The sequence below is a fragment of the Leopardus geoffroyi genome, chromosome E1 (genome assembly GCF_018350155.1).
Source record: "Leopardus geoffroyi isolate Oge1 chromosome E1, O.geoffroyi_Oge1_pat1.0, whole genome shotgun sequence".
Taxonomy (NCBI): Eukaryota; Metazoa; Chordata; class Mammalia; order Carnivora; family Felidae; genus Leopardus; species Leopardus geoffroyi.
The window spans coordinates 54,650,014-54,756,644 of record NC_059330.1 but is presented as its reverse complement, the minus strand read 5'-3'; the positions used below and the strand labels follow the sequence as shown (position 1 = coordinate 54,756,644).

Sequence of the window (106,631 nt, the reverse complement as noted above, 5' to 3'; positions counted from 1 at the left end):
AGTCAGGAAAGGCATATACTGTGTGATCTCATATGTGGAATCCAAAACAAAAACGAAAACAAAAAATAACCAAATTCATAGTTACCAGAGGCAAAAGTGGTGGGGGGAACTGGAGGAAGGTGGTCAAAAGGTACAAATTTCCAGTTATAAGGTAAATAAGTACTAGGGATATGCTATACAACATGATGCCTACAACTAACACTGCTCTGTGATATATAGAAAAGTTGTTAAGAGAGTAAATCCTAAGAGTTCTCATCAAAAGGAGAAAATATTTTTTCTTTTTTCCTTTCTTTTTCTTGTATCTATATGAGAAGATATATATCAGCAGGGAAAAACTATACTGGGCTGAATGAAAACTTAAAAAAAATATATATCAAAATGGGGCACCTGGTTGGCTCAGTCGGTTAAGCGTCCAACTCTGTTTTAAAATTTTTTTACATGTTTATTTGTTTTTGAAGGAGAGAGAGAGACAGGGCATGAGTGGGGGAGGGGCAGAGAGAGAGGGAGACATAGAATCTGAAGCAGACTCCAGGCTTTGAGCTGTCGGCACAGAGTCCGACGCAGGGCTCAAACTCATGGACTGCAAGATCATGACCTGAGTTAAAGTCAGATGCCCAACCAACTGAGCAACCCAGGCACCCCAAACGTCCAACTCTTGATTTTGGCTCATGTTATGATCTCACAGTTCATGAGATCAAGCCCCATGTTGGGCTCTGTGCTGACAGCTAGAGCAGTGCTATGAGGGAAATTTATAGCCTCTAATTCCTATACTAAAAAAAAAGGAAAAGTCTTAAATCAATCATGTAAACTCTTACCTCAAGAGTTTAGCCACTCTGGAAAACAGTATGGAGGTTCCTCAAAAAACTAAAAATAGAACTACCCAACTACCCAGCAATTGCACTACTAAGTATTTATCCAAGGGATACAGTGTGCTATTTCAAAGGGACACATGCACCCCCATGTTTATAGCAGCACTATCAACAATAGCCAAAGTATGGGAAGAGTCCAAATGTCCATCAATGGATGAATGGATAAAGAAGATGTGGCATATATATATACAATGGAGTGTTGCTTGGCAATCAAAAAGAATGAAATCTTGCCACTTGCAACTACGTGGATGGAACTGCAGGTGTTATGCTAAGTGAAATTAGTCAGCCAGAGAAAGACAAATATCATATGACTTCACTCATATGAGGACTTTAAGACACAGAACAGATGAACATAAGGGAAGGGAAACAAAAATAATATAATAACAGGGGTGCGGACAAAACATGAGACTCATAAATATGGAGAACAAACTGAGGGTTAAGGGAGGGGTTGTGGGAGGGGGGATGGGCTAAATGGGTAAGGGGCACTAAGGAATCCACTCCTGAAATCATCGATGCACTATATGCTAACCAATTTGGATGTAAATTATAAAAAATAAAATGAAATAAAATAAAATAAAATAAAAAAGAAACCAGAAACAAAGAGCAAAATAAACCTAAAGCAAGCAGGAGGAAAATAATAAAGATAAGAGCAGGCATCAGTGAAATTGAGAACAGAAAAACAGGGGCCCCTGAGTGGCTCAAGTGGTTAAGCATTTGACTCTTGGTTTCTGCTTAGGTCATGATCTCACGGTTTGTGAGTTCGAGCCCGGCGTCGGGCTCTGTGCTGACAGCTCGGAGCCTGGAACTTGCTTTGGATTCTGTGTCTCCGTCTGTCTCTGCCCCTCCCCTGCTAGAGAGTGCACAAATGTGCTCTCTCTCTCAAAAAAAAAATAAAATAAAACATTAAATTTTTTTTTTTAGAAACAATGAACTTCTAGCAAGACTGACAAAGAACAAAAACACAATGTACAAATGATATCAGAGGTGTCACTAAGACCCTGAAGCCATTAAAGGATAATAAAGAAATGCTACAAACAACTTTATATCCATAAATTTAACAAACTTAAAGGAAATGGACCAGTTTCTTAAGAGCCACGAATTACCAAAACTGACCCAAAATGAAATAAACAACCTCAGTAAGTCCAATTACCATTAAAGAGATGAAATATGTAATTTAAAAACATCAAAAAAGAAACATCCAGGCCCATATTCACTAGAGAATTCTAGTAAGCATTTAAAGATGAATTAACACCATTTTTGCACAATCTCTCCCAGAAGAGAGAATAAGAGTGAGAACTTCCCAATTCATTTTAAAAGCTAGTATTATCCAGATACCAAACTTAACAAAAACAGTACAAAGAAAACTAAAGACCAGTATGTCTCATGAGCATGGACACAAAAATCCTCCACAAAATATTAGCAAATGGAATCCAGCAATGCATAAAAAGAATTATACACCATGATGGAGTGAGATTTATTCGAGGTGTGCAAGGCTGGCTCAATATTTAGAAATCACTCATTGTAATTCACCATATCAAACTAAAGAAGAAACATCATAAGATCATATCAATTGACACTGAAAAAGCATATGACAAACTCCAATACCCACCCATGATAAAAAAAAAAAAAACCTCATAAAAATAAGAATAGAGGGAATTTCCTCAACCTGATGAATATCATCTAAAAGAAAGGCTAACATCATACTTAGTGATGACAAACTAAATGCTCTCCCTCTAAGATCATGAGCAAGACAGAGATGTCCTCTATCACCATTGTTACTCATCCTAACATCATTGTTACTCATCCAGAAATTCTGGCCTTTGCAATAGGTTAGAAAAAGAAATAAAGGCATAGAGAATGGAAAAGAAGAAATAAAGCTGTCCCTATTTGCCGATGACATAGCTGTCTATGTAGAAAATCTCAAGTGATCTACAAAATCCCGTAGAACCAATAGGTGAGTTCATCAGGTCATGGGATCCAAGATGAACACACAAAAATCAACCACATTTCTATATACCAACAATGAATATATATGAACCACAATTTAAAATGCAATTCCATTTACAGTAACTCCAAAGGAAATGAAATGCTTAGGTATAAACTTAACAAAATATGTAGCAGATCCTTACACCAAAATTTACAAAATGCTGATGACAGAAATCAAAGAAAATTTAAACAGATGCCAATCCTTCCCAAATCTGAGTTCTAATCTATTTTGCTGAAAACCAAATTTTTTTTCCCAAGGGGATGGAGACTTTCCCTGAGGCCCAGCTCTCTGTCTGAAGGGATCTGGAAGGATCATAACATGGCCTGATACCCAAATACAGAAGGCATTTCTATTTCCAACGTTTATTTATTTTTGGGACAGAGAGAGACAGAGCATGAACGGGGGAGGGGCAGAGAGAGAGGGAGACACAGAATCAGAAACAGGATCCAGGCTCTGAGCCATGAGCCCAGAGCCTGACGCGGGGCTCGAACTCACGGACCGCGAGATTGTGACCTGGCTGAAGTCGGACGCTTAACCCACTGCGCCACCCAGGCGCCCCGGCATTTCTATTTCCCAACCTCATGGATGAGAACGAAGGAAACAGCCAGAGCACCCTTGTTGCAGTTTTTCAAGCCACCACAAGATGGTGATAGTGGCCATTTGCAGAGCTTCTCTGGAGACCCTGTTCAAGGACTTAAAAATAGTTCTACTCTGGGGTGCCTGGGTGGCTCAGTCGGTTGAGCATCCTCCTTCCACTCAGGTTATGATCTCACAGTCTGTGAGTTCGAGCCCCGTGTCAGGCTCTGGGCTGACAGCTCGGAGCCTGGAGCCTGCTTTGGATTCTCTCTTTCTCTCACTCTCTCCCTTCCCCGCTCATGCTCTGTGGTTCTCTCTCTCTCTCTCTCTCTCTCTCTCTCTCTCTCTCTATCAAAAATAAATAAACACTAAAAAACTAATAATAATGATAATTCTACTCTAACAGGATTTCTTCTCAGTGGCTGAGTCCCTCCTGGATGATTCAAATACCCTGATCCTGGCCACACCTTGGTGTTAGAAACAAACCCATTGTATCCTCACGGCCTTTCCTTTTCAGGCTGTCTTACATCATCAGCTATGCATGTGGGGTCACTTTGTCTCCTTTGGGACCAACCAGAGGTGGACCCAGACATTCACAGGTCCAAAGCTCAAGATCCAACCAGGGGTCTGGAGCCCAAAGGGCAGTTCAGACTAGAATAAGTCGGGGCCCTAATACCCTGTGCCTGGAGGACAGAATAGAACCAGGCAGAAAGACAAGACATTTCTGACTCTACCCAGGGCTTCAGCTTTATTGAGAAGCAGCGTCTGCAGGGCTCTTCTGGATTTCTTACCCTTGGAAGAGATAGAAGGACCCAGTGCCCCCTACTGAACATGGCTAGCTGGCTTAGAACTTGGTGTGGTGACAGCTGGCAATGCTTCCTCTCACCCCCCATGAACAAGGGAAGCAGCTTTTTTCAAAGGTATAATTGGTGCCAGCAAGGTCTGAGGAAAGGCATCTGAGGAGGTGAGAAACAAGGAGACAGAGGTGCTGGGACCAAGAGAGATGGGCAGACATGGGCTGGAGGCTGGGGTGGGAGGGTCTACCTTGCAGCGTGGGGAGAGATGTCTGTACTTTGATTCTGGCCTGGCATCCCAGGAACAGTCTCAAAAATGGTCTTTAACATTATCTCTATGTTGAATTGTTTACACAATCGCAGGGCTGCATTGAATTGTCTATCCTATGTACTTATACATGTGTTTTATTTCTACCAAAGCACACATACATTAACACTGTAATTCGGGAATCATTTTTATAGCCCAATTAATTATACCTTATGACCATTTGTGTATTAAAAAGTTGATTCATGAACTTCACACATTTAAAATATGCCATAATTTTTTTTTGGTCCCCCGAGTACTCACACTCTCCCTTCAGTCCCAGAGTGGTCAGCACCTCTGCGAGCCCCAGTGCCCACAGCCCAGGGGCCCCTGCTGGCATCCTGAAGACAAGCTTGTGCCATTGGAGCCACCGTACTCGGGGCACCTGGTCCAGGCAGATAGTGGGACTCGGCATCCTACAGGCTGGCATTGGGAGCCAAGCCAAGCTGCCACCTCTTCCAACTCTAAAATACACTGTAATTTTGGGGGCGCCTGGGTGGCTCAGTTGGTTAAGCATCTGACTTCAGCTCAAGTCATGATCTCATGGTATGTGGGTTCAGGCCCCACATTCAGGCTCTGTGCTGACAGCTCAGAGCCTGGAACCTTCTTCAGATTCTGTGTCTCCCTCTCTCTGCCCTCCCCTGCTCACACTCTGTCTCTCTCTCAAAAATAAATAAACATTAAAAATTTTTTAATTAAAAAAAATATATATATATATACCATAATTTTTGTAACCCTATTTTGGAATCTCTCTTTTCTTAAGATGCTGAGAGCTTCACAAAATAAAAGTGCTCCAGGCTTCTCTGAACCTCAGGGGGACCATGAAGCCAAAGAGGAATAAAAAAGATACTTCTGATTCTAGTCCAAGGAAAGGCATAACATTTGCCTTTAACTTGATCTTTGCTTCATTATTTTTTGCTTGCAAAAGAGAGACCCAATTCACTGTGTGGATGGTTCCCATGCTATTTCATGCTCAGCCTGCTGACCTCCTAGGCTTTTACTCTGCATTTCTCTATAGCAGCCTTGAAAACACCAATGTTCCATCAACTCTGGAAGATGTAGTGGGAGGTGACAGGAGGTGGTGAGTTTTTGGATCCTCCCGTGTTGAGTCCTCACATGGATCTTCCCTCATGTGCAGGCTTGAGGGTTGGAGAAGTAAATTGCCACTGGGTCAAAAACACTTGTGTTAGTCAGAGAAACAAAGAAACAGAACAAATAGGAAAATTATGAAGAGTTCATTATAAGGAATTGACCCCCATGGTTATGGTAGATGAGGAGTACCCAAGAAAGCAATGGTATAATTCATTCCAAGTTCAAAGGTCTGAGAGCCAGGAATGCAGAGGGCAGGAAAAGATGGATGCCCTAGCTGAAGCCATCAGGCAGCAAGGGGCAAATTCCTCCTTCCTCTGCTGGTCATTGAATTCGACTCAGATCCTCAACAGATTGGGTGAGGCCCACCCACCCAGGGGAGAGCAACTTACCTCACTGAGTCTGCAGATTCAAATGCTAATTTCATCCAGAAACATCCTCACAGACACATCCAGACATAATGCTCCATCTGAACAGCCAGTTAAGTTGACACATAAAATTAACCGTCACAGCACATACTCAAACCTAAAGTCAAGTTTCTGCTGTTTTTGCACTGCCCACCCAGTGGACTTTCCAACTTTTCAGGGCAATCAGGAGCTGGCAGAAGCTGAAGTGTTTTCAGAAAAAGAAGAAGCACTTGGGAAGTGAGAGAGGAAGAGAGATGGTTGTGGGTGGAGAAGTTTCAGGAAACAGTGAGTCCCTGTCAAGTTTCTCAATTTGGGTTACAATGGCCACTGGCTGCCTGACAAATCCTCTCATTCTGCTTCCTGGGTCTGAAGATTGTGCCTCTCCCCCTTGCTGTCTCTTGGCCACCCTCTCCCTACCAGAGTTATGATACGAGGGAAAGACGCTTGAGCAGTGGAGCCAGAGGAATCTGGATTCGGATCCTGACATCAACCCTTATAACATGCTTCTGGTCAGTTTATTGATTCTCTGAGCTGTTGGCAAGGTAGCTAGAAGGGGGAGAGATTATGTAAACTCTTTGTTATATGAAGAAAGACCAATAAATGACAACTGCCCCCCCCCCGCCAAAAAAAAAAACCAAGCAAAGTTTCAGAGCTATAATTTCAAGGTTTGGTTTTTTGTGTGTTTTTTGTGTTTTTTTTTTTAATTTTTAATTTCTTTTAAGAGAGAGAGAGCAGAGGAGGGGCAGAGAGAGAGAGGGAGACAGGGAACCCGAAGCAGGCTTTGCACTATCAGCACAAAGCCCAACACAGAGCTCAAACCCATGAACCATGGGACTATGACCTGAGCCATTCGGATGCTCAACCGACTGAGCCACCCAGGCAGAAGCAATAGTATAGGACTTTCAAGGATCGATCATAAATGTGTTAGGCCTTGCTCCTTCTGGGATCACTCACTCTGGGAGAAGCTAGTTTCCATATCATGAAAACACTCATGCAGTTCTCTTGCACAAGGAGCTGAGGTCTCCTGCCAACAGCTATGTGAGTGCGCCATCTTGGAAGCAGATCCTCTAGGCCAGTCCAGCCTTCAGATGAGTATAGCCTTGGCCAACATCTTGACCACAACTTCATGAAAGAGATGCCCTGAGCCCAAACCACCCAGATAAGCCACTCTCAGATTTGCGACTCTCAGGAAGTGTGAGGTAATAATTGTTTGATATTTTTATCTGCTAAGTTTTGGGGGAATTTGTTATGCAGCAATAGATATCTAATCTAGTTGGACTTGTCTGGGGTCAGTGTCTGCAGCCAATTCAGTTCTCGTTTATTTACTCAATCACTCATTCACTCATATAGCAAATATTTATCATAAGCCGACCATTTGTCACATACTACAGTTGGGCACCGGGTTATTCCGTGGTGAATACAACAGATCCCAAATGCTGCTATGATATAAGCTATGAATATCCTAGTGGGGTAGGGGAGTGGAAAGAAACCACCAAAATAAAACATAATAACAAGGTTTGGTGAATTATGGAGGAAATAAACAGAGACCAATGATTTAGACAAGAGGGTGACCCCTAGGAAGGGTGATCAGGGAAGGCTTTCTGAAGGGGTGACATCCAAGGTGAAATCTAAAGAATAAGAAGGAGCAAGCAATGAGAAGAGGTGGGCAAAGGATCCAAGGAAAGGAATAAGCAAGTGATAAAGCCCTGGGGCAGGACGGGCACTGTGGCTGGAGCACAGGGCACACTGGGGCAGGGGGGCAAGATGGAATTGCAGAACCCAGCAGTGGCTGAGTCCTCTTGGGCTATGTAGACCAACCAAGAAGAGTGGATTTCATCTGAAGGGCATGGGACAAAGAGTGTACTAGCTACTATTGACTTTTGTTGAGGTACTCTCCTGCTGATGAGTGGGAAAGAGGAAGGTCAAGGCACTGGGGAGACAAGGAAGAACAGGGATGTCACCATCGCACTGGGAAGAGAGAGTACGGTTGTAATGTCAGGGGGAAGAGGGGAAATAGGAAGATGGAAAGTGCTAGAATAAGCATTAAACAGAGTGACAGAGAGAGGAATCCCTGGTGTCGTGGTCTGGTTGCAATAACACTGGAAATATTGTTGTCTTTGATCAGGATAAGATAGTGCAGGAGAGGACCAGATCTGGGGAGAGAGTGTTTAGGGGGAAGTTGATAGACTTTGTTGTGTAGACCTGGTTGTGCATGACAACGCTGAGAAGCTGCCATAACCCAGGCAAGATGTTGGGCCCTGAACGTTGACCTGCTTCACTACCATTTCCAAGGTAAACTCATCCCAAATCCATCATGTCATGAGAATGAGCCACTCTGAGTTAAGATAAACTTGCCTCCTCACCTCCAGGCAAGGACCTTCCCCCATCCTGCACCTTGAAGAGACCCCCAGTCACCACTGTGAACCCAAAAGAGACAGCAGCAACTTGTGTTTGGCGGACCACCATCTTGTTACACAACCACCCCTCTGTGCCACTGGCTGGAGAGGACAGGCCCAGCCTCAGCTTCACGTGCCCCCATTTTCTCATCAGTACCTCCAATCCCTGCATCCTCTTGTCCATTCTCAGTACTCTCCCCTGCAAGTCACAGCAGAGTGGACTTTCCAAAGAAGAAAGTAAAAAGTGAGGTCCTCATGTTGGTGACAGCTGCTCCATGCCTATGTCTGGAGAACAGAGAGACACAGCCTGAGGGATTTGTACCCTGGTTGGGAACCCAGAGTCAAAATGAGACCTTTTTTTAAAATTTGTATTTATTTTTTTTTTTAATTTTTTTTTTCAACGTTTATTTATTTTTGGGACAGAGAGAGACAGAGCATGAACGGGGGAGGGGCAGAGAGAGAGGGAGACACAGAATCGGAAACAGGCTCCAGGCTCCGAGCCATCAGCCCAGAGCCCGACGCGGGGCTCGAACTCACGGACCGCGAGATCGTGACCTGGCTGAAGTCGGACGCTTAACCGACTGCGCCACCCAGGCGCCCCAAAATTTGTATTTATTTTTGAGAGATAGTGTGTGAGCAGAGGAGGAACAGAGAGAGAGGGAGACACAGAATCTGAAGCAGGCTCCAGGCTCTGAGCTGTCAGCACAGAGCCGGAAGCAGGGCTTGAACTCTTGAACCGCAAGATTCAAGATTATGACCTGAGCCAAAGTCAGATGCTCAACCGACTGAGCCACCCAGGCACCCCAAAATGAGACCTTTGAAGGAATGTGAGGTCACAGTGCCAACCTGTGTGGCTAGAGGAGAGCAGGAGTCCCATGGGGGACTGTGGGAGTGCTTGGAGCTGCAGGTTGGGGGGGTCCTAACACCACTGTGGTCACCACTGATGGGTGCTCTGGCCTTTACCCCAGAGATGGTGCCTCCTGAGCACAAGGAAGTGACGTGTCACAAGGGTGTGGGTGGCCCACTGAGGAGGAAATGCTCTGATGTGGCTCCGTAGTGTGGGGGTGAATGTGGATAGTGAGAGGAGCAGCTGTGGGCTGTGGAGAGGGATGGCAATCCCACGCCGGCCCTGGACCCGGATCGGGACCTGTCCACAGATTGAGAAGCACCCAGGGCACCAGGTCCTGGGCTCTGCACCAGCCCATGCTCTTCTGTCCCCAAGCTTCCTCCACCCTGACCAGTTCGAGTGACCATGGAAGAAGACTGTGGGGACCAAAGACAGACTGAACAAGGAACCAAAGAGGCCTAGGAAAGCAGAAGTGGGACGTGGAGACCAGACCTTCTGTGAGGAGGCTTGAAAGTGTTCCCCCTCAGGAGCCTGACATTGCTGTGGGTGATGTCTGTGCCATAGAAATGACCCTGGGGAATGGGAGGGCATGGCTGCCTACAGCTCTACTCCTTCTACAGGTCCCAGGTGAGTGGGGCTGAGCCTGGGCAGGGAAGTTGACCCTTGGTGGGAGGGAGGGCAGGGGGAGGTGGGGAGAGAGGAACCCAAGGGGAAGGAAGGAGGATGTGGGAGGGAGGAGGGAGAACAGAGAAAATTCCAGGAGCGGCCAGCTACTGCCTCAGCAGTGACCAGGAGGATTCAATGCATGAAGCAGGTGAATCTTGTCCACTGTCCTGGACTGAGCAGCACCGATGAGAGGGAATCTGTGTCCACCATTAACGTCATTGTCACAGTCAGAAATGATGTCTTGGAGCATCATGTGCACACGCCGGCACACACATACACACACATACACACACACACACACCATGAACAGCCTCTCCTTGTCCACTCTGTGACATCCTCTCCCTTGGGTCTCAGGAAAGGACTGTCTCCTGCCAAGGCCTCCTCCAGATCCTGAGGGCCCTTGAGGGACCCAAGAGGCACCTTGACCCCAAAGCCCACTGACCCAGGCCCATCTGATGAGGGGCCCACACTTGGCTGTGTTTTCCAGGCTGTTCCTCTATAAGTGGCCCCACCTCTGTAACGGGCACTGTGGGGGGATCCCTGAGCGTGCAATGTTCATATGAAGAGCAATTAAGAGAAGGTTCCAAATACTGGTGCAAAAGGCCATGTTTGTGGAAAACTGTGGAGACCAAAGGGTCAAATAGAGAAGTGGCCACGTGTCCATCAGGGACCATCCTGCAAGCCTCACCTTCACAGTGACCTTGGAGAACCTCACAGAGGATGATGCAGGAATATATCGGTGTGGGATCGATACATCATGGTTAGGAGGATACTTGTGAGACCCCGCCGTCCACATTGTGGTGTCTGTGACCCCAGGTGAGCTGTACACACCCCTCCCCCAGCACCAGTGCTAGGGCCCCTGAGACTGGGGCCGGTCACCCCGAACCTTCAGGAAAGTGGTGACACGTAGGCTAGAAGAACAGGGAGAGGATGGGGCTGGTGACGCGGGACACCGGGGAGGTGTATGTATGTGCTCTTGTGGGCGTGTCCACATGTGTGTGTCTAGATGTATGTGCATTCACATGTGCATGTGTTGTGTTGTCTGCACACTCACACAAGCACACCCCTGGCTGTCGTAGGTGCCTCTGTATGCCACACCCTGACACACTGTCAAGCCTAAAGCTCTCCCGGGAAGGGGGATGAGAGAGGCCCCGAGTCTGAGGTCAGCTGCCTTCCTGCCCTGACAAGAGTCCTGTCTACTCTAAAGGGACCCTAGTCTCCTCCTGGAATCTCTCTATCCTCCCAATGGGAAACAGGACCCCTCAGATATTTCTTCTTCACCCTTATAGGCTGCCCATGACCCTGGGGCCCTAGAGAGCATCACTATGTCATGGATGGTTCCTGGGGCCCCAGCCTCACAGCTGTGATTTTCAAGGTCTGCAGCAACCTCAAGACGGCCCAAGAATGAGCTCCAGACCCTGATCTGGAGCTTCTGTGACCATTTGGGAACCACCCCGCCCTCCAACTTGACCCTCCCCCTCTTCTTCTGGCACCTCATCCCCACAGGAGGGAACCCAGAGAAACCCCTGAAATGGCTCCCCTCAGACAAAGGAGAAAGAGGAGAAAATGCGTTCTCAGGTCTTATGGTCCCAAATATACTGAATAAGTCTTCTTTAATAGAACCCTGTTTTTGTTTCCTAAGAACCAAATGAAGGTCATCCCTCTAAGTCTGTGGATTTTTATCTCGTGTTCTTATTCTGCTGTTGTCCCTGGTTCCTCTGTGGGAACTCTGAGGTCCTTCTTGTGGGTCTTAGTTTGTCTCTCATACATGAGGCATTTCCCTCCCATGCCCTCTGTTGGTTTCTACTCAACAGTGAGGAGCTGAGTGTCCACAGGCGTCCCTGGGGACCTGAGGGAAAGACCTTCTTCTCATTGGCTTTAAGACAGGCCACTTTCTATGGGGTCCACTGGGTGTGTGTCTGTCTCCCTAGATCGTTCTTTCTGGTCATTCCCTCCCCCGAGAGGACTGTGCAAGGGCCGCCCAGGTTCGTAGGCCCGGCCGACACTTCTGGGGGCCGAGTGCACTGAGGGCCAGCGTTTCCGTCACTCATCGCAGACTCTGCTGAATGTGCTCTTTCGTGATCCTCACCCCAGACATCAGCCCTGCCTGAGGATCCTGGCTCCCCCAAGCTCTGGGTCAATCTCTACAGAGTAAACCTCACCCCATCCTCTGCCGGGGTGCACGTGGTGTGGCTGTCGCTGAGCCTGAAGCCCTGGAATCTCTGAGTGACCAGGACTCTGTGAGTCAGAACCACACAGTTGACCGAGTGGGAGACCCAGGGGGAGGGCGGCAGGCCTGATGTGTGCTTCCCTCTCAGGCTCCACTGAAGCCCCCAGCATCATGAGGTCCACCAGCCCCCCAGGCCTTCACAAGACCCTGCCAGCACCCACGGGGAGCACTGCGATCCAACAAGAGACCCCCAGTCCCAGCCGACATCCGGGGTAAGAGGCTTTCATGGGGAGACTTATGACACCTGACCGATTTCTAGACCACACGGGGAGCTGAGGAATGAGGGTGCGTCTCTCTCAGCCCAGCACCCTCATTATTTACCAAGTCCACACCTAACTGTGAGGGTCCCACCTAGTGCCAGGCACTCTTCTGTGGATACAGCCCTGAGCCACTGAGACACATCCTGCTCTGACAAAAGTGGGGGGTGGGATTCACACGAGGACTAAGTCAACATGCTCATCATGATAAGTGCGTATTCATGATGAGTGCTTGGAAAAAATCCGTCAGAGGGGTCGGGGAGGGCACGTGCGGGAGGGGGACAGGCAAGCTATTTAATACACAACCACGAGGGAGAGGACATTTCACTGGGGACCTGCAGGATTTAGGGAGTCGCCACTCAGGTGTCTGCAGAAATGGGGCTCCAGGGAGAGGTAAAAGCAAGCATCAAGGGTTTTACAAAAGACACCTTCAGGGCTCAGCCCAGGCCAGGTGCTCTGGGGGCCGGTGGCCCTGCCCTGTGCCCCCTCCCTCCCCCGCCCCCCAAGCGCTGGCCAGAGTGGCGTCCTGTCGAACACCAGGCCTCTGAGGGAGGCGAGAGCTGAGCCATGTCATCTGTCCCTTCTATCATCAGCCACTGAACCAGGTGCCGCACAGGTGCCAGATGCTCATTGCGAATAAAGCTAACATTTCCGAGCCCTCGTGGGAGATACTGTTTACGGGAGAGCAGACAACAGACAAATAACCCTGATACTGATTTCTAGTCCACAGACAGGGTAACCCCCAATGCAGAAGGCTGAGGTAGAACCCTCTTCCTGGCCCAGGTCCCACGTCACTCCCTGGGGTCTCCCTCACATCACTCCAGGGGCCGAGCCCTTTTTCGTGTCCACCGTCCTGTCTCAAGGCCACCTGTTAGCCTGAGGGGTACGGGAGCAGTCTCTAGTGTGGGGCCGCCATGCCCATGGACCCGCCTGGGACTCATCTCCGCATGGGTTGTTGGGGCCTCAGGACATGGGCACAGGGACAGAAGGAAAGCGGAGGGTACCAGGGCCTCTCCCTGAGGATGTGGCTCACTGTCTGTCACTGTGTCCCCCACAGGTCCCTGCTCAGCAGCATCTACTTCTTGTTCCTGGTCTTCCTGGAGGTGCCCCTGCTTCTAAGCATGCTCAGTGTGGTCCTCTGGGTGACCAGACCTCAGAGGGGCTCTGGGGGACGGGCGGAGTCAGCCTGATTATGAAGACCAGTAACACCTATTGCCCATTGATGATCTGTCCGGGAACACAGCGCCCCTCATGGATGGGAACGGCCTTCTGACCAATACTTCCAGCTGTTGTCCACATTTCTATCAGAATACTCTGTATGGGAATGCAAGCTGGTGCAGCCACTCTGGAAAACAGTATGGAGGTTCCTCAAAAAACTAAAAATAGAACTACCCTACGACCCAGCAATCGCACTACTCTGCATTTATCCACGGGATACAGGTGTGCTGTTTCAAAGGGATGCATGCACCCCCATGTTTATAGCAGCCCTATCAGCAATAGCCAAAGTATGGAAAGAGCCCAAATGTCCATCAATGGATGAATGGATAAAGATGTGGTATATATATGCAATGGAGTATTACTCGGCAATCAGAAAAAATGAAATCTCGCCTTTGCAACTATGTGGATGGGACTAGAGGGTATTATGCTAAGCAAAATTAGTCAGAGAAAGACAAAAATCATATGACTTCACTCCTATGAGGACTTTAAGAGACAAAACAGAGGACATAAGGGAAGGGAAACAAAAACAATATAAAAACAGGGAGGGGGACAAAACAAGAGACTCATAAATATGGAGAACAAACTGAAGGTTATGGATTGTGGGGGTGGGGCGCTAAATGGGTAAAGGGCACTAAGGAATCTACTCCTGAAATCATTGTTGCACTATATGCCAACTAATTTGGATGTAAATTTAAAAAATTAAATTAAATTAAACTAAAAAAAAAGAATACTCTGTAAACTTTTTTTCTTGCAATGTATCATAGACACAAAAGAATGTATCCAATAAGTGCATACTCTTTTTAAAGTATTTTTTAATGTTTATTTATTTTTTAGAGAGACAGAATGTGAGGGAGGGAGGGTGGGAGGGAGGGTCAGAGAGAGAGGGAGGCACAGAATCTGAAGCAGGCTCCAGACTTTGAGCTATGATCACAGAGCCTGATGCAGGCCTTGGACCCACAAACCGTGAGATCATGACGTGTGTCAAAGCCAGGAGTCAGGTGCTTAACCAACTGAACCACCCAGGTGCCTCTCCAACATATTAACAAAAAAAAAAAAAAAAAAAAAAGCCAAATCACATTATAGAAGTTGTTAATTTTTATTGTTGTTATTGAGTTGCATGAACTCTTTATATATTTGGTATATTAACCCCTTATCTGATATATGACCTGCAAATATTTTCTCCCATTCTTTTGGCTATCTTTTCATTTTATTGATTTCTTTTGCTGTGCACAAGACTCTAATATGAGGGGCGCCAGTTGGTTAAGCATCCAACTCATCACGAACATGCACACTTATCTTGATGAGTGTGTTGACCTAGTCCTTATGTGAATCCCCCCACTTTTGTCAGAGCAGGATTGTGTTTCAGTGGCTCAGGGCTGTATCCACAGAAGAGTGCCTGGCACTTGGTGGGACCTTCACAGTTAGGTGTGGACTTGGTAAATAACGAGGGCACTGGACCGAGAGAGACACACCCCCATTCCTTAGCGCCACCCCCCCCCACCCCCGCCCTTGTGGTCTAGAAATCAGCCAGGTGTCATAAGTCTCTCGGTTTCAGCTCAGGTCCTGATCTCACAGTTGATGAGTTCAAACCCCGAGTCAGGCTCTGTGCTAACAGTGTGGATCCTGCTTGGGATTCTGTTTCTCTCTCTCTCTCTGCTCTTCCCCCACTCACACGTGCTCTCTCTCAAAATAAACATTTATTTATTTTTTTTCAACGTTTATTTATTTTTGGGACAGAGAGAGACAGAGCATGAACGGGGGAGGGGCAGAGAGAGAGGGAGACACAGAATCGGAAACAGGCTCCAGGCTCTGAGCCGTCAGCACAGAGCCCGACGCGGGGCTCGAACTCACGGACCGCGAGATCGTGACCTGGCTGAAGTCAGACGCTTAACCGACTGCACCACCCAGGCGCCCCTCAAAATAAACATTTAAAAAACAAGCAAGTTTTTAATACGCAGCTCAGTCCTACTTATTATTAATTTTTGCTTTTGTTGCTTGTGTTTTTGATGTCATTTCCAAAACTCTGTGCCAAGACCCACGTCAAGATGCTTTTTTCCCTGTTTCCGCCTAAGAGCTTTACAGTTTCAGGTGTTACATTTAGGTCTGAATCCATTTTGAGTCAACATTTGTGAGGGGTCCAAGTCCGTTGTTCTGCATGTGGTTCTCCAGTTTTCCCATCACCATTTCTTGAGCAGACTCTTCTTCCCCCCTTGGCCACTCTTGGCTCCCTTGTCAAAGGTTAGTTGACTTTACATGTGGGGAGTTTTGTGGGCTTTCAATTCCAATCTAGAGGTTTTTATGCTGGTACCATACTGTTTTGATTACTGTAGATTGGTAATATGCTGTGTGTCACTACAGGACTGAGCCTTCTTCTTCTCTCAGCCCTTCCGAATGTGCCCCAGACCCCAGGACTTCCAGGAAGACCTCCTCTCTCCACAGCTGGCTCTGGACACCTGGGAAGAGATACCTTCATCTGTTCCCCAAAGTTGTTCTTCAAGGGGCACCTGGGTGGCTCAGTCAGTAAGCATCCAACCTTGGCTCAGGTCATGATCTCACGGTCTGTGAGTTCAAGCCCCATGTTGGGCTCTGGGCCAACAGCTCAGAGCCTGGAGCCCGCTTCAGATTCTGTGTCCCCCTCTCCTGCTCAGCTGTGTCTCTGTCCCAGAAATAAAATAAACATAAAAAATTTTTTTTAAGTTTAAAAATTTGAAAAAAGGGAGGGGGGTGTCTCAGTGGCTCAGTTTGTTGAGTGTCTGACTTCAGCTCAGATGACGATCTCGCGTTTGTGGGTTCAAGCCCCATGTTGGGCTCTGTGCTGACAGCTCAGAACCTGGAGCCTGCTTTGGATTCTGTGTCTTCCTCTCTCTCTGCCCCTCCCTTTCTTGTGCTCTGTCTCGCAAAAAATACAACAAACGTTTAAAAAAATTAAAAAAAAAAAACCAAAGCTGTTCTTTAAGAGTTTTAGCTACTGGGTTATAAATCAGGATCCCAATTAAATTAGGTCAGGTTAAGGCTAGAATTTGCTTTATTACTAATTAGAGAACCCAGTTCACCAGCCTTCTCTCAGCCTCCTGCCCTAGGCTTATTATGTCTGACTGCCTATCTAGCATCTAAAGCTTCACCCGGGGCACTAATAATAATGTAGAGTGCTAGCCCCATCCCAGGATTGTGTCCTCAAAACTCTGCATGCCTTTTCTCACTTAATTCCTATAACAACTCTTACGAGCCCAGTTTACAGATACAAAAACTGAGGCTCAGAAAGGTTCAGTAGTTTGCCCATGGCCACACAGCTTGTAAGCAGTGCTTGGGGTTAAAGCCCAGGTCTGTCTGATCCTACAGCCTGCACTTTTATGCCCTTGGTTGTTACGCCTGAGCAAATGCATCTCTAAGTGCACCAAGGTTGCTCACCTGACACCTGAGTGGGAAGGAGGCTCTGCTCCCCGCTGCTGGGACCCACTGCTGTGGTAGAGAAATGTTTCTGGAGCTACATGCAGGCTATTGTACCCCTTGGGCCCTAAGCCCAATAGGTCCGATGCATCCTGCTGAGACCCTTCTGCAGAAACACATCATCCTGCCCCTCCTCGCTCTGCACAGCCCTGTCTCCTCTTTCCTACGTAGTGGGGACTTCCGTGCCCTGTGATCTGGCCCTTCTAAGAAATTGCACCCAGTTTGCTGAATACTTAAAAGCAGGAAATACTCTATAAAAGGAAGTGAATAGGTAAGAAACTCAAAGGCGGTCCAGTCAAACAAAGTGCAAGCTGGGGCTCCGGCAGAGCTCTGAGAGTCCAGCTGGGATCCGAGTGCGAGCTCCGGTTGTGGATCCAGAGGGACAAGGAGCCCGAGAGGCAGGACCATGCCGCTGCTGCTAGTTCTTCTTCTCAGCCTCCCAGGTGAGCGCGGCTGGGGCCCTGGGGACTTCGTACTATTAGGGCAGGGCAGTGGATGGATAGCGACCCCAGGCTGAAGGGGAAGTGTCATATCTGGAAAATGAGAAGTGGCTCTTTTTCATTTATTCAGCAAAAGCATACTGGGGTCTTACTCTGTGCCAGGCATACACCAGGCCCTGAGGAAGTGAAGGGAAAAGGGAAACAGGGCTGGCGATTAAAAAGAGGACCCCATGGGATGCCTGGGTGGCTCAGTTGGTTAAGTGTCCGACTTTGGCTCAGGTCATGATCTCATGGTTCGTGGGTTCGAGCCCCGCATCGGGCTCTGTGCTGACAGCTCAGAGCCTGGAGCTGCTTCTGATTCTGTGTCTCCCTCTCTTTCTGCCCCTCCCCTGCTCACACTCTGTCTCTCTCCCTCTCAAAAATAAATAAACGTTAAAAAAAATTAAAAAGAGGACCCCAGATAGCTCAGTGGGTAAGACATGCAGATAAGCAGCAACAAATGGCAAGACATTGAAGCATTGATGGTGTGTGCTCAGAGGTCCAAGTGAGTCTGGCTGAAGGAGATACAGAAAACCATACAGACAGCATCCGTTTGATGAACCTTGAAGAAAGGGATCAGCCCTTCAAGCAGAGAAGGGAGAAGAGCATTCCAGGGAGAGGGGAGTGCTTGGCCAAGACATGGAGGCTTGAGAAAGGATGGGGCATTCGTGGGCTGAGGGCCCACAGTGGGCAGGGGGCCATGGGGTGACTGGTTGGTCGTGAGGTTGGAAACACACAAGACAAGATTACGAAGGCCCTTGGAGGCCAGGCCTAGGAATCAAGCCTTTCAAAGAGAAAATTGCTCCCAGGTGGGAGATGGGAGATGGGTTGTGTATCTTTTCCTCCTTGGAAAGCCACTGCACACCGAAAAGACATTAGGGACAGTTCAGAGGTTTGCAGAACAGATGCTGCGTGTGTGGGTCACACAGTCTTCTCTCTGGGCCAGGAGACTGACCATCTGGCAAAACAGACTGGTCCACAGGGATCCCCCAAAAAGGGCATAGCTAGGGAGTGGGGAGACTGGAGTTCCAGTCCTGACAAGGGCATGTGACACGAGCAAGTCCCTCGTTGCTCTAAGACCTGGATTTCTGGTGTGAATGAAAGTCCCTGAAGCCCTTCCTAGCTGTAACGTTGTGGAAGCCTGTTATTCGGATCAGATATAAATAGATGAGGGCTGTGGTCATTCTCGAATTATTGCCACCATTGTGGATTTTATCAGTGATGAGGAAGCCCATGATAATGCCTGCAGATGGGTGGGGAGGGCAGCAGCTTCTCTGTAACTTTTACGCTCCTTAGGTGGGACTCCAAATGTCCCAGAATTCCCAAAGAACAGCAATTCAGAATGCCTGCATCTCCCCCAGGACTCTACCTGTGCATTTGAGTTCAGAGACCCCCATCTGCTCCTCTCTTAATCCCAACATCCAGCTCAGCAGGAGGCCAAGGGTAAGGGTGAGCTGCCTGGGCTCCCACACACAACACACACACATAGTGGAGTCAGATGCACACACCCCCATTCACATCTGTGCTCTCATACACTCATACAGAGTTAGACACACACTCACGTGCACACACAGGCTCACATACAATAAGCCACACACACTGTCTTCTCCCCCAGACGAAGGCTGAGAGACACAGTGGCTGCTCTGACTTGGGCAGGGCAGGTGCCGCAGAGACAAGACAGGGTGTCCCTCATCCTCCTCCAACTCTGCGAGTTAACGAGGGAAGGGGGTGAAGTAGTCAATGATGCAAGAAAAGCCACCCCACTAGCAAATGGCCATTAGACACTCTGGGGTTACTTCTGTGAAACAAAGAATGAATGTGGATGGGCTGAGGTCAGAATGATCCAGCTTCCGGTAGGACGTTCTTGTCTGCTCAGTTTTGTGGTCCTGCAGCAACCTAGAGGAGAAGGCAGGGTGCTGGCACACATGGGTGCTCAGTAAGCATCTGCACGTAGAAGCAGAGAACCACAGACCTGTAGCCCAGAAATTACTCTTTGGAGCCCGAGCTGGTGCAGTTGCAAGGGGACCCCAGCAGGGACACCTGCCCCATCATTGCAAGGCAAGGTGGGCTCAACCCCTTCTGCACATCCCACACCCACATGAGCCCCTCTGCTCTGAGCCCTGCCCTTGGCTGCCTTTGGCCTATTTTGTGTCATTTGTCACTTGCTATCAACCCAGATAGCAACTGTTTTCTCGATTTTGACACAAGACTATTCACCAAGGATTGTGCATATGGGGCAAACTTCCCTGAGGGATTGACATGAAGGGAGAGAATTTCCATCTCAGAGTCAGGGATAGGAAAAATGGAGATTCAAACAGCTTAGGGTTTGAAAACCCATCGGTCCCACTCCCGAGTCCTCCTCTGAGCTGACTGCTGTCCTTCCTTCACACCAACTCTCGACAAAACACAAAGACTTGATGAGTGGTTCTGCCCATCGCGGGCTGTGCTTATAAAAGCCTCCCACATATTTCTTTTTATTTTATTTTGTTTTTAAAATTTTTTTAATGTTTATTTACTTTTGAGAGACAGAGACAGAGCACAAGCGGGGGAGGGACAGAGAGAGGGAGACACAGAATCCAAAGCAGACTCCAGGCTCTGAGTCATCAGCACAGAGCCCGACACAGGGCTCGAACCAACAAATGGTGAAATCATGACCTGAGCGCAAGTCAGATGCTTAACCGACTGAGCCACCCAGGCGTGCTGCACATATTTCTTTTTAAAACAAGCCCAATCACGTTATGAATGCTTTACTGCCAGATTAAATTAACAAAGCTATGGTCAATGACACTTCAGTTTTGAAGGAGTGGCATCTCTCTTCCACTCTTCCATCTCTCTTCTTTGATTGTTGGCAAATACCATCTACACTGAGTCTTGGCTTTGGATTGTAGCTATATTGTCGATGTCTGACCGCTTCTGCTGACTCTTTTTTTAAATATGTATTTATTTTTGAGAGAGAGAGAGAGAGAGAGGGCATGAGCGAGGGAGGAGCAGAGAGAGAGGGAGACACAGAATCTGAAGCAGGCTCCAGGCTCTGAGCTGTCAGCACAGAGCCCGACGCGGGGCTCAAACCCACTAACCATGAGATCATGACCAGACACTTAACCAACTGAGCCACCCAGGTGCCCTTTCTGCTGACTCTTGCATTTGATTTTAATTTACATCATTGGTGTCCTTTAGCAACCTTTTTCCTAATTGAGTTCTTCTGCTTACTACCATTTTTTCTTAGTTGTTTTGTTTAGTGATGTTGTAAACATTCTCACGTAATAGAAATGTATGATTTAGAAAGTGACATTCTGGGGGCACCTGGGTGGCTCAGTTGGTTAAGTGTCCGACTTCAGCTCAGGTCATGATCTCATGGTTCGTGGGTTCAAGCCCCGCATCAGGCTCTGTGCTGACAGAACCCAGAGCCTGGAGCCTGCTTCGGGTTCTGTGTCTCCCTCTCTCTGTGTCCCTCCCCTGCTCATATTCTGTCTCTCTCTCTCTCTCAAAAATAAATAAACTTAAAAAAAAGGGAAGTGAAATTCTGCCCTCCACCCCAATTTCAGCACTGACCACTGATAAAAGTTTACAACAACTACTATCCTGTTTTTTTTTCCTACGCATGCCAGAATCGAATGATTCTGTCCAAAGATCTTGATGTCCAGGTTCTTTGTAAAAACAATCATAAACTTGGGACACTTGGGTGGCTCAGTCAGTTGAGCATCCAACTTCAGCTCAGGTCATGATCTCACCATTCGTGGGTTCGAGCCCCACATTACGCTCTGTGCTGACAGCTCAGAGTCTGGAGCCTGCTTCGGATTCTGTGTCTCCTTCTCTCTCTCTGCCCCTCCCCTGCTCACACTCTGTCTCTGTCTCTGTCTCTCCCATCTACATAGATATAGATGTAGATGTACACTGAGTCTGTCTGTGTCCCTCTTTCTCAAAATCTCTGCTCCTCAGTGTCCTAGTGAGGGAGACAGTGAGAGAGGCTGGTAATGGTAACAAAATACCAGTGCAGCACCCAGGTTCCTATAAAGGCATGGGAGCAACGGGACGAAGCAGTTCTGGTTGGGAAAGGGAACAAGGTGACCAGTAGGCAGGCTGGGCTTGGAGAAGGGTTTCCAGATGGAAGGAAGGATGTGAGCAGTGACATGGCCCCTGAGAAGGGTCAGAGAAGAGAAAATTGGGGGCATCAGGCTATAAAGTCCAGTGGAGGCAGGGAGGGGTAGGAAACAGTGGTGGACAGAGAACTTGGATCTAAATGGAAGAAAGAAAACAATTGAATGCCCAACTAGAGAGTTTTAAATCATCCTGAGACAGTGGCAAGTGGTTGCAGAAGAGATCATGAGATCTGCTCATGACAAGTGCTGCTGAGGACAGGATGGGGACAGTTTTAGCACATGACTCCAGCAGTGATATGCAGAAGGCACTGGAGAAGGGGGTGCAGTGGAGAAATCTTGCTGGATGCCACAGCCATGATCTAGGCACCAGATGAGCTCCTGACCTGGTGACAGTCTCTCACTGGTGAGGCAACCTCCGAAAGATGGTCTGCGGTTTGACATGTACCCGAGTGTTACAACAACCTGCAGAATGGAAAGTACCACAGCCATTTTGCAAACCAAGAAGCAATACCCAGGGAAGTTAAGTAGCTTACCCAAGATTTCCCAAGTAGCTTGCGGTAGACGTGTCTTTCTGTGTCCACATTCACTCTCTTTCTGCCGTGTCATGCTGTCATCACGAACGGAGGGGAGGAAAGAAGAGAATCATTTTGAGAAACATTTTTGAGGCAGAGTTGACTAACTTGTTTATCAACCAGTTGTAGAGGGAAAAGGGAAGGACAGGACTAATGAAGATGCCAAGATCTCCTTCAAGTGCGTTAGTGGCACAATTGGGTTTTTTTTAAATTTTTTAATGTTTATTTTTGAAAGAGAGAGAGAAGCAGAGTATGAGTGGGGTGGGGGTGGGGGGGCAGAGAGAGAGGGAGACACAGAATCTGAAGCAGGTTCCTGGCTCTGAGCTGTCAGCACAGAACCCAGTGTGGGGCTGGAACTCACGAACCATGAGATCATGACCCAAACCAAAGTCGGACACTTAACCAACTGAGCCACCAAGGCTCCCTGAAACACAGTTGGTTTGAAAAGCATAGATAGAGCTCATTCTACTGATGGAATACTACTTTTATTTCCAAAGGCTGCTGTAACAAATTACCACAAACTTAGTGGCTTGAAATGACAACATTTACTATCTTGCAGTTCTGAAAGTCAGAAGTCCAAAAGAGTCTGACTGGCTGAAATCAAGTTGTAGGCAAAGCTGGATTCCCTCCAGAGGTCCTGGAGAAGAATCCTCTTTCTCACCTTGTTCAGCTTTGAGAGGCTGCCTACATTCTTTGGCTTGTGATCCTTTTGTCTTCCCTCAAAGCCGGCAATGTAGCATCTTCCGATCTCCCCCTGACTCTGACACCCTCGTTTTCATCTTATAAGGACCTTGGTGACGACCTCAGACCCAACTGAATAATGCAGGATGATCTCCCTACCTCAAGGCTGATAACTTAATCACATCTGCAAATTCCCTTTGGCCCTGTAAGGTGACATATTCATACATTCTTAGGATTAGGACATCAATGTCTTTGGTGGGGCATAATTCTGCCAACCACAAATGCAAACCTCAAGTGACCTAAAATAGCATCAGGGAGAAGGTTCGAGGTGTGAAGAGGTTCACCTTCCTGGTACCACAGACCTGACTCCCTCTGCCCCATGCAGACGCCCCCACCTCCCTGGCCTGGCCCTGAGGGTCTCCATCTAAGACAGTCAGGAGAGGCTTCCATTGTGTTCCTCTGCTTCTCTGTGATTGTTCACGTCCATGTGACCAAGGCACAAGTGATCATTGCCAAGGACAAAGAGTGTCTGTCCAGCCACATATGGTCAGCTTAGCTGACTCAGTCCCCAGAGCAGAAGAATACCCTTTGTACTTGTGCTTGTCCTTAACCCGTCCCACTCCCAGTTGACCTTTGCTAGCATGCTATGTGAGCCCTCCACTAGAAAAAAGAAATACTGAAGAAGACCAAGCTCCAGGTGGATTTAGTTCTGTGACTATTGATTTTGGGGTAGAGATGTATAGTGTGTGTCTGGAAATGGTAGACTGGAGCTAAGGGGAGAATTCGGGCCACAAACATAGGATTTGGGGGACCATCAGCATATTGACAGTAACTAAAATCATAGAAATGGAGAATCCCTCCACGGGGATGTAATAAAGTGGGACAACATGAGACCTGGAGAGGGGACCCTGGGCTACTGCCGAGGTGTTCTCAGACTGGATCACACTGACTCAAAACAACTGACTTGGGGCCTCTCTTTCGAGCTGTGTGGCCAGTGACATTGCCTCGATTGTCTGAAACCAGCCAGGGTGGGAATAGTTACACTACAGAAATTGGAAAAATGCTACAGACAGAGATTTTCTCCCCCAGAGACCTAGTTGTTAAGTATTTATTTACCAACACACCACTGTCTGCACCAAGATTTAAAGAGGAAAGAAGAGAAATCAGCAGAGGCCTCTGAGATGAGCAGTCAGAGAAGGAAGAGGTTAAATGAGGGCTGAGTTGAGAAGACCAGGAAAGACAGTGTCAGAGGTTCGGGAGTTTTGTTGCTGTGAACAGGGCCCATGAGATGAGGGACCCAAGAGGCCGGGACATTGTCACCAAGAGAGCTGACAGGGAAGCTGGATGGAGGAGGTGGATGTTCAGGGTGAGCCAGGGCGTGGCCCAGAAGGCGAGGACCCTGGATCAGTCCTTGGACACCAGCCTGGGGCCACTTGAGCCCATGGGGCTCAGGTAGCAGAAGATGTATCTTGGGATTCTGTCTTCTAGGTTGCCTCTCCATCCAAGGCCCAAAGTCCGTGAGGGGCTTAGAGGGCGGATCTGTGACTGTGCGGTGTGACTATAAACCAAGATGGGAGACCTATAGGAAGTGGTGGTGTCGTGGAGCATACTGGGAGTTGTGCAGGATCCTCGTTCAAACCACAGGATCACAGCTAGAAGTGAAGAGAGACCGTGTGTCCATTGGGGACAACCAGAGTCACCACTTCCTCACAGTGACCATGGAGAAAGTCAGGCAAGATGACACAGACACTTACTGGTGTGGGATCAGCAAGAGTGGACCTGACCTCGGGGCACCTATCAGAGTGACCATTGAGCCAGGTGAGAACTTTCTCATGTACACAGTGAGGCCCTCGTGCTCAGGACAGAAAGATTGAGGTTCCTCCTGCCCGAGGGCAGAAGGAAAATAGTTGAGTGCCTGAGAACAGCGTCTCCATCACCATCTGAGGTTCCCTGAGGCATCCAGCTGATGCAGGGCAGGATGGCCAGCATTGGGGTGGGGGTGGGGACGTGGACCCCGCCTTCGATGCCCACAGCCCAGGCCTGCTTTCCTGTGGACCGGAAAGCCCTGGCAGCCCCACATTCTCCCATCAGAGCTCCGGCTTGACCTTGGACGCCCACAGACATTACTCTAGGAAGTGGTCACTCTCTGACAGTCACACTCCAGACCTGCCATTACACAGAGAGGAGAAGGGGAGACACCTGGGGAAGCCCAGAGGGCCCCAGCACTGAACCCCAGGAGCTTGGTCAATCCATAGTGGCTGTGGGACCCCAGTCACTCTCTTCTCTATTTTTTCCTGGCTGCATAAGAGGGAGAAGGGAGTTAGAGGGACCCAGAAAGGGGCTGGTGTAACAGTGGATGCTTTAAGGCAAAAGGAAGGCTTTAACCATTAAGCTAATGTCACGGGACCCCTCTGGCAGTCCTGGGGTCTCCTCAGGCCTGGGACTCAACTGAAAAAACAGGTCATGGTTACTCAGGAATCCATGACCAAGTAGGCCACCATAAATCGTCTTCATAGTGCCTCATGAAGATGTTTAACTTATCACAACCATTGCTCACGATTGAACCAGAATGTGCCCTCTGGTTCACCAGTCCTCCAAAGTCCTCCTCCTCCTTACCACCCAAATAACTGGGGCACCTCACTTCCGGAACCACCTGTCCTCAAGCCCAGCTCAGGCGCCACTTGAGAGAAAAGACCAGGGACTTGCCCCCAGCCAAGAGTCCCACCTAAGAGGGATAAGCGGAGAGAAGGTGGAAAGATTTATCTCTCTCCCCCCAAGCAAGTACAATGCTTCTTTTTATTTCATTTTTATTTCTTCTTGTCACACTTTAAAGTGATGGAAAGCAACTATGCTGCAATTCTGAAGACTCAGCAGCAAGGGAGAAGCATGGGGACTGTATCCAGAGACGCAATGCCCAGTGCAGGGGCAGGGCAGCTCCCGGGGAGGGCTAGCAGGGCACTAGCCGCGCACGAGTGCCCTGTCTGTGCCCATAACTTGTGACTGACTCTGCCCGTGTCTAGAGGGAACACTTCTGACCACCTTGGCGAGCATGCTATCCAGGAGAACCACCAGTGGCCGTGCAGGGGTATCGTCTGTCTCCTACAGCAGGTGAGTGGCTGCCGTCCTTACCCACCCCTACTTGGGGCCTCTCCTACTCTGCTTCTGTGCCCTCACATGATGCCAGAACCGCCACAGTGCCCAAGGTCAAGGCCCAAAGTGCCCCCCTCCATTGCTCCTGCCCATCTCACTCCTCACCCCTGTCTCCCCATGCCAGCCCTCCCTGGGAAGCCACTCTGTAGAATCTTTTTCTCTATAAACATCATCTGCCCATTTAGTTGTCAAGAAAAAAAGCCTGATGACCTAGTGCGTGCCACTACATAGCGAAGTCACAGAAGCAGGCACACAGCCTGTTGTGAGGGACCCTACTGTGCCAAGAGGCACTCTGGGAAAGGGGAGCCACAAAAGGGGTGATTAGAAAGGAACACGAGCCCCTGGGGCGCCTGGGTGGCTCAGTCAATTAAGCATCGGACTTTGGCTCAGATCATGATCTCACGGTTTGTGTGCTGACAGCTCAGAGCTTGGAGCCTGCTTCACATTCTGTTTCCCTCTTCTCTCTGCCCCTCCCTGCTCTAGCTCTGTGTGTCTCTCTCTCAAAAAATAAACGTTAAAAAAAATTTTAATAAAGAAAAAAGAAAGGAAGGTGGACCCAGAACAAAGAAAAACCAAAAAGTTGGAGTTACTTCTGAGATGCCCTTGTGGTTGGGCCATTAAGGTTCATGGCGGCCTTCAGAGTAGGGCTGCGGGGCTTGGCCAGAGTAGGGTCACAGGCTTGGCTAGGCTGGTTAGTGCCCACTGTGTCAGGGAAGCAAGCGTGACAGCGCCTGGCGTGCCTGGGGCCTGACGGCTCTGTCCCCTCTTGCAGGAACAGCTACATCCTTCTGGTGTTCGTGAAGGTGCCCATCTTGCTCATACTGGTTGGTGTTGTCCTTTGGTTGAAGGGCCTCAGTAACGACAGTCTGTCTACATGAACTTGTCCTTGATCTTCTCACCAAAGACACAGCCGCTCAGAAAGACGGATGAACAGAATCTTCTGACCCCTGGACCCCATTTCCAGAGGAGACGTGGGCTGTGGAAGAAATGCCTCTGAGTCCTTAGGACGCAGTGACTGAGGCTGGGGGTGCTAAGGTGAAGCCCGGGCACCCTCCTTGCTCGGCACAGCTCAGGGACAGAGCTCAGGGCCCTCCTGGGGAGTCAGGGGGTGCCAAAGAGCCAGCACCTATTCCATTCCTGCAGGCAGCAAATGTCCCTGCCCCACGGGGCTCATGGTCAGAGCTGCTGGCCTGGAGCCCAAGCCCTGTCCTCCCTGACACCAGCTCAGCACACTTTATGTCCAGACTTCTGGTTTATAGGGTTGTTTCTTAAGTCAGGTTGGGTTCGGATGACTTGTGCCCATGAGAACCCTGACAGATGCCCGTGTGCGCGCGCACACACACACACACACACACACACACACACACAGATGGTGGGCTCCTGGTTCTGGGGCATCGCCCCTCTGCCCTGGGAGGACACCGCTCTGACAGCCGAGCAGAAGAAGGACCAGGAGTCTCTCTGGGCCTAGCTCCTGTGCCGGCCTTCCTCCACCTCCACCCCCCATCTTCCTCCTCTGTCCTGGCTCCCCAGGGCTCCCTGCCCCTCACCCCTCCAGGCCTGGGGCTTCCTGGGTGCTGCCTCTGTTCCTCAGGGCTGCTGGGCCTCAGAAACTACCTCAAGGTTGGGGAGGGCATTCAGGAAAACTGTCTGAGGGAAGTGATGTTGCCTCTCCTAAATGATGATGTGTAAATAATCTTAATAATTAATTTGTTTAAATAATCTTAATGATTAAAAATGTCTAAGATAGGGTGCCTGGCTGGCTCAGTCAGTGGAGTGTGCAACTCTTGATCTCAGGGTTGTGAGATCAAGCCCCATGCTGGTTGTAGAGATTACTTAAAAATAAAATGGTAAAGGGGCACCTGGGTAGCTCAGTTGGTTAAGCATCTGACTCTTGGCTTCAGTTCAGGTCATGATCTCCTAGTTTGTGAGTCTGAACCTCACGTCAGGCTCTGTGCTGACAGGGTGGAGCCTGGTTGGGATTCTCTCTCTCTCTCACTCTCTCTCTCTCTCTCTCTCTGCTTTACCCATGCACTCTCTTTCTCAAAATAAATAAATAAACAAAAAAATATATCCACCATCAGCAAATTTCAAATATACAGCACAGTATTATTAACTATAGCCTTCATACTATACATTAGAGCCCAGAATTTATCTTAAAACTAAAAGTTTGTGCCCTCTGAGCAACATCTCACCATTTTCCCCACGCCCCAGCTCTTGGTTCTATGAGGAATATTTCCCTCTGAACATCTAGGGGACTTGTCCACCCTGCCCTTTGTCCTAATAAGTAGGCCCTGGTTCTCAGCCTCAGGAGGCCATGGGAAGATGCCTCACCAGTGGGTAAAGGAGAAGCGAATTCCTGTGCCCAGCCTGGAAGCTGGGAAAAACCCCCACCCACTGGGAAGCTATAGTGCCTTCCCTTTGCCCTTCAGCCAATGAAAAACCTTCTCCCACTTGATGCTTGGTTTGGAGCTCTGGTCAGTGGCGGGCCTGAAATTCCACTGTGCCCAGAGAAGACAGACTTTGAGTCAGACTAAGACCCATTGAGTCACTCTTTTGGGGACCAAGGTCCACAGTCCACCAGCTCCAAAGGTCCACCTTTGTGAAAACTTCCCTGGATCCAGCCTCCTCAAGGTGCAACCAGATTCAGGTGACAACCAGCTCTTGGGGGGCATGGCCAGCTGGCCCAAAAGGGTACAAGGCTACTGACAGTTGCTGCCCTGATGCCAGCTGTTCCCATAGTGTCTTACTGTTGATATTCAACAACCTCTATGTCTTTGTGAAGTTTCTGTGGTTGGATTGCTACTCTCAGGACTTCATCCAAGAGAATGCATTGGAGTAGGCATCTGTCGTCTGTCCTGAACACCTCCCCCCCATCACACACACACACACACACACACACACACACTCTGGGAACCCCTTTGGTTCCCATGAAAACTGTCAAGCAAAACTTGTCTCTTACACCCACTGTCCAGGGTACAGAGAAAGTCAGAAATTATAAATTAGGTACTGGGGCCGGGGAGCATTTTCCAGCAAATGTGTTTCCACTAGGAGCCGGGTGCCAAAGCCCCCATGCCCTTAAACAGCTCTAGACTGGCACAGTTCCTCATGTGTTCACTTTAGCACATGTTGTAACCCAGAGTTAGTGGAGACAGAGAAGTGGAGAGCACAGGGACACATTGCTCTTCTAAGAAGGAAACACGGCTGGGGCACCTGGGGGGCTCAGACAGCTCAGAGCCTGACTCTTGATTTTGGCTCAGGTCATGATCTCATGGTTTGTGGGTTCGAGCCCTGCATCAGTCTCTGCTGGCATTGTGGAGCTGCTTGGGATTCTCTCTCTCTCTCTCTCTCTCTCTCTCTCTCTCTCTCTCCTCTCTCTCTCTCAGAATAAAAAATAAACTTAACAATGTATATATTTTGAGGCACCTGGGTGTCTCAGTCTGGTTAGGCATCTGACTTTGGCTCCGGTCATGATCTTGGGAATCGTGAGTTTGAACCCTGTGTGAGACTCTGTGCTAACAGCTCAGCGCCTGGAGGCTGCTTCGGATTCTGTGTCTCATTTCTCTCTCTGCCTCTCAAAAATAAATAAACTTTAACAAAATTAAAAAAAAAACAATATATGTATCTATATTTTAAAAGTATGTTAGAAAAAAAAAGAAAGAAACACAACTTCTCCTTCCCCATGAGTCTCCTTCTCGTGGATCCTTACTTCTTTTTTTTTTTCTCTCTCTCTCTCTGGAGGGTCTGTACTTCTGAGAAGCTTTGCAACCACAGAGGAAGTTCACCAAGAGCAGGGTGAAGCTGGTCAGAGCAGAAGCTGTGGCAGCCCCACCCAGAAAGGACACCACAGTGGGAAGGGCCCTGCCATCACCTGGGGCATTGGGTTTGTTCTGTTTGATGCCAGATATGTCCTGAATGGAGTTTTCTTTTCTTCCTTTTTTTCCCAGTATTTTTCAATGCTTATTTATTTTTGAGAGAGAGAGAGAGAGAGAGAGAGAGACATTGCACAAGCAGGGGAGGGACAGAGAGAGAGGGAGACAGAGAATCCAAAACAGGCTCCAAGCTCTGAGCTGTCAGCACAGAGCCTGACGTGGAGCTCGAACTCACGAACCATGAGATCATGACCTGAGTCAAAGTCAGATGCTTAACTGACCAAGCCACCCAGGTGCCCCCTGAATGATATTTTCTTAACCAATGAGGCTAAAGGATGAAGTTTCTAGCACTTTCCCTGCCTGGCCTCTGAAGCATCTCTCCCTACAGCTCACCGGTCTGGCTTGTTCCACCTGCCTTGGGCTTCCAGATCCTCATGGCTGGTCTCCTTATGTGCCCCCTGCGCCCCAGCCCGGCTGTCTGGGAGTCAAGTCTCCACCCAGAATGAGGTGCAGATTCAGCCCCAACAGCTCTCCTGAGCTCCTCCTAAACCCATGCCATGGAGGCTAACAGCGAAGAGGCCTGAGGGCTGGGCTTCCTCTGGGCACCACTGTCTCATGTCATCTCATCTTGCTGGAAGGGGACCCTGAATTCCTCCACCCCAGGTCCTAATTTGCTGGTCATCTTTCTTCAAATCTTTTCTTAGCTTAGGAACATCAGACCTACAGCTCCCTGCCCACGTCCTGCTCTGCCAGCTCCAACAGAGTTCATGAATCACCCTTGAATCTGTGCAGCCCCAAGACTGGGGCCAACTCATCATGGCCAGGACAGAAGGTGTCCTGAGGGTAGAGGTCAGCCTCAGTCCCCGAGAGATGGGACCACCGTGCAGTGGGGAGCTGCAAAGATGACTTTGGAGGAATGAGGGCCAAGGCTACTGTTCCTGCTGAAAACATGGGTCTGGGGCCAGGTCTGATCCTCACGCCCTCATTTATTCATCCACTCATTCACTCATTCATTCATTCATTCATTCATACATTCAACAAATGCAACTAAATTACCTACTGACTCCAGGCACCGTTTTCAGGGCACACTGACTATTGTATGAATGAGGGGAGCCTCCTGGATGTCTCCTCCTGTACATTTGGCTTGAAATGCAAGAACCTGACCTCATATCAGGCAAAAAATTGCCCCCCTTTTATCACTGAATAGAAAGGTTTCAGGTGACAAGCAAAATCATGGTTTCTCCTCTGGCAGCCACCATTGGAGATGATTTAGAAAGCACAGCTTGGGATTCAAACAGTAATGAGATACTACTACCCACCTACTAGAATAGCCAAAATCCAAAACATCCACAACACTAAATGCTGGTGATGGTGTGGAGCTATAAGAACCCTCGTTCATTGCTGGCGGGAATGCACATGGATTTTTATAGCAGTTTTATTCTCTTTTGTTTTCAATATTTATTTATTTACTTATTTTGAGAGAGACAGAGACAGCATGAGTGGGGGAGGGGCAGAGAGAGGGAGAAAGAGAGGGTCCCAAGCAGGCTCTGTGCTGCCAGCACAGAGCCTGACGTGGGGCTCGAACCCTTGAAACTGTGAGATCATGACCTGAACCAAAACTGAGAGTCAAACACCCAGGAGCCCCAGTAAGTCCCAAATTCTAAAGCAACTGTGGAGGCCGCCCCTCCTTCCTCTGGCTGACCCTGACCCTCCTCTGGGGTGGGACCTAGCCTCACTTGCCCCCAGGCTCCTGGGTCTCCCTCCACCTTTGAGGAGCTCTGAGGGGTGACACAGACCGCATGTGATTCCCAAAGCTTCTGTCACTGGAACCCTCAGCACATCATCTAGGATACCAGAAACACTATCCATGTCATCAGCCAGTCATCTGGTATACCCACTCACGGTGTCTGCCACTTGCAACAAGAAAATAAGAAGCTAGAGGAGGCTGCATTTAGAATGAACCAGAAGCTTACCAACAGATTTTAACAAGTTACCAAGAAATGTTGACCAGGATAAGAGGGAAGGAAGACAACTCTAGTTCAGGCACAATGAATAACAGATACCTGAAGACAGGAAGTTGGGAGGGAGACACCATAGGGTGATGGTTAACATGATGGCATCTGAAACTGGACAGACCTGAGTTCATGCCCCAGCTCTGTTGTTTCCTTGCCTGCCATCTCGGACCTTTTGCTTTCACTAACCATCAGTTTCCTCACCTATAAAATGGGGATGAGCACAGATCCTGTCTCACAAAGCAATCATGACCACGGGGATTAAAGAACACCCTGCAGGCCAAGCGTTAGCTCAGAGCTCTCAGTCCACTCTTGGAAGTGCTTGGGGAAGTCAGTGAGAAACCAAGACCACTCAGGCTCTTTGAGACATCTTTCCAGGCAGATGAGAGAGGAGACCCAGAAGTTCTGGGCGATGGGACAGCTCCCTCAGGACACTAGCTCCTCACAGAGAACACAAAGTAAGACTAAATTACGAAAGCGGACCAGAAAGGACCTGGAAAGGGTCTCAGAAAAGAGTTTATCTGGTTTGACAGGTAAAACAAAGTACATTAAAAAAAAAATTCTTCTTGGGAATGCAAGCTGGTGCAGCCACTCTGGAAAACAGTATGGATGTTCTTCAAAAAACTAAAAATAGAACTACCCTACAACCCAGCAATTGCACTACTAGGCCTTTATCCATGGGATACAGTGTGCTATTTCAGAGGGACACATGCACCCCCATGTTTATGGCAGCACTATCAATAACGAAAGTGTGGAAAGGGCCCAAATGTCCATCAAGGGATGAATAGATAAAGAAGATGTGGTATATATACACGCACACACACACACACACACACACACACACACTATGGAGTATTACTCGGCAGTATTCAAAAAGAATGAACTGAAGGGTATTATGCTAAGTGAAATTAGTCAGAGAAAGACAAAAATCATATGACTTCACTCCTATGAGGACTTTAAGAGACAGAACAGATGAACATAAGGGAAGGGAAACAAAAATAATATAAGAACGGGGGGGGGACAAAACAGAAGAGACTCATAAATATGGAGAACAAACTGAAGGTTGCTGGAGAGGTTGTGGGAGGGGGGAGGGGCTAAATGGGTAAGGGGCGTTAAGGAATCTACTCCTGAAATCATTGTTGCACCATATGCTAACTAACTTGGATGTAAATTTTAAAAAATAAAAAATAAAACTAAAAAAATTCTTCTGAAAAACATAAAATTAAATAAATTCTTCTGTGCTGAGTTGGTCCGCAAGATAAAGCTGAACTCCTGGGAATTCACTATGTGGTTTAAACCCGGGTTTTACTGAAAGAGCCACTTCCTTTTTAAGAAGGAATTAACGGTTTGGATGACTCACTAGACACAGCTGGGTGGCAACAGAGCCGAAGTGAAAGACAAGCTCCTAGATCCCTCAGGTGGAAGTGCACAGTGGTGCCAGCCCAGAGTGAACCACCTGAGTTCACACCCAGAACTGGGAACTTGAATTTTATGTAATCCGCCTCTGCAGGTAGCAACAAGAAGGGGACAAGAGGGGCGCCTGGGTGGCTCAGTCGGTTCAGTGTCTGACTTTAGCTCAGGTCATGATCTTACAGTTCATGGGTTCAAGCCCCGCATCAGGCTCCGTGCTCACAGCTCGGAGCCTGGAGCCTGCTTTGGATTCTGTGTCTCCCTCTCTCTCTGCCCCTCCCCTGCTCACACTCTGTCTGTCTGTCTGTTTCTCTCTCTCACTCAAAAATAAATAAACATTTAAAAATAATTAAAAATGAAATAAAATAAAAAATAAATTAAAAAGAACAGAACAAGAAACCTAGCCCCTGGGGCAAATCCAGACTTGCCCCACCATCAACCCAGAGTGATGTGATAGATGCTGCAGATAAGGGAAGCTCCCTGAGCCACTGCTGGCACCCCTCCTGGGAAGCTGGGCCTGGGCCCCCCAGCCAACCTCTGGTCCATCCCTTGGTCCTGGCCCCGACGTCGTCCCAGTCAGAGCCTGGTGGAGGGTGACCCGGAAGCCACATGCGGTCACCAGTCCTCTTGTGTACCATCTCCCTTCTGGCACATCTGGACTCTCTCCATCTCATTCAGACACTCTGCACACTGGTATTGTGCACTAAGCAGGCAAGAAACACTGCAGGGGACACCGTGGGGGACTCCAGAGGAAACAGATCCCAAAGAAACCTGGCCACACACCTCTCACTTGACGAGAGGATAAACAAGTCTTGCTCAGCAATGAAAAAAAAAAAACCACAACTGGGGCACCAGGGTGGCTCAGTTGGTTAAGCAACTCTTGATTTCGGCTCAGGTCATGATCTCACGGTTCCTGAGTTCAAGCCCTGCATCGGGCTCTGCACTCACATCCCACAGCCTGCTTGGGATCCTCTCTCCCCTCTCTCTCTGCCCCTCCCCTGCTCTTTCTCTCTCTGTTTCTCAAAAATAAATAAATGTTAAAAAAAAATGTTTTTAGGGGCGCCTGGGTGGCGCAGTCGGTTAAGCGTCCGACTTCAGCCAGGTCACGATCTCGCGGTCCATGAGTTCGAGCCCCGCGTCGGGCTCTGGGCTGATGGCTCAGAGCCTGGAGCCTGTTTCCGATTCTGTGTCTCCCTCTCTCTCTGCCCCTCCCCCGTTCATGCTCTGTCTCTCTCTGTCCCAAAAATAAATAAACGTTGAAAAAAAAAATTAAAAAAAAAATGTTTTTAAAGAAACAACCTACCAGATGCTCTAGAGCAGGGATGGGTCATGCTAAGTGAGAGAAGCCAGGTGCAAAAGACAAAGTCTACATGATTCCCTTCAGATACAATTCTGGGAGGGGCAAAAAAGAAGCAATAATAGAGACAGAAAGCAGACTGGTGGTTCCCCAGGGCTGGGGTACAGGGGGATGGGGAGTGACCATTGTATGGGGTTTCTTTTGCCGTGATGAAAGTATTTTGGAACAAAATCAATGTGGTGATTGCATGACATTGTGCAATCTCTATCTCTATCTCTCAAAATGAATAAATAAACATTTAAAAAAATAAAATAAAATTCAGAACCAGAAAAGACCCCGCATAGCCAAAGCCATCTTGAAAAAGAAAACCAAAGCAGGAGGCATCGCAATCCCGGACTTCAAGCTGTATTACAAAGCTGTAATCATCAAGACAGTATGGTACTGGCACAAAAACAGACAGATCAATGGAACAGATTACAGAACCCAGAAATTGACCCACAAATGTATGGTCAACTGATCTTTGACAAAACAGGAAAGAATATCCAATGGAATGAAGACAGTCTCTTCAGCAAATGGTGCTGGGAAAACTGGATGGCAACATGCAGAAAAATGAACCTGGGCCACTTTCTTACACCGTCTACAAAATTAACTCAAAATGGATGAAAGACCTAATGTAAGACAGGAAGCCATCAAAATCCTAGAGGAGAAAGCAGGCAAAAACCTCTTTGACCTCAGCCACAGCAACTTCTTATTCAACACGTCTCTAGAGTCAAGGGAAACAAAAGCAAAACTGAACTATTGGAACCTCATCAAAATAAAAATCTTCTGCACAGCGAAGGAAACAATCAGCAAAACTAAAAGGCAACCATCAGAATGTGAGACGATATTTGCAAATGACATATCAGATAAAAGGTTAGTCTCCAAAATCTATAAAGAACTTATCAAACTCAACACCCAAAAACCAAATAATCCAGTGAAGAAAGGGGCAAAAGACATGAATAGACACTTCTCCAAAGAAGACATCCAGATGGCCAACAGACACATGAAACGATGCTCAACATCACTCATCATCAGGGAAATACAAATCAAAACCACAGTGAGATACCACCTCACACCTGTCAGAATGGCTAACATTAACAACTCAGGCAACAACAGACGTTGGCGAGGATGTGGAGAAAGAGGATCTCTTTTGCACTGCTGGTGGGAATGCAAACTGGTATAGCCACTCTGGAAAACAGTATGGAGGTTCCTCAAAAAACTAAAAATAGAACTACCCTACAACCCAGCAATTGCACTATTAGGCATTTATCCACGGGATACAGGTGTGTTGTTTCAAAGGGACACATGCACCCCCATGTTTATAGCAGCACTATCAACAATAGCCAAAGAACAGAAAGAGCTCAAATGTCCATCAATGAATGAATGAATAAAGAAGATGTGGTATATATATATACAATGGAGTATTACTCAGCAATCAAAAAGAATGAAATCTTGCCATTTACAACTATGTGGATGGAACTGGAGGGTATTATGCTAAGTTAAATTAGTCAGTGAAAGACAAATATATGACTTCACTCATATGAAGAATTTAAGATACAAGACAGATGAACATAAGGGAAGGGAAACAAAAATAATATAAAAACAGGGAGGGGAACAAAACAGAAGAGACTCTTAAATATAGAGACCAAACAGAGGGTTGCTGGAGGAGTTTTGGGAGGAGGGATGGGCTAAATGCGTAAGGGACATTAAGGAATCTACTCCTGAAATCATTGATGCACTATATGCTAACTAACTTGGGTGTAAATTAAATAATTAACTAATTAAAAAATAAATAAATAAAATAAAATTCACATTTTAAGTGAATCCCACATAAAAAAAGACAAAAAAATCTATAATTTTTTAAAGCAGCTCAGTGGTTGCCAGAGACTGAAGGTGGGGTGTGGACTGACTGCAAAAGGGCACGAGGGAACTTTCCAGAGTGATGGAAGATTTCCACCTTAGCGTGGTAGTAGTTTCACAGTTATATCCATTTACTAAAACTTGTCCAACTGTGTACTTACAGTTAGGGATTTTCATTTTACTATAAGTTACACGTCAATGAAGCTTTTTTTTTTTTTTTAATTTTTTTTTTTCAACGTTTATTTATTTTTGGGACAGAGAGAGACAGAGCGTGAATGGGGGAGGGGCAGAGAGAGAGGGAGACACAGAATCGGAAACAGGCTCCAGGCTCTGAGCCATCAGCCCAGAGCCCGACGCGGGGCTCGAACTCACGGACCGCGAGATCGTGACCTGGCTGAAGTCGGACACCCAACCGACTGCGCCACCCAGGCGCCCCAATGAAGCTTTTTTAAAAAAAGTTCTCAAATGGAAGCACCTGGGTGGCTCAGTTGGTTAAGTGTCCAACTCTTGATCTCAGCTCAGGTCATGATCTCGAAGTCCATGAGTTCGAGCCCTCCATCAGGATCTGCGCTGCCATGAGGAGCCTGCTTGGGGTTCTCTGTCTTCTTCTCTCTGCCCCTTCCCTGCTCATATTCTCTCTCTCTCTCTCTCTCTCTCTCTCTCTCTCCCCCCCCCCCCCAAAAAGAAATAAGCAATAAAAAAAAATTGCCTCCCAACATTGTCAAATGTTCTCTGAGGGCAAAATCCTCCCGGTGGAGAACCACTGGAGCAGACGCATAGTAGATCTTCCGTTCTGGCTTCTGTACCTCATAGCCTCACTTGTGTGTCATCTGCTGGTCTCTGCCTGCCTTCTGGGGGACCTGTCCAGATCACAATGTCCCCTTTGGTCACAAACCTGCTGTTCAGCATGATCGTTACTTTTTTTTTTTAATTAATTAATTAATTAATTAATTAATTTTTTAATGTTTTACTTATTCTTAGAGAGAGACAGACAGAGCATGAGCGGGTGAGGGACTGAGCGAGAGGGACACAGAATCCGAAGCAGGCTCCAGGCTCTGAACTGTCGGCACAGAGCTCCACATGGGGCTCGAACCCACAAGCCCTGAGATCATGACCTGAGCCAAAGTCGGATGCCTAACCGACTGAGCCACCCAGGCACCCCCAGTATGTTTTTTTAAAATTTTTTTTGACATTTATTCAGTTTTGAAAGACAGAACACAAGCAGGGGAGAGGCAGAGAGAGAGGGAGACAGAAAATCTGAAGCAGGCTCCAGGCTCTGAGCTGTCAGCACAGAGCCTGACGCGGGGCTCAAACTCACAGACCGTGAGATCATGACCCGAACTGAAGTTGGACGCTCAACCGACTGAACCACCCAGGAGTCCCTTTAATGTTTTCTTTTGTTAAGCCCATCCAACAGACTTTATATTCTTCATCAGATCATCTCAACAACAGAAGTCTCCAGAGAATTAAACCTATAGTTGGTTCAACTGACTTTTATGGTGGCTTGTTTCCTTCTGTGCTCAATAATATTATAGTGGGAGCTTGCATTTGGCTAAATTTAATGTGGCCAAATGTGGATTGAGGATGGCTTCCCTCCGGGAAGTATTTATGTTTGCTTCTGCTGGGTATCATTTTAATTTAGGTTTTCCTGCTTTGGGTTTCCCTACATGTGGGAAGGGTAAATTTGAATCCCAGCCTCATGCTTACAATTCTCAAAGGATGCTATTCATATTATCATGATTGTTCATACCGTTTTCTCCTTGCAGCTGCAATAAAAGCAGGTTATAGTTATTATTAATTATTATTACTATTACTGTTTGAATCATTTCCCTTTGTTCACAAGCAGGTAATTCCTAATCTACTATTTTCCTGAGGACGCAGACCCTTTAGGGATTCGGGTCTTAAATGGTGTCTTAAGCACAGCCCCTCCCTTTCAGTGGCCTGAGTCTACTGTGCCTCAGACTCTGAGTTCATTCCAGAACACTGACCTCCCTGTAAGAGCACTTGGCGGGAGTAGCCACAAGCTTCCTCTCTGGTTTCACTGGTAACTATTCATTTTGGAGTTTTAGTTGCTTTGTGTGGCCTTTGGGGATGCCCTTGGAGTTGGCTGATGCAAGTTGCTTCCTACTCTTTGCATCATGGTCTCAGCATTGCCTTCATCATGTGGCTGGTTCTCCCCAGAGAGTGTGAAGTAAACAGTGATCACCCCCGGACTCAGGGCTTCTGGGAAAGAAAATCGGGTGACCGCTCTGAGAAAACTTGCAGGAGCCCTGACCACCAGCTCTCCCATGACATCTCATTGGCTGGTTGAGACAAAGGTGACACCTTGAACCGATCACTCATTCACATGGGGAAGGGGGGGGGGGGACAGCCAGACAAGATGGTGGCTCCATCTTGGGGGAACAGACGTTGTGTAGGAGGCCGTCCAGATGTCTGCCACAGAAACCTTCCTAGAACCCACTCTATTCTCTGGCCCGTCTGGTATCTTCTTGGATCCCTGTGCCTTGGTTTATGTAAACAAGACAAACTCCCTGCTCTCACACCCACCTCTCAAGGCCTCAGGCTCTCTGTGAGCTGAGCTTTGGGAATGACTCTTTCCTCCTCTCCTGGGTTTCCCAAATCAGTTTCCCCCTGGGAAATAGCAACTCCCCTTTTTTGCAAACAGAAGGCTCCTCGAGGGCACAGGCTTCTCACAGCTCAAGTCTTGCCTTAGCCATCCTCTCTTTCCTGCTTTTTTTTTTAAACATTTATTTATTTTTGAGAGACAGAGCGAGACAGAGCATGAGTGGGGGAGAGGCAGAGAGAGGGGGAACACAGAATCCAAAGCAAGCTCCAGGTTCTGAGCTGTCAGCACAGAGCCCGATGTGGAACTTGAACTCAGGGGCCACAAGATCATGACCTGAGCCAAAGTCGGACGCTTAACCGCCTGAGTCACCCAGGCACCCCCTCTCTTTCCCACTTTTAAGGATAAACCCAGGTGATGTGGCCCTGGTAACAACAACTATTAATACTTTATTCAGCTGCTAATTTCTCTCTGAAATTTTTCCAGATTTCTGAGGGAACAACTGCCCTTTCAGTGCTAAGGCCCTTTAAGCTAGCTCAGCTCTCCTCCCTGTTCCCAGGAAGGGTATGTCCTCAGGGCATCCTCACCTGACATCAGCAGAAGAAAGATGGGGCATCGCTGGTGTGGGCCTGGGAGCAGGAAGAATCCGAAATTCTACGAGGCACAGACCAGAGTCCCCAGTTAGGAGGTCCCCAGTATATGGTGGTAGAGTTTAGTCTGATCCTTTGCCAGAGACACCTAATTGAGCCTCAGTGACATCCCTGCTCAGCTACTGGTGATCATCCCTTCAGACAGAGCAGCCAGAGACGGCACAAGATGTCATCTGACATCTGGCCCTCAAGTTTATACAGGAAGTGGAGGACTTTTGGATGTGTCTTCCGATGTCTCATTTGGTGATGTGCACCTGCTGTGAGCCCTTGGTGTGCTGTGATTTGCTCCCCGCTCCAACCAACCTTGGGAAAAAACAAACAAACGTAGATTATATTACCAGGATAATAAAGAACTGACAGTCCCTCCCCATGTTGGTAACACAGAGGCTACCGCAGAATCATATGGGTCTCTACCACCCACCATTTGATATCATGTTCCAAAGATAAGATAAATACCAGTGAAACCGATCCTGATAAAGCAAATATGGAAAGGGGAAAAAAATCCCTCGCTAACCAGAACCTAATCTTCAAACAGGAAACAGGGGCAGTATGGTCGTCTTTGAGACTTTTATTTAGGGCACAAAGAGAGAAAATGACAGCCTTGGAGAGGAAGGGTGGCTGGCCACAGGCAGAAGTGGTAGTGCAATAAAGAAGCTTGCCACACGTAGAACGTCCGTGCATTCTCCTTATTAAGTCATCAAGACAAAGCTCATGGCCACGTTTCCAAAACTCAACCCAGCTCTGTACATTTCTGGCACTGCTACCTTTTTTAATACATGAAATTAAGACGCAGCTGGAGGGGTGGAAGGAGAAGGTAGATGGAAAGGGATCTGGGCTGGGAGCTGGGTAATTAGCAACCAGACCAATATGGTAGCCCCAAGCTGCATGTGGCTACTGAGCATGTGATGGTGTGGCCGGTGGGCACTGAGATGCACCGTAAGCATCAAATATACACCTGGTGTTGAAGATTTATTATGAAAAACCAATTTTTAGTATCTCCATATCATCAAATGATAACATTTTGAGTGTACTAGGTTAAATCAAATGTACTACTGAAATTAATTTCACCTTTTTAAAAAGTTTTTTTAACATGGCTCCTAGGAAATTTAAAATTACACGTGTAGCTCCCATTAGAGTTCTACTGGACATTGCTGGGGGTAAGATCCACATGAGGTTGGGATTTGCTGCCTTTTATACATCAGGAGAAGCAGGAGCTGGAGAGGAAGGATTCTGAGCCTTCCCCAGCACTTCTTGGGGAATTATCCGGGGAAGGGGGTGCTTCTTGATGGCAGGAGGAGGGGACATGAGGCTAGAGGGACAGGTTTGGGTCAGAGTTCATCCCGCTAAAAAGATGATGATCTGAGAATAAAATCAGGATGGGTACTGTACAGATTTTCTAGTGTTTCCTCTCTGGGTAAATCTCTTGAATGCCATTAGACTCAAAAAGAATAATAATTTAAATACTAATTTTTAAAATAATAAATTTTTAAAAAGGAACAAATAACTCTGCCTTGGAGAGGCACATCAGTTAATAAGGCTGAGTTCATCAAGCACCCTGAGAAAGCCTGGGGGGTGGTGATCATATCAAGACAGACACCCCCAGTCCTGGGTAATGGGAGCTAAAGAGCGCTATAGTGAGGTCAGGACATGTGGATCCTGGTCCTTGTGCTGATGTGACTGTCTCCTTGATCTCCCTCCTCCTTTCCTCCCAATGTCCCATGTACAGTGAGGGCATAGATGTGATGGCTTCTGACAGACTTTTCATCTTAAATTTCTAGAACTCCTGATCCCTCGTTCTGCACATCAGGCACCAACAAATGTTTGTTATTGGTAGCAATGAGTGGAAGGAGGAAGAGGAAAGCTATGAATCAGGAACTTTGTTTCGGTTACTTCCACATTCCCTGGGTGCGGGCAGCCCCTGGTACCTAAAACAGTTAGTAAATAGATGCTAAATAAGGATAAGGGAATGGGGAAATGACAGAAAATGGGGTGCCTGTTTGTACGAGGGCGGTCTGACTCTGAGAAGGACGAGGTAATTTATTAAGCTTTTATTTAAATTCCAGTTAGTTGGGGTGCCTGGGTGGCTCAGTCGGTTGAGTGTCCGACTTCAGCTCAGGTCATGATCTCACGGTTCGTGGGTTCGAGCCCCGCGTCGGGCTCTGTGCTGACAGCTCAGAGCCTGGAGCCTGCTTTGGAGTCTGTGTCTCCTTCTCTCTCTGCCCCTCCCCCCTGCTCATGCTTTGTCTCACTCTGTTTCTCAAAAATAAATAAATGTAAAAAAAAAAAAATTTTTTTTTTTAATAAATAAATAAATTCCAGTTAGTTAACATGCAGCGTAGTATTAGTTTCACGTGATTCACCACTTTTGTACATCACCCGGTGCTCATTGCAAGTGAGCTCCTTAATCCCCATTGCCTGTTCCACCCACTCACCACCCACCTCCCCTCTGGTACCCACCAGTTCCTTCTCTATAATTAAGAGTCTGGTTTTGGGGGGCACCTGGGTGACTCAGTTAAGTGTCTGACTTTGGCTCAGGTCATGATCTCCCCGTTCGTAAGTTCGAGCCCCACACCAGGCTGTCTGCTGTTAGTACAGACCCCACTTCAGACACTCTGTTCCCCTCTCTGCTCCTCTCCCACTCATGCTTGCTCTCAAAAATAAACATTAAAAAAAAAAAGTCTGTTTCCTGGTGAGAAGGGCAAGGTAATTTAAATTAAATCTCAGTGCTGAGGAGACTAAGAGAGGAAGTTTAGAAGGACACATAGACTGTTTTCCAGGACCGACGGACGAGTGTCATGATTTGACTTAACCTTGATAAGCCAAACCAACCCTCTAAACCAGAGGCTGTCAACCAGGGACGATTTTGCCCCCTAGGGGACATACTCCATTTGTACGCAGTGTCCAGAACAGGTCAGTCTATAAAGACAGAAGGTAAATTAGTGGCTACCAGGGATGAGGGAAGGAAAAGTGGGGTTAATGGTACAAAGTTTGTTTGTTTGTTTGGGAATAAAAAAATGTTCTGAAATTAGATAGTGGTAGTGGTTGTACAACTTTGTATGTATGCTGAGAACCACTGATTTGTATACTTTCAAAGGGTGAATTTATAGAATGTGACTGGATCTTCAAAAGCAATCACTCAACAACATTGAATAGTGCCAAGTTTGAGAGACTCTAATCTAGACAAAATGGGAAGCCAGTAGTAGGTTATCTGGTGATAGGACCCAGAGGAAGGGAGAGACAGACCAAGGGGGCCATTGGAAGCCAGCCTGGTTGTGGAAGGGGAGCCCCCAGTGCAGGGACACCTGCTCTCACCCACGTTCCCAAGCTACCTTCTGCCCACTCAGGTGACCTGCCAGTGAGCTGACATCAGAAAAATGGGGAAGGGCATGAAGGCATTCAGATCCCTGGGAAGGAATGTTCCCCAGATAAGTCCCTTGGGTTGAGAATCATAAAGCTGAGCCTTTCCACTTGCCTGGATGGAGTCTGGGTTCTAGATTTGCAAGCCTGAGGACCAGACTCAGGCAAATTCACCAGAGTGATGTTTCTGGAAAAGACTGTTAAGGACTCCAAACCCTCATGCTACTCACACACATTCTCTTTTCCTCCCACCGCTGTGTCCCCCCTGCATGTTAAATGGCTGTGCTGTGCCTGAAATTCACAAGGAAGGAGAAGTGCCTACAAGAAGGATTCAGAAAGAATCCATGGACAGGTGGTCAGGGGAGGGAGGGGAAGTGACATCACAGGTCGCCACTAACATTGGGTAATGTGAGCACACGCACCGCGTTGACAGCTGGCACGCCTCAATCAATGCCCATCCCACTGTCCCTCCCGCAGCTGTAGCTGGTGGGTAAGGCTAGTCTCAAACCCACTTGGCTGGTGAAGGAAGTCAGCTTGAAGAAGGTGACTCAGGCCTATTTGGAGCCTGGTCCTGAATCCAGGCTCCGTACAGTGTAGACTAGGGTGCGCCCCTTCACTTCCCCAGACCTCAGTTTTCACATCTGTGGAATGGGTGACGTCTGACCCCCTCCATCCCTTCCAGCCAGACTTCTCATGAGTCTAAGCCAGGACAGGATACCTGTTTCCAGACACCTGGCCAGGCCTCTCCAATGATTGACCGGGCTGTGATTTTTATTACCTGTCCACCCCCTACTAGGGAAGAAGGTAGAGAAGGAAGGGACACCATGTATCTTCTTCACTGCTTTCTCTCTGGTGCGAAATACAGGATGCCCTCCACCCCTGCACATAATAGGTATTCAATAAATATTTATTAAATGAATGAAAGCAATGCAACCGTATATAAAAGAATGAGGTAGGGGCACCCAGGTGGCTCATTTGGTTAAGCATCCAACTCCTGATTTCAGCTCAGGTCATGATCTCACGGTTCATGAGATCAAGGCCCGAGTCAGGCTCTGTGCTGACAGTGGAGAGCCTGCTTGGGATTCTTTTTCTTTCTTTCTTTCTTTCTTTCTTTCTTTCTTTCTTTCTTTCTTTCTTTCTTTTCTTTCTTTCTCTCTGCCTCTCCCATGCTTGCTCTCTCTCAAAAAACAAATAAATAAAAAGTAAAAACAAGAAAGAATGAGGGGCACTTGCATGGCTCAGTTGGTTGAGCGTCTGACTTCGGCTTAGGTCATGATCTCACAGTTTGTGAGTTCGAGCCCTGAGTCGGGCTCTGTGCTGACAGCTCAGAGCCTAGAGCCTGCCTCGAATTTCGTGTCTCCCTCTCTCTCTGCTCCTCCCCGGCTCATGCTCTGTCTCTCTCTCTCTCTCTCCTTCAAAAATAAATTTAAAAAAATTTTTAAAAGTTAAAAAAAAAACAGAATGAGGTAGATTTATACATGCTAGTGTGGAAAGGTCACCCACATATATGCAGTGAAAATAGTGATCTTTTCAGAAAGAAATACTTTTAACATAATAATAAATTTACTGAAGGCTATGTAATAAATAGAAAACAAGAGTTACTTTCATGGAAGATTAGTATACTGGAGCCTGGGAAGGACAAAGAGAACTTTTCATTATATACTTTCTTGCAGTGTTAGAATTTTCTGAGCATTCTATGGACTTTTTTCTTTTACTTCACCTTTCTTTTTCCTTTCCTTCTGTATTTTTATGTTCAGAGACATTATCTGAGTATAAAATTATACGGTCTTTTCTGAATTAATGATATTTTAATTAAAAGCAATGAGATCTCAAGAGGCACCTGGGTGGCTCAGTCGGTCAAGCGTCTGACTTCAGCTTAGGTCGTGATCTCACAGTTCATGAGCTCAAGCCCCACAGGGGGCTCTTTGCAGACAGTTCAGAGCCTGGAGCCTGCTTCAGATTCTGTGTCTCCTTCTCTCTCTGCCCCTTCCCCTCTCTCTCTTTCTCTCAAAAATAAATAAACATTAAAAAAAAAAAAAGAAAAGCAATACAATCTCATTTCTCTCAAATTGGCAAAAGTTTGTTTAAATAATTTTTTTGAGTACCATTCTCAGTAGCAATGGGATATGCTAAAGCATACTCATTAAACAGCTATGTGTCTGGCTGGAACCTGGCCACCATCCTTATGATTTGTTCTAATATGTTACCATAAGACACTGGCTGTTGCAACTTGCATAAGGCAGCTGAGGTTGACCCCGTCACACCATCACTCTGCAAACAACCAGTGTGCTCTGCTGGGCTCTATTGGTGGAGAGGGACGAGTTAGGCTCCCTCTTATAATTTATTAAAAGAAAGGTCACAAGGTCGGGGCGCCTGGGTGGCTCAGTCAGTTAAGCGTCACTAAAGCTCAGGTCATGATCTCACGGCTCCTGGGTTTCAGGCCCCAGATGGGGCTTTGTGCTGACAGCCTGCTTGGCATTCTCTGTCTCACTCTCTCTCTCTGCCCCTCCCCCACTCATGCAGGTGTCACATGGGTCTTATAGACTTACTTAACAATTACTATAAAGAAGAAGGAAGGAAGGAAGGAAGGAAGGAAGGAAGGAAAAAGAGAAAGGGGGAGAAGAAGGGAGGAATTCACACATCTGGAGAGCAGGTTTTGGTTCAAGGCCTCTGCTTGGTGCATCACGGACTCTGTCAACAATCCTGAAAGTAGACACTGTCAGCCCTTTTCCGCTTTCCTTCCCAGACACATGGAGCCCAGGATTTGCCCTTGGCCTGGGTGTTAGGATGTGTTGTGGTTCATTTGCCCCAGGTGGCTCAGATTTGCATGTAAGGCAAAGGGGAGTCCAAAGGGTCAAGTTGAAAGTTGCTGAGGACTAGCAAGCCATAAATCAAAGGAATGGCAACAAAGAAGTCTCAGCAGTGAGAATCCAGGAGGGGGTGTCTGGAAAGAGTCTCAGAGGCAAAAAACAGCACAGAGGATTGGGGTGGGGGTGCGGTGGGGGCGTGGCAAGAGCCTTTATAAAGAGCTTGCTTCTGACCAGCCTGGCGAGGGAGAAAAGCACCAGAGGGGAACTAGGCCATGCTTGGTTATGGTTGAGCCAACAGACTGGGGTGGCCTTGAATGCCAACCCCAGAATGTAGAGCTGGTAAGGGCGGATGTGAGATTTAACACCTGTTCTGTCTGACCCCAAATCTGCCACACCGGCTACAGGAGGGGCGACTGCCCTTCCCTCTGACATGCGGAGGTCAGGGTGGGAAGAATTCAGGAATTGAGAAGAGGCAATTGGGTGCTAAATAAGGGAGTTCAAGTTTGGGGAGGAATGGAATTTTCAGCACAATGACATCCATGGGGTGGATGGTTAGGGGAAATGCAAAGCAAGCAGGAGTCTTCCTGTCCTTACCCTGTTTCAGGCCCTTCCCCTGCTCAGCCGCACTGACCTGGAAAACCCAGAATTCCCTCCACATCGGTCTATCAGCTGGAGCAAACACGCCCCGCTTGGAATCCAAGATGTGTGATTCCAGACGCAGCCACAAGGTGGAGACATACAGTTGTCCAATCCCTCTGTCTAGCTCCAAGGCCAGCTGCACTAAGGGGGGGTTCACCGAAACAGCCGACTTGTTGGGCTGTAAGGTTTAAAAACAAACAAACATAGTCTTGAAATCATTTTCTAAGCCCGGGTAAGTAAGCCCTGGGTCATCTTTCGAAAGGACTCGGGCTAATGTAGAAATACCTTCCACCTCCTTGGACCAGCTATGAATACACTGATACTTAACCTAATGTTTTTCATTCTGCAAATGTTTATCAGGCTGGCAGTCTGTGGAGGGGAATCTGAACTGCAGAACAAGGGCTGGGCACCAGGGGGAGAGGGTGCCATCCAGCACCCCTGGACACACAGCAGGACAGAACCTGGGTGTCCCAGGCTTACTCCAATGGAAGCCATGTAAGCAGCCTACTCACTGAAGATTCTAAAAAAAAATATGTACAGATATTAACATATTGAGAAACCAAATGTGGCAAAATGTTTTCAAAAAATAAGTGAATCTGGGTAAAGGATATTAGGACTTTTGGGTACTGCTTTCACATGTTTTTTGAAATTATTTCAAAATAGAGGGTTTTAAAACACTAAGAATCCAGGAGCCCTGGATGCAAGATTCAGACTTTCTTTTTTTTTTTTAATATTAATTTATTTGTTTTGAGAGAGAGAGCATGAGCAGGGGAGGGGCAGAGAGAAAGGGAGTGAGAGAATCCCAAGCAGGCTCCAGGCTCCGAGCCGTCAGCACAGAGCCTGATGCAGGGCTCGAACTCACAAACCCCGAGATCATGACCTGAGCTGAAGTCAGATGCTCAACCGACTGAGCCATCCAGGTGCCCCTAAATCTTGGTAGATTAAAAAAAATAGATATCATACGAAGTATTTTCTCTAACCACAACAGGATAAAGCTAGAAATTAATAACAGAAGTAAAACTAGAAAATTCACAAATTTGTGGGAAACTCAACAAAACAGTCTCACACAACCAATGGATCAAAGGAGGAATTACAAAATACTCAAAGATGAATGACAATTAAAACACAACACACCAAATGTGGAATGTAGCAAAAGCAGTGCTAAGGGGGGGGGGGGGATTTATAGCTGGAAGGGCTTATGTTAAAAAAATGAGAAAGATCTCTGGAGCGCCTGGGTGGCTCAGTCGGTTAGGCTTCCAACTCTTGATTTCAGCTCAGGTAGTGATCTCACAGTTGTGGGTCCAAGCCCTGCATCGGGCTTTGCCCTGAAAACGTTAAGCCTTCTTGGGATTCTCTGTCTCCCTCTTTCTCTGCCTCTCCCTCTCTCCCTCTCTCCCTCTCTCCCTCCCTCCCTCTCTCTCTCAAAATAAATACGTAAACTTACAAAAAAATTTTTTTAAATGAGAAAGATCTCAAAAAAAAAAACCCTAACTTTACAACTTAGACAACTAAAGAAAAAAATAGAACAAAATAAACCAAAATCTACCAGAAGGTTGGAAATAATGAAGATTAGAGTGTAGATAAACAAAATAGATAATACAAAAAAAATAGAGAAAAATCAATGAAGCCAAACTTGTTTATTCAAAAGGTCAACAAAATTGACAAAACTTTACCTAGATGGACTTAAAAACAAACAAACGAAACAACAACAACAACAAAAAACCCCAGAAAACTGAAATTACCAAAATCAGAAGTGAAAGTGGAAGCATTGCTACTGACTTCACAGGAACAAAAAGATTCATGAGATTGCTACAGTTGTTCAACCGTACACCAACAAAATGGATAACCTAGGTGAAATGGGCAAATTCCTAGACCCTAGCAAGACTGAATCAAGAATAAAAACTATTGGGGCGCCTGGGTGGCGCAGTCGGTTAAGCGTCCGACTTCAGCCAGGTCACGATCTCGCGGTCCGTGAGTTCGAGCCCCGCGTCGGGCTCTGGGCTGATGGCTCAGAGCCTGGAGCCTGTTTCCGATTCTGTGTCTCCCTCTCTCTCTGCCCCTCCCCCGTTCATGCTCTGTCTCTCTCTGTCCCAAAAATAAATAAACGTTGAAAAAAAAAAATTTAAAAAAAGAATAAAAACTATGGAGGAGCACCTGGATGGCTCAGTGGGTTAAGCATCTGACTCTTGACTTCAACTCAAGTCATGATCTCACAGTTCATGGGATCGAGCCCTGTGTCAGGCTCTACACTGACAGTGTGGAGCTTCCTTAAGATTCTCTCTCTCCCTCTCTCTCTGGCCCTCCCTTGCTTGCACTGTCTCTCTCTCTCTCTCTCTTTCTCAAAATAAAGATACATTTAAAGAAAAAAATGAACAAAGAGAAAGACTGAACAGAGCAATAACAAATAAGGAGACTGAATCAGTAATCAAAAATATCCTGACAAGGGGCACCTGGGTGGCTCAGTCGGTTAAGCATCTGACTCTTGACTTCAGCCCAGGTCATGATCTCAAGGTTTGTGAGTTTGAGCCCCACATCAGGCTCTGTGCTGACAGTGTGGAGCCTGCTTGGGATTCTTGCTCTCCTATCTCTGTCCCCCTCTCAAAATAAATAAATAAACTTAGAGAGAGAAAGACAGAGACAGAGAGAAAATGAAATACTTAAAAAAATATATTCTGAAGAGACAAGCCCAGAACCAGACGGCTTCTCAGATTAATTCTATTAAACATTTTTTTTTTTTTTTAACGTTTATTTATTTTTGAGACAGAGAGAGACAGAGCATGAACGGGGGAGGGGCAGAGAGAGAGGGAGACACAGAATCGGAAACAGGCTCCAGGCTCTGAGCCATCAGCCCAGAGCCCGACGCGGGGCTCGAACTCACGGACCGCGAGATCGTGACCTGGCTGAAGTCGGATGCTTAACCGACTGCGCCACCCAGGCGCCCCTCTATTAAACATTTAAAGAAAAACAAATACCAATCCCTCCTATACTCTTCTAAAAACCAGAAAAAGAAGCAACATTTCCAGACTCATTGTATAAGGCCAGAATCATCCTGATAGCAAAGCCGGAAAAGACACTGCAAGAAAACAAAACTAAAGCCCAATATTCCTGTGAACATTGATGCCAAAATCCTCAACAAAATACTATCAACTGAATTCAACAAAATACTAAAAGGGTTATGCACCATGACCAAGTGGGACTTATTTTTGGAATGTAAAGATGGTTCAACATAAAAATTGATCAATGCAACACACCATATTACCAGAATGAAGAAAGAAAAAAAAAAATCATTTCAATGGATGCAAGAAAAGCATTTGGCTAAATCCAACACCTTCTCATTATCAAAATACTCAACTAAGAATAGAAGCAAACTATCTCAACATGATAAAATCCATGTATGAAAAATCCACAGTGAACATCATATTCAACTGTGAAAGACTGAAAGCTTTTCCTCTAAGATTGCAAACAAGGCAAGGCTGCCTACTTGTGCTTCTTCTATTCAACATAATACTGGAAGTTCTAGCTTAGCAATTAGCCAAGAATAATAAATAAAAGGCATCAAAATTGGAAATGAAGAAGTAAAAAAAGAAAAAAAGAAAAAAGAAAAGGAAAGGAAGAATTAAAATTATCTCTGTTTGCAGATGATATGATCTTACATGTAGAAAACCCTAAAGACTCTACCAAAAACAAAAAGTTAGAACTAATAAATGAATTCAGCAATGTAGGAAGATACAAAGCCAACACACAAAAAATAAGTCACATTTCTATACGTTAACAATGAATAATCTGAAAAGAAAATTATGAAAACAATTCCACTGACAAGAAAATCGAAAGGAGTAAAATACTTCCTGAAACCAATATTACACCATATGTTTGTTTTTTTTTTTTCAACGTTTATTTATTTTTGGGACAGAGAGAGACAGAGCATGAACGGGGGAGGGGCAGAGAGAGAGGGAGACACAGAATCGGAAACAGGCTCCAGGCTCTGAGCCATCAGCCCAGAGCCTGACGCAGGGCTCGAACTCACGGACCGCGAGATCATGACCTGGCTGAAGTCGGACGCTTAACCGACTGCGCCACCCAGGTGCCCCAACACCATATGTTAACTAACTAGAATTTAAATAAAAATTTGGAAGAAAAAAAAACAAACAAAAAAGAGTAAAATACATAGGAATTAATTTGACCAAGAGGTGTAAGGCTTGTACAATGACAACTACAAAACATTGCTGAAAGAAATTAAAGAAGACACAAATGAAAAGACATCCCATGTTCATGGATTGGAAGGCTTGATATCATTAAGATACATCCCTATCAAAATTCCAATGACATTTTTTTGCAGAAATAGAAAAACCCATCCTGCAATTTATACTGAATCTTGTGGGATCTCGAGGGAATAGACAAAACAATCTTGAAAAAGAGGATCTGGAGGACCCGCGTTTCTGGCTCCAAAACTTGCTACAAAGCCACAGTAATTAAAAGCCAGTGATGCTGACATGAAGTCAGGCATAGATACCAATGGAGTAAAAAAGAGTCAGAAATAAACCCTCACATGTGTGGTCAAATGCTTTTCAACAAGAGAGTGAAGGCCATTCAATGGGAAAAGGACAGTCTTTTCAACCAACAGTGCTAGAAAAAACAGGATATCCACGTGGAAAAGAATTAAGTTGGTCCTTTAACTAGCAACATATACAAAAACAAACTCAAAATGGATCACAGGTCTAAATATAGGAATGAAATCTGTAAAAAAAATTCTTAGAAAGAAACACAGGTCAAAAGCTTCACAACATTCAATTCAGCATTCAATTCATGACAGGACATGATGAAAATTTTAAAGTTTTGTGCATCAAAGACACTACCAACAGAGTAAAAAGGCAACATACAGAATGAGAGAAAATATTTGCAAATTATATATCTGATAAGGGATTAATATCCAGAATATATAGACAACTAACATTCTACCAAAAAAAACAATTCAAAAATGGGTAAAGGAGTTGAATAGACATTTCACCAAAGAAGATATACAAATGGCCACCAAGCATGTGGCAAGTTGCTCAGCATCACAAATCGCTGGGGAAACATAAATCAAAATTACAGTGAGATACCACCTCACCACCATTAGGACGCTGCTATCAAAAAACAGGGGCACCTGGGTGGCTCAGTCAGTTAAGTGTCTGACTTCAGCTCAGGTCATGATCTCGCGGTTTGTGGGTTCGAGCCCCACATCGGGCTCTGTGTGGACAGCTCGGAGCCTGGAGCCTGCTTCGGATTCTGTGTCTCCCTCCCTCTCTGCCCCTCCCCCACTTGCACTGTCTCTCTCCCTCTCTCTCAAAAATAAATAAAACATTCACAATGAAAACAAACTAACCAAAAAAAAGAAAAGAAAAGAAAAAGAAAAAGAAAAAGAACCAAAACAAAAAACGAGTTTCAAAGAGATATTTATACACTATGTTCCTAGCAACATACTCACAATAGCTAAAACACAGAAACAAACCAAGTGTCCATCAGCGGATAAAAAGATAAGCAGAGTGCAATATACACTCACAATGGAATACTATTCAGCCTTCAAAAGGAAGGAGCTTTCTTTAATAGAGGATTGCAGACACATAGCACGCATTGCTTAAATAACTTTTTTCTTCTCTCTCAAGAGATTTTGCACTTTATTGATATGTCTTAATATTAAAAATAAAGTCATCCAAGAGTCCAGAGAAATGTGCCACTGGCTCTGGAGCCATGGGCAAGCTTCTGCTCTCTCTGGGCCTCAGGGTCCTTGTCTCTGAAACCAGGGAGACTCGATCATCAGGGCCTTTGCCTTCTCCCAGTCTCTCTGCCAGTGCTCCCCATGCCGTGGCAATCCCACACACTTCCACAATACCACAGGTATTCAGAGGTACCATCCTACATGGGTCACATCTTTTCCTGGAGCCACACAGGACTGAGCCTCTGCGCTCCACACACAGCTGGAATGAAACAAAGAGGAAGGATGTGCCAGGAGCTGGGTAGGGGGGTGGAGGGTTCTCTACAGGTCCTGCTCCTCCCCAGTCAAGCCGGCCAGGCTGATGGCACAAAAGCAACAGTCTGAGGGGGGCCCAGTTGCCTTGCTGGTGACCGCTGAGAGGAGCAGGCTGAGGGGGACATGGGTGAGGGTTCAGGGGGCCTGTGGCCCACAGAGACCTCCAGATGGTGGGGCCAGAGACACAGGCTTAGGTCTTCTTAATCACGCTGTACTCTGGCTCCTGTTCCAGGGTCCTCCGGGAGGGAATCCTGTTGGCCTTAGAATCCTGACTCTCGGGGTCAAATGCCACCAAAGAGTAGTGAAGTTCTTCCAGAGAAGGCTTCTTCTGCAGAGAGAGAGACTGGAGGCTCAGGGAGAGGCAGGGGAAGCACTGGTCCCCAGCTCAGGATGGAGACAAGGGACACCTGAGGGGACCCTGAGGGGCTCCACGGCGGTGGGTCCAGGCTTCCCCACTGTCCTGCCCCACCCTTGCTTCACCCCACCTGTTCAAACACAGCACAAAGTCCCAGGCATGAGACCTGGAGACAAGGCAGGGGGTTGGGGTGCCTGGATCGACTTTGAGATCATTAATCACCAAGTTAGAAAACCAAGGTTGCTGCTAGTCCCAGGGCCACATGTCTGATGCTTTTCTCCCTTCATCTTCTCCAACAACAGGGTCCCCAACCTCTCCCCGAACTCTTCCGCTAATGGGTGGGTCTTGACCCCTGCTGGAGAAGCCTCTTCCACGCTGCACTTTACAGTCACTGTGCCTAAGGGTTGGCTTGCAGGGGGGTCATTGATTAAAAACCTGACACGTAGAGTTGATGCCAAGGAGATAATGGTACCAAAACAGTGGGAAATCACAGGCTTTAACATCGGTGTGTGGTATATAGTAGGTGCATAATAAATGCTCCGCTTCACTGACTGTTGACCATCACTGGCCACCCAACAGCCCCTTCGTCTCTGCCCCAGCCCCCAGCCACAATGGCACCAAGCTCTGGCAAGGTCTACACTTGACCTAGGTTCTGTGTGGCCCTGTGTTGGTGGGGCACAAGGTTCACCAAGCCAGCCCCTCCCTTCCCTCTCTGCCTGCTGCCACCCCCCAGGGCGGTGCCTCTCACAGAGCCCAGGCCCTCCCCTCCCCCCCTCCCGCCAGCCGCCAGGCCCTCACACTCACCACAGTGCTGTATTCTACCTCTTCCTGTCTCGGCTGCGTGGGCTCTCCCTGAAGTGTCCTTGTCTGCAGCTCCAGATTCGCATAATAGAGCTCACCTTGCAGAGTATTCTGGGCGGGCAGAAGGTGTGGAGATTTGGCGGGTGTCCACGGAGCCCCTCCGTCGTCCAGCTCAGAGGGACCTCTGTTCCTGCCTGCCTGCGGACATCTACCCCTTCTCTCAATGTTCTGGGTGCCCCAGTCTCCCCACCGTGCCTCCCCCATCCCCCACTCTGGTCCCCTCTGGGCAGTATTTGAATGCCCCCCCCCCAAGTCAGCATGGAAGGACCCTCCATCATTCCACTTTCTATGGGGGATGGGGGTGGGGACAGATTAACCAGAGCTAATTAGCCAGAGACCCAACCACCAGATGTCCCAGAGATCATTCTCCCTGCTCTTGGGCAAGCACCCAACTCCATCCATCAACGATGCACTCAGACCTCCACTGGCCAGTGGGACTGTTGAAGCCCCCAACGTCCTCTGTTCTCTCCGTCAGCCACCCCGGCACACCTTCTGCCTGTGTCTTACCTGACTATGGGTCCGGAGTGGCTTTGGATTCTCACCAGCTAAAGAGAGAAGAGTTAGGAGTCTGAATCCGAGAACAAAACAGGGATAAGGATCCCCTATGATCCAGCTGGAGGAAGGACTTTCCCTAGAGACTTTGATGCTGGGGACCTGTCACTTCAGGGTAGGAATTGCAGAGAGAGTGAGTGGGTGAAGAAGGAAATGAAAAATGAATGCATGAGTGGAGGAGAGAATAAATGAACCAGCGGGAAGGCACAGGCTTGGGGAGAGTGGCCACACAAAGCTAGGTCTTGAAACAGTCACTCATAAAGAATGCTCTCAAGTGGGAGTAGACCGGAGAAGGACACCTGTTTACAAGGACCTATCCGCAGGATGAAACAGTTCCAGAGATTTCTTTCACAGCATCACCAAACTGTAAACTTAAGAATGGTTAAGATGGCTGGGCATCTGGGTGGCTCAGTGGGTTCGGCGTCCGACTTCAGCTCGGGTCGTAATCTCACAGTTCGTGAGTTTGAGCCCCGCATCGGGCTCTCTGCTGACAGCTCAGAGCCTGGAGCCTGCTTCGGATTTGTGTCTCCCTCTCTCTCTGCCCCTCCCTGCTCTCTCTCTCTCAAAAACAAATAAACATTAAAAAAAAATTAATGAAAAAAAAGAATGGTCAAGATGGCAAATTTTACGATACGTGCTTTTTACCCAAATAAACAAATCGCAGATCCACAGGCCCTCCCCTAGACGTGTGGAACCAGAACTTCTGGGGATGGGTTCAGCAATCTGTGTTTTAAGGAGCCCTAAAAATTTTTTTTAATTAAAAATAAAAAAGGAACCGTCCTTATGGAGACCTTAGTACTGCATCAAACCATGAGAGGTCACCGGGGTCATCTACTCTGATTCCCCTGGCTTGGGGGTCTGTCCCTCACACACAGGAGGCCCTGTGGCTCCGGGGAACCACGGTTCAGGGCACACGACCTCTGGCCTGTGGCGTCTTCAGCGTCACTCTGCAGGAGACCTGCCTCCGAACACGGCTCTGTGCACCCCTGGCCGAGGGAACCCGGAGACCCAGGAGCGGGCCGGCAGTGGGCATTGTGCACACAGACGGAATGCCTTTAGTGTGGCTGCACGGCCAGGCAACCCCAGGGCCCCCCGCACTAGATGCACCAGGGACAGACATTGTCCACCCCTCAGAGAGCCCCAGAGTCGAAGGTGAGACACCGACATTCAGGAGACACACAGGATGGAAGTGCTAGCTGAGTGCTCTCGGTTGGCTTCACGGAACCCCACTCGGGTGCTCTGAGGAGCAAACACATTCTGTTCCAAATACTGCGTGCAGGCTCCTGCCACCCTCTCTCTCTGCGGGCGACCTGGTGGCTGGTGGAGAAGAGATGGGTGGACATTGCTGGGGAAGGAATGTGGCAGTGAGAAAGTTCGGCCAGAGCCAGCTGCACAGGAAGGTGGAACCCAGTGTCTCCTGGTCACGACTGTGTCCCCCAGAGCCCAGCACAGGGCCCGGTGCCACGGTAGGTGCTCCGGACGGCTGTGCTGTGTGCGTGAGCAAGGGAATGAATGAACTCATCATGAGTGGGCAGAGGGTAAGACAGGCTGTGTGTGACAGGCAGGCACCAGGCTGCGGCAGAGCAGCAAGGACAGTGTGGGGACAGGAGCTGAGACTTGCAGGGATGGGGAGGGAATGTCTGCATCTTTGAACACAAGGCCTTTCTCCTGTGACAGAGGGTCCACGAAGCAAGGTGCAATCCCCCACACATCGTTAAACTCTGCAGTAAGAGACTTCTAGAACATTGCACAGCAGGGAAAATGATAATGGTAGGTTAAGTGCAAATATGTGTGTGTGAGCCTTGTGTGTGCATTGTGTGTGTGTGCATTGTGTGTGTGTGTGTGTGTGTAAGAGGGATTGTGGTAGAAGCAAGCCATAAGTAAGAAATCATATCTGCATAAATAAACATTGAGAAGCACGAGAAGGACATGCCCCAAATGTCAGTGCTTGGTTTCCTCCAGGTGCTGGGAGTTTTCTTTCTTATTATATTATTATGGACAGTTTATTTCTTTCTTTGTGCTTTTGCTTATTTTTTGAATGTTCTACCATAATCTTTAACAATAATTTCTTTTTAATGTTTATTTATTTATTTTTGAGAAAGAGAGAAAGAGAGAGCACATGCGAGCAGGGGATGGGGAGAGAGAGAGGGGAACACAGAATCCAAAGCAGGCTCCATTAAAAAAAAAAAGGGGGGGGGGAACTTTCTAGGTGAAAGGGCAGAGAGGGCTGGGACCCACGGGCCTGAGGCTGAGAAAATCCCAGAGGGAGGCCTGGCCTGGGGTGAGGAGGAGGGCACTCAGGAGTGATGTGGGGGAAGCAGAGGGGGAAGGGGAAGTGGTTTTCCTTCCCTGCATCAGGCACACACGTGCTGAGATCGACTCCTCTTCTAAAGGCCTGACCAAAGGCCTGACCCCCCACGGTGGGCCCCCGCCCTGATCCCCAGGATGCACGGGCTCCGGGAGCACCCACCGCCAGTTGTGGGGCATGCACCCCTCCTCCCATAAGGTCGGGCAAGGATTCCCCTTCGAGGCAGCTGCTCATGGAGTCCAGAAGTTTTAGAGCAAAGAAGGCTCACCCTGCAACTCGGGCAGAGACCTGCGCCCCGTGGGTGACAGCTGGGCCTCCAGCCAGCAACAAGGTCACATCTGCATCCTTCTGCTCTTTTTATTGAATTCGCTCATTTAGAGTCAACTGAGCACCTGCTTCCTGAGTGCCAGACAGGGTGCTGGGGGTGCCACATGTGTTCTCTCTTTGCGTCTGAGCCCAGAGGAGAGCAAGTGGGCCCCAGGATGCCCGAAGCATCTGAGGTGCCCCCATGGCTCGAGATACTAAACAATACATTAATTCAACAAAAACTGACTGGGTGCCTTCTTGAGTTCCAGTCCCTGATCTTGAAGGAGAAGCACAGGCCGGCGGGAGACAGGCGAGGAAGCAGGCAGGGAGAGTCTGGTGTGAAAAGGGTATGAGGGTGCGTGCTCACAGGTGCAGTCAGGAGGGGCCCCCAAGCTGCTTTTGGGGAGCCAGGAGAAGGTCCCAGAGGAAAGGGAGTCTGAGAGCCCCAAGGCCCACCAGGAGCAAGCCAGGGAAAGAGGGTAGCGGGAGGAGGTGCCCCCGGGGCCCAGAGCAAATGCAGAAGCACCCACTGATGTTACGGTTCCCACCATGTTACAGGAAGTCGGGAACAGCTGTCTTCAAGAGTGTGAGGGTGGGCAGGGGCTGGGCGGGACAACACCCTCAAGAGTATGGGAGGTTCCAGAAGGGTATCAGACAGAAGAGGGTGACCGCTTCACGGACAAGCTTCCAGGGAGCCCCCTCCACGGCATGTCTCCGCCATACCAGGGACACCTCCTCTGGGGCCTGGCCTCGAGGGTCACCCAGGACATGTGGTCCGAGGATACACTCCTGATGCCCATTCTGGGGAACAAGGACACAGAGCCTCAAAAATGAGAGGGAGGTGCTTGGGGCCTGCCCACCCACCCCCCACCCAGCAGGGGGCTGACTCACCTTTGACCTGCTTGCGAACTATCCTCCAGGCCAGGAACAAGCTTCCCCCCAGCAGAAGCAGCAGAAGCGCCAACAAGGAAAGGAGTACTTGGAGCCTGGGGAGGACACGGCAGTGTTGAGCAGGTGGGAGCTTGCACTCCCCCCCCCACCCCCACTTATTTGCAATCGATAGAAAAGGTCACATTAAAAAAAAAAAAGGAGAGGGGTGCCTGGGTGGCTCAATCGGTTGAGTGTCCAACTTTGGCTTAGGTCATGATCTCACAGTTTGTGAGTTCGAGCCCTGCATCGGGCTCTGTGCTGACAGTTTGGAGCCTGTTTTGGGTTCTGTGTCTCCCTCTCTCTCTGCTCCTCCCCTGCTTGTGCTCTCTCTCTCTCTCTCTCTCTCTCTCTCTCAAAAATAAATAAATAAACATTAAAAAAAATTTTTTTAAAGTAGACAGTATATCAGTGTACTTAAGAACGTTCCAGGGGCACTTGGGTGGCTCAGTTAGTGGAGTATCTGACTTGTGCTCAGGTCATGACCTCACGGTTCCTGAGTTCGAGCCCCACATCCGGCTCGCTGCTGTCAGTGCAGAGCCCGCTTCGGATCCTCTGTCCCCCCTCTCTCTCTGTGCCCCCCTCAAAAATGAATAAACGTTTATTTAAAAAAAAAAAAAAGAACCTTCCAGAAGCTCTTTATTCAGATACAAGAAAATAGAAACATACATTATTTTCCCCCTTCTTTCACACAAAGGAGGTGTGATCCAACACTATTTTTGTTACTTAGCAACACGTCTTCGACATCTCTCCACGTCTGTGAATAAAGAAGACCCTCGCTCTTCTCCACCGCTGCATAGTATTCCACTGCATGGACAGACCATGATTTATTTAAGTCTTGCTTCTGACTGGCATGTCCCCCAGCCTTTTACAGTTACAAACATTGCCACAAAAAAAAAGTCGCCTTGTGGCTCTGCCATTTCACATACGAACAAGCCACAGCAGAGGTCGTGGGAAGCTGACTTCAGGTCCCTCGCTTGCCAGCCTCTTCTTTCCCGTCTAGCTTGCATTCATAATGTTCTAGTCTTTTTCTTTTTTAAAAAAAATGTGTATTTACTTTTGAAGGAGAGAGAGACAGTGTGTGAGCAGGGGAGGGGCAGAGAGAGAGGGAGACACAGGATCGGAAGCAGGCTCCAGGCTCCGAGCTGTCAGCACAGAGCCTGACTCGGGGCTCGAACCCATGAGCTGTCAGCACAGAGCCTGACTCGGGGCTCGAACCCATGAGCAGTGAAATCGTGACCTGAGCCGAAGTTGGACACTCAACGGACTGAGCCACCCAGGCACCCCATGTCTTTTTCTTAAAGACGTAAGTCCCCCCACACACACCAAACTGCATAGGCTCCAGGCCTTACAAAACCTAGTTCTGCCTCCTGTGTGTCTATCTGCAGTCAGTTCTGGAAGTGGTGTGTTTAGGACCTGAATTTCACCTTGCCTGATGTTAAGATAGTCACTTGGGTTGATGGAAGGCCTGTGGAAGGGTTTTGGGGGGTCAGAGAATAAGGAATCTGAATGGGGGCACCTGGCTAACTCAGTCGGTAGAGCATGTGACTCTTGTTTGTGAGTTCGAGCCCCATTGGGGTATAGAGATTGCTTAAAAAAAAAAAATAAGAAGAATCTGAATGGCCTTTGCCCCTAGCTTGTGGAAGGGAGACTCTAAATCCTAAGGATTTCCCCAATAGTAGGTTAGCCTCTGTTATTGAAGGACCCCTCGGATCACACCTGAGTTTATGCAAAGAGATGAATGGGTCAAGACTGGGGCTGGTCACCAGAAGGCCCACCCCCATGATTATGGAGACTTGGGGCTCTGAGCCAGCCTGAAATTCAAGAAGTGGAGGGGGTCTGGGGATGGAGTTCAATCATGTGGCCAGTGATTCAACCAATCGCGCCTAGGTAATGGCATGTGCCCCGACGTGCCCTGACCTTCCTAGGAGTCAGCAGGGAAGTTCTGTGCCCAGGACCCTCCCAGATCTCACCCCATGTGTCTCTTCATTGGCTGCTTCTGGCCTTTTTCCTTTATGATAAAACCATACTCGTAAGCACTGGGCTTTCGTGCATTCTGTGAGCTATCTAGCCAATTATCAAACCCAAAAGGGTCATGGGAACCCCCAAATTCATAGCCAGTTGGCCAGAAACGTGATGGCCTGGGGATCCCCAAACTGCTCTGGCATCTGAAGTCAGGCAGTCTTATGGAACTGAGCCCTCAACCCATGGGGTCTGTGCTAACTCCAGGTGGTGAGTGCTGGCATTGAATGGCAGGACGCAAGGTGAGGCCTGGTGAGGGAGTCTGAGATCCTCAGAAGTGGTTTACAACTACACGTGCTTTTCTAAGGAGTCTGTAAGCATTGTCAGATTCTCCTGGGGGCTTGTGACCCCAAAAGACCAAGAATCACAAGTTTAGGGGTGCTTGGGGGATTCAGTCAGTTGAGCGCCCGACTCTTGATCTCGGCTCAGGTTGTGATCTCATGGTTTGTGGGTTTGAGCCCAATGTTGGGCTCTGTGCTGACATCCAAAGCCTGCTTGAAATTCTCTCTCTCTTTCTCTCTCTCTCTCTCTCTCTCTCTGCCCCTCTTCCCATTCAAAATAAAGAAATAAAGTTAAAAAAAAAAAAAGAATCACAGGTTTAAAAGGAGGAACCAAGACCAGGAACCAGGAGGTTTAAAAGGAGTCACGTAAACCTGGGTGGAAGTCCCCCCACCCCCCGCCTCCCGTAGCTACGTGACCTGGCAGATCACTTAACCTCCCTGAGCCGTCTGCGCCTACGTAACATGAGGGCGGTGACGGCCCAGGGCCCTAGTGATGTGTAGGGCATTTAGCACATCCCTGGTAGGAGCATCAGCCCTCATTAGAAGTTCCTTTCCTGCCATCCCCACCTCGAGGCTTCCCCTGGCCCTGAGCAACTCCTGAGGCGAGGGCCTACCTCCAGGACAAGGGACAGGGGACAGAGGACCTCACCCCACGCCCTGGCTTTGCTGGAACTCCTCTTGGCTGCTTGCACTGTGGGTGGCTCCCATGGTGATGGGGACAGTGGGTGAGGATGAGGACGGTATGGTCGTGATTCCAGCTGTGATTGTTGAGATCTGGGTTACAGTGATGTTTGCGGGTGGGGCGGACGTTGTTGCTGGCGCGGAAACACAAACGAGACCCGGGATAGCGCTATCGGACTCTCCCGCTACTCGCCAATACCTTTTTGGTTTGATTTCACACAAAATGCTCACTCAGGGTGGAGGCAGGACCGAGGACCCCCCGGGGCCACAGTCTCCCTGGGGCCCGGGGCCCGGGCACTGTGCGCCCCCAACAGTCCTGATCCCATCCTGTGGAGGAGGGTCAGGGCCCTCCGGAGAGCCCGTAGGTCACCCCTGTGCTCCAGATTCGTCCTCCTCTAGCCACAGCCAGACGATGCCGCCTGGGATCTCTGTCTAAACTCCAAGTCTGACTGCAAGTCTGGCTGGAGGCCCCGCTATGCCCAGCACCTTCACCTTCGCTGTTTGGCCCCACCTGCCTCTCCATTCAGCTCCCACCGTCCTGTAGCATGGCTCCCTCTCTCCTTTGCACACTCTGCCTTCTCAGCTGCCCCTTCCCAAGACTGAGCAAGAGGGGCCAGCTTTTCCAGGAAGCCACCCTGACTCTCTTTCTCCACCTACTACCCACCTCGTACACACACACACACACACACACACACACACACACACACAGTTTGCTCCAAGCCTCTGATCTGCTTCCTGCCTCGACTATTCCCGCCTGAGACCCTTCAGGGGCCCTGGTGCTGGCGCTGGGGGAGGGGTGCGTACAACTCACCTGGGATCACAGACACCACAATGTGGACGGCGGGGTCTTGCAAATATCCTTCTAACCAGGACGTATCGATCCCACATCGGTATGTTCCTGCATCATCCTCTGTGAGGTTCTCCAAGGTCACTATGAAGGTGAGGTTTGCAGGATGGTCTCTGATGGATACGCGGCCGTTCCTCACTTCTTTGCTTGACTGTTTGGTCTTCACAGTTTTCCAAAAACATGGGTTTTTGCACCAGTATTTGAAATGTTCTCTTAATTGCTCTTCATATGAACACTGCACGCTCAGAGAACTCCCCAAGGTGCCCGTCATGGAGGTGGGGCCACTTATAGAGGAACAGCCTGGAAAATACAGCCGAGTGCGGGCCCCTCACCAGATGGGCCTGGGTCAGGGGTGCCCTGGGAGTCACCCCCAAAGTTGCCCCATCTCACATTGGCCACCCCCCGTCAGCCAGAACCTTCCCTTCCTCTGCTTTTCTGTCACTCCCAAGATTTTTATCACAGCAGCCCCTTCTTCCAGACCCCAGCCTCCCTTCTGGCTGCTCATGGTCACCAAGTCCTATCCCCTGAGAACCCCAGATAAACAAGTGAATCCCCCAACTCCGGAGGTCAGGAGAGGAACACACGCATATACACCCTGCCCAGGAGGAAAGAAAAAGTAAAGTCAGAGCAGAAATCAGCGAATCAAGAAACAGGAACACAGTGGAGTTAGCGTATACGTTGGAAACTTGATTTTTCGTATAGAAGATACCAACATTCTAGTGATAGCCAAGTCAAGAGAAATAGGAGATGCACATACGCAAGTCATAAGAAAAATAACCAGGGTAATTTACAAGCCTCTACAAACAAGTCTGTAAACTTAGATAAAACGAATGATTTCCTATGTTTTGGAAAATATTGGCTGGAATGTATTTCTTTTTTTTATGTTTATTTATTTCTGAGAGAGAGAGAGAGAGACAGAGCATGAGTGGGGGAAGGGCAGGGAGAGAGGGAGACACAGAATCCGAAGTAGGCTCCAGGCTCTCAGCTGTCAGCACACAGCCCAACTCAGGGCTTGAACTCATGCACCCCAGGATCATGGCCTGAGCCAAAGTCAGATGCTTAACCGACTGAGCCACCCAGGTGCCCCCTGTTGCTGCTGTTTTTAAAAACACTTTGTGGGGCGCCTGGGTGGCTCAGTCGGCTAAGCGTCCGACTTCAGCTCAGGTCACGATCTCGCAGTTAGTGGGTTTGCGCCCCACGTCGGGTTCTGTGCTGACAGCTCAGAGTCTGGAGCCTGTTTCAGATTCTGTGTCTCCCTCTCTCTCTCTGACCCTCCCTCGTTCATGCTCTATCTCTCTCTGTCTCAAGAATAAATAAACGTTAAAAAAAAATTAAAAAGAAAACACTTTGTAACGAGACACAAGCAGACAGACGCCTTCTTCACACTTAATGGGAAACAGTGGACACCTGCCCTCGTCAGAGACAAGTCAAGGATGGTCACTGCATCATTCTGGCTGGACCAGCCTGTGGCCAATGAGAGAAACAAACGGGACAAACGGACATCCAAAAGGAACCACGAGCTCCCACTGCAGGCAGATTCCATGAAAACACAACGACGCCCCAGAGGGTGATGGACAGAGTAGCCGTGTGAGGGTGACCCGTTGCCAAATTAATACACAAAGGGAAGAGCTTCCCCGTGGCCAACCAGTTAGCAAACGGAGTCAAAGAAAACACGCGATTTGTAATCAAAACGACCAAAAGGATTTTAGGCACCCCAGGGACAGCTGTCTAGGCGGTGTGTGCCTGTGTGCAGAGAGGCATGGAAGCCGGATCCCTGGAAATGGGAAGTCCTCGGCTCCCTGGAGAAGCTCTCCTCCCCGTGACTTCTCTGCCCTCCCCTTCCTCCCCACCACCGTCCCCTCCCCTCTGTCCCCATCTCTCTGCCTTGAGGACGCTGAGCCCCTCGCACTGCCCTGGCGACACACACCTCAGTGCACCCCAGAGGGTGGTGTTCCTGCCAGTCGTCACCCCTCCTCCACACCTGCACAAAACACACCCCCCTCCCCTCGGTGTGCTCAGCCTCAGCCGCTCTCCCACCCGCTCTGCTGCCACCAGGTCGCCCCTCCTTCTTCCTGGAATAATCCACCCGAAACTGCCCTCAAAGCCCCTTCTGGGCGCCCCAATGTGGCTCATGGAAGGTCAGGTGAATGCCTTGTCTCACGTTTCCAGGGTACGATCCAGGGCACAGGGTGCCCCTCTCCCAGTGCCCCTTCCTGTGCTCCCCTGTCCCCCACAGCCTCCCTCACCGCTGAGCCTCCCCCTCCTCGGGCAGCCCCTCACCTGGGACCCAGAGAAGCAGCAGAGCCAACAGCAGCCACACGGCCTGGTCCGGCCACCTCATCTTCTCCGCACAGATGTCACCCATGGCAGTGCCAGGCGGCTTCAGGCCCCTTCAAGGAGGAGGGCCAAGTCTCCAAGGTTTCCACTTCTGCTTTTCTTTGTGCCTGCTGCTTCCTTGTTCAGTTTCTTTAGGTTCTGCTCCTACGGCTGGTCAGAAAATGAAGGGCACAGAGGGAGCACAGCCACCGGGGACGGGGACCGGCTGAGACCCGCTCCCCCCCACCAGAACCATGCACCCTTCTACCCATCCCAGCTGTGCCACAGATGCCACAGATACTTCCAGGGGTGAGACCCCTACTCGCCCACAGCGCCCGAGACCTGAGCCACCCCTCCCGTCACACCCCCAAAAGCACAAGGCCAGCTGGGCTCAGAAACTCCTTGCAGGTCCAGGGGAGCACCCAATGGGGAGGAATCAGGGCCAGCATCCTTCTCCAGGCCTGATGAGGCCACCCCAGGGAGCCCCCCCTTCCGTGAGCCTGCAGCTCAAGGCCCAGACCCCTAAGCTGGCACAGTGACCTCAGAGTCTCTGAAAGGCTCTCAGTCTTAGAAACGTCTCCTCGGGCTGTGACCCTCCTTCCTGTGCAGCCCCTGCTGGTCCCAGCTCAGGGCTGGGCACAGAGTGGGCACTTCGCAAGCTTTCAGGGACCCCTCCTTCCCTGATCCACGTGGAATTCAGACTCTAAATACACACACGCGCACACACCTGTATACCCTGTGACAAGTGCCCTCGGCTTACACAGAATGGCCACACGCACATAGGAAGCCAATCCTAATGTGTGACGTGTCATCTGATAGCCTGCACTGAGTGCCACCCACAGGGAGCCCTGTGCCACCTCTGGAGTCCCAAGAATGCCCTTCTTTCTCTCCCTGCTCCTTTGGGGATTTTCACTTTCCTCCTCCCTTCTGGCCACAGGAGCACCTTCCCCCGGGAAGCTACAAGGAACCAAGGAAACTTGTCCATTCTCCTCTGGAAGGTTCCAAGCACAGAGTTTGGTGGGCATCAGAAGAATGTCTATGGCAATGCAGTCATAGACTAGCTAAAGCTCATGAGGATTCAAGATCAAGATCTTGAACGGAACATGAAAATGTAGGAGAGGTATACTTGGTGGTTGCCTTGGTCTAATAACCACAAAGTTTCTCCAGAAATGCATATTTTCCAATTCAACCACCAGAAGACACTGCTACGGTCTTGAATGTCAAGGTTCAGAGGGGGACGCACCAGACTGAGAAGCAGGAGGCCAGGATCTCCCGTGGCTTGTCTGCTTAGCGCTGGTACAACTGTGGGTAAAAATGTCTGTCTCCTGCAAAATGTCAATGATCACGGCCAATCTGTGGGAATGAACAGCATAATAATTATAAAAATACTCAAAAGTGAGGTAATAATGTCCTTAGGTCAGTTTTTTTTTTCCCCGGGGAATACATCTTTACTCTAAAGAAAGGCAGGAGGGGGGTCTCCTGGGTGGCTCGGTTGATGAAACGTCTTATTAACCTCAGGTCATGATCTCATGGCTTGTGGGTTTGAGCCCCGCATCGGGCTCTGTGCTGACAGCTCAGAGCCTGGAGCCTGCTTCGGATTCTGTGTCTCCCTCTCTCTCTGCCCCTCCCCCACTGACGCTCACTGTCTCCCTCTCTCTCTCAAAAATACATAAAAACATTTTAAAGAAAGGCAGTAGGAAGATAGGATTCAATAGAGAGATGTATGCGTCACGAATAGGCTGTGAGCTATGGAGTGTGATTGTTCTGAGGGGCACAGAGAAACATCGAGACTACTGAAAGAGGAAGGGCAGGGGCCTCGATCCCCGCCACATCCACCTTGCTGGCCCCAACCTGTCCGCAAACGCTAGGGAAGAAACGAAATGATGCAAAATTGCCACGTGATGTTAGAAAATGAGGGAAATGACGCCTTCCCCACCACCCATAACCACTAGCAGACATGATTTAGGGGAAGACCAAGGCTGAGAGCCGCAGGCCTGAGCCCCCACCTTCCCAGGCGGGGTCCTGCAGCTGCAGAACCTCTCATCAGCTTCGGAGCCTCTTCCCAGCATGGACACATGCGCTCGGAGGCCAGCGGGGACAGGGGCGGACACTCTCTGGGCAGACACAGTGGCAGCAGCCTCCGCACTGAGTCCTATGAACGGTAGGGGTCCCAGGAAAGATTTGGGGGTGGTTTAGCTGTGGGGCCATTCGGGAGAACTTCCCTTTCTAAGGGGGCACAATCTCAGAGCCGCCCTCTCCCTTGGGCAGTCGGTGGCTCCCATCAGTCTGCCTCTTCGTCTCCAGAGCTCAAGGCCCACGGGGGTCTCTGGGAGCACCTCGCCCACTGTGGGTACCCCTCAAGGGTGGCCAACAGGCCAAGGGGCTGGGCACCGAGGGCCACACAGCAGTTAGTGGCCACATGACTGGCTGGTGGAAGGAGGGGAGCTGACAGTTGGGCGAGCCTGGAATGAGAGGGGAGAAGAAACCAGCACCTACTATGGGACGAGTGCTTTGTCTCCAGGGGGTCAATGTCTTCGGGATCCCCGAGGCAAACAGACCACTGTGCATGAGAGGCAGTGGGGGCGGGGTGGCCAGGAAGGAGGATGAAGCAAAGGAAACATCTGGTTGCCCAATCTGGCCCGGACTGTTTCTCCGCTGGACTCCCCGAGACTGCCCGCACCCCAGCCTCCTCCTGCCCATCTCAGGGGAAGCTACTCCAGCATGGCTGGACCCTCCAGGGTCCCAGGCAGCTTGACCAACCTATATTCCAGCGCATTCCACAGTCCCAGGGTCGCAGTCCATCACCAGCTGGTCGTGGCCTGTAACACGCTCTCTTGCTTGGCCCCGGGCATGCTGTGGTCTAGACTGAGCGGAAACTGTGGGCGAGCAGAGGAGTGTCAGTGCTGGCCAGAGGCCTGAGAGTGTTCTCTGTCCCCCAGAGGGCTTCCTGGCCACAGAGCCCCTGCTCCATGAGGGTCCTCTGTAGAGAAGGTGCCTGGACCTGTAGACAATGTCTGCACCTGCAACCTAGGGTTTTGCAGAGCTCAGCGGGAGCATCTACCTGGGGCCTGCTCCTGGCTCTGCCCCGAGGGCAGCCCTGGGGCTCTGCAAAGTCCCAGTCGTAGGGACGGGATCAGCAGCTGCGGGAGGGGACATGGGTCATTCCTTCATCTTCCACCTCCTCCATCGTTCCAGGCTGCAGTCAAGCCATCCCCTCAGAAGACATCCCTGCCTCCTCCAGGCCCCTCTGAGCCCCCTCCTGCATCCCCGGCCCCTGCAAAGTCTGGTTCTGGGTTTGCTCACCCACGCTGGGGTGACACTGAATGCCTCCCTTCTCATGGTAAGACTCCATGGAAGCAGGGCCCCCGCAGCCCCAGGTTCACGTGCCCACCATGTTGCCCAGGGAAGGGAAACCAGATCTGGGGACAGATAACAGGGAGGCCAGGGCACCAGGGCCCCCTCTCGTCCTCTTGCCAAACTCCATCCTCAGGAAGAAGAAAGGGCTAGAGCTTAAAACGGTGTGAGCATGTGATCATCCATCCAACTGAGCACTTAAGACTTGTGCCCTTACCCTAAACTACTGCTCAACAGAAACTAGGTGCAAGCAGAGGCCAGCAGCCTGCACACCGGGCAGGGAAGACAGGGGCAGCATCCAGGGCTCTGTGACCGTCCTCTGCCAACCCCCCCAGGGACACACAAAGCTGGCGGGTGGGTAGGGGCAGCCTCCCCCAGCACCGGCCTCGTGTGTCTCCTGAATCACAGCTGATAACCTGGGAGGTGGGTGCAACAACCCCAAGCTCTGTGGGCCATACTACACCTGTCGAGTGGGTAACTGCTCGGGGCAGGGGGAGAGTGAGTTCTAGAAGGCAGTGGAGGGCACCAAACTGCTGACCCAGGAGTGTAATGGGGAAGAGGATGTTGGGCCCCCGAGTCCTCACTCCCCCGGCCTCCCCCCTACCCATCACCACCTTCTGCTTCTTCCTCCTTCCTCTCCCAAGAGCAGCCCCAGGCCTCTTTCCGTGTGGAATGACACCAGACGAACCTAAAACAGTCTCTGGGGGCTCTTGCCCCTGCGCTGACAGGGGGTGGGTGGGGGGTGGGATGAACCTGCAAACCATCCATTCAGAAACTTCTAAAATTGGCTTGGGAGGGGGCACATTTGGCCTCGAGCTTGAATATCTGAGTGTCTGACACTCTGGGAATAACCCCAACTCAGGAAGGTCAGACGCTTCCTCAAACACATGCACACACACCCCTGTAACCACCTTGACCGCTCCACTCCCCCCACCCCACCGCTGCCGCCCAGCTCATCTGTCCGTCACACAGCAGCCTTCCCACAGGCATTTCCAGACGCTGGTAGAATGTGTGTGTTTCAAAGGGCCACCTCAGGCCAGCCCAGAGCTCATGGCACCTTGCCGTGAGTGAGCGCGAGCTATAGACATGGCCACGCCTGTTCTGACACAGCAGGTGAGCGTTACACGCGCCGCCCGTCCGCAGAGGTGAAGCCAAATGTGTTGCCTCAACTTGCCTGCGTCTCGTGTGTTCTTTTTAATTTCTTTCAGGTTTTCTGTGCCTCCCTGAGAGCCAGAGAGGTCTGGCCATTTCCATTTTCTGAGTCGCTTAGTATATTACAAAATGAAGAGAGTCCAAAAGAGGATTAAAGAAAATTAGACATTTAACACTCCGAGGCTTTTGACATAAAGCACACGCACACGCGCACACACATGCGCACACACACGCGGCAAGAAATTGAACTGTTCCTCAATTATGAGGTTTATAAAAATATTAACTCACAGTGTGGGCTGGCGGTGGGACCCAGGTGCAGAGCAATGGGAAAGATACCTTCTCTCCTTCCCAGCAGGGGATGTCCCATAAACTGTGACCTTAAGAACCAACTCACTTAGCTCGAGCCCCGCTTCAGGTGAACCCCACTTCTCTCCCTCTCCCTCTGTTTCTCTGCTCCTCGCTCACTTGTGCCCTCTCTTTCTCAAAAAAAAAAAAAAAAAGGAAGAATTGACCATATAGAACTTCGGGGCGTCTGGGTGGCTCAGTCAGTTGAGTGTCCAACTTCGGCTCAGGTCATGATCCCATGGTTTGTGGGTTTGAGCCCCGTGTGGGTCTTTGTACTAAAAGCATGAAGCCTGCCTCAGATTCTCTGTCTCCCTCTCTTTCTGCCCCTTTCCTACTCCCACATACTCTCTCTGTCTGTCTCTCTCTCTTTCAAAAATGAATAAGCGTTTAAAAAAATTTTTAAAAGGAACCAACTCAGGAATAATGTCAATCCTATCCAGATGGCCAACAGGCACATGAAAAGATGCTCAACGTTGCTCCTCATCAGGGAAATACAAATCAAAGCCACACTGAGATACCACCTCACGCCAGTCAGAGTGGCTAAAATGAATAAATCAGGAGACTATAGTTGCTGGCGAGGATGTGGAGAAACGGGAACCCTCTCGCACTGTTGGTGGGAATGCAAACTGGGGCAGCCGCTCTGGAAAACAGTGTGGAGGTTCCTCAAAAAATTAAAATAGATCTAACCTATGACCCAGCAATAGCACTGCTAGGAATTTACCCAAGGGATACAGGAGTGCTGATGCACAGGGGCACTTGTACTCCAATGTTTATAGCAGCACTTTCAACAATAGCCCAATTATGGAAAGAGCCTCAATGTCCATCAACTGACGAATGGATAAAGAAATTGTGGTTTAGATACACAATGGAATACTACGTGGCAATGAGAAAGAATGAAATCTGGCCTTTTATAGCAACGTGGATGGAACTGGAGAGTGTTCTGCTACGTGAAATAAGTCATACAGAGAAAGACAGATACCATATGTTTTCACTCTTACGTGGATCCTGAGAAACTTAGCAGAAGACCATGGGGGAGGGGAAGGGGGAAAAATTATAGAGAGGGAAGGAGGCAAACCAGGAGGAGTCTTAAAAACTGAGAACAAACTGAGGGTTGATGGGGGGTGGGAGGGAGGGGAGGGTGGGTGATGGGCATTGAGGAGGGTACCTGTTGGGATGAGCACTGGGTGTTGTATGGAAACCAATTTGACAATAAATTTCCTACTAAAAAAAAAAGGAATAATGTCAATCCTAAGTTTGAAGAAATGCTCTAACAAAATTGGGTTCTGGTAATGGTCGTACAACTGTAAATTTACTAATAATTATTGAAGCACACATATAAAATGAGTAAATGTTACAGCATGATACCTAAATTTTTAAAAAACAAATTTAAAGCCCGTTGTGGCTATGAGTCCACAGGCCTTCCGTCCACCACCTCCCCACCCCCATCTTGACCTGTGTATGTCCTTCTTGATTTTATATTCCCTCACCTGCCCCAATCTCCCTCAGATCCTTCCAGGCGCTGATCAGATGTTAGCATTTCAAAGAGCTGGTTCCCTCCTTCCTGTAAAGGGAAAGGAAACGAGGAAGGCTGTCAATGAATCAAGTACCAAAGCAGCTAAAAACTTCCAGAAGAGGGAGTGGGTGTCTCTATCTCTCCCAAGGAAGCAAGGAACCACGTGGAGTAGTGGCCGGGCTGCTTGTCAGCAGTGCTGAAGGCAAGATCCGCTGCCCTGGCCTGGCCTCTGGTATGCCCAACTCATTCCTATCCGGCTCCATTGCACCCTGAATCCCGACACCTTCCATGCTTCCACTCCTGACTGCACCCACATCCCCCCCGCCCCCACCCGCCACTGGCTGCACCTTGGCTCTATCCCAGTCCGGCCCTGCCTGTCTGTTCTATCTCTGGTTGGCCCCTGGGGACACATGAGGGCCCTAGAGAATGAGGTAGTGGGGCAGGGAGTGAGCACAGGCTGGAGAGAGTAGGGCTGGGGTAGGTCTGATGGCCAAACCTGGCCTTAGAGCAGGCAGGCTGTTGGACCAGGGAAGTCCAACAGTCCTGGTCCTAATTCCCAAGGTGGCTGGAACTAGGGAACACAAATCAGGCAGTGGGTCCCAGCAGGCCAGAGGCAGTGCAGTCTGCTTCCAATAGAGAAGTTGCTCTCCCTAGAACCCAGGTAAATTCAGAACTGACCGGCCGAGCAGCCCTTATCGCCACCCAGGGGTGGTTGTCGGAACTGCCAGCTTTCTTGGACGGTAACGTTGTTCCTATCTCTGCAAACCAGGAAGCGGAGAGGTTTCCGTACACACATCCAGGCGTGTGGCATTGATCCTTCCAGATCCTCCAGCCAACAGACCAGGAGCGAGGGGAAGGCTCCAGCCCCTTGGAAAGAAAGTGTGGGGGCTTCTGAGAAGCAGGGGGTCCCTCTGTGGTGGAGGAGGGACAGGGGAAGGGAGGAGGGGGAGAAATATGGAGAAGGGAACAGACCGAGAGCCCAGCTCTCAGACCAGGCCGCACAGGAGGGCTGGCGGATGCTGGAACTCAGGCTCTGGGGTCTCTCGGGTGCCTGGTTCCCAGCCAGTGAGACCCAGGGGACGCTCAGATGCCCAACCAGACGGTCAGCTGAGGCTCACCTGGGACTGCCCAGCTGCCTGTTAGGTTGAGCAGGCTGGTTATAGAAGAAGGGTAGGGCTGAGGCTGCAGGTGAGGGAGGGCAGCAGCCTCACCTCTGGGACTGAGAAGGCAGAGGCCGGAACGCATCAACCTCCCTGCCTTCTACCGTAAAGCTCTGAGGTCAAGGCCCACGTACCCTAAGGCTCCCTGCTGACAGGAACTCCCTTCTGAATGTGTGTTTTGACCACAGTTGAGGAAGAGACCCAAGATGAGACCTTCAGTGCTGCGGAGTTTCCAGCTCTAGAAAATAGGAAGCTTGGCTTTTGCGGTGGGCGGCTTCAGGGGTCCGAGTCTGTGCAGGGAGGGGATGGGATGTGGAAGAAACAGCGCTTGGGGGGCCCGTCAGTGAAGCAGAAAGAGGTGTAATCCTGAGACAGCTTTCCAGCCCTACAGACCGCATTGGTTTATGCAAAAGCTGGGGTTCTCAACCGTGGATGAACATCAGACTCGCCTGGGGAGCTTTTTAAAAAAAATACCCATGCCCGGGCCACCTTTCCAATCTCCTTCCCCTTTTCCCCACCCCGGTGCACCTTGAGGTTCTGACTCAGCTGATTTGAGCGGAGCCCTGGGACTGCCCGCACACGCTGAGGAAGAGGGAGGGTGCGGGAGGTGGGATGCTGCAGGAGAGAGCAAGGAGTTTAAGACAAACCTTGGACGCACCCAGGAGCAGAGATGTAACACAGAAATCAGCTGTGCATTTGATTTCAGGGAGCCACTCTCTAACCCCTGGATCACCAAAACTCTCTCCACAGACAGGGTGTTTGCACAAGGGAACTCAACATAACAACAAGCCCCAAGGCTGTGGGATCTGGTGTCCCAGCCCCAACCCTTCCGCAAGATCAGACCCACAGAGTTGGCTCTGAAAGTAAATGGATGCTGACCGACAGTGACGACGAGCAGGGACTCTGGGTCTCACGGCCTGACTTTGAGTCTCAGTCCTGCCACTGACAAGCTGTGTGATCTTGGCTGAGTTATTAACCTCTCTGAGCCTCAGCTTGTCCACCTGTATGTAAGACGGGGACAATGATGGCACTACTCCCCAGTGTCCACGCTCCATAAAGTTTGGAGGTTGCTGCCTACACTGGCTTTATCACATCACCATCATCCTGCTGTGTTGGGGAGGGGGGCGGGGGGGAGTGAAGTGAGCCTCAGCCTGTGCCTCTTCCTTAATATCCAAAGCCAACAGAACAGCCTTCCTGGTCCTCACTCTTCTACAGAGGGCTAGGACATGTCCCTTCAGGTTGACTGTTCCAGCCAAGATCTGAGACACCGCCGTGCTTCTGAATCCACCAGAGGGCACTCTATGCCCAGTTTATTGGTTTATTTGACAACCACGTAAGGACTACCTACATTGTACAAAGCACTGGTCCCGAAGATAGGGACAAGAAGATAAAATCATGGTAATTCTCCTTTCTGGGGAGTTCAGAGTTTGGTGGGTAGCACATAAAAAAAGACAGGAAAACAAAGAATTGCCTTAAAAGGTAGAAGTGATACTCAAGTCAAGGCAAAAATCCCAGTGGCCAGGGTGGGAAAGGGCCTCTCCCTTCTATCAGACACAAGAAAACAGTGCAGACAAGTGGTCTGGGGGTCCTGGATCCCACTCTGTGACCCTGCCCATATCAGTCAGTCCCGTTTGATTTCTATCCTCCAAGAATTCCGGGAGAAGGATGAAGAGTCCTTGAAAATTCCAGAAGGATGTCCAGCCTGACCCCAAAGAGAGCCTCAGTCCATGGGACGACAGGCCTTAGGTCATCTGGCTCCTCCCCTTTCTACCTCACACACCCTGCCCCCCAAGGCAGTCCCCAAAGGGTGACCAGGTGATTGCAAGTTTCCCCGCACTTTGGGCCAGTCACCCAGCTGTCCCAACACTCCCAAGCAGCCTTCACAGGACCCTCAGGGGAGTCAGGAGTGGGGATAGTATATAGCTTATCTGGGTTTCCACCACAGGGCCCCAGGCTTGGTTAACTGTCACAGCCACTGGGGTCCCAGTTAGGAATACAGATTTCTGGGGCTCATCTCAGACCTCCTGCATCCAGATTCTCCAAGGCTGGGACTGGGAATCTGTCATTTCAACAAGCTGCCCAAGATGATACCTACAATCAAACAAGATTAGGAAGCTCTACCATGCAGAATTGGGGATGCTTGGGATTCTACTTGTGCTCAGAGGCGGGGGATAGGCTAAGCTAGATTAGGACAGGACAGGACAGGACAGGACTGTGCCTTGCACTTCCCAGCCAACTCCATAATATTTGCTGAATGACATAAGCCAGTGCAAGTGGACTTAAAGAGCTCTCTGGCATGAACGTGTGCAGGGTACAGAGACAGGAAGCCCTACAGCTTCCCCCAGACAGCCTCTGGATTTCCCTTAGCTCCCAGAAGAGGTTGGGGACATGTCCCATCCAGAAGGAGGGCCTTGGAGTCCTGGTGAAGAGTTCCCTGCTGCGTTCACTGTGCCTCCACATCCTTGAGCATCAGAAGTATTTGTTAAAGCATCGTGTGAGCAACAGAAAAGTATCTAATGGTTGTGGCAGTCCAGATCCTTTCAAAGCTGTGTTACAAATAGTTCAGGGAAAATTTTTAAAGAAGGAGAGAAAGAAGGAAAGAAAGCAAGAAGAAAGAAAGAAAGAAAGAAAGAAAGAAAGAAAGAAAGAAAGAGGGAGGGAGGAGGGGAGGGAGGGAGGAAGGAAGAGAGAGAAGGAAGGAAGGAAGGAAGGAAGGAAGGAAGGAAGGAAGGAAGGAGGGAGGGAGGAAAGAAGGAGGGAGGGAGGAAAGAAGGAGGGAGGGAGGAAAGAAGGAAGGAAGGGGCGTCTGAATGACTCAGTCAGTTCAGCTTCCAACTCTTGGTTTTGGCTCAGGTCATGATCTTGTAGTTTCTTGACTTTGAGCTCCCTCCCCCCCCCCCCCCACCTTGGGCTCTGGGCTGGCAGCATGGAGCCTGCTTGGGATTCTCACTCTCCCTCTCTCTCTCTGCCCCTCCCCCACTCACACACGCTTTCTCTCTCTCTCTCTTTCAAAACCAATTAATTTTTTAAACTTTTTTTTTAAAAATTAAAAGAAAAAAAAAAAAAAAAAGAATAGTTCCAGCACAGGATGGGATGGCTCAGGCCACCTTTGTGTCACGGATGAGGTTGTGGCCAGCAGGATTCTGGTTTACAGCCTGGCAGTTCCCCCTGTCGCCGACTGTGCATTGGGAGGAGGGACTGGGAGACCCCAGTGAAGGAGAAGTAAAGCCCAGGAGAGAAGGTGGAGATGACGAGGTTAGGGCCTCTCTAAGGATTTCAAGATTTAAAATCTGCACGCGGAGGAAGGTCCTAAAGGAATGACCCTCAGAAAGATAAAACACAGGGAAGAAAAAACAACAACAGCAACAACAACAACAAAAAAGATAAAACGCAGAACTTCTAGGATTAGTGTCAAGATTCTTCCAAGAAGCCCTGACTCTGTCCCCAGGTCCCCCGCTCCTGGCCGGCCGAAGGGTGGTCAGAAAACCTTCCCTGGTCATGGTTGGGACAGCCGAGGCAGGATGGCCACCTGAAAAGGCATTTCCTTGGCGTCCGGTACCCGGGAATGCCGGGGTGGGGGACCTCCCTCCCACCCTGCAAGGCTGAACTTCCTTGAGGACCCCGATGAGCCAGAAACCAGTCAGGAGGACTAGCTGTCCCTCTTGCCCTCCAGTGGGAACACGACACTGCATATGGGTGTTACCTCCGGATCGTGTGTCCTAGGAAGACAGGATTCTCCAACCTCCTCCCAGGTGGTCTTGGGCCCAGACGGGCTGGTGCTGCTCACTCCTGGGGGTGGCTGAGGCAGCGGTGTCTCTGTGCCCCGAGGTAGGCAGGTGCCCACGGCTTTTATGGCTTCCCTAGGGGACGACTGTGGGCCCATGGTGACATCCAATCACAGCTCTGTTGCCTCATCTGGGATGCTGGGGGACAGATGCTTTTATTGAAACATGAAAGACAAGAAAGCACACTGTCTAAACAGAGGGACTTCACTCTCCCCGTTTGCTCCTTGCCCGCCCACCCTTGACCCAGATCTGTAGCCCATATCTGGGAAGGGGGCGCACGGATCTCAATGTTCTTGGCCCATGGACAACAGATATTTGTCGCCGCTTATTAATGCCATCTGCTTTCCTAGGGGTGGGGAAGAATCTCAACCTGGTGCCAGGGAGACTCAGCCCCCGTGTGGGGGTGCCCCATCATCCGCCCAAGAGAACCAAGACTGCGTTTGTGAATGATACGCTCCACGGCCTCTCCCCAGGGCCCTCTGCATTCCTCAAGTGGCCTTGGTTACTGTCTGCGCCGACAGGCCCACCCCCTTCCCACCTCGCCCAAGAACCCCTGGCTATTAGGGGCCGAATTCCCTCCCAACCCCATTCCCTATGGTGAAGTCCTAGTACCTCAGAATGGGACCTGATTTGGAGATGGGGGTCTTTACAGGAATAAGGTACAGTGAGGTCATTAGGGCAGGACTTAATCCAGTATGACTGGTGTCCTTATAAAAAGGGGACATTTGGGGGCGCCTGGGTGGCGCAGTCGGTTAAGCGTCCGACTTCAGCCAGGTCACGATCTCGCGGTCCGGGAGTTTGAGCCCCGCGTCAGGCTCTGGGCTGATGGCTCAGAGCCTGGAGCCTGTTTCCGATTCTGTGTCTCCCTCTCTCTCTGCCCCTCCCCCGTTCATGCTCTGTCTCTCTCTGTCCCAAAAATAAATAAACGTTGAAAAAAAAAAAAAAAAAGGGGACATTTGGACACAGAGACACACATAGAGGAAAGATAACGTGAAGAGCCACAGGGACAAGACAGCCATCTGCAAGCTCAGGAAAGACGCCGGGACGGACCTTTCATTTGGGGGGCCTCGGAAGGAGCCAACTCTGCTGACACCTTGATTTCGGACCTCCGGACTCCAGAACCGAGAGGACAGAACACATTTCTGTTGTGTAAACCACTGGGTCTGTGATGCCTTGTTAGATGGCCCGCACAGATACACCAGGTTCCCTGCCCACTGGTCCCTAAGGGGAAGGGAACTTCTGATGACTCAGACACCCCCCCCCCCCAACTTCCATGACCATGACCAAGGGAGAGACGCTCATCCAGCTCAGGCTGCCCCCTCCGCTCCACCCTGGGATCTGAGACACAGCCTCTCCCACGTGAGCCCCCATCTCCCAACATGGGTACACAGATACTTGCACACACAGGGTGTGGCTTTGTCCTCGCAGCCTGAGAACAAGAAGGCACCTGATGAGATAGTAAAGTAGCTGCAGAATTCACGCAGAGGGTGGACAGCCCCTCCCAGAGATCCCAGGGGCAGGCGTGTGGCTGAAGTGCCCCGGGAGGTGGGGTTCACGGATCCCCAAGGAGGAGGGAGAATTGTGTGCCGGAGTTCAAGGTGGGACCAGACGTTCATGAGCGTGATGACAGGGAGCAGCCTTGAATAAATATTGAGGAAGGACTGATGAGCGAATGAATGAGTGAGTCAGAAGTCATTCCCACGTCTGTATTCTCTGCAAATCTAACTCAGTGTCCTCAGAACTGCAGCTACTGAGCAAGGTTGGGGTGGGGAGTGGACGTGGAGGGGGGGGGGTCCCATGCACCTACATGCCATGAACACATTCTGCCTTACTGGGCCCTCCATCTACAACCTCCTCAAAAGTCCTCCCAAGGGGAGAATGCTCTGGAAAAAAAAAGAAAAAGAAAAAAAAACAGGCAGGGTGAAAGCTGTCTATTTTTCTCGGAGGGCGGGGCGTGAGAGGCGCGGCCAAGGACCGCTGAGGTCTGGCGGTTGTGAAGGGTGAGCACTGACAATACCAGTGGGTGGGGTCCCGTCCGGGGAGGGGGGAATGCTACAAGGTGAGCTCACCTTGGGGTTCCTTTTCTTTTCTCAGATCAATTTTTTTTAAAAATACACAATTTATTTTCATGGAGGAGAAAAGAGGAAGGGGAAGGAGGGAGGGATAGAAGGAGGGAGCAAGAAAACAGTCAAAAGTTCTCCTGACCTTCACATGCCTGGCCCCGGTGACCCACCCCCTCCACCTTACACTGGTATGGGGACTTGTGACTCTCTGTTTTGTTTTTAAAGTTTATTTATTTATTTTGAGAGACAGCATGAGCAAGAGAGGGACAGAGAGAGGGGCAGAGAGACAGAATCCCAAGCAGGCTCCGCGCTGTCAGCTGAAACCAAGAGTCAGACTCTTAACCGACTGAGCCACCCAGGCACCCCTGACTCTTTGTGCAAATACAGGTAGATATGAATATCTATGAGGAGGGGCCACTGTTAAAACCTTCCCCTCTAAGTATGGGATTGGATTCTTTTGGAAACTCTGCGTGGGGGATGGGGGGCAGATGCTGCTGGAATCTGATGCCAACATCTTGATGTTGAGGCCATCTTGATGACCACCCCCAAACAGCCCTGGTTAAGGAACAGAACGAATCTTCTCCAGCTGGGACTGATTTATTTCTGTCCTTTAAAACCCTGCTCCCCTACCTGGCCCCCCAACCTCCATGTGTGTGCACATGCATGCTTGTGTGTGTGTGTGTGTGTGTGTGTGTGAGAGAGAGAGAGAGAGAGAGAGAGAGAGAGAGAGAGAGAGCCTGGTTTTTGCCTCCCCTGTGGAAAGAGAGACTGAGCCCTGCCACATCTGGTCGGCCCCCAAGAGTCCACATCTGAACCCCAGCTGACCAGGATGCTCCCCTAACCCTCAGACCTGACAGCCCCTGGGCTCAGTTGGTGGCCTCAGCCCACTGCGTCCCCTCCCCCACCTCCTCTCCACCCCTGAGGCTGCCTGACTGACACAGACACACCCTGTCTCTTTCTGGTGCCCAACTACCAGCTGCTACAGAGGAACACCCGACTTCACCGAGTTTCTCTGTCCCTGGTCTCCGCCAGCACTCACATCAGGGCAGGGGCCAGAAGGTGTTTGCACAGCGAGAGGGGCAGGCTGGTCACCATACTGCCCACATGCTGTCAGGCCAGCGGTCACAGTCCCTAGGTTGGCCGCAGGCATCTGTAAACCCTCGTGGAGAAGGGGATCCAGGAATGCAGTCCCAGAGTCCCGGCTGGCAGAAGTCCCGGCTCAGGACCCCCTGCTCTGTGGGCAGCAGGTTCCATGGCCACTGTAATACCCCAGGGGAGTGTTTCTCAACCCAAGCCAGTGTGCCCCCAGGTGACACTGGGCGATGTCTGGGGATATTTTTGGTTGTCACAACTAGGGGGATGGTGATGATACTGAGTATCTGGCAGGTGGAGGCCAGGGATGCTAGCATCCTACAATGCGCAGGGCAGCACCCACCACAAAGAACGATCCGGGCCCAATGTCAGTGGTTTGAGGCTCAGAAACTCTGTTCTGGAGGCAGCCCCGAGGCCGCGATGGTGCTCCCAGTGCGCGGGGCCCCATCGCACCCCGCAATGCAAAGGTAATGAGCCCAGCGCTCCTCCCGGAAGGGATTCCGCCTCGTGGGGACAAAGACCTACTTGCCTGGGCCCCGGCTTTGTTCAGGGCCCAGAGACACCGGGATGACCGCCACAGGTATTGGCCTAAGTCTGGGGCCGAACAGCCTGGGAGGGCACAGGAAAAAAGTCACAAAGGACTGCAATCAAGGGAGGGGAGGCTGAGCGGAAGCAGAGGGTCTGGGCCAGGCCCCCGGGCTGGGGAGGGGCCACGCTACCGCCCACTCCCAGCTGGCGGTGGAAGCGGAGCCAGCCGGTCGGGGCCGGCTCGTCCCGGCGGAGGGGGATCGGGTTGCAGGGAGGTCGGGGCGGGGCGCGGGAGGCGGCCTGGGGTTGGCTGGGGGCGGCCCCCGCGAGAGTGACGTCAGAGCCCCGAGTCGGTCCCCACCCCCACGTCCCAGCACGCCAGGTGGGTTGGGTGCGGTGGCGGCAGCGGCCGACTGCGTTCGGGAGCCGGCGCCTTCCGCCTGGAGCCCCGGAGGGCAGGGCCGCGGCGGGTGCGCTCGGCTAACGGCTCCCTGAAACCTTCGCAGGCCCCCGGCCCCGTTGGCGCCGTCGGATGCCGAAGCCTTCGTGCTCGCTCTGGGCGGCCGGGTCAGAATCGGGCGCCCCCGGCCGTGGCTTGGAGGGGCCTGGGGACCGAGCGGAAAGCCACTGGGATTCGGGCCCCCGCATCTCTGTTCCAGGAACAGTCCTGCGTGCACCCAGTTCTGCGCCAGACCTTGAGGACGCGAGGGCGCGCCCTCAGCACAGCGTGTGCTTTGGGGTCACCTCTCAAACTGCCGGGGGCCTCACCTCCATGGCTTAAGCAGAGCTGGAGGCTCGGGGTCCATTTTACAGATGAGGAAAGTGAGGCAGAGTCCGAGGAGCCAGTAAGAGCCAGGTCCCACCTGAGGAGCGTGGAGCCGTGTTGGGGGGCGGGAAGCGGCCGCTGGTGGAAGCGTGATCCACCTGCCTAAGGCCGACCGACCGCTGCGGATCCAGGAGGGACCCCGCTGCCACCACGTCCACTTCAGCCCTCGCGTCTGACTTGGCAAAGGAGGAGTTAGGCTGTGAGTCCCCAGAGTTGGAGCTCGGTAAACATTTGCTGTGGACTGAAAGCAGTTCAATCCCCCCTCTTCAGCGCGGTTTCTTGACTTCCGGTGCCCCAGGTGACCCTCTGAAAACCTGGCTTGACAACCGCTGCTGGGGGAGGTCTGTCCCTCTCCTTAGCATCCTCCTCCAATCCAAGCAACCCGCTATCCCAACCTCCCTGGGACCTTTGGGGGACAGCAGAGAAAAGGGAAGGTGGACCCTCTGGAGGACAGCATTCAGCGAAATCTGGCCGAGAAACCATTGTGTCTAAGCAAAAACACTAGACGGCTAGCTCCTGGAAGCTCTGCCTTGGCTGTGACTTTCACAGAATGAACTTGAGGAGCTAGAACACTAAAAACCAACTCGGGGTATTCGTACTTCCGTTTTACCCGTGAGCAAACGGAGCTGCCCAAGGTCACACAGCTACTTAAGCAAGCAATGGGATCCGAAACCCATAGCTGACTGATACCTGGGTCACGCTCTCTTTGCGGAACTGCTTCCGGCTGACAGGGCAGTTGGTTTCTGGTCCTCATTTCCTTCCCCGGACCTCTTTCATTCACCCGCACCCCACAGAGGGGTCCACCACTCCAGCCTCCACCCGTTAGTATCCCTTTTTCAGTGAGAGGAAGGTCAGAGCCACACCCTCAACCCAAGGGTGAGGGTGAGGTCAGCATTACCCTGCCAGGCGCAGGTACTAAATAATTCATGTGGCTGCTGTGAGGCGGGGGCTGCAGCTTCCGGGAGGGCCCAGGAGGCACACGGCAGACCGGAAGTAAAATCTGGTCACTTGAACTTGAGTCTGATCTCTGCAGACTCCATGGAACTAGAGAAAAGGGCTAGGTTTGGTGAAAACGGGTTGGAGGACATGACCCCCGGCAAGTCACTTCGCCTGTTTGTTTCTTGCTCTCTTATGTGAGGTGTAAACAATTACAGGGAACCAAAACGTGCCCTTGGCAGGTTCTCAGGGGAGGTACCGATCATCCCCCCCCCCCCCCCCCCCCCCCCGCCTTGTCTGCCTTCCCAGGAGCTCTTGTATTTCAGTGATGACCTCCAGCATACCAGGCTGCCGCAGGACTATGAGAGGGGCTGTCCTCCTCTGTCGCCCCATCCCTACATTCCCAGACCTTGTGGGGGTGCGGGCGGGGCCACGCATTTTGGCTGTTTTGGGAGGCTCAGTTTGCTCCCTTAGAATAAATCCCTAGCCAAGAAAAAGTTCGTTGGAATCAAACAGCCTCGATTGGTCTAGAAGGCAAAGTGACCAGGTTACAAATATGTATTATGAAATCCCAGAAAAATTCTCAATGAACACACCGGGTTTCTGTGGTTCTAATTCCTCACAGAGGATGAGGTCATCTGATTCTGAGCAGTGAGGGTCCAAACTACTCTGCTTCCAGCTGACTGGCTGGTCGGTGTGAAATTTACCAAGGTCTGATGTCACGGCAACAGGTTCTAGACTCTTCTAGTTTTTTTCCATTCCAGGCTCATTTGTGATGTAGCTGGACCATTTGGGGGAAGGCACCTTTCTCCTAAAAACACACCTATTGTCTCCAGTTGGCCAAGGACTGGAGGGAGCAGGGCCACTGGGTGTCCCTAACTAAGCCAGGGTGGCCTGTGTCTTTCAGGAGCCCATCTTCCCAAGCCTACGCATGGATCCCTGGAGGACTCAGGCTATGAACAAACCCACATTCACCGCAGGCTGCTCTTAGGGACTGCCTGGCGGGGCCAGGACTCACAGGAGACTATCACTTTGAAAAGCAAAGACAGTGCCTTTATTCACTGTGAGGGATCTTGGGGCCGCTAACCTAGATCAAGAGAAGCCTGGGGTGCACAGAGCTCCCCCTTCCCCTCCGTCAGAGGGACGTAATGCTCCATTCATGGAGGTAAGTAACCCAGTACAGGGATCGGTAATGGGGGGGGGGGGGAGGGGGGGTGCTGTCACACACAGTCTATGGCCCTACTCTCTCTGCAGGACCTGTTAGCCCAATTTAGCTCCGGAAAAATATTCCAGTTAACAAAGGCACAGCCTGCTTAGGGGCAGGAGGGTGGCGCTGGAGAGCGGTGGGCGGACTACAGGGCAAGGTCGGGTCCTGCTCTGGTTCTAGCCCTCACCCTGGGCCCCCAGAGGCAACTCTTGCCTGAGGGTCAGGACCAAGTCAGAAGACCTCGTCCCCACGAGTCTCCAGCTGTACACATCTCCGTCCTCGGTGCCACCGTCATCAGGTCCTAAAGGATGCCCCCCCTCCCTTCCCTCCGTGGCCATCAGGACCCTCTGGAGCATGTCATGGGAGAGAACACTGCCAGCAGAGATCTGTACCCCAGCCAAGTCCCAGTTCTGTGAGCAGCTGAGACCCCAACCCACGTGGCCTGGGACTCTCAACCGGCCCCTGAGAATGCGGCCCCAGACCCCACCTTGTGTCTCGATGCACCCCGGTCGGTTGCAGGTGGGGAAGGCATGGGGCTGTGGCGTAAAGGGGCACGTGAGGGAAGCACCAAAGGGGCTGAGACCCAGCACCCACAAGCCGCAAAGAGGAGCGGTGTCTGCGTCGGCCTCGGGCTGAGCTCTGTCCCAGCTCAGGGGCCTTCCACGGTCCAGGTGGCGGCAGGAGGCCCTGAAGAGAAAGACAGGAGCCAAGTTCCGCCAGGGCTCTGCTCCCAACACTCACGGAGGAGATTCACCCAGGCGCAGGCGGGGCAAGCTGATGTTGGACACCAAAACAGCCGGAAGGCCCAGGGCGTGAAGACGGGGCATCTGAGGATGGCCATCTGGAGAACCACAGCATGGGGACACACGGGCTGTGACTGGGGGGGAAGGGCGTTGACGGGGGACGGAGGCAGGCCTAGCAGTTCTGCAGATCCTTGTGGCCTCAGTCACTTGGGGACCAGGAAAGGCTGGGCTGGCCCTGCGGCCCCAGCCACACACCTCGGGGCTTCACAGGTACCCACTCAGTCCACTGCTTCAGGGTGGTGGCCTCCGGTCCCTCCCAGCTCCAATGACAAGGGCGGGAGAGGTGCTGGGCCCTGCCCAGCCTGGACAGAGGCCTGAGGACATCAGGACGGCGTGTGGTTCAGGGAGGAGGGCTTCTACCATCTTGTTTTATTTTGCGGGGACTGAGCCTAAAGCAACCAGAAAGAACAAGAGTCAAAGGGGACCCCCCTACCGCTCGGGGCCCAAGCACTGACTTTTACTAAAAAAAGTGTCTGAGGCCCCGGGGGGCTGGTGCAATCTGACATAGAAGGGAAACTCTGGGAGAAGTTTGTTTTTCTTCCGGCAACCTTTCTCTCCCTTCCAATAGAGACATTTGTTTTTTCCCTGCAACCGGTGTCAGAAAATAGCTTCTGACCAGCTGGGGAGAAACATTCCCAAGCTTGGGAGGGGCGGGTTTGGCAGCCCCTTTGCAAAGCCCTGAGCCGGTGTTCAAGGGTCAAAGCACTTTGCTCATCCAGGCCCCGGCCACTGGGGCCCACTGGCCATCCCAGGGTAGGCCTAGGAAGATGGGTCTCAAAGACAACCTGGCCGGTCTTGGGGTGGCCACTTCTAGAGGCTGTGTGGCCTCTTCTGGCTCAGTCTGTTTACCTGTGAGAGGGCCCAGGACCGCGAAACCCCTAACTTGCCTCTAAGGCCCTGTCCAACCCTACAATGGCAGGATTCTGGGATGCTGACTCCACAAAGAGGACAGAATACTGTCCTGTCCATCTTTCTGGACAGCTACGAGGTTTAAAATGACCTGATGTGGGGGCGCCTGGGTGGCTCAGTCAGTTAAGCATCCGACTTCGGCTCAGGTCAAGATCTCGCGGTTTGTGGGTTCGAGCCCCCCGTCGGGCTCTGTGCTGACAGCTCGGAGCCTGGAGCCTGCTTGGGATTCTGTGTCTCCCTCTCTGTCTGCCCCTCCCCAGCTTGCGCTCTGTCTCTCTCTCTCTCTCTCAAAAATGAATAAACACTAAAAAACTTTTTTTTTTAAATAAAAAATAAAATGAGCTGATGTGGAAAGGCTGTGTTTACAGTAAAGGACTGAGCAAGTGAACGTGTTAATAACTGCCCAGGGATGAAACCAACCAGAACCGGCCGACCCTTTCCACCTTTGGAAACCCACTTTGTAAACAAGTCCCGGTGCACAGCGTGCTCTAATGGCACGGGGCGGTGATTCTCCACCTCGTCCCCTAAAGGACCTTGACGGCCATTGCCCCGAAGAGGGTCTGAAGTCGGCCTAGCTTCCCTTACCCACACCTTACCCACAGAGCTGCCTGATGGCGGGCCCCTGCCTTCCCTGCTCTGGCCTCACGTATGGCAGGTAGAGGGGGTCCCAGAGGAAAACTGCCTGATTTCAGATAAACGCAGATGCTGGACTAGACCCCACACAGGAGCTGGGCCCCGAATTCATTCTAATTGCACGCGACAGGGTTACCCAGGCTCAGCTGCAGACTCCTTCCCTGGGTACAGGCGTCAGCTACTTGCTTGCATGGAAGGAAACATCGGCAGCAGCTTTCACACGAACTGGATTTGGAGGGAGAAAGAGGAACCACCCACAGCCCGTAAAGGAGGAGGCCCATTCGGTGACCAAGAGCCCAGGTCAGAAACGACATTCCCAGAGGAAGGGCTACTAAAGCAAAAACATGTTTATTAGGCACCCTTGCTCCTCACAGAGGAGCAAGACCCAGGACAGACGCTCCTGAGAAACCTCTCGAGGTTGCAGGAATCTCTTGGAAGATTCCAGAAAGTGTTGGCACGGACTGGCCACCACCCCCAAGAAGAACACTATTTGGCTGGAGCGTGAAGCTAGGGTGAGCTTCTCAACTCCACAAACACCGAGGAGTGGGGGGGGAGAGGGGGGCCCTGGGACACCCCCCTCTGCACCCGCCCAAACACTGGCAGACAGGAAGGGCTTTCCTGGCTCTGGGGCACAGCTGCCCGGAGCCACTGAGGGGTCAGGGAAGTAGGAGAGCAGTGGGCTCTTCTCCCGGGCCAGGTCCCCGCAGGGCCTTCCCCAAATCTGCCTGCCTTCTCCTGGCCGCCGACTCAGTCCCACACGTAGGGGTTTCTAAAGACCTGGGAGTTCTTGCCGTCTTTCGGCGATGTGGCTGCCTGGTGGCTCTGGGCCGCATACATGTCTTCGGCCCTCAGGGTGGAATTGGCACTGCCCATCACCTGGCTGTTGGCGGTGGCTCGTGGGAGGATGACGTCGTAAGCTCCTTCAGACTGGAAGGAAGGACAGGAGGTCTCACAGCCAGGTTCCGCCAGGGCGGACGCACAAACACTCTGCTTCCTGCGGGGCCGTGCCTGCCAGCTGCCCCCTCCCTGCTCCCCCCACCGCCTCCCCCAGCGGTGTCCCCACTTCTGGAAGCGGAGGGGCTGGCCTCTGACCTCAAGCCTCACCCTGCAGAGCTCCAGGCCTCTAGACACAGAGGAGGCGCCTGTCACCTCAGACGGTCCTGGGGCTTCACTCTTATTCTCCGAAGGACCCTTTGCTCAAGCCCCCTCCCTCCTGCTCCCAATGCCTTAGGGAAATCCTGGGGCCCAGTGGAGGGTGAACCACATACTGAGTGCAACTGCCTGCCTGGTAACGCTCCCAGGCGCCCCATCTCCCCAGACTCTTCCCGGAGGCCTCCAAATGGCACTACACTGCCCGGCAGTGTCACAGCTGCTGTCTGCCTGGCCGAGGACGGCCTTCGGTTAGCCCACGTTTCTCATCTTGAAGCCTGGGCTGGCTAGTCAGATGTGGAGACTTAAAACCCAAATTCTCGGGGCGCCTGGGAGGCTCAGTCGGTGAAAGCTGGGTTTCAGCTCAGATCAGGATCTTCAGGATCTCCGGATTCGTGAGTTCGAGCCCCACATCGGGCTCTGCACTGTTGGCCCAGAGCCTGCTTGGGATTCTCTCCCTCTCTCTGCACCTCCCGCATCTCTCTCTCTTTCTCTCTCAAAATAAACTGAAGAACAAAAAAGCAAAACAACAAAAACAAAAAACCACACACACACACACACAACAAATTCTCTGCCCGGAACCTGGCTAGAGCTGTGATGGCCCTATTCCTGTTGGGGGGGAGACAACTGTGGGGTGAGAAGGGCCCAGAGGCACCCGGCCCAGCTCTCACCCTGGAGGGAAGGTGAACTCCTTGCCCCACCTGCCTTATCGCTACAGAAAGACCCACCACGAAACCCCTGCCGCTTCAGGGTCCCAAGCTGCCTTCTGTCTCATCAGACCCGGCGGTCCTTCCACTCGTTTGCACCCAGGTTCGGGCCCCGGGTGCTCCTCCCACTGGTTTGCAACCCCCAGCTGCTCTGGGGGGACATCTAGCTCCAGGGACATCTAGATGGGTGGTTCTCCAACCTGGGTGTGCAACAGAATCACCTGGGCAGTTTAAGCCACAGCCGACACCTAGTCAGGATCCAACCCAGTGGTGGCCTGGTAAATGTTTACCTGGGGTGAGGAGGGAGGGAACCTTCCACTGATTTCTGTGGGCGGGTACTCCCCATGTGGCAGATTCCAAGTTATCAAGATGATACCACTGAAGAGATGCTAACCACCAGCCCCATCCAGTTTGCATTTATAGCAAGTTCCCCAGTGATGGTAATGCTGGGGGCGGGAGGGGGGATGGGTTTGAGGAATCTGGAGACCACGTTTTGAGAATCACCACATCAGAGAAAATATCCCTGTCCGTCCAGATCCTACCCCCAACTCAGGGAAGCAGGACTCAGGTGCACAGGTGAGTGAAGGGTGGCAAGGTTGCGGCATCCGCTGAAGGAAGGATCCAGGGGTGGGGGAGAGGGAGGGGTTCCACAGCCTCGGAGGCTGTAACCAGCAGACTCGGTGTCCTTCAGAGACTCCCTGTCCCTCCCAGCGCCCGGCTGCATGTTCAGCTTCGGGAGAAGGAAGGGTCTGGGACTGTAAGTTTCAGATGCTCACTGCACCCTGCCCCCCACCCCAAGGGCTCACGGCAGGGAAGGGGGGCGGGATGAGAACACCACCCCGCTGACCTCCCTCGTTTCCGGTTCCCAGCATCCTGCCAAGGCGGGTCACTGACCTCTCCCCACAGTGACTGCCAGCCCGGGAGAAGGAACATATATGGAGTGAGTGAGAATCTAAACCCCTGTCTTCCTGTTCCCACCCCCCACTGGCTAATGGAGCATCTGGTTTCCAGAACCCACTGTTGGGGGGTGGAGGGGTGAGGTTGAGAGCTGCCTCCTCCTGCCTGTGGGGGGAAGGGAGCCTGGGCCCTCTTGGGACAGCTGTGGTTGAGGAGTTAATACTAACCTGGATCTGCTTTGGGGTCCTCTGTGCCTTTGGGGGCACCAAAGAATGACACCTACCTACCGACCTGGCTGAGACCTTCCTCTGTCCTTCCCTAAGCTGCTTAGGGTAAAGCTGGCACCTCCACCAGCTCAAAGAGGGCCTATTCTGCATTCTCCACAGCAAGGGGCCCCAGTCACCGTGCGACGCTCCATGACACGGGGCAGGTCCCACTGCGGTGAAGCTGAGGGCGGTGTATACAACTCCGGAAAAAGGGCATCAGGAGCCCCGCTTGGTTCCCTGAGCCTGATGCATCAGAGGGAGAAGCCAGCCTTCTCCATCCATACCCCACCCCACCCTGTGCTGGCCACACGGCCTCTGCACCTGCCCGCTCAGGCTGGGCTCCGTGACCCCAGCAGGGTCACAGAGACCCTGGGACCCCACTCACCGGGCCTTTGTGCATCAGGGCCATCTCGGTGGGCTGGTACACACTGGTCAGCAGCTGCCCGTTGTAGCCGCTGTATGGGGACACCGGCCTCTTAGCTGCAAAGAAACACAGGAGCCATTTGGAGGCTGGACTCTCAGGCAGGGCTCCCCAAGGGGAGCACACAGAGGGAAGAGGGGGGTCTCACCTGCCCAGGGATGACATCGAACCCAGGGAGGAAGCTGGCCGGGGTTGGCCAGCTTGGAGGTAAGGCTGCAGGTGTGGGGGCCCCTCAAGAGCCCAGCATGCCTCTGTCGGGAATCAAGGCAAGCAGGATGTTGCCTGCCTTCCCCTCAGGCTTCCCTGCCGTGTGAGGACCACCCCCTCCCCCCACTTCAGCAAAGAAAACTGCTCCTGTCAGCAACCTCCACATCCCCATCCGCCCTGCGGGGCCAGAGGCCAAGAGGGGCACATGGGCCTTCGTTCGGCCGCCTTCCAAGATGGCCAGGCTCCAGCGCTGGCCTCTATCACTGCAGGCCAGCTGCTAGACACTAGGGTAGGCACAGCAGAGACCCCACAGCCTGAGACTCCTCACGTCGTCACAAAGCAGAACTGGATGCTGACCCTCCAGGACCCCACGGCCCAGAGCCCCACCAGGAGGACTGAGTGTACCTCCCGTCCTGTGGCACGCTGGCAAGTTTCCAGAATGATTTTCAGTTCCAGGAATACCTCCCCGGGCCTTGGCCCGGCTGGCATCCCGATCTGTTCTCCCCTGCTGGGGTTCCCAGGGTGTCGGAGGAAAGCTGCTGACCAACCCCTGGGGCCCGAGAGCAGGCTGTGCCTCAAGGAGAGGCGGGCGGCTGTCTGTCTCCTGCAGACTGATGGCCCGTGGCTCTGAGGGACCACAACTATACAGGGCTGGCTTCCTAAGTGCTGGGCCGGCTCCATTGATTTTTCCATTTAGAAAAAAAAAAAAAAAAAAGAAAGAAAAAGAAAAACCCTCACAGCCCCAGAAGTGTTTGCCTTGAGAGGACAAAGGCTGAGTACTGCTGGGGCCTCCGGGCCAGGCAGCAGAGGTGAGCAGGGAAGGTCCTGCCCAAGTGTGCACACAAGCCCCGCCCCCCCCCCCCCCCCCCCCCCCCGCCGCCAGCCTCGCCAATTGCCCCCTGCCCCATCCCCCTCCCCCCACAAAGCGCTCAATCGGTCCTGCTCGGGTATGTGCACCTGTGCCCAGGGCCACCCCAGTGGGCAGATCAAAGATCAAGTGCCAGGCAGGACAAGGATCACTCCTTTCCCCCAGATCGAGATTATGGGCATCTCAGTTTGTAAAGACGCAGGGAGTTCTGATTCTAGAGCTTTCCCTGCCTCTGGCTCGCACCTCTAGCAGAGATCCCAGAGCTGGTGACTGACAGTCAGGCATTAAAGCCTTAAGCCCCCAAACATCTTCATCAGCCCAGTCTGGGCTTGGGGTCAGGGCTCTGTACCTCTAGTTCCTGGTCATGTCGGGTGAAGGGGCTGTAGCCAGCTGGCTAAGAAAGCACGCGAGACCGCACGCCACAGGACACATCAGCAAAGGCGCGGCTCGTGGCACACGGTAGGTGCTCAGTAACGGCTAGACTCACAAATGCCAGAGAAATACTCTTCCCTTGGGAAACTGGGAACTCAACTGGCCAAGGGTCCCAGAGAATCATCCCCCACCCCACCCCCACTGCCTGCTTCTCCAGCTACTCCCAGAGGGGGCTTGGCACAGGCTGCAGAAACCTCACCCACCCCTGCCTCTTCCAATTCCAGAACCCCCTCAGCCTGACCCCTCCAAGGCTGTATGGCTGGCCGGCACCCCTAGTCCTGGGCTCCAACAGGACAGCCCCATCCCATTAACAAAGAGCCGTGACAGGAGCTTGGGGACAAGCCAGCTGGATAGTGGGTGCTGCTTAGATTAGTATGTGGCACAGAGCTTTTATTAAAATGAACAGAATCCTGAGGTGCCTGGGTGGCTCAAGCAGTTAAGCGTCCGACTGCTGATTTCGGCGCAGGTCATGATCTCACGATTTGTGAGTTCCAGCCCCGCGTCCGGCTGGATGATGTCAGCTTGGAGTCTGCTTGGGTTTCTCTCTCGTTCTCTCTCGGCCCCTCCCCTGCTGGATCTCTCTCTCTCTCTCTCTCTCTCTCTCTCTCTCTCAAAATAAATAAACATTAAAAAAAAAAAAAAGAAGAGGGGCGTCTGGGTGGCTCAGTCAGTTGAGCATCCGACTTCAGCTAAGGTCATGATCTCGTGGTCTGTGAGTTCGAGCCCCGCATCAGGCTCTGTGTTGACAGCTCAGAGCCCGGAGCCTGCTTCAGATTCTGTGTCTCCCTCTGTCTCTGCCCCTCCCCTGATCACGCTCTGTCTCTCTCTCCCTCTCTCAAAAATAAATAAAGATTAAAAAAAAAAAGAAGAAGAAAATCTTAGCTGGGAAGACTTTTAACAGAAACCGAGACTATGAATGTATACATAAGAGAAAAACAAGTCCTGGAAGGGTACTAACAATAGTAAATTAATGGCAATACACACAGCTAATAGCTAATACTTCTAGAGTACTTTCCTAGTGCCGAGCACATGCATGAATTTACTCCTCGCAAGAATCCTATTTAACAGGAACCATTATCAGCCCCATTATTTGCAAGTGGGGAAACTGAGGCCTGTGGAGGTACACGATCAGTGGTTATCGTTCTAAAGATGGAACAGGAAAGAATGGAGTAGAACTGGGAAGACAGCTGGGTGGGGGAGGGGAGTTTTATCCGTGGTGTTTGAAATTTTAGAGTGAAAATACATTCATGAACTACAGGAGGACAGGAAGAAAAAAAAAACTTTTCAAATCTGGAATTCAGGGAGTTTCAGGCAGGAAATTACAGATAAACCCGAGAACCTTCCATTCTGCCCAGGAGACCAGCCCCGTGTCCTGCCACAAACAGTGCAGAAGGAAAGATGGGCAGGTGGGGAGGGGATTCCTCCACTTACCTGAGGCTGGCTCGTCCATGGAAAAGGCCTTGTTCTCCACAAACATGCTCTGGCCCTTCTGCTCCTTCAGGATGGTCTCGTAGCCTACGCCCCGGGTCGGGTACATGTCCCCCTGGTAGCTTTGCTCTGGGCTGGCCTTGGTCACCTGGGAGACTTCAGGGATGATGTAGAAGAGGACAAAGGCCCAGGCATTGGCGGCAAGAGCAATGGCCAGCGTGGGATCGTCCCAGGTGGGACTGTTGTGCTGCTTGTTGCCGTAAGTGTACATGACAATCCACACCACCCAGATGGCGATGGAGGTGGCCGTGGTGAGCAGCACGAAAACCCCGTGCTTGCGCCAGCGCTTGAAGCGGCCACACAGGGCTGGCCAGGCCCCCGTGAAGGCGCACAGCAGCAACAGCATGACGTAGATGAGCGCCATGACAAAGTCCATGTTGGCGATGGCACACGGGGAGGCCGTGGTCCAGGCAGCGCTGCCGTTGCCTGGAGGGCCGCCCTCGCCACCGCCCCGGACCAGCGTGATAATCAGCCACTCGGTGTTGATGATGACCTCCACGAGGGTCAGCAGCACGGCCACGGTGAAGATCACCCAGCCCCGGGGCCCATGGTTCTTCCGGGCCAGGAAGTTGAGGGCAAAGACATGAGCCACCAGGCAGGAGAAGCAGATGGCGAACAGAACTCCAAAGAGGAACCGGCGAGAGGCACAGGTGGAGAAGTCCGGCTTCACCACGCAGGCAAAGACGAGGCAGAAGAGGCCCAGGGTCCCCAGCAGAAAGAATACCTGGGTCCCCAGGAGGCTCCGCTTCTTGGTGTCCTGCACAAAGGGGAGGCTGGCCACAAGGATGATGGTGAGGACAAAAGTGGTAACAACGCCCGCCCCAGCCACTGCCTCCAAGACAATGCCCCAAGCCCCAGAGCGGTCACACAGGTTGTAGTAGAGGGGGTTGAGGTCCGGGCTGCAGCCGGGTGGCACGTGATTCTGGGCCTGGGCCCCTGAGCATAGGAAGAGGGGCAGCCCCAGGCATGTCAGCAAGGCTTTAGGGATGGCCATCCTGGCTCCCAGGCCAGGCTCCAGCTGGGTCCCTAGAGATAGAGCAAGAAAAGGTAAAATCAGTCCTCCAAGGCCGGCCAGATTCGGACACACAGGTCTCTTGCTTTCCCCTCTCCTGAACCAGGGCAGCCAGTGCAAGCTGATGACGAGACTGTCCCCTGAGCTTCAGAATCCTTCTTGACACAGAACTCCCGGGAGGCATATCGACTGACCAGAGAGGCAAGTGAGATGAAGCCCATTTGTCATCTCTGTCCCTCGTCATGGAAAAGGAGAAAAGTGTCACTGAATTTTCAGGTTCCCTGTTCCCTTAGCCTATCCAGCATCCGAATATTCCCTGAGCTCTGGTAGCTGGTGTGAGGGTTTGTGAGCAAGTCAAAACCAAGCATACCACCCATTTAGCACTTTGTCTCTGCCCTGAGACTCCCAGAGTTCAACAGGCCCGATGCCGTGCCCCTCAACTCTGCCCCTGTGACGCCCACGTCCATGGCCAATCTGCCACGCACTCCTTCACGCAACGCGTACTTAACGAGCACCCGTGACAGGGTGCAGCCTGCGGCCAGAAAAGATGAAGAAGACAGTTCCCTTGGATTCCTCCCTGTCACCTCCCTTTTCTGCCCTTCATCTGCCCACTTTTCAGGCCAGCTCTCCTCTTCAGAATCCAAACTTCTTTGTCTAGCTCAATGGCTGGAGTCAAGGATAAAATAAACGAATTTATCAGCTAGGGACTTAATGACTTCATGCAAAAATCCTCCTATGAGGCATTAACATTTTAAAAGCAAGAACCAGACAAGGGCAATGCAAGAACTCATCTATCATGGAAGACTTTAAGGCGCAGTAGCTAGAAGGCAAAAAAGAGATTTTTCATTCATACCAGGAAGGTAACTGATTACTCTTACGTACTCCGCATCGGACCAGTCCCAACAGCGGCTCAACCAAGTGCTAAGCAGCAAAGAAAATGAAACCCCCGCTCTCAAGAACAGCTGATGTTCCCTGTGTGAAGTGGAGGCCAAGAACGTGTCAGGTTCTTGAGAAATGAAACATCCAATCAGTGAGCTGTCCAAAGAGAGACTTTACATTTACCTGGAGAACAGAGAATCTAAATGTTCTAAAAAGCCAAGTTCAAGGGCCTGGGTGGCTCGGTCAGTTAAGCCTCTGACTCTTGATTTCAGCTCAGGTCATGATCTCGTGGTCCGTGGGATCGAGCCCCGCATCAGACTCCACACTGACACCGCTGAGCCTGCTTGGGATTCTCTCTCTCCCTCTCTCTCTCAAAATAAATAAACTTAAAAAAAAAAAAAAGCCAAGTTCAAAAATACTATGAAACGTAGGTACTGCACATCATATCACCCGTTATGTTCAAGTAACTAGTTGTAACCCTGCCTCTTCCTCTCTCACTTCTGGGGTCCTATAGAACCCTCCAGAAAGACAGCAACCAAGCTTTCCTGGGCTGATAATGACCGCTAGCGGCTCGTGGGGGAATGGCATGATCCGCCTCTTCCCACTTCCTTTCTTCCTGCTTTGGGGGTGGTGATACCTACCCCCGTATGTTTTCACCATCCCTGGTTAACCTGCTCTCTCAGTTATTTATTTATTTATTTATTTATTTATTTAGAGGGCGAGCGGGCGAGCGAGCAGGGAAGGGTCAGAGAGAGCAGGAGAGAGAATATCCAAGCCGGCTGTGCACTGTCAGCAGAGTCCGACGTGGGGTTCGATCCCACGAACCATGAGACCATGACCCGAGCCAAAACCAAGAGTCGGATGCTTAACCAACTGAGCACCCAGGTGCCCCCCCCCCCACCCCGTTACCCAATTTCTAACAGGTGAACAAAAGTCCCGTATCCCAGTCAGTAGAAACGTCCTCTCTCCATAATTGAGAAGTGGAAGAGTATCGTTACTGGATCAGGGAAAATAGAAACTCATGGAGAAAGTGAAATTGACATAATAAAAGCGCATCAATTTTCAAAGTCCTTTAATACATATCCTACAAGCCCCTTGAAATTACCGTCGATATCTCGACCTTCTGAGCTACTTCATTTTTCAGTTAAGCTTGCTATTTCCTTCCCCCAGACACCACCTATCGTTAACTCTTCATAAACTAACATCTTTACTGCGTTCCTAAAAAACTGCACGGTCACAGAGCTCAGTTTCTCTTAACTTGTAACGCAAAAGCACCGTGCCTTCCCCTGCATCGACATTTAAATAAGCTTTTGTAGGAGACTTTGTGTAATCGTAAATCAATAACGCATAAACCATATTTACAAGTGCCGGAAAGAAAGAGCAGAGGATTCATGGGTAAGGAGGAACATTGAACCACTCCAGGGGATATAATTTGCAGATTACATGCTATGGGTTCCTAAGCATTTAACCCCATCTTGGGCGTTTGGGGCTCACAGCAAAGCAGCCAGAACTTGTGGTAAAGTTGGAGATGGGGAAGTGAGCCCCGAGAAAAGCCACTCGATTTGGCCCCCAGGTATTTGCACATCTTCAAGCACTTCTCCCCCCTCCACCACCTTGCGCTGGGTCCCCATTTAGAGCAGGTGATTATTCCAAATCAGAAAATATTTACTGTGCATCTGAGGGGGGAGGGGCCAGGGGAGGGAAGGGGAACAAAGCCCAAGCTCTGGAAACTACAAAGATGAACAAATACAGTCCCTGACTTGATGGTTTTTAAAATCCAGTATGAGAGATAAGGTATGAGAAAATATGAGCCATAATAAGGTATGAGAAAATAAGTGCCCCACAACAGAATTTGCCTCTGGGGAGAAAAAGGTGCCACAAGGCACAGAGGAGGAAGCCTTGCGCTGAGGGGTCAGAAAAGACAGAATGGAGAAGATCTTTCAACAGTGTTTTATTCAGCATTTAATCAACTTCAAGTATGAACTGAGTTTGTAAAGGGAGACTGCAGGTGGCTAGCGACAGACTAGAAATGCTACAGGGAAGGAGTTTGGGGCATTTTTCTGAAGGCAATGAGGAGCCACAGAAGGTTGTTTTTTTGCACCAAGGAGGCATAACCAGGGCTGTGCTTTACAATTTCAATCTGGCAAAAAGCACAGGCAATCGATTTGTTGAGGACACGTTCACCCCTGTTGAAAGATCAAGGCCAAAGGTAACAAGCCATACTGGACAGGTCTGGGAGATCGTTTCCAAAATAAAATCTAAGGACTGGTTGGAGGTGAGGGGAAAGGATACCAATTCACTACAAGTTCATATCTGATAACAGCCATATCATTACAAAAAAAACCCCAAGCCCGGTCCCATTTAGCTCTGCAACCCCTCCGTCACTTATTCTTCTGGGTCCATCTTGCTTTTGGAGTACATGCCTTTACCCTGATGGCATCCAGCAGCCTCCTAGCTTCTCAGCACTGCCAGTGTGGGAACTTCCAAAGAAGGAAACAGGAACTTGTTTCCTCTCCTCCTCCCCATCCCGGGACCAAACTGCCCAGGTGCCCTGAAACTTACCAGCCCCAGATGAAACAAACCATTCCCACCCTGATACAATCCATTTCTCTGATTCCCCTGGAAATTCAAGGGTGAGGGTAGACATAGGAATACAGCAACTCAGGCCTAGGGCAGCGATCTCTGGAAGCCAGCAGATTTAGAGCAGGAAACTCAAAAGAGTTCAGCACTGGTCCTTTGACCTCCAGGAGTGCAGATTCAGCCAGTCAACCCATGCCATCTTTTAGATGGTGGAGAAGGGGGAAGGACTTTTTAGAAATGGACCCAGCTCTGCCTAGAGACTCTCCCTCCACCAGGTCCCTAAGCCCTGCACTTCCCGGCTGTCTTCTGAGCCTTGATGGTTAAAACTCTCTGTGTATGTCTCCCCTACGAGGCTGGAAGGTTTGGGAGGGCACTGGACAAGACCTGTTTATCTTAGCATCCTTGCAACACCTGGCGCTGTGCCTTGAACACAGGAGGCATTTAAAAAACATTCGCTGAACAGACTCGGTGCCCATTTCTCCCCTGCCTTCTTCATTCTGGAGTCACATCTCCTTGCTTCAAGATTCTCAGTGGGACCAAGGACTGGAGGGGAGGGGGACTTCTTTCTGCCCCATGAATTTCTCCTACACCACCGCTGCGGCATAGCCCAGTCTCAGATTATTTTCTGGACAAAGGGGCCCTTTTGCTTCACCTCCCTGGAATCAGTCATACAAATATTTTTAATCACCTCTGAAATTGGCCTTTCCCCAGCTGAGCTACTCAGCCCCCAGCTCTGGTCTGAGTCAGCCCAATCCAGTCCAGAATCCCCTTCCTCCCTCTTTCCCTCTCCAGGGGGAAGCAGAGAGGCCTCCAAGGCACCGGTGGGTTCAGAGGCCCAGCTGGCCCTGACTGGCTTGATCAGAGGCGGTCAGGCCCTCTCACCTTTCTGGAACAGCCCCTTCCTCACCCCTTACCATTCACATCAGAATCTGAGAACCCCAAGGGCCTGGGAGACCATCCTGAAGAGGGCACCATGGGCTTCTCACTGCCCCGGTCTGAATCTCCTAGGCTCAAGGATACAGAGTAAGATAAAGACACACAGCCAGTGGTTACATTTAAGGATGCCATGACCTTTGATAGCCCCCTCAAAGGCACCTAAGCTCACCCAGGGATACTACAGAACATCCTCCTAACTCCCCCTCCCCGTCTGCCAGCACTGAGAAGACCAGCAGAAGAAACGCTAGGACCTACCTACAATGCTCCCACCTCCTTCCCTTCTCCCCACTCCCCTCCCCCCCTTTCTGGAGTCCGGTACTTAGGTACTTAGGCCATATCCTCTTACTCAGGTCCAGGGGTCTCCAGGTTGGGGAGGGAGGGGCTTCTGGGAATCTCATCCTTGACTCCACATCAAGTGGGCCTTTGGGCCAAAATTTCCTGAGTATTCTGAAACGTGGAAGTCTTCAATCCAAGGGTCTGCTCTGGAATGCCACTCTGGAATGTGCCCTACTTCCCAACATCCCCCCCCCCCCCCAAACATAGAAAGACACAAGGTGGGGACCTCCAGAAGCACAAAACCCTATTGTGACACATTCTGGTCCCTGTGCTTTAGGATCAAGATCGCGACCTTTGAGATGACTGGCTTCTCCGGGGTGTAGAACTGCCGGCGGGTGGATGGAGGGGCGCTACCCAACCCCTGCGGCTGCAAAAGGCCCTGGAAAAGCCATGGGGGTGGGGAGTGGAGCGGGGATCTAGCAGCCAAGCTGCCAGTAGAGGCTCTTTGATGGGCTGATTGCAAACTTCCTACAGGAAGATTCGGAGAATTTCCCTCCCCGCTTCCTGGGGTCTACACCGGCGCTCCCCCGGCCTTCGGAACAGAATGAGCAGGGACCCAGCCTCTCTCACCGACTCCCTCCGGCCACAGAAACCTGCCCTTCCCATCCACGGGCACCGGAGAGGGCGCCGGCCCAGAAGTCACTGCTGACGGTGGACTCACGCAGAGAGGCGGCCGGAGTGGAGGGGGCACCGATTGTGGGGTTCGGGACAGCGCCGGGCTTCCCCCCACCCCCGTCCCCCAGCCGGCTCCGGTTTGGAAAGTTTCTGCGACCGAGCAGAGTTGGCGCGGTCCTCCGCCCCCGGTCCTCCGCCCTCGGGCTTCTGCCCGCACCCACCGCCAGCCAGCCCGACCCAGGCGGCGGAGGGGAGGGCGGAGCGGGAAGGCAGGAGTCCTTACCTGGGACGCACCGCCCGCCCGACTCTGCCACCTCCGGCGCCAAGCCGGGCGCGGGCGGGGGGAGAGGGACTCGGCGTGGGGCGCGGAGCCAGGCGCAGTCCTGGCCTGGGGTGGCGGGGCCCGGGCGGGGGGCTCGGGGCTCGGGGCGCAGGGCCTGCCTCTCCCCGGGACCTGGGCTGAGCTGGCCGCGCTCGGTGTCTCCTTCTAGCGCTGGCCTCTCCCCGCACTCGGCTCCTTTCTCCGGGCGAGGGTGGGCTGGCGCCGGCATCACCGTGACATCACCTCCATTCAAGCGCTTATCGGGCGGCCGCAGCGCTCCAGGTATGTGCAATCCGTTTGCACTGTAACAAAGCCCGTCCGGCCCTCCCCCAGCCGACTCACCTCCAGGCTCCAGCGAGGCGCACTTTCCGGCCGAGGAGGGAGCACCGAGTTTCTGGCGGAGCTGGAGTGAGTGTTGTTGCTGTTTACTGCCACGCCCCCGCCCGCGGGCGCGCGCACTCACGCGCACTCACTTTCCGGGCTCGGCTCTCCCTCCGGAAAGCGGTTTGGGGGGCAGCCCAGCACACCTCGCAGGCGGGCTCTCCCGCCCCGCATGTCCCAGCGCGCACGCACGGCCAGGCGCGGGGGCCACCTCGGTGCGTCTCACCTAGCCTCCGTCACCTTCGTCCTGGCTCGCCCGAGAGGCACACGCGCCGGGCACAGCGCGCTGCTCGCGGCTGGAGCGAGGCGCACACTCAGACACAAAGTCCGTCTTTGTCACGCCTTCTGCGCCCCCTCCCCTCCCCGAGCTTGAACACGTGGACACACCACACACCCACTGTCCGCCTCCTCCACGCGCGGCCCTTCCCCGGCCCCGGGGTCACCAAATGTGCGTGGGAGGGCCAACCGCGAGCGTCCCTGCTGCGTGGGCCGGGCCCAGGTCCACCCGGGACAGTGAGCAAACGTCGCCCTGGGCCCGACTCCCCTGCGCCTGGATTTCCTGCGATCGCCCCAGACTCAGTCCAACTCTGAGCGCGCGCTCCCCTCCCCGCGTCCCCGTTCCCTGTTCCGACTTGTCCTAATTAGCCTTCACGGTCGTGTTCCCCGAGGTACAGTGTTTAACCCGGCCCCCGCGGTCCCTGCGCTCCGGGACACATCGGCCCTGACTCCGAGTCCACCCCTCGGGACTTTTCCACGAGTTCAGATACCCTCCGCCCCTCTCTGCGCCCCACCCCCCACTCCCTGCCTCGGGGTGGATCGGCGGGTTGCCACCCTTTCCCCTCCGGCCCCAGGAATCAGCAGAAAGGGAACTGCAGAAATGGGGAAGCGAAGCCAGTCTGGGACGTCCCTGGCCCAGTAAACAAGAGGAGATTTTCCGGCCGCCTTCCCCTGGGGCTGCGGGCTCCGCGGGCGCCCAGAGGGGCCTAGTTAGCCGGCACGGAAGGCCCGGAGGGGCCGCGGCGCACCGGGAAGGGAGAGGTTGTTGGGCCTGGCTAGGGCCCAGGGGACGCGGAGGGAGGGCAGGGCGCCGGGTCTCCGGGGTGCTGTTCTCGTGACGCCGAGTTGCCTGGGGGATCGCCAGCAGCGCGCGGTCGGAGCCAGCCGGTGGCGGGGCGGGCGGCGGGGTGTGTTTGCACAGCCTGGAGCGCCCGGGAGGAGGGGTAGCGGGGGGGAGGGGAGGCAGCGGGTGTCCGGCGGTGGCCAGGTGGGGGGGTAGGGCGCGAGGAAAGGTGAGGGGGTACCTCCGGGGCTGTTTGGGTGCCTCAATCTACGACCAGCAGGAGTCAAACTCCATGAAGCACCGGGAGCCGCCCGAGCGATAAACCTCAGGCCTGCCCCTCCCCTCGCGCACCGGCTTTTCCGACTCCAGGAGGGAATGTTTGCTTAGCGGCCGGGGCTGGCGGTGGGGCCCTGGTTTTCTAGAACCTGCCTCCGTCCCTGTGCCTTGCCCTCGCTTGCAGGTCTGGGGAGTGTGGTGATCACTGAATTGTTTCCGTTTCTTTTAAATATTAAGAGGAAGAGCGCGTTCGGCTGCACTGTTGTACCCTACTCCGTGTCTCCCTCCCGTGACTCCACCCCTGCCCCACGTCTCCCCGACCCTCCAGTGTCTGAGGGCGAGCCCAGAGTGACCCAGCAAGTTCTTCTGGCCTCTGACCAGTAGCTTTCGTGAACAGGACAGCTAATGCCCAAATCAGTTTGCTGGGAGGGTTGCTCATTAGCATGTGTGAAAAGCCAATTCTGAGCGCGAGTCGGGGGGCGGGGCTGGGGAAATGGGCTGGAAGCCGGTGAGCTGTGGATCCAACCCAACATCTCAGTTTGCTTTCAAGCTTCTTGAACTCCTTCCGGGACAGAGGCCTCTCCCAAGAGGCAAGTCTACCCCCACCTCATTCCCTGCCCAGGCAGGGGTAAGGTTGCGGTATGGGGTGCCTGGCCACCCGATGGGAGTTTGGGAAGAGGCCTGCCAGCCTTGAGCAGCGGATAGCCGTGGAAATGTAGCGCAGTTTTCTGAGAGCGGTTTGCTGGGTCCCTTTTCGCCCCATCTCACTCTGGAACAGGATCTGCCTTCAAAACAAGGCAAGGCCCTTGGGGCAGATGACCTGGCCCTTTCAGCCTCTAGGATCCCTGGGGCCCTCAGCTTGAGTCCCTTGAGCAGGGCCTAGCTGGATGTGGGGTGGCTAGATGGGAGGTCCAGATCTTGAGTACCGCCCCCACCGCCATCACTGCCCACCCCGTGAGTCACGTGGTCGGGCGTGGGTGCTTCTGGACAGGACCAGCCAGCATTGGCTAGAAGGGAAGTTTTGCTTTCCAAGACTCCAGGTACAGGGTCCTCTGCGCCCCACCCCCCATATGCCCTTCACCCAGTTTAATGACCCACAGGCATCTAAGCCTTTATGAACTCCCGGTTTTCACCAAAAAATAACACTTTGGGAAGCCATCCCTGGTGGATACTGCCCACCCGCTGTGCAAAGAGATCCGGGATTGATGGATTGTGGGGGAGTGTCTAGCTCCCCGCCTCCCCTAATACAGTGCTTGAGTTCCTGCTGGGCCATCAGAACCACTTTTATCCATGGCCGCAATTGTCTGAGGGACTGACAAGGCCCGGGGGTCAGAAGCAGCTTTGCCACCTGCCAGCTGTGTGACCTGGGCAAGTCACCATATCTCCCTGGCACCCTGCCTGCACCCTCTCCATGGGCATGATAACCCTTCCCCCACATCTCGCTGTAACATCCAGATGAAGCCCGATCTAGAATGTTCCTCGCACAGCCTGCCTCTCACAGGTGTCCAGAGGTCAGCCTCTCCTTTCCTGATGCACCCCCTCTGAACCTTAGTCCTGTCAGCCAAAAGGGCCCAAACTCTTCTAGAAGCTGCATCTCTGACCTTTCAATTCTGTTTTACGGTTATCAGAATAACTTTATGCTCTGGGCCTACACCTCTGCTTTTCCTTCTTCCTCCAACATCCTGTCCTTCCTGTGACCAAAATTTTTACAAAATCAACCCTGCCTCCAGAGGGAGCTCCAGGCTCCCTCTGTGAAGTTTCTTCACCTTCCCCAGAAAGAACCCTGGGCCTTGCCCCTTTACGCACAGCCCACCATGCATCATTGATGTATCATGACCCTAGTGTACCTTCATCAAGCTTGTTAACCGTTGTCCACTCGCCCCCCCCCCACCCCCCCACTAGACTGTGCCTTTCACAAGAGGGAGGCATGTCTCACTCATCTTGGGTCCCCAGGGTCTGGCCCAGAGTCTGTCACGTGGTGGTGGCTCCATTGTTTCAAGGTCAGGACAGTAGCAGCAAGAGTTGAGATGCAGCCCCTGGAGGGTGGTTCCCTGCAGACCTTCCCCTCACAGCAGGGGCCTTGCAAACAGTGTGCACCTTCCCTGCCCAGAGCCGGAGGCCTTGGGAAGCAGGCAAGCCCCAGTGCCTTCTGGAAAAGTCCGTCTCCCCCCAACCCCCGCCCGGGGCCAGCAATGCCCTACATTCCATATCCCGGCTTGGGGCACCGGGTGGTCAGGGGAGGCTAGAGGTCAGCTGTGCTTCCTAGAGAGACCCGCTTGCATGGGTAGCATGAGTCCTGGATGCAGCTTCAGCTGGCGGAATCACTTTCAGCAGTCATTTCCTCCTCCCCGTCCCTGGGGGTTGAGTGCCCTTGGTCTTGTGGCCTGGCCCCAGTGAAGCGAGAACAGTTTCTCACTGAGCTGGGGGTGGGGCTCTTGGATCCCTGACAGGTAGGTGCCTGGATTCTTGTGCCAGGCGGCTGGGTGCCCCACAACTGGCTGATAAACAGATTGTGCGTTTGACTTCTCCTTGCTCCCAGGCTCCATATTAACTGGTTACTGCCCAGGCTACTCTGTCTGGCCAAGTCTCCTTTTCTCTTAGGCTTATAGGAACGGTGCTTGATATAGTAGGTGCCCCCTGGGTTTGTTTGTTTGTTTGTTTGTTTGTTTTTAAGGACCCAGGTACCAAGGTAGCACCTTAAGAAGTAGGAAGCCAGGGTCCTGGGAGCAGGCAAGTTAAACACTAATTCACCGCAACTGGCTGCCCATGGATGATCCCTCTGGAATTGTACCCGGAAGTGGGCTTTGGGCAGAGCCTGCTGGAATGTCACCTGACGCCAGGCCCATCCACATTGGCCACAAATCTGCTTCTGCCAACCGCCACCCCCCACCCCCCCGCCTCCGGCCATGGCTCAGTGGCCACTAACCAACTCCCAGTGGAGAAGGGAACTGGATTCTCTGAGTGCCCAGGTCTGGACAGTAGCTGTCAACAGGCAGTAACTCTAGGAACCAGGGTCAAAGCAGAAGGCCCAAGGATTCAGGCCCCTCAGCCCACTAATCCCTTCCGAAACCAAAAAAGAAACGTATACGCAGTGCCCCATCTAGCTCCCTCTTACCTTCAGGAAGGGTCTCCCGCCCCCCACATCTGAGAACATTTCAGGGACAGGATATCCTTCACCTACTAGCAGCTAAATGGCCCCAAACTGGTGACCTCACTTGCAGCCTTCCTACCACTCCCCAACACCTCCAGTCACCCTGCAAACCCCTGTCCTTTGGGGGACATTCCCTGCCTTCATCCAGGCACTCTGCTGACACCTTCCCTGGTTCCCACTGCCTTGAAGTGAAAGACTAAACTTGCTCGCTCGGCATTCAAGGCCTCTGCAACCTGCACTCAACCCAGACGCCAGCCTCATCCCCTTCCTTTCCCCCATAGGAAATGGCCACTCCAGCCTGAGAGGTCAGCTCCCAAGTCCGGTCAGCTCCGGACTTGCCTTCCTGTGGCTTTACTCAGGCTGCCCCCCGTTCTCTGTCCGGGATGCCCCCTCTGGGTCTCTCTGAACAAGTCCCCCTTCAAAGTCCTGTACTCCTCGCAGAATGTTTTGCTGGTGACCCCACCCCATGGCTCCCCTAGAGCTCCCCATCTAACTTGAATTTGCTAATCTGGCACTGCTCTGCGTTGTTCATTATATCTTCTGCATAAACATCTTGCCTCTCTAACCCCCGATAGGCTTGGTGGGGAATGGCTTCTGATTTCATTCAAAGCTCCAGGATAGTGCTTTATACACACAATTCAAAAAGGCAGTAAATATCAGCAGAATATTGGATTGACTGGCCAGCAACTCAGTGAGGCTGCCTTCTTGAAGAGAGAGGTCAGGCTCAGGGTTTAGCCTTGGCCTTGCCGCTGTTGTGAACCATGTACTCAGATCCCCACCTCCCTCTGGGCCAGAAATCCAGGCCAGGAAGTTCAGAGAAAAGCTAGGTGGTCTGATATCGCAGTACTCATAATGGCTTGCTCCTGTAGAACACTGTACCACTTTTAAGTGTCTTCTCTATATATTTGATCCTTACAGCTTGATGAGTTCAATAGAGCCGATATCATTACCCCCATTTTACAGATTTAAAGACTGAGGCCAAACCCTGGCCTAAAACCCATTTGTTGGAACGCCACCGGATTGCCCGTCTCCGGGCCGTGCTGCAGAGTGCCTTTGTCACCTCTCATACGGCTCTTCCCTCTTCTGCCTTAGTAATGAATGCATCTTACAGGTAGAAGCTCTTTGAAGGAAAGATGGGTATCTGACCCATCTCTGTTCCCTTGGTGCCTTGCCCATAGTAGGGCTTCAATAAATCTTTGGGAGGGAATAAATAGACGAAGGATCTGGACAGGCCTGCACAGGAGAAGGACACTGGCCACAGAGCACCTGGCCTCGAGCGCACAGCCAGCCTCTTCTCAGCTACCCTTTCTTCTCGGGACAGTCCCTTCGCTTCAGAAGCCAGCCTCATGGCAATGCTGTGCTGAGCAATTGCCTGGCCTATGGCAGGGCCACGTGTCTCCCTCTCGAGGCCTTTCTTCCTTCTCCAACCCTGTTCTCCGGGTGGCTGCTGGCCCCTACAGTCACTCACATCGCCTCTGCACACAGGGCAGCCTGCCTTCGGAGCCACTCAGCCCTTCACCAGCCCCCGCCAACCACCAACACGATTCAGTCAATGGCATTCAAAAGACCCAGTCGCAGCCCCCAAACCCCCGCCGATCCCGCCCCCACCCGCCTGGGATTTGAGGGCACCCTGACTCTCGAACTCAGCCAGGACCCGGAGGTGAGGGAGAAAGCCAGGGTGTCACGGGAGCGTCACACACGCCGCACTCACCACGGATGGCACTCCAGCCAAGCTGGCTTCTGGGCAGTGTCCAGTCCCCCCTGATCTGCCCCGTGCTGCTGGGGCCTTGACTCTGTCTCCCTTGCCGGAAGCCCCGCTGCGGTGCGGCCGGAGGCTGCCGGGAACCCAGCCCGGCTATTCTGGGAGTGTGATGGGGCTCCGGGCCGCCTGGCAGCAGCTGAAATTTCAGCCCCTTTGGTTTCCACACTGTTCTTCTCCTCCCCTCTGATGATAAGGCAGAGTTTGGTCATTATGCCAAGTTCAGAACCACTGATGGTGCATTTGAGGGTCTTAAGAGCAGCTGCGGTTGTGCTAAAGTGGGACCTGGCCATAAACCGCCGTACTCCAGCCCGCTGATGCAACGGCCTGCGTTTTCGCTATCAGTCATCCAGACCGTGGCCCTGCTTGCTCGCTTTTACAACCGGCCTCATACCCACCCTGCCGCATTAACCCCCTGCTCGGGCTTCCGGACACAGTCCCTCCCGATGAAAGCCAGTCGTGGAATCCCTCCGAGAGCCTGTTGCCTTCCTTTTTTCTTTTCTTTTAAAATCGACACTGCGGGATTTGATTCTGCAATGTAAGCAAAAAAGTATGAAGAGTGAGTTTGGGTGACAGAAGGTTAGAGTCATAATCAAACCCAGTTACAACAAAGTTAAGCCCCCTGTGATTAACCTGTGTCTCGATAGCCCCTGTAGAAGCCCCCGGAGATGATGGGGCCGGCTTTATTATCCTCGTGTGGAAACTGGAGGCCAGGATAGGAACACAGCCCACCCAAGGTCACGTGGTGAGGGACAGAAGGTTTATGTGTGGCATTTGACCTCCTGTCATGAAACTGTACTTTTAGAACTAGAAAGAGCCGCAGAGTTGTCCAGAGAGCACAGAACTTGCTCACCTGTGACATGGGGTGGTCATCCCTGCCCCGTGGGATTGCTGTAAAGATTATGCTAAACCACACATCCGAGAGAGCCCTTGGCTGGAATGCCCATGATTTGGGACGTTCTGGCCCCAGGCTCATCTCCCTCCACTCCCCGATCGCGTAGGGAGAGAGCATCTTACAAAAACAGTGGTGAGGCTGGTTCTTAGACTTTCTCCAACCTTGTGTTGCACTGTTCGTTTAAAAAGCAGATTTCTGTGGGAATGCAAGCTGGTGCAGCCACTCTGGAAAACAGTATGGAGGTTCCTCAAAAAACTAAAAATAGAACTACCCTGCGACCCAGCAATTGCACTACTAGGCATTTATCCAAGGGATACAGGTGTGCTGTTTGGAAGGGACGCATGCACCCCCATGTTTATAGCAGCACTATCAGCAATAGCCAAAGTATGGAAAGAGCTCAAATGTCCATCGATGGATGAACGGATAAAGATGTGGTATATATATACAATGGAGTATTACTCGGCAATCAGCAAGAATGAAATCTTGCCTTTGCTACTATGTGGATGGGACCAGAGGGTATTATGCTAAGCAAAATTAGTCAGAGAAAGACAAATATATGACTTTGCTCATATGAGGACTTTAAGATACAAAACAAATGAACATAAGGGAAGGGAAACAAAAATAATATAAAAACAGGGAGGGGGACAAAAACAGAAGAGACTCATATATATGGAGAACAAACTGAGGGTTACGGGAGGGGTTGTGGGGGGGGGTTAAATGGGTAAGGGACACTAGGGAATCTCCTCCTGAAATCATTGTTGCACAATATGCCAACTAATTTGAATGTAAATTTTAAAAAATTAAAATTCAAAAAACATAAATAAAAAAAATTAACAAACTTATTGAAAGCAGATTTCTGGGTCCCACTCTGGATATCGAACCTAAGTCTCTAAGCCAAGAAGCCTGAGTGGTTGTCCAAGGTGCACACCCCCCAGGTGCACGCTGACCTTAAGAACCAGTGAGGCAAGGTTAAACCGAGAATTCTTCAAGTCAGCTATGAGGAAAGGAAGGTGAAATACAGGCAAAACACAGAAGGCCTGCATGCTCCATGAAGGATCGGGTTCACTGCTGCTGGGGAATGAGGGACTTAGGAGGATGAACTTGGAAGGGGCGGGTGTGTGGGGGGGGTGGTGATAGGGAAGCACAGATCAGATCCCCAGGGGAAGTGTTCCAGGAAACAAGCACCTTGTGGTTTTCTCTATTCCTCCCCACACCCACCCTTGGCCCTTCCTGTGTTAAAGGCATGATTAAGGGTCAGAAAGTTACTATGGCTGGGGGGGGGGGGGGGGCCTGGGTGGCTTAGTCGATTAAGCATCCGACTCTTGGTTTTGGCTCAGGTCATGATCTTGGGGTTCTTGGGTTCGAGCTGCGCTGACAGCATGGAACCTGCTTGGGATTTCTCTCTCCCTCCCTCTGCCCCTCTCCTCTCTCTCTCTCTCTCTTAATAAATAATAAATAATAAACTTAAAATAAATAATAAATAAACTTAAAAAAAAAAAAGGAAGTTACTATGAGTCTTTGCCTCCTTTGTCTTGCCCTCCTGCCCTTTCCCCTAATATTTTCCAGCCCTGTCTGAAGTCATTCCAATCAGGGTGACGTTCCTCAGTGTTTAAGGCTCATTCCGATTCTTTTTTAACTAGTACTCCAGAC

At 51.1% G+C, this 106,631-nt stretch overlaps 4 protein-coding genes across 16 annotated transcripts; 2 read left to right on the top strand and 2 right to left on the bottom strand.

The window, feature by feature from the left end:
- Positions 1-9,459: 9,459 nt before the first annotated feature.
- Positions 9,460-13,840, top strand: LOC123604582 (CMRF35-like molecule 6). Its single transcript, XM_045490912.1, has 3 exons — positions 9,460-9,896; positions 12,254-12,377; positions 13,480-13,840. Exons 1-3 carry the CDS (start codon positions 9,836-9,838, stop codon positions 13,610-13,612), a joined length of 318 nt encoding a protein of 105 aa, XP_045346868.1. The 5' UTR covers positions 9,460-9,835; the 3' UTR covers positions 13,613-13,840.
- Positions 13,841-17,279: 3,439 nt separating this feature from the next.
- Positions 17,280-31,394, top strand: LOC123604575 (CMRF35-like molecule 7). 3 transcript variants are annotated; one of them, XM_045490906.1, is made up of 4 exons: positions 17,286-17,530; positions 24,408-24,737; positions 25,940-26,027; positions 30,643-31,394. In XM_045490906.1, exons 1-4 carry the CDS (start codon positions 17,494-17,496, stop codon positions 30,707-30,709), a joined length of 522 nt encoding a protein of 173 aa, XP_045346862.1. In that variant the 5' UTR covers positions 17,286-17,493; the 3' UTR covers positions 30,710-31,394. The 3 variants fall into 3 exon arrangements, with proteins under 3 accessions (XP_045346861.1, XP_045346862.1, XP_045346860.1); XM_045490904.1 differs by lacking the exon at positions 30,643-31,394 and adding an exon at positions 26,842-27,819 and having other exon boundaries at positions 17,308-17,530; XM_045490905.1 differs by lacking the exon at positions 30,643-31,394 and having other exon boundaries at positions 17,280-17,530; positions 25,753-25,984.
- Positions 31,395-39,548: 8,154 nt separating this feature from the next.
- CD300A (CD300a molecule) lies at positions 39,549-75,460 on the bottom strand. 7 transcript variants are annotated; one of them, XM_045490848.1, is made up of 10 exons: positions 75,266-75,452; positions 66,799-66,914; positions 64,003-65,391; positions 61,687-62,022; positions 60,844-61,009; positions 57,856-57,950; positions 54,306-54,343; positions 53,742-53,849; positions 52,744-52,910; positions 52,422-52,529 (listed from the first exon to the last, which is right to left on the bottom strand). In XM_045490848.1, exons 3-9 carry the CDS (start codon positions 64,085-64,087, stop codon positions 52,773-52,775), a joined length of 966 nt encoding a protein of 321 aa, XP_045346804.1. In that variant the 5' UTR covers positions 64,088-65,391; positions 66,799-66,914; positions 75,266-75,452; the 3' UTR covers positions 52,422-52,529; positions 52,744-52,772. The 7 variants fall into 7 exon arrangements, 6 of the variants coding, with proteins under 6 accessions (XP_045346802.1, XP_045346801.1, XP_045346800.1 ...); XR_006715357.1 differs by lacking the exon at positions 52,422-52,529 and adding an exon at positions 53,160-53,372 and having other exon boundaries at positions 52,794-52,910; positions 75,266-75,454; XM_045490846.1 differs by lacking the exons at positions 52,422-52,529; positions 52,744-52,910 and adding an exon at positions 39,549-40,072 and having other exon boundaries at positions 75,266-75,459.
- Positions 75,461-81,337: 5,877 nt separating this feature from the next.
- On the bottom strand, positions 81,338-104,165 carry GPRC5C (G protein-coupled receptor class C group 5 member C). Of its 5 annotated transcripts, none has more exons than XM_045490827.1 (5): positions 104,039-104,165; positions 90,723-91,805; positions 87,749-87,843; positions 85,122-85,271; positions 81,338-83,191 (listed from the first exon to the last, which is right to left on the bottom strand). In XM_045490827.1, exons 2-5 carry the CDS (start codon positions 91,771-91,773, stop codon positions 83,159-83,161), a joined length of 1,329 nt encoding a protein of 442 aa, XP_045346783.1. In that variant the 5' UTR covers positions 91,774-91,805; positions 104,039-104,165; the 3' UTR covers positions 81,338-83,158. The 5 variants fall into 5 exon arrangements, with proteins under 5 accessions (XP_045346783.1, XP_045346782.1, XP_045346780.1 ...); XM_045490826.1 differs by lacking the exon at positions 104,039-104,165 and adding an exon at positions 97,802-98,611; XM_045490824.1 differs by lacking the exon at positions 104,039-104,165 and adding an exon at positions 97,421-97,760.
- Between the last annotated feature and the right edge of the window lie 2,466 nt (positions 104,166-106,631).

Bases quoted from the DNA above. Each gene is read 5' to 3' on its own strand.
- LOC123604582 (XM_045490912.1), top strand. From the start codon at position 9,836: ATGACCCTGGGGAATGGGAGGGCATGGCTGCCTACAGCTCTACTCCTT. The intron at 9,897-12,253 runs GTGAGTGGGGCT...CTTCCCTCTCAG, and splicing joins ACTCCTTCTACAGGTCCCAG to GCTCCACTGAAGCCCCCAGC. The intron at 12,378-13,479 runs GTAAGAGGCTTT...TGTCCCCCACAG, and splicing joins AGTCCCAGCCGACATCCGGG to GTCCCTGCTCAGCAGCATCT.
- LOC123604575 (XM_045490904.1), top strand. From the start codon at position 17,494: ATGCCGCTGCTGCTAGTTCTTCTTCTCAGCCTCCCAG. The intron at 24,738-25,939 runs GTGAGAACTTTC...GCCCGTGTCTAG, and splicing joins CAGAGTGACCATTGAGCCAG to AGGGAACACTTCTGACCACC. The intron at 26,028-26,841 runs GTGAGTGGCTGC...CCCCTCTTGCAG, and splicing joins TCGTCTGTCTCCTACAGCAG to GAACAGCTACATCCTTCTGG.
- CD300A (XM_045490844.1), bottom strand. From the start codon at position 64,087: ATGGGTGACATCTGTGCGGAGAAGATGAGGTGGCCGGACCAGGCCGTG. The intron at 61,010-61,686 runs GTGAGTTGTACG...TTTCCGCGCCAG, and splicing joins TGTGGTGTCTGTGATCCCAG to CAACAACGTCCGCCCCACCC. The intron at 54,344-57,855 runs GTGAGTCAGCCC...TTCTCTCTTTAG, and splicing joins AGTTCGCAAGCAGGTCAAAG to CTGGTGAGAATCCAAAGCCA.
- GPRC5C (XM_045490824.1), bottom strand. From the start codon at position 97,688: ATGCCGGCGCCAGCCCACCCTCGCCCGGAGAAAGGAGCCGAGTGCGGG. The intron at 87,844-90,722 runs GTAAGTGGAGGA...GTTTCTTTGCAG, and splicing joins CATGGACGAGCCAGCCTCAG to CTAAGAGGCCGGTGTCCCCA. The intron at 85,272-87,748 runs GTGAGTGGGGTC...CCTTCCTTCCAG, and splicing joins CCCTGATGCACAAAGGCCCG to TCTGAAGGAGCTTACGACGT.